This window comes from Lagopus leucura, unplaced genomic scaffold (genome assembly GCF_019238085.1).
Source record: "Lagopus leucura isolate 7727_CA_CO unplaced genomic scaffold, USGS_WTPT01 Super-Scaffold_100030, whole genome shotgun sequence".
NCBI classification, from domain to species: domain Eukaryota; kingdom Metazoa; phylum Chordata; class Aves; order Galliformes; family Phasianidae; genus Lagopus; species Lagopus leucura.
In genome coordinates, this window is record NW_024962281.1 from 4,861,102 (window position 1) to 4,999,261 (window position 138,160).

A 138,160-nucleotide genomic window follows, 5' to 3' on the forward strand; every position below is an offset into this window, starting at 1 on the left:
AATAGTTTAAATATTCCTCAGCTAAAACAGAATTGGCCAGACACACATCTCGGAGCTCCCGGGAACACTCTCCAGGCAGCAAAGGAGCAGTGATCCCTTCTCATGAGCCCTGCACACACCCCATGCACAGTGATGTCAATCTGCGTGCTGCACAGTCAACCTGAGAGTCCAGTGTCCACACGGAGGGTAAGGGCTGCTCTGCTTAGGGCTTGCTCTTTAAAAAAATACAGTCTCTCTGTACATTCTGCCCTTTTAAAATACATTAATTGCCATGGAAACAATGCTCTTATTGGTATGGGAGCAGTCTGCTGGCCTCCACAGATGCAAGATAAAAATCAATGAATACATTGAAATCCAGGCTTCACTTCGGGACCTTTTGTGGTTTTGGGGCTGGTCACTGTGGGCACACACATGAGAAGCTAACAGGATGCCACGTCCTATGGAGACAAAGCAGGATGCAACACACAGTGACATCTGCACTCGGTTGGCGCAGCCCTGCATGGATGGCAGTCCCAATGCTGATGCCTGTGCTCAGCCACAGCTCCTGGTGCTGCTCACACCCCGCTTCTGGCTGCCATTCACACCCCCACTGCCAGCAAGCAGAAAACCTTGCCTTCACACCAAGCAGCGCCCAGGGGAAGGGCTGTGGGTGCCCTCCGTGCCCACGGACATCCCAACCCAGGGCCAGAACTGCCCCGCTCCCCACTGTGCCGCCCAGCTCAGTGCTCCCCGTGCTGTTATCAGGCAGTGACAGTTTCCGCCATCAGATTCCTCCTGTCCGTCAGGAAAGCTAAATAAGGAACATCGTTCAGGCGGCTGCAGGAAGAGGGGAAATGCAGGGACATCCGGCCCAGCTGCCAATTTTTCCTTTCCCATGAACCACCGCTGACCTCCGCCAGGGAGAACCTGGACACCAAGCCTGGCACTGGCACTGCACCGTTTTGCTTAACCCTACCCTGTGCTAGAGTACTGTCACCATCACAGCACCACGTACACCATGCTGCGGGTAGAGAACCGCCGTGCATGGGGTTTTGGATGCACCAAAGGATTTCAAGAGCATCACTGCACTGTGCTGAATCCTTCCTTGCACACACAGGCAGGTCAACTCCCACCTTTCCCCTTCATCTCTGCTCACTACACAGCTCTGTCCATCGGTGATGGGGGATGGAGACAAGGAGGGTTTGCAGCCCTTCTCACACCCTGCGTGGGGATACACCTGGTTTCTTGCTGCCTTTCCCTGCACAGGCGACTTTGGTTGCTCTGTGACCAGATGGAAGAGAATGCACTCTGATGTCTCATGCCATTCCCCACAGCCCTGTCCCATTGCTTGGAGCCTTTCCAAGACCCCCTGCACTGATCCTCCCCATTAGCACATGACGTCCGTCCCACAGCACCTCCACGCTTGGCCCGAACGCTGCTCACGCTGGGAGGCGGGGGCAGAACTGCAGCAAGAAAAACAATTAGCACGTGGGAGAAGCTGTAAGGTGAAACACAAGTCACTGCCTCAGACCTGTTTCTGATCCCCCAGTAGAGAAAAGAATCCAGGACAGATCTCTGCCTTTAAAACCAGGGGGACTTTCACCAGGATCCTCCTCGCCCAGTTGAGCGCAGGCCATCTCTGCGCTCACAGTGAGCACCACAGATGGGCAACAACACTTGGTGCTGAAAGCATCACAACTATTCCAACCAGAGAGAAAAAGCCCCCCTGGGGCCCGGTGAACCCTCTCTTGTAACAACATGAAACGAGAAACAAAGGTCTGGGATAACCAGAGGCAATAAAACCCTGGAATTAATTTAACCAGTTACTAGATGCCAATGCAGCTGCGGCAGCATTTCTTTTGCTGATGAAGGTCTCGGGATAAGCTCAGCTCTGGTGCAGGGCACAGTCCCGGGCTCCTCCACTGGACCCTCCTGAGCCAGTGCGCCCTTGCCTGGGTGGGGACATGCAGGAACAGAGATGCTACCATATGCCTCAGCCCCAGGTGACACTGCACTCTTCATCTCCCCACCACAGTCACCCACAGGGAACCACCGCGCTGTGATTTTGCCTGTCCTGCCCAGCAGAAGAGCTCTGCGGTGTTGGGCTGTTTCTCACAAGGAAACCACAACCACTCCCTGGGCAGTGAGATCTGGTTGGCACGAGTCACCGAGCTTATTGCCATGCCTGCAGCACCCCCTGGGCTTGGTGCAGCCTTGGGTGGGATGAGTGTGGCATAAATACGCAGCCTCCCAAAACTAGGGTCCCCAAACCTTTGCCCCCATTGCTTGGTGCTGTTTAATCCAGCAGCCTGAATGCAAAGGTGCAGGTGATGCTCACTCTGTGGGCACACCCGCAGGGCTCATGCTGCTCCCCAAAGCCACCAAGGGCTGAGAACCCATTAAGGACCCCCACCTTGAGGCACCCTGAGCACCACAGGTGCATCGCACAGTGCTGGAGAAGTGGCAGCCTGGCCCCAGCCCTGCTGCTGCTCCCATGGGATCCCGCTCTCCTTTCCCTCCCCAGGAACTGCCCTGAGAACAGCCTGTTCCCTCCCAGAACACCTGCCCTTCCCACGCCTGCCCTAGAAAATGCTGTTGGGCTGAGAACCCCCCGAGGATGGGGATCTCACGCGGAGCCGACGGGCAGCATGGAGTCTGGGTGGGTCCCTCCTGGATGGGGTCATTTTGGTGCCAGAGCTTTGCCCCCCCTCAGCCAAACATCAAACTGAGCTCAGCCACCATTCTCCCCGCAGCAGTATACACACAGGCAGCAAGCTGCAGGCTGGCATGCCCAAGTCAAATCCCAGGACAGGGAGAGCAGCCCATTCCTCTCAGGTTTTCCTTGAGCAAATGGTGAGGTCACAGGTGCCCCCTCCCCAGCACCGCCGTCCCAGCCCCGGCTCCGCTTCACCACCAAGTGACCGGGCTGAACCAGAGCAGGGCTTGCTGCACAATCCTGGATTTTTGCATGAAAGGGTGTCACTGAAACGGCCCATGTTTATTGCTTGCCATAAAGCAAGTGCTCCAAATCCCATCTGCAAGCATAAACGTTGCTGCTGGCAGGGGTTGGCTGTGCACCCGGCTGGGAGGTCTGTGTGCTCTGAGGAGGGCAGCAGCAGCTGCCAGCGCCATCGGCTCATGTCCTACACAAGCACGGGCCCTTCCTTCGCACCATGGGGTCACGGTGCAGGAGCGGGGCAGGGCATGAGCGATCCCACTGCTGTGCATGGAGGCTGACCCTGGGATGCTCCACCCTGGGGTCACTGTGCAGCTGGGGCACAGAGAGCCCACCTCCTCCCACCGTGCAGAGCAATGGAGTGCAGCACCAGGATGGGCTCTCCGTGTCCCAAACCAAACTATTCCACCATCCACACACGGACCAATCTTGCACTCACATCCCTGTTTCTGAGGGGAGCAAATACTGGCATGCAGTTGGGAGCATCGAAAAATTGGTTTCAGGTACAGCAGGACAGAAGGCAGAGATAATAGATGATTTTTAAGGTCACTTCCAACCCATGCCATTCTATGACTCTGTCAGAGGAGGTACGGTCTCCTGCTTGAGCTCCACATCACCCTTCTGTGCTGCACTCATCAGGCAGCACAGCAGAGCTCCAGAGCAGCGTGCAGCCCTGAGTGAGACCTACACAGAGCCCCACACTGCTCCCTGCACTTCGGGGAGATGGAGGGATCTGGCACAGCCACGCACTGCTTTGCAGACCACTAACGAGAGCTGTGAGCAGCTGTGCCACCCGCAGCAGGTCCCCTCATAGAAATGGAGCATCCATACCAGTGTGGGCACGGCGTGCTGGCTGTGCCAACTGCAGCAGTGCACCCATAGCCCGCTCTGAACCCCCACACCCAGACCCACAGCCTTCCCGGTGAACCAATGCTACCGCTGACAGTGAGTCACTGAGCTGAAGGCTACAAAAATTCTATCTGAGCCCCTGAATTTGTTCCCCTGCGTTCTGCCCGCATTACCGACTTCCCATTGGTCTCGTTTCCATCTGTAGCACTTGACTCACACCAGTTTCCTAAGGCTCTGCTGCCCCATCCCTGGCGGTGCCGCCCGGTCCGCACCCCACGCTCAGAATGGAACAGCAGCCACCTGCCCCACACCACAGCCGCGGGGCTCAGCTCGCCACCCTCAGCCTCTCGCCAACCCCCCGTCCTGGGGGAGTCCAAGGTGGGCCACAGTGATCACCACGAGGAGGATGGGCAGCGGGCAGAGTGGTGCACAGATCCCTTCCTCCTCCTCCTGCCCTCCTCCCAGCACTACACCCGGCGCTCGGAGCGATGCTTCTGCCTACGAACAATAAAGGAGCGGAGCGCGGGTTGCCCTGCAGCCGCAAAAGAATCCCCACCGTAACACTCCGAGGACGTTTCCCCCCTTGCACCGCGCACACCCGCAGCCCCGGCGCGGCGTCACAGCCGTCGGGAACAGCCACGGTGCGCCCCATCGGGGCGGTGAACAGCGGCGGAACAGTGTGGGGAGCGGGACAGCCCTAAGAACGGTGCCTCCTTGTATCTCCGCGGGACACCTCGGAACGGGACACCTCGGAACGGGACACCTCGGAACGGGACACCTCGGAACGGGACACCTCGGAACGGGGCAGCCGCATCCCCCGCATAACCGCAGGTGCCCGGTGCAGCCCCGCAGCGCGCCCCGCAGAGCTCACCTGCCTCCGAGACAATGCCGAGCCACAGCCAGAGGGGCAGCGTGCAAACTCTCTTCATCTCCGGAGCTGCGGGCGGTTCGGTGCGGAGCGGTGCGGAGCGCCCCGCACCCGAGCTCTGCTCCCGGCGCTCCCCAGCTGCGGCGACGCGCGGCGGCGGGCAGGGAGGGAGCACCGGGGCCGCTTCCTTTTCCTCGGGCCGCCCGCCGTCCTCCGCCGAACCCCGCGGGGCGCCGGGCGGGTACGGGGCGGGGCGGGGCGGTACGGGGCGGGCAGCGGGGCGGTGGGGAGGGGAGGGGGTGCTTGGGGGCTGCACCTGCGGCTCCGAGCAGCGGCGGGGGCTCGCGGCTGTGCTCAGCGCATCGCCACGCGTGTGCCTCCCAGCCCCGGGGGTGCACACTTTGCGCGTGGATGCGCGCAGCTCCTATCTCCACGCCTGTCTGTGCGCTCCCTGGAAGCTCACACCTGTGCACGCGCGGTCCTGCACCCCCGAGGGCACACCTGTGTGCACGCAAACGCAGCTGTTCCTTTAGGGACTACGGACCACCCTCCTGCAGGCCGTCCACACGCACCGGCAGCAGCTGTGCTGCTCTCAGCATCCACACATACCTCTAAGCACATACAATAAATCCTACTGCTGGCTGTGCACCCCATGATGCTCCGTGTATCTCTCACACTCCTCTCCTTTTGCTCCTTTTCCCAAACCCATCTTTCACACCACGGGGCACAGCAAGTGGATGGCAGCAGGGTGCTGACACTGGGACGACATGGCTGTGGACATGGAGGTGATGCTGGAGCTCCAGGAGAACATTGCAGCCCCAGCCTCCTGCTCATGTGCCCTCCGAGCATCAAATGGATAAATAAACACAGCCCCACGCTGTGCCCCGCGGGGTTGTTAGTTATGCACGCTTGCAGACACCAAATAGAGAAAAAGAGCTTGAATAAGAACCATGTGCTCGTGGCTTCTAAAAGGCATGAAAACATCTTGTGTGCTCAACTGCTTTCACTGCCAAACCTGGGGAAGAAATCACCCCGTCCCTTCCCTGGAGCTGTCAGAGGGAATCCAACCGCAGCCGTTATTTTATTCCAGCACCCCCGGCCTGCTGAGGGAGTCTTTAACCCCGGGAGAGCTGGATCATAGAACCACAAAATAATTAAGGTTGGAAATACCTTGAAGATCCCCAAGTCCAACCCCAACCCATCCCCACCGACCACATCCCTCAGTGCCACATCTCCATGGTTCCTGCACACCTCCAGGGGCAGCGAACCCCCACCTCCCTGGGCAGGAGGGGAGAAGGAAGAGCAGAGGGTGCGAGCTGTGCTCCATGGAATCCTCCCGTATCCCAAAGATAACAGATTTTGGCTCCCGCACCTCCACCCCTGCAGTCCAGACACAGCACTGCACGGACCGGCCCATCCGCGATGCCGCCTAACGGCAGGACGCGGGGAGGGCTCATCCCACCGCAACGGGGAATTTTCCATCACAAACACACGGTAACTGCACGACTAGTGGGACCTTTCCATTGTTGCCGCCCTCGGAAACAAAAGGATCCCATTTTAACAGCTCGCCTCCCTTCTGTACGCGGAGATGGGCGCCCAAGGGAGCAAAACTTCCCCAAAGCAATGAGATTAAGGCACAGCAGAAGCTGCCAGACTCCGATCAGTCCAGAGCACAGCCACACAAACACCACACCAAGGTGGCTCTGAAACACCAGGACAGAACAAGGTAATCCACAAGGAAAATGCAGCTGGTTGCTGGACCAGAGGTGGGTGCTTCTCCCCATCCCCAAACACAGAGTCAGGCTGTAAAGGTCACTGCTCTCACACAGAGTCTGGAGTTTTTGCTCCACAGTACTATGGTTTATTGGCAAAATGCATTTCTGAGATAATGTTTAGAGGCAGACAGTATTTACATGCAGGGTTGAGGCTACACATACAGCAGCTTGGAGCAACAGTTTCCCTGCACATAGGAGCACACCAGCCATGTCCTGGGGAGAGGACAGGCTCTCCCAGCCTGGCAGGACCAGACAAGGACATTAAATCCCAAAACACAGTTCTGCTAGCAAGCAGCGTGCTGTGGTTCCTGCATGCAGCACAGCATGGGGAGGAGTGTGTGCTACCTCAGGAGCCTGCTAGCACAGGCAGTTGGGACAAGCAGGTTTTGCTGCTCACCAGCTCTGCTTTTGGCAATAGGAAGGTGTAGGAGGTGGTAGCTCTGGCACATACTGCAATGAGCTGCTCACAGCTCGTGCAGCCACAGCTACCCACATGAAGCACGGGCAGCAGCAGAGCTGGCTGCCTCCTCCTCCCCGCTGCACTCATCGCCTGCCAGCTCTGCTGTCACCACACCTCAGGGATAGCTGCCACTTCTCCTGTGGTTTCAGGCAGTTCAGAGAGGTGACTGGCTTCAGCAGCATGTGCTGCAAGCACCTGGGGTTCTGTTCTGCACGGGCAAAGAAAGCTGAGCCTCATTGAGGAGGAATTCACAGGCTCCAGCCATCACCTTAGGCTGCACTTAGCCTCTGCTTTGACCCTTCAGAGGGATACACACAATTCCACACATCCCAGGCCTAAAATCACAGCCAATCTGCTGGGCATCCCTCTCTGGAAGTCCAAGGCTGCCCATGCCCCAGGCTGTGCTGCACTCCAGTCTAGCTGAACCCCAGCCTCCAATCCAGGAGAAGGTACAGACACAGGAGCCTCTTTAACAAGCTTTAACGCTGGCCAAGCATAGAGCTGTGCCGCTACCTCCGGGTTGCTGCGGGCCCTGCGCCGTGCACAGAGCTCCCTCTGCTGCCGGCAGACGGCACCTGGTTAACAGCTCTTAAACAGCACTGCAAACGCTTTTCTTGTCCACCGCTCACTTTAAACATGGGAGTGGAGGCGCAGAAGTGGCCCCAGCCCCACACAGGGGAGTTTCTCACAGGGGCACAGCATCCCACTCCCTCCACTGATCACAGAGCCAGGTGGCAGATGCGCATGGGCTCTACGTTGTCCCTGCCATCACTGAAGCAGGTGCTGAAGAAGGGGCAGTACCTCTCTGCTGAGACGTCGTGGAAGGTGAAGAGATGGGACATGTCCTTAGCATCGAAGAAAGCCACGGTGCCCTCCTGGCAGTCTAGGAAGACCCCCACTTTGCGGGGAGGCTGCTGGGGAAACAGGCGCACCCAGGGGGTGGCAGTGGCCCAGTACTCTGTCTTGTTCCTCAGGCGAAGCGTCCAGTAGCCATTCTCTGGGCACAGCTTCACCTTCTCTGCCCGGTTCACAGCCTCAGCAGCCACCCCCAGGTCCCACTTGGTTTTGCTGCCCACCCACACCTCCCAGTAATGCTGGCCGCAGTCAAAGGTGCGTGAGGCCATGACGTTGACACACTGCTGGAAGCGCCGGGGGCTCCTGGGGACAGGCTGGGCTCTCTCCCGCTCCGTCACTGCTGTCAGGTCTCTGGAGAAGACCAGGTTGGGGTGGGCTGACTCAGGGTCAAAGGTGAGTGAGGCTGGAACTGTTGGAGAAGCGATGGACAGCATTTTCAGGCTACATGTTTCCCCTGCAGAGCATCTCCAGCCCCTCTGCTGCACCCCACAGCCTCAGCACATCCACCCCTCCCACCCATCTGCTCACCAGGGCAGATGGACTGCAGCATCTGCCTCCAGAAGATGTACTGCAAAGGGCCACCATGGTTGTCCCGGTAGTGCTGCAGGTCAAAGGCAGGCGAGGGCTTGACACTCACTGAAGGCCTGGGCAGAGAAAGTGGTGGTCAGTCCTAATGCTGAGCCTCCTGTGCACAGGAACAAACTCAAGAGTGCAGCAGATCATCATGCACAACAGATTTGGTGAAGACTGAACACCAATCTCTGTACCAGTGACTTATTCCTCTTGGCACAGAGCAAGCAAAGCACACAGCTCAGGAGTAGAACTGTGACAGACTGAGTGGACAGAGCTGGAACTAGCACTGCTGCTTGCACAGCACTGACCCACAACAGCTATCACCCAGCACACCCACACCATGCACAGGCCAAGCTGCATCCCCCATGCAGAGAAGGGACACTTCTCCATAGCAGCACTGCTCTAGGAAACGCTACCCTCAGCTATTCTCGCTGCTCAAACCTGCCCTTCAATGTCAGTTTTGCAGACCCTTGAACAGTGAGAAACTGTGAGAAAGAGCAGAGAAGTCAAAGCACCCAAATTAAGTCTGCTCCCATTTGTAGCATGCATGGCTCTTGCACTCATCCCAAGCAGCACATCTCCTGCACACTCCCTCCAGTTGGGCTGTCTCAGCACACATGTTCCCCAGGGAGTGCATCTAGCGCGTGCTGCGGACCAGCCCTCATCTGACACAGCAGCAGTTGTCTGCTGAGCAGCCTGCAGTGCTTTCAGAAGTCAAGATAAGAGCCCTCCCTCGTATGGTCCCAGCCAGAGACAGAGATAAGCAGAGAAATCAGCTTCTTTCATGCCAGACACGTACCTGATATCCAGGCTCTCCACCTGCAGTGAGGACCAGAGAGAATTAGCAGTCATTGTCTGTAATTCATGCAGCTGCACAAATAAACTCCCTGTCCTGACTTCTACTGTCATGTAGCAGAGGAAAGCAAGCCGCAAGGACCCCCTCCACCCTGGGGAAAACTGGCTGGGCACTGAGGCTTGGGAGATTTCACAGGGGTGGCAGAAGGAGGAAGGCCTCTAAGACCCATCACATCCAAGGGATTGTTGTGTCCCCTGGTAGCCAAGGCCTCCAGACTCAAAGGAGTCAGGCAGACAATCCAGAGGGATGGCAGCAAGAGCAACTTCCAGCTACAGCCTGGTGTGTCATTTAAGACTCTCTTCATGCCAGAAGAATGTCCGGAAACAACCCTCTGCCTCCTGCCACAGCCAGCCAAGCACGCTTACCTCCAACAATGACACCTCTTCCATGTTGCTCAGGGTTTGCTCTAGGCGCTCCATATCTCTCCGCAGCACTGCCATTCCTTCCTCCAGCTGGTGGACGTCCCCATGCAGCCGTGCCAGTGCCTGCTCCTCCTCTTTGCCTAGCTCTGCCAGCACAGCTCTCTCCTCTTCCTCCAGGATCTGATGCAGGCGAGTGAACTCTGCCCGGATCTTGAAGTTCAGCTCCCCAGATGCTTTCTGAGCAGAAGACAACAGTAATGAGTCTGGCAGTCAAAACACACAGACGTGTGAGATGGCTGGGCACATTTCTGTGCTTATAGAGTCCTAAAAATCAGTTTCAGACATACCCACAACTTTTTGGAAGAAGAATTAGACATGGACAACTGCTGAGGCTGCATACAGCCATGGGGAACACCAAGCTCTACTGATAGTTTTGTTGCTTTAACTAAAAATCTTTGCATGCAGGTAGGAGCTCACAGCCCTTTCTCACATCATCAGGAATTTGCTTAACATTTTATACTGGAGCCCTTGTGTTTTTCTGGAGCTGCCTACTTCGTGGTTCAGGTTAGGATTCATTTCACATCATGCCAGACACCAAACAGAGGTGCCTGACACTGGCAACTTGCTGCTGTTTTCCCCGAAATACCTCAGCTCTATAGGGCCCTTAGTTTGTACTAGAAAAAGCTGTGCCAAATAATCTCTGTACTTAAGGCTGATAAAATCCTGTTACAGTCTCTTCAGAGAGCATTTCCCCTCTCTAAGGTGTTTGATTGGCCAGTAAACCTTGTGGTGCTCTCACTACCTTCCTTTACAAGACACAGCCAATGACTTTTTCTTGCCTCTTCAAGCTTTTAATCTCTAAGAGCAATCTTAGTTCTCATTATTTTCTAGCTGAGTTTGCCAAACACACATCCTTTCTACCATCATGATACTGATCTCACTCAAAGTATGCCTCCAGCTTTACCAGCCAGCCATGGCACTCCAGCCTCTTTTTTTGCTTTAGCAGATGCTTGTGCTGACACACCAGATCAGACTTGATTCTGAAGACCTTCTACCATCAGTTTAATTGTACCTCTGAACTACTTGTTCTTTCCTTTAACCCTCCTTTCCTGTCTTTTAGTACTTCTATGCCACTCAACAAGGAAGCTTAGTCAGCCTGTGGCTGTTCTTGTCTCAGAGATCAGTGATGAGCAGGCAGACCGGTACTACTCCAGCGTGGAGAGAAACACTAGAGAAACACCTGGGCATATCACATCCTCTCAGAGCTGCACAGTAAGTCTAAGCAGTCCTTGTAGCAAGGCCACTGCTCTCTGCAGCATCACCAGCACTGCTGATCCAGCCCCTCCAGCTTTGCTGCCTGCCCTCCAGACACATAAGAGGTTTCTACAGGTTCCAAGATTCAACCCTTTTCAAAGAATCAGCCTGCTGGATGAAGAGGGGCTGCTCAAGTAGCAACACATGGACACACAGCTCCTTTGTGAATGTTAACCCAGGGATTTATGACAGAGCAAGGGTGCCCATCTAACCTCAAACTTTACTCCAAAACCTGCAGCCAGGCTGGCTCAAGCACAGGACAGCAGAATAGATAAAAAAAGGCAGTGAGGTTCAAGAAGCTTCCCTGGGCTTTGCTCTTGCTTACTCTGTCTTCACCAGTACTGGGATTACAGATGGTCACTTTCCCTTCTAGAAAGGCTTCTCAGTCACTGACCAAGTATCTGTGCAACCGCTGTGGCAACCCTGAAGGCTTCCCTCAGGCAAACACCCACCACCACCCAGGAGGGCACATGAAGAGTGCTGGCTCAGCAGTTACCGTCAGGCTACAGATATCTCCCTGCACTGCACGCTTTTGCTGCAAGAACTTCTCCATCTCTTTCTGATGGGCTTGTAAAGCTTCTTCCAGGCGCTTCTGCAGGAACAAGGAAAAGAAGATAATCCCTTTTCGATTTTTTGCTGCAACTCAAGAGCAAAGCCAACTCAAGGCCAGCACTGGAAGGAAGGCACAATTGGATTTCCCAAAACAGCAACAAGGGAGGGGACAGACTTTTTTAGCAGTGTCTGTTGTGATAGGACAAGAGGAAGTGGTATCAAATGGGTGACTTAGACTGGATATAAGGAAGAAGTTCTCTTATGAGAAGGGTGGTGAGGCACTGGTTGCTCAGAGAGGTGGTGGTGCCCCATCCCTGCAGACAGCCACGGTCAGGCTGGAGGGGCTCTGAGCACCTGACGGAGCTGTGGGTGCCCCTGTTCAGTGCAGGGGAGTTGGACCAGATGGCCTTTAATGGTCCCTTCCACCTCAAGCGATTCTACAAACGACTGGGACTTCCAGACCGGAATATCTGTTTGCTAAAGAAACCATCCTGCAGGGAACTGACTGCTGCAGGGCCCAGCTCCCGGAGCAGCACATCCCCTCCTCCCTTCGGGGCTCACCTGCACCTGGTGGCGGTGCTCCTGGGAGCCGTAGAGCCGCACTTTTTCCACCAGCCCGGCCAGCAGGTGGTGCGTACGGAAGGTGGGCCGGGGGAACTGCCGGCGGCACTGCGGGCACGAGGCGACCCGGGGGCCGCTGGCCCAGTACCGTTGGATGCAGGCCTTGCAGTAGTGGTGCATGCAGTCCAGCATGACGGGCTGGCTGAACAGCTCGCAGCAGATGGCACAGGTCAGCTCCTCCCGCAGGCTGTGCTCCCGACCGCCCGCTGCCATCGCTGCACGCCCGCCGCCGCCCACCGAGGCCCCTTTGTTCCTTCGGCGACGGCCGAACCCGCCGTCGCTGGGACCTCCCGGCCGGGCGAGGAAAGTTGGGATCCCCGGGGAACCTCTGGACCCCGCACAGCCAGCCCGGCCCGCAGCCCACCGCCTCCCAACTTTGAGTCCTCGGCCCCGCGCTGATTGACGTCCTCTTCGACCAATCGCCGTGCGAACGCTCCGCCCGCCCCTCCATTCATTGGTCGGGAGCTGAGCCCGGGAATGGGGTTGGGCTTCTGCACGTGACGTGGTCACGTGTGAGCGGGTCGGGCCTCGTGGGGTGCAGGGGAGCTGCGGTGTGAGCGTGCTGCGGGGCATTGCCTTGCACTGTCACAGTGCTGCGGGGCATTGCCTTGCACTGTCACATGCTGCATGGCATTGCATTGCACTGTCACAGCGCTGCAGGGCACTGCATTGCACTGTCACATGCTGCATGGCATTGCATTGCACTGTCACATTCTGCCTGGCATTGCCTTGCATTGCACTGCCCTGAGCAGTGAGAATGTGGAACGAGCACTGGGGGAATCCATCCCTTTTGCTCAGCGTGCTTCCCTTTCCCTGGTTTCTTTTGGCCCAGGTTTGCAGCTTTCAGAGCTGGCCCAGCTCCCCTGGTCCCAGTGCTGACAGAGGGCAACTGGGACCCCACAAGTGACTGGCTGCCAGCCTGATGGAACCTCACTTACTGTAACCTTTTGGACACAACCTACCAGCTCATGGCTCCCATCTGCCAGTTGAAAACATGCTGCCAAGTGTCCCTGATCTCCAGTTCTTGTTCCAGCACTCCTGGCATCTCCCTTCTGTCAGCGCTTCCCCCAGCTGGCACCTCTGAGCAGCCCGGCCCAAATGCCCCAGGTTGGGCCACAGAGCCTTGGTGGAGTGCATTTTTTATTGGAGCTCAGCCCTGCAGGGACTGGTGTCAGCAGCACCACTAGGCACGGGGTCCAACGGATGGAGGGAGAGGAAGGGCTGAGGTTTCCAGTGTTTGCATTTCCCCATTTGGCTTCGTTTTGGTGTAGATGGTGGCTGTGGGGAGGCCCTAAGAGGTTGGGTTGACCCCCAGCCCATGGGAAAAGATACAGAGAAGAGAGCAGCCAGCAGGAAGGAAAAAGAGAAAGGAGGAGAGAGGAGGTGAAGTGAGGTAACAGCCACATCCCCATAACGAACACGATGCATCCCTCTGTGACCTCAGCCGCGGGAACATGATTTAAAGGGCTTGGTTGGAAAAGCAAGCAGGAAATGAAGCAATGCTCAGAGATAAGATATCTTTGGATAAATAGCTGGAGGAGAAGGGTGCCCAAGGGGTGGGCCGTTATTTGCCAATATTTTTTCTTCCTGGACCCAAATCACAGAATTGTTGAGTTGGAAGGGACCTTTAAAGGCTGTCCATCCAACTCACCTGCAATGGATGGAGTCACCCACAGCTCCATTGGGTGCTCAGAGGTCCAGCCTGAATGTCTCTCAGGGATGGGGCATCCACCACCACATGACTGTCCATCACCTCACCACCCAAATGATGCCAAGAGTGGAGCTGCGTGCAGTGCAGGTGTCCCACTGGCCCCAAGCAGTGGGTGAACCCACACCATGGTCCTGGTGAGCACCACGTGGAGGTGCTGAGAGGCACTGAATAGGCTCAAATCACGACTCAAATCATAGGCTCAAATACCAATCATGGCATGGAAGAAATGTCAGCGCCATTCTGTCCTGCCTGTGTCCAGGATCTTATGGAGAAGGCCTGGGGTCAGCACGGACCAATCTATCTCATGCTACACACTCTGCACTGTGGAACTGGGGTTCCTCTGAGCTGCTGGGCTCAGGGAGAGCCGAGCACACAGCCCACTGGTGATGGCACGTGGGAAGCAGGTCCTGCAGCAGGCACAGGCGGATGATGCTGCCTCATGGTGTTTTCCCCAGGAATGCTCAAAGAACCCAATTCTAGGGGCAGATCCACATGGCTGCTGAACTCTGCAGCCCAGCCTTGTGTAAACCATCCTGCAGGGCTGCCAGGAGCACTGCCACACCACAATGTGACATTCCCCATGCCTGCATTCCACCGCCGCCCTGCAGCTCCCCACACCTCGGCGCCATCCACCAGGAGATTTCTACAAATATTAACATTTCTGGCTGCCGCTTGTTTGCCTGTTTATTCTGAGCTGTGCATGAAAGCCCTCTGATGTTCCACACACAGCACAAAGCAGCTTTCCCTCCCTGCCATGAGTTGTGCCTGAGCCCTTCAGCCAACCCCATGCCTGGCCCTCAGGTGATGCTCTTCAATGCTCCCCTGCTGTTTTTGGTGTTTCTGATCTCACAGATGAGAGGAAGGTCATCCTGAGCTCACCTTGCAAAATTGGCCGGACAGGCTTGGCTGCTCAAGGTGCTCGAGTGCTTTGTGAGTTATCACCCATATTCCATGGCCAGCACACAGCAGCTGTGAGATCAGCCTTGCAGTCGCAGCACAGCCCCACATGGCCTTTCCCTGGCTGGTTCCAGGCTGTTTGCTCCGTCATTGCTTGCATTAAAGAGGACCACAGAGCCCAAGTCTGCACAGCATCCCCAGATGTTACACATGAAAATCTTCAGATCATTCAGTGGAGATGGAGGGAACTCATTTACTGTCATGCAATCCTCTTATCCCAAGGAGTTTTTCAGTAGAAGACCTCTCAGTGCAGCATTGCATGCAAGGCATGAGTGATTGGACACGAGCGTTTCCCTTGGCTTTGCTATCCCAGAAGGATGCAGGTGCCAGAGGCAGCCTGGCTGAAGCCAAGCCCAGATCAGGTTTTCACCTTTGGGGTGTTCCCATCACGATCTTACCACGGGGAGGAATTGATCTATTTCAGAGCCCTTTGCTGCCCACTCAAAGTTCACCAGCTGATGTGTACACAGCGGGAGCAGTGCAGGTTCATCTTCCAGGGGAATAAGCCAGCGCTCCGCCTTGCGTGCCCTGCAAAGCCCTCCCTTCTCTCCCACCACCAGGGCTGGCCCTGCAAATGGTGTCACAAATGATGTCACCCCATGCGTCCCAGGAGGCTGTATGCCTCTCGCCAGAGCAAATGTCACCCTGAAAGAGCAATGTTTTCCCCACGGGAAGCTGAGTGCCACAGGCTGCAGCAATTGGAAGTGCAAAGCCCGATGTCCCCATGCACCTGAAGTACTTCTAAAGCCTAGGGAGAAATACACCTCCTCTCTCCCCACCCCCAGAAGGATTTCCAAACAGATTTGCAAGCTCCAGACCTCTCGTGTCTGCTCCGAACTCCTCGGTGGAGGCAGAGGAAAAGCTGCTCAGTGCATAATGAATTGCAGGCACGCGCTCCCCTGAGCGGCTGTTTGGAAAGTGTCCCACGCTGCTCGTGCCAAGTGTGCTGGCCAGGGAAGCTCAGCGGTATTAGCGTGTCCCAGCTAATTAGGGCTGTGAGCTGTCCTTTTCATCGCCTGGAAGAGCTGAAAGGAGGACAAACGGAAAGCTCTGCCTTTATATGGCTTCGTGCACACTAGCACAGCCTGTGCATGCTCCGTTCGTGCCCTGGGGACACCGATGTCTCCCGGGGGGGCTCAGTGCCAGCCCCATCCTGAGGAACCAGACTTGTGAGTCACGTTTCTGGGGGACACGGAGCCAAGATGAGTCTTGGCCAAACGCCGGGGCTGGATCTGTCCTGCATGCCAGGGTCCCATTCTCACCGCACTGGGGTCCCCAGAGGAGAAGGAGAGATGCACACAAGGTCCAAAGGCTTTCAGACTTGCCACCAGCCCATTCAGCACACTTGGCATTTGGGAGTGACAGGCTGGCTGCAAATCTGTCACTTCATTGTGGTCCCACAGAAGGAGCAGCACCCAGCCTGGGAGGGCAAGCCCCTGGCAGTAGCACATGTGACATGGAGTGACATGGACCGCTAGGAAAGAAATCCCACAGACAGAAGGAGCACTTCAGGGCTGTCCTGGCAGGGCTGCCCCTGCTGCTCCTCCCTGCACACCCTGGTGTGGTGCATGTCACCACTGCTGTCACCTCTGGTCTCAGCAGGGAGCTGAGAGTCAGGCAATGATTGCCCAAAGTCAGCTAGGAGTCCGCTGCAGACCCAGAATCACGCTCCCACCCCAGAACTCAGCCAGATTTCTGATTTATCTGGACGACGGCTTGTGTACAATGTATCATATTTTTGCAATCCCGGCTCTGAAGAGCTTATCTGACTGCAATTATCCTCTTCTGCAGAAGCTGTTTTCTAGCTGGCTCGGTACACAAACAACAAGCAACATCCCTCTAATAAATGAGGCGAGCTCTAAGCGCAGTGACTTGCAGAAACAGCAGCTGAAGGCACAGCAGGGCTGCTCAGTACCATGCTTTTCTGCCTGCACATAGGCTGGGAAGGGGTGGCTGTGCAGACCCTCCTCGGTGTCAGCCCCATGAGCCCTCTCTGTCTGCTCCCAGGAGCTGAAGCACGGTTTCTTCCTTAGGGCACAAACCCCACCAATTACTTTCTATGTGTTCTCCTCTTCCCTGGTTCCCTGACCCTCATCCTGTCCCCGTCCCTTCCTGTCCCAGAGCAGGGCAGAGTGGTTGCATCCCATGCTGCAGGTTGCTCTGGTATTTCAGCAAAACCTTATCCCCACTGCTGCTCCTCCACTAATTCCAGAGATGTTCAGAGGGGGACAAAAAGCAGTTACAAAATGAGAACCTGCTTTTAAATTCAGAGAGAGTGCAGACAGCTTTCTATCCTCCCTCCCACCTCTGAGCAGCTTTGTGGCTAATTTTGTTCCCAAATGCATTGCAGATTCCCAAATCCACTGCATCCGTGAACTCAAGGGCTCAAATGGAAAAGTGGATTTTGTGTAACCACAACATGCTGCTGCTTCTGAGGCTGTTCGGCAAACACAGGCTTGACACCACAGGAAGGAGCAGTGGAAATATTTTGGTTACGTGCAGGTGGGATTAAACAGATGCTTGAAAAATGAAAGGCTGCTTTTTAAGTATGTCAGTGTTGCAGCTCCAGATGAAGCGGGTTGAACTGGAGCATCTGGAAGCCTTGGTAACAGATTTCTCAGCAATTTCTCCCCAGGAGCGATCAGATAATGTGCCTTTCATGACAGCAGCAGAGCTACAGAGTGCAGCTGGCTGCAAGGTGTGCAGAGTGAGGACCTGCCTGCTCACAGAGACACGACGCATCGTGGGCCGATGAAAAGCATCCCTCTGCTCTCCTATTTCTCGGCTTTTTGACATCATTTTCACTCTCCGGAGCACAATGTTCATTGTTGAATTCTCAAATGACCATGTGAGCGGACCTGCCTTTGCCTAATCAAATCCTGTAGCTGCTGGGAAAGGCTTTGGGGCTGCAGCAATGGTTTGAGCAATGTCGCTGTGCTTAAAAGGACATAAGGCTCCTGGGACACCCATATGTACAAACCCCGGGGTACGAGGCTGGAGGAATGCAGGCAGCAGTCCCAGCACCTCTCCTTGGGGTGATGGAGCCTCAGGGTCACATAGGGGAGCATCCTCCATGGGCCACCAACAGCTCTCCTTGCCCACGCTCTGGCCCACCAAGCACTACTGCTGACAAAGCTGTCTGCATGGTTGGAGAGGTGATGCTTGGCTGCATGGTGGGTTTTGGTGTTAACCCCTCTGCTGAGACCGTGGGAGAGGACAAGGCTGGGGACTTACACTAATCCATGGTTTAAGAGCTTGCCTTTGCTGACATCCAGAAACTGCCACGTGCCAAAAATGACTGGAATGCACCCCATGGTCCTGATGAGGGCTCCCAGCTCCAGGCTGAGCAGTTTCTCTGCTGTCCATCAGTGCTTCTCACTTTGCTGCATCCCAGGGAAGGGAAGAGCAGGGAGCTGTAGCAAAGGACTCTGGGGAACAGACCAGAGAAATCTTTCGCTACAAGAGGAGGGAGAAGACAGTCTCTCACTCATGCAGAAATCAGCCTCATGCTGCTGTGAGCCCCGGGGATGAGGAGAATCCGTCCAGCAGGAACACAGGGTCCTCTCTGCCTTCCAGAGCAGCTCAGCAAAAACTCCTTGGGGGAGAAGACACAGTACTCCCAGGCAAGGACTGCTTAGGGCACAGCTGTGTTTGCCTGGGGAAGATGGGTGAGAAAGAGGAAGAAGGGAAATTGCAGGGACCTTTGCCTGAGTCTCGGGTTGAAGAGCCTCCTGCAGAGGGACTTACTGTAGGACTGCTTTCAGCCTCCTTTTTCTGCTGAGCCACTGGAGCTTTTTCCTACCATATCACAACTTTTGTGGCATGAGAAGGCAGTGGAAATCCCTCCTTGTTTGTGTTCTCATAAAGAAAAGGAGAACAAATCCCGATATGTGCATAAGAAGCAAAACTCCCCCAATGTCCTTGTGTTGTTACTGGGAGATGAGGGGGCTGTTCTCCCCCCCATGCTCTGGGAACATCTCCTTGCCCAGGTGAAGTGACTCAAACACATTGTCCAAGTTGGAAATCCTGCACTGGAAACAAACCTGACTTCTCTTCGGAAAAGCAAGGTGGCAAGTTAGGGAGCCTTGTTTCTTCTGCTCCCCTGTGCTGGCTGCAGGGTGCTTTCCTGGGTTCCTGCAAGCTTGGATTCTGGAGATTTGGACATGCTGCTACTTTGGGGCAGCGCTGAGCACCCTAAAACGAAAGCTCACTCTGGTGCCTAGCTCCACACAGAATCTGGCTCTGGAACAGAAACAGACGTTGCCAAGGGGCTAAAACATCTCATCATCACCTTTACTGGTATCACAAAGTACAGAAGGGTTTGCTCGTAATGCTCCTGTAGGTGCTATGTGAGCACAGAGCAGAGGTGGCTGTGGGGTGGATGGCGAAGGCTCCCCTGGGCTGTGGGACCTGCAGACCCTCTGCTTGCCCACCTTGGGCTGTGACCCCAGCCCCGATCCCGCTCCCAGCCCTGCCACTGGGGAGCTGTGTGGTGGGGTTGATGGATGCTCACCCAGCTGGTGGCACAGCCCGATCCCAAAGCTGTCCCTGGAGAGGGAGCTGGATGTGGAGGAAAAGCTCCTGTCTCCTCGATGCAAGAAGCCCCTCAGTGGCTGAGCACTGTATAAACAGCAGCAGCAGGCTCCCTCCCCCTTTCCATTTCTGTTTGTTAAACACACGCTCCCTGCCTTTCTCTCATTCAGGAGCTAACACGGCATCCAGCTTCGTGAGACGGGGGGCTGTCAGTCATCCCTCTGAGGCAGCGGGGCACCGAGGCTTCCCCGGGTGATGGAGCACCCCGCAGCAGCCCCGATCCTTGCCTGACTTCCTCGCCGTTCTGAAGCCAGTTGCAGAAAAGTGTTTTCCACCTTCTGGCCACAGGTTGACTCCAGGAGAGAAGACGGGACGGGTCCCAGCCCGCGATGAGGTCGTAGTGCGAGGAGAGCTGTTCCGAACCAGAAGGACACAGGTGGGTCGGGGAGGGGTGAGTTGGGGCCGGGTCTCAGCCGTGCTGCGTGGTTCAAGCATCCCAGCAATCCAGGGATCGTGAGAGCTGAAAGAGAGAGAAAGTGAATCAGAAATACTGCCAGGCGAGTTTTGAACAGTTCCCAAGCAGAAGCAGGAAGCCTGGGAAGTGGGATGCTGAGTGAGAGCGGAGCAGTGGGCTGCAGAAACCAGGCAGGTACAGCTACCCAGTGCTGCTGAGATGCTGAGAAACCCCCCCCTTTCCTGCACTCAGCTCCTCGTGGCTTTCTGCAAAGCTCTGCCAGCTTCCCAGCTGCTACTGGTGCTGCACATGCTGCTGGTGCTCAGCACTGCCCTCAGGGACAGAGAGGCACAGGGAGACAGAGGGCTGCAGGAAAGAAGTTGGCGCTTGCTTGCTTGATGCTCCGCTCACATGTTGGTTGTGGAATAGAGTTTCTCCTGGTCCTCTTGTAGTACGTGTTTCACCAGAAAACTGAGTTTCTGGTCCGTCCCAAAGCAGGACAGCGGATTTGCTCCCTGGCTGTTCTGTTAGTGGGATTGCTGTCTCCCTCTCCTCCCCTTGTCTCATCTGTCCCAGACTCCCAAACTTTCCTGAAGGCAGCAGACCCCCCAGGGCAGCCGGGTTCGTTCTGCAGGCCTTTCTCTTTCCTCTGTAGCCTTCATGAGGTGCACAGCCCCATCGTGTTGTCACGCTGTGCTATCTCAGGACAGCATTGCCCTGTTCCCACAGCATGTCCTGTAGCACTGTGTCCCCTTCTGCCATAATGTTGTAGTAGGGCAATTACCCCTTCACTGGAGATGGAGGGGCCCAGGATAATTTCTACCTGCACTTCAGCTTCAAGATATAATTCCGGAGCTGCTTCTTGCCCTCAAACCAGCACATCACACACAGAGGGTGAAGCCCCCTCCCCTCCATCACTCGCACATTGTATTTTCGTGCAACTCTTCTCATCTCTTTTTGGCCACTCTAGTTATCCCAAGAGATGCTGCCTCCTCCCTGGTGGTGAGTACAGGAGACTGGAGGGAACCTGAGCTACATTCCCAGCCTGACGTTGACTCTCTGTGTGGCCTCAGGCAGGCTGGTTAACTTCTGCTAACCATCCCATTTTATTGTGTTTTCTTCCCTTATATGCTGTGCTGAAGCACGGGCAGAAGGGGGCTTCACCAGCTGCTAAGATGGGGATGAGATGAATGCTCCAAAGCAGGCTGTTAGAGATGAGGGGGTTTGATGGAGCTGAGCTGCTTTGGAGAAAGGACACAGCATGGAACAAACCCGTGTGCCAAGCCATAAAACATCCATCAGCCTCAGCCCTCATGCTCCAGTGCTGCCATAGAAAGAGATTCGTGGCTGTCATCAGCCAGGTTGGGAGCAGAAAGCAGGGGATGCCTGAGTGCCTCCACTCCCCCCTTTCCAGTCAAGGACAGCCATGACAGGATCATGATTCCTGGCCATGCTCTGAGCCATTTTTGTCCCTGCCTCCCTCTTCTCTGTGCCCTTTATTCCCACGCAGCATGCCTGCTTGTGACCCAGTCTTGCTGCTGGGGAGAGAAAAAGAGATTTCCATCATCCAGCTCTGGCTTCGTTGGTATTTCTGCCTCCTTCTGGCCTTGCTTTGCTGCTTTTCTCTCCCAAAAATAGTTGGCTCTCAGCTCCAAGGATTTTTCCATCTTGCCTGGCAGGCCTGCTGGGCACGGGCAACAGCATACACATATGCCAGCACTTCCATTACTCACTAGAACAGACCATGGTCCATTCCAGCAGCATCCCTGCAACCTCCAGGCTGCCCCTGGAGGAGGAACACTTATTATTACCATTTTGCCTCTTAATTAAAATGCCTTAATTGATTTTTAATAGCTCCCCTTCAGGAAAAAAAAAAAAATATCAAAAAACACAAAGCAAAGCAAATCAAATAATAGCTCCATTAAGGCTGTTTTGTTAGGAACCGAAACAGCTCCAATAACCCTGATATTCCTGGCTCCTTGCTGATGGGAGGTGGCTGCCAGGCTGCAGCAAAAGGAAACAGCCCCAGATGTGGTAATGGAATGCAGCAGTGTGCTGGTGGTGAGATGGGAAGGAGGGAAGGGAGCGTGTGCTGGTGTCATGCCAGGATGTGGGCACTACAGGTAAATGGGACAGGCAAAAAAAAAGAGGTAACAAGTGGCAGTGATAAAGCAAAGCTAGACAGCCTGGGAAGTGTACAAACCTAACAGGGAAAGTGCAGCCCCCAGCAACGTGTCCAGCACTGCTGTTCCCCCGCCGGCCCTGTGGCCCCTCACTGCACTCCTGCCCACTGGGCGGCAGCTTTTTGTTCTCCATTACCGCGGCAGCTGAGCCAGCAGATTCATTTGGAGGAATGGTTGGCATAAAGCAGCCAGCTGTGGAGTTCGATAGGCAAGCCAAAGGGTGTGGAGAGGGCAGAAGAAAGCTGGTGTGCAGGCAGGGCAGCTTCCAGGAGCAGCCTTCCAGCACCTGGCTGGTAGTGTTCCCATCACACAGGGGCAGCTCATTCCTCAGGGGGTTGAGGTGAGCAGGGGGCTGCCCCAATTCCCACCTTCATTTAAACCTCATGTCACCCTTCCTCCATGGCAGAGCATTGTCCTCTTCCGTCGCCAGGTCACAGACACCACAGTGCTCTGCAAACAGCCCAGTTTGGGCAAGGCAATGATTTTTGCTCCCTTGGTGGAAATAAGGGAAGGTAGGGGTGTTGGGAACCATGACACCCCTTCCCTCACATGCCAGCTGCACTTCAGAGACACAGGGGCTGGGAAGGAGCTAATGACAGAGCTGGCTTTCCTCCTGCTGCATTTGGACCACACAAAAGCCCCTCTGTGCCAACACTCGGCCGTTCCGATGGCACCAAACACCAACCGCAGGTTCCTGGCTGAGTCACTTCTGGCTCACTGGCCAAGGCCCTCACTCCTAGAGCCAGAGTCTCACAGACATTTGTGCATGGCATGGGGAGAGGCTCGCTGACGCCGGGGCTTTGGCTCTCAGCAGCAGCTCTGCTGGATGCTTGTTCACAGCTCCGGCTGTTTGCCTGTGCGCGGCTCTGCGGCACGTGCGCTTCCCAGCAGGAGCTCTGCAATGCCAGCCACTGCCTGGGGATGCTCAGGTGATGGCACCTGTAGTGGGAGCAGCATGGGATGCTCCTGAGATCAGAGGAGAACAGATATTGCCATCTGAAGATGACCAAGAGGTCCCACGTTTTTGCTTTGTTTATATCAGCTCCCAGTTTTGCAAAGCCCAGCCTGAAGGAGCAGTGAGGCAGCTTGCAGAAAGGCTTTATGAGCAGGTCTTCTCAGGACCTACAGTCTCATCCTGGTTGACTTTATGCCTTGTACAACTAAAAAACAGAATCCCAGAAACTCATGGAAAGCAGCATGAGCCCTGATTTCCTTGGGGAACTGGCATTCATCTAACTAATGGGGTAAGTGGGAAGGCACGAGGGTGTCACCGCCCGGAACGCTGTGTAGGACACATTCATTAAGTCTCACTCTTGCAGATGCTCTGTTGTCTCCCTTGCTCTCACTTCTGCTGTGTCTGTGTTCCAGACCTCCTTCTCCCATCCAAGGGTGCCAAGCCAGGCATGGGACTGCTGCAGGGAGCCAACAGCACCCTCATCATGGAGAAGCTAGCAGTAGATGAGAAGCTGCCACAGGGCTGGCACACTAAGGACTTCGTCACTCCCAGCCTGGATCTTTCTGGGTCCCGCAGTGTCATGATGGACAGCACCAAGATCCCAGGGGTCCAGGTAGTTCTGATTGCTGCCTACTCCCTCATCATCCTCCTGGGGTTCATTGGCAACTCTTTGGTCATCTACATCATAGTGAAGTACAAAACCATGAGGACTGTGACCAACCTCTTCATAGCTAACCTGGCCCTGGCAGATCTGATGGTGGACACCCTCTGTCTGCCTTTCACCCTAGTGTACACGCTGCTGGATGAGTGGAAGTTCGGAGCTGTTCTTTGCCATCTGGTCCCTTATGCTCAAGCTCTGAGCGTTCACGTGTCCACTCTCACCCTGACTGTGATTGCCCTGGATAGGTACAGATGTATTGTGTTCCACCTGGACAGCAGGATCTCCAGGAGGCTCAGCTTCACCATCATAGCCATCATGTGGCTGGCTGCAGCCATCCTAGCAGGTCCTCTGGCCATCTTCAGAGAGTTCCGCTACGAGGAAATCCCATCTATCAACCTCAAAATGGCTGTCTGCTCCGAAAAATGGCCTTCTGGTAATAACAGAGATGCCACTATCTACAGCCTGTCCATGCTCCTCCTGCAGTACGTTTTTCCTCTTGCAGTTATTTGTTATGCTTATACCAGGATCTGGTTCAAGCTGAAAAACCATGTCAGTCCCACATCTCGGAATGAAAACCAGTGCAGGAGGAGGAAGACCACCAAAATGCTGGTGATGGTAGTTGTGGTCTTTGCAGTCTGTTGGCTACCCTTCCACATATTCCAGCTTGCCATTGATCTTGATCTGGTTCTTATCTTCCATGAATACAAACTGCTGTACACTGTCTTCCACGTGGGAGCCATGTGCTCTACGTTTGTCAACCCCCTGCTCTACGGATGGATGAACAAGAACTATCGCAATGGCTTCCTCATGTTCTTCCGCTGCCAGAACAAGCCAGAAAGCATCCACACCGAAGGCTCAGTGAGAGGGAGGTCGTACATCTTCAGGGCCAGCACCCTAAATGGGAGCATCAGGCATGCTGCTGGCAATGGACCCACAGAGGTTTAGGGATGGGGTGTCCACCTCCAGAACTGAGGCTGACTGAGCGCAGACATTCTTGGTGAATGCCTTTTTTGGGAAACATTATGTAGCTACTGCAGCCGCATAGAAATACCTTTTGTATCTCTCAGTACAATAAATCTGGTGTATTTCTCTCTGACCACACAAGTGAATTTTTCCTTTCTCCACGAATCATCAAAAATCATGGAAGGGGCTTCCACTTAGCCAGCTAAACATGCCCTCTCAGGCTTTTCCATGTGCCAAATTGGATTGTTCAATCTTTTACCTCCCAACACACAACGCATCAACAGAGAACCAATACTGTGTGTGCTTGTTCGTACTGCCCCTACCAAAAGCACGATGGACCTACCTTTAGCTAATGCATGCAAGGGGAAGGAGACTTAGGAGCATGGCTGGTCATTCTATTGCTCCACGGGCCGTGGCAGAGGAGCAGGTCTGTTGAAGCCACTCACTCTGTTATTCTCGCACAGTGCTGGCACGAATCTGAGCATTCACAGCTCAGAGGAGGAGCTCTTGTCCCCAGAAGGCCCAGCAGATGACACTGCTCATCACAGCTTCTTTTACAGATACTGAAGCAGGGCTTCAGGGACACCTCTGGTGTGACAATTCGTGACACACAAGCTACCTTTCATCAGCCAAGGAGCTTGCAAGCCAACGCTTTGGATTTAGCAAAGTGAAACTGAGCTGGGCTACTGGCCAGGCACTTTTCTCCAGCCCCTGAGATGTAGCTCCTGCCGTGCAATATCGATTAGTGCTGGATTGACCAGAGAGGTAAAACTGTCAGTGACACCATCCTCCAAAAGTGCTCAGAGGGTTTTAAAGCCGTCCTCATAGTGGGGTTGGAGGTAGTACAGGTCTGCACACGGGTGCTTCCGTTCGGAAGTGACCCACTTGCATGCTTGTTACACAGGGGATGTCCTCTGTGCATGGACACAAAGGAAGAAGTATTCTTTCAAACCAAACTTTATGTTCTCTCCCCCGAGGCTCTGTCAGCTGGTAACATATTTTTAGCACCACCATCAAAGGAAGCTTGATTGCTGCTGTGATCTCAGCAGCTTGTCATTGGTGCCGTCTCCAAAGTCAGCGTGCATCAGATTGGAAAGTAACTCCCAGATGCAGGAGAGGGACTCAACAGACTTCCTCATTACAGACGAAAAGAAAAGAAAAACTTTGATTTTAGGCCTTTAGAGGAGCAAGGATCAGTAGTGAGAGCACTGAGAGCAACAGCCCGGGTCAGCTGTGGGGCTGTCACACTGGAGTCCTCGAGAGGTAACCCCCAGTGGATTTGCATGCAAACTCCTGCTCTGCCTACCCCCAGGCTGACCTGCCCCCAGCTCTTGCTCTCCGCATTGGCTCCTGGCTGTTATGCTGATGAATTTAATCTCTCTGCTATTTCTGCCCTCTGACCTCCTCCTCCGCTTTCCTAAATAGGTACAAGAAAGCAACCTCTGCTTCCTTCCAGGGAGACGCCATCCTGGCAGGAAGAGGAGGATATTCTCCTCCACAGCACTGGTAAATTCCACCCCTACCTCGTGAACCGGTCGTTTCTCCAACCCAAGGAACTCTCCCTGTGTTTCCATCAAACTCCAAGGCACAAGGAAATGTTTATTTTTCAAAAGCAGCTTAAATGGGTGGAAAGAATTCAACTATTACCAATAAACACTTCAGAAAGTGATTTACCATGCCATGATAGATGTCAGAATAAAGCAGCACAGCAGTACAAGCCTGGAAGCCCATCGTGCTGCCAGATGAGATGGATGAGGAGCTAAGCTGCTCCTCCAGGGCTTTGCCAAAGGTTTTGTCCTGTGACACCACATACAGAACCTGACCGCAGAGCAGGGCAGATAATGACATTATGAATGGCTGTTTAATTTTGAGCCCGGGCTTTTAAACTAAATATGGATAAATAAGTAAATAGATCCCAGCTCTTCTCAAATAAATACTGGCAATGGCATTTATAGAGCAGAGGGAGAAAACTGAGAAGGAGAAACTATTTACTTGAGTGTAACAGCAAAGTTCCGTTTGCTTTATTTAATGCACTCAGGCAGCTTTACTAATGGATTTCTGCCTATGAGCTTGCTGTTCCTTCCCTGCTATTTGGAAAAGTTACATCCTTCCACATCCAGGCAGGGAAATAGCTCTCAGCTGTGTTCGCATCCCTGCGGAAAGCTGCAGTGCCCCTGGTGATGGGAAGCAGCCTTGCGCCGGCTGCCAAACAGAACAGAAGGCAGAGGCCAAGGGAGCAAGACTCTTTTGCAAAGCCTGTTTGGAGTAAATCAATACCCCACAGGCTGTCACAATTGCCTCTGACCACTCCGTGCAGCGATCGCTCGTGTGCCAGAAGAACACAAGAGCTGGGACGTGGCACCATCTTCATTTAAAAGAGCAGTGCAGGCACCTGTTCCTCCTTACAGGCTGCTGAGGAGCTCTCAGAAGTCTCAGAGCCTCGCATCAAATTGCAGGCTTGACAAAGCAGAACAGAAGCTGTGCTTGAGGCTCTCTGAGCACTGGAATTTCCACCTCTGCAACACATAGTTTGCTCTGATAATTCCTTCCCCTTTGATTTCCCAGATAGCTGTGTCTATAACAAGCTCACGCTCACACAGAGAGCAAAGGTTTGGGGCTTTTATTTTCCCTTGTCTGGAGGCAATACGTGCAGCAGGCATTTAGATCAATGCAGGGTGAGCGGGGTTCTTTGCTCAGGGCTCTGCTGGAATCAAAGCCACTCCTGCGTGTCCCCATGCTTCATCCTGCTATTGTAAAGGCCAGCTCCGTCCTCACGGCTCTCTGCCATGCAGGAACGCGTGCCCTCTCCCATTACCCACAGCAGCCCAGTGTCGAATGGCACATGTTTTATTCAACATGCCCCCAGATGTACCTGCAGAAGCATTGCTCCGAGCCTTCCACAAAGGCTCTGCAGGATCTGTGTGAAGAAGCAGCTCCTCTAACGTGTGCTAATAAAAGAGAGGCTGAAGTGCCATTCTGCAGAAGGAGGTCACAGGCAGCTCAGCCGTTTCCCCTGATATCAGGTGTTAATCTTATCATTTCTACAGCAAACTGTGTCTGAAGCCAAATTAGCCCTTTGTTTGGGCAGGAGCCATAGAGTTGGCGCTGCCTTTGCATGCTTTTGTCTCTCAGCTCCGTTATTGTGTGATTTCATCCAGGCTCCGAATGTGCTGGGTTTGAAATAAAGCCTCAGAATCAGCTAATGTGGTGAAAAATCAGAAATCACTGCAGTAATCCAGAAAAGGAAAGGACTGCGTGTTCAAATGTCTGATTGGAATTTGGTCCTTTGCATTTGGAAAACAAAACCAAACATAACAAGAAAAGCTCTGTCTTCCTTTCAGTCTTCCCTTATCTAGCTTGAGACTCTTCAAGTGCCAAAAATAATACTGCACACTATTGCCAGAACATTTATCTTCATGTTGAGCTCATTTCAGCCAAGGGATTTGTTCAGGAGGGGCTGAGAGGGGAAGAAGGGCAGGTTTGTAAAGTCGTCGTTATCTGTGGTCTCATTTTGTAAGTTAGAAGACAAATCCAAAGAAGACAAAGTCACTCACGTGCCAGTGGAGGTACCAATTTATCTTCTGTTTCATTTTCTATCCAGACATCCCAACACCCTCTGCTGAAGTGCTATATGAATACGGGGCTGAAGAAGGCTGTGGGAGAAAAGCATTTTTCCACTGCTAATAGCAATACCTTAGTGTCTCTCATGATCTATTGCCAGCAAAGAACGCCTTTTCTGGTTTACGTTCTTTTTAGCGTAATATAAAAGGAACAGTTACTCATGTTGCTCACAGGAGGAGATCTTCATTAGTTCAGTCCTCTCCAGTGCGGCAGCAAAGACCGGGAACATTAGAGGAGGAAACCCTTTGTTTATAACCAGCTTATTGAAGTGCATGAACATGGAGCCGTTCCCACGTCATTCTGCTGTGTCATTCACTTTGACAATGTGCCACAAACTCTGACACTGTTTGCATCCAGGACATGTCCAAGGTGCTTCTCCTTACTGCTGTGTGGGAAGAAGAGGGCCAAAGGGCCAAAGAATGAGATTTCAAGACATTAAGAAGAGGACGTGCCCCTGGATGGAATTTGAAGGTGGCTCATACTCCTAGCAACCACTATGGTTGTATCAGAGGTCTTAGAGGGAATCCTTTGTCTGGACCATTGGGCATCCATCGCTAGGCTTTTCATTCACTGACTGATCGTAGAGTTCTGTTACAATTGGAAAGATTAACACCGTGGAAGGGCAATACAGGAGAGTAACACCAAAGGGACCAACGTGGATAGGATGGCATTTCAAAGGAAAAGTAAAGGTGCTCACCCATCTCTGAAGATCTTGGCTTGCAGGACAGACTCCACAAGGGAGATCCTTCCCCAGTGGCTGTCAGACCTTAAATGAGGTCTGAGAGAGGTGCAGCCAGGCTCCACCCCTTCCAATTGCACAGCTGAATTGCTTTCACCTGTGCTCCCAGGGCTGACCTGGTCCTTTCCCCAGGTGCTCAATCAGTGGCTCAGGCTGTGACTCAACAGTTCCCATCCTCCATCCCTGACCGTTCTGGCTGTTCCCACAGTCTCCAGTGGCTGCCAGTTCCAGAAGCTCACTCCCCACTTTGTACAGAAGCATTTTTATTTGTCTGCTAGAATGAATCCCCTACAAATTTCAGCAAATGTCCTCTCATTCTGGCACTGCAGCACCTGCTGGCCAGCAGATAACATTCACCCTATCCACTACATTCTTCATATTGTAAATCTTCGTGCTATCATCCTTCTCTTTGTCCAGCTCAGCATGTCTCCTCCTAAGGCAGCTTCTCCATTCCTGATCATCTCATTTGCTCTTCTTGCCCAGTCCCATGGATATCAAAAGGGCTGAATTTTCCTCCTAATTCCTGTGAAGGGGTGGGATCTATCAGCTTTAGATGATGACTCTGCTTGGTGTGTGATGTGGGAAGAGCTCTTGGGGAAGAGCACCTCTTGAAGAAATGCTAGGCAGCCTCTCCATGGCCACAGCATCATTGCCACAATCTCATTACATTGGACACTGAGTCAGTTCAGTGAATCATGAAATGCATCCCTGATGGTGTTCATGAAGTCCAGAGGTAGTCAGATCCCTTCCTCTCTTTGAACTCTGACCCAGTAGATTTACCCAAGGGCAAGGCTGAGATCTGAGCAATCCTGGTCCTAGACTGGTGCCCAACTCACAGCTCATCTGCCCACTGTACAAAACAGAAACGTGAGGGATTGAGCATTTCAGGAAAAGAGTGACGAGTTCTTGTTACTCGGCAACTGTCACTCCCACATATTTTGGAAGAATTTGAGAACATCCTGCACCTCGGAGAAATCAACCAGCTTAGCTGAGGAGGAAGAGAACTGGCAGCAGATCCCCAGAACTTTGAGCTGGGAGGATCTCTTGGGGCTCCTGCAAGCAAAAGGCACCTTATGTCTGCACACTGCTCAGCTTGTCTCCTCGACGTGACTGTCTGCATCAGTTTCAAAGTGCAGATGTCAACTCTCCAACACAACCCTGCAGGACTCAATTTAGCAAAGCTAATGTCACAAAACTGGCATGGCAAGAACTGACTGGAACTGTCTGCTGCTTGAAGGAGTGCAATCAGATGAGATGCCCACAAAGATGTCTTCCTAAAGCACGGGGCTCGTTGGCCTACAGCAAGTCTGCATGGCACTGCAGGCCTTCACTATGTGTGATTCCAATTGGTTTCATGCAAACTCAGTGGTAGCTGGGTCTGTGCACACAGTGGTTTGTTTGGAAGTCCTGCTCTTTTCAATTATGTTATTAAAAGGTTATGAGCTAATCTGTGCAGCCCAAGCAGCTAAAACAGCTGGAAAGAACTCAGAAATGCAGCTATTAAAGTACTTCTTGTGATTTCCCAGGCAGCAGGGAAACGTTCTGTGGTATTTTAATCAGGTACATACTGTATGAGAAAAGATCACGGGAAATAAATCAAAGGGACCTGAACTCCTCTGCCTAACCTGTTCTTGATCGCAGGGTGCCTCACCTCTCCTGGCGCTCCTGGGATGTGACACACTCCTTGCACAGAGCTCTGAGCCCTTCCTAATGTCTAACCAACAGCTCTCCTTCAGTGAGATCTATTACTTCTTGTCTCCTGACCATGGAATCATAGAATACCCAAGTTGGAAAGGACGCACAAGGATCATTGGGTTCAGCTCCTGGCTCCACACAGCACCACGTAAGACTCTATAATATAACACCTCTACATATTTAAAGGGTATTATCATGTATCTCTTTCATTCCCACTAGACAAAACCAGCCAATTATTTTTTCTGTTCTTCCTAACAGCATTTGTTTGCTGTTACCTCTCTTTGTTCTTGCTGCTCTCCCCTGGACTTTCTGTGTTCCACAGCCAGCAGTTCTGGCAAACAAAAGATTGAAGGCAGTAAAAGAGTCCTGCAAATATGTTTGGTTCTCAGAGCAATCATGTGTACTGGAATGCATAATTGGGAACGATTCTTTTCCAAACACAGTGAGGGCAGGAGCCCAGGGTCTTTGTTTGGCTGACAGCAGAACTGTTCCCATGTTCTGACTCATCAATGGCTGTTTCTACATGAGTGAAAGCAGCTGCACTCTGCAGTACTGTTCTAAACCTCTGAGGTGAAAACAACCACAAGGCAAACGTTACCCTACAATCTGCATCCATCCTGTGGAGTTCTGTCCCTTGGGAGGGTTGCCCCATGCCTGCAGCTCTGGGGATGTCCACAGCATCACCACGAACGTGGCCCCAGGACACAGGGACACAAATGGTGGGACCGCAGATGGCCTTTCCCAAGGAATCGGGTGCCTCGTAGATGGGCCAACCTCTGAGCCAACCTCAGGACTATTTCTTGTGCTTCCTTCTGCACCCCCCCCATTGTCCCAGGCATCTCCCATTCAGGGGACCTCTAATTGCTACCTTGCTCCAAAGCTCTTACATTCTACTTCCTTGTGCTGTGTCATGTTGTATTTCTTTATATTGCCGACAGAAAGTTAAAACAACCAAACTGGTTCTTTCTTCCAGCTTTATCAAATCCTATATGAGCTGATCATGAAATGCTGATCCTTACTCTCCTCTTCTGTGGAACAAGACAATGATAGCACCCAGAGGCTCATGAAACATGTCATATCTGCTTGCTGAATAGTGATACTGCAGGAAAAAGCACTGTAATTGTACACTTAATAATTATGTTTCCGTCAGTCGTGTACAGACAGGCAGATCTTCCTTGGAAAGTGCTGTTAAATACTAATAGAAAAGCAGATTTTGAATTCTCGAGGGTAAATACTTATTCCAGATTCTCTAAAAAAGCAATGAGCTGTGCATTCAGGTGTGGGAAGGATATTAATGGCCACAGTGCCTGGAACTTTCCAGCAGCATCTGCTGCTTTCAATACAGAGCATGAATGCTACTGAAAAATGACCACAGTCCTCATTCCACTGCTCACAAGTATTTCTGAATGGTTTGGACAAGAATGATTCTACCAAAATACCATCCTTATTATTTTACATTCCAAGGAGGGCAACTAAAAAAGCACTTCTTTAGCCAATTTGTATCATTATCTTATGCTGTCTTGTATTCCCTTCCCTGAATAACTACTAAGAGATGGAATTGGAAGAAGGAGTTTCCTCTGCTGAAGCCACTTTGGATGATGACAAACCCTGGGCTGCAGCATCAGTGAGAAGCCAGGAGAGAAGCATGGGGCAGCCTGGCCATGGGGCAGATTTACAACATCACGTGCATACCCAACAAAACTTTGGGACAGCGTGGAGGCAACCTGCTGAGACAAAGCATCTGTCACAGCCAGATTAGGAAGCCAGAGTGCAGCCTGCTGTGCTGGCTTTTATGACTGGGTCATGTTTCACTGACCTGTGGTCCATGTTGCATCCATCAATTACCAGTGGAGACATTTATTTTGCTCTATTCTTTATTGTTTTTCTATCCCATGGGCACTTCTTGAATTCGGGCTCTGTGGGGTGTTGGGGTAATTGGCTTTCCATAGAACCATATCTTAAAGTAACCCTCCTCCAGAGGACACCCCAAAAGGTGTTGGCTGTTACATGAGTGCTAGCAGCCCACCCCTTTCTTTTTCCCTAGGTGCTCCTCTCTTCCCTGGAACTTTTTAACCTACTTCTCCACTACTAAAGACAAATCACAAGTCTGAGCTCAGTCTCATTTCTCATTAACAAGCACTAATGGGCATGGCTCCCGCTGCCCAAGAGCCCTGTCAAATGGCAGAGCTGGAGCAGAACCTCCTCCTCCTCTCCAATGCACTCATTAACGCTTTGTCTCTTCGAGCAATGTTCCCCAGAGCCCAAGCCATGCGTTCCCCTGGTTTCTTATCGGGCTGCTGCACAGATGAATGGATCCTGCTCTGGGAAGCTGGGTTTTGTTTCTCGGCTTACATTTTGCCTTTGTTAGTCCTCTTATCTTGTCTGGTCATACCCCCTTACTTCTGATACACTGCACTGTCCTGAGAGAAATAAATGAATTGACTCCTTCCTCATGTGCACACTTCTCACTGGGCCAGCTCAAAAACCAGAATGCCAGTTCTGCAGCAAAAAGTTCCTCCGTTATTCACTCAGATAACTGGTGATTTATATAAGCGAGTAAAAATACGGTTCCTAAACAAAATGTACTATACTTTTGTTGCTCAGTGTTTATAACCCCATGCCTATCTGATGTTTGCAGTCCAGAAGTGCAAGAAGACGCACTTTTAATCGACCTATTTTGATTTGAAATGTTTTCTCTCTACAGAACTGTTGGCAATAGGTTAGCACAATGTGGTATCAATAAGCTCTCTGGGATATTTGTGGCTCTTTTATAATAGCTGGGAGTTGCTGAGTTTTACAGTTAGCACCATGCTAGAGAGAAGTTACTCCTTTTATTGCCACACGCTCGTGCTAATCAGTGTGAGACAGATGCCTTTTGGCATTAACAAACAGGTGCAGCCTCTCCAGTGCGACAAAGCAGCGACTTTGGCTGGCACTTGGTAGTGGTGTATTTTCAGAATGGAAGCATAAGCTTGCCAGAGCTTGTTCAAACAAGCCTGGGGGTGTGACTTCGTTCCTGGATCCCATCCCACTCTGTAGTTCACACAAGTGCTGGAAGGCGCTGGGGCTGAGGGCTGGAGGCAGCCTGGCTGTGTGTCTCTGCGCTCAGGAACCCTTCAGAGTGATGAATGTGCCAAGTCACTGCGAGGAACTCTGTGAAAAGAGGCCCTGACACTGAGTTCCTCTTGCCAGGGGCTTGCAGGCATTTAGAAATGCTCTGCTGTGCACGGCTCAATGTTCTTTTGATTCTTGTAATCAACAGACAACTGCTGCATGTGATAAGGGAGGGCTGGAGCTCAAGAAGGAGCAGAGAACCGCCAAGGAGAGGGGAGAGAGAGCAGGCAGATCCCAGGTAGGAGGTGCAGGTGTGGGAGCTTTGATGTTCTCCTCAGCGGAAAGAGTGAAGATTAATAGTAATGCACAGAGATGTGGCATTATGCTGTTGGAGACACCAGGAGATGCAGCTGTTCTGAAAGTCGCTGTGAACCATCATGGTACTTGATTCCTCTCTCTGTTGCTCTGTTTGAAACTAGATTAACATCACAGAGACCAGAATTGCACCTTTAGTACCTGACAGCTGGAGCTGCTTTTTGTATGCAGGAAAACTGGCCCTCCCCTGGGCTGTGTGGCACATCAGCCGTGTTGCAGATCACCAGTGTGGCAATAAACCACCAGGTGCTGCTGATGGGAACCGGGCAGATTTCTGTCCTGCTTGTGCTGCTCAAGGTCCAGCAGCAGTGCACACTGCACACTGTCAGCATCCAGACTTACTGCAACCATGACATCAGAGAACAAACCAGATCCTTGTTGTTTTCCTACACGCTGCAGAAGGAGAACAAACTTGGCTCTGGAGGGATTCATATTTAGTCTGCACAACCCAGACTCACTGTACTGGTACCTGAGTTCTTCGAAATTAGTTTATCAAGGCTCCCAGGCCCTGAGCTCAGTCTGCAATCTCAGCTCAGCTCTTGAGAAGTATCTGCTGTCTCTTACGCAGACAAGTCCTACCTTTGGTGCAGGCAACAAGCAGTGCCATGCCAGGAGAGATATTGTGGCTGGGCAACCTTTTACTGCACATCCACGCTGCCATACCTCCTGTCAGCCTACCTATGTCAGCTTTAATCCAGCAGGGTGAGGGCCAGCACTGCTGTGATACAGTGAGGCTCCTGAGTTTTGGCAGTTATGCAGGTACCAAACCTCCTCCTGCACCAAATCAATTACAGTGTGTGCCACGTGGACCTTTTATCTGCATTGCAGATAAAGACAGATATCTTCAGTCAGAAAATATGGACTGCGACCTCAACTGGAATTTGAAGATTTTCTTTCCTTGCTGGCTGAGTGTTCCTGAGACAGAATCTGTGCAGGATTCCTGCTGCCCTGGTGACTGCTGTGGCTATGGGTAACAACCCTGTATGCTACAGTTCCACTGGGATAGGAATAGATGTCTGTCTGAATCCAGTTCACTGCTCTCGAGCTGAGAATCACAGAATCATTATAGAATCAGAGAATTATTAAGCTTGGAAAAGATCATTATGACCATCTAGTCCAACCATCAACCCATAGTCCAACCACTGACCCATGATATCAATGCATTTGTTGTGCTGGTAGGGATGAGACTGGAAAGGCCTGGCTGTGCCCTATGTCTCAGATGACATTTTACTATTTATGGGTGCAAACAAGAGCTCAGGGACAGCCAGTCTGGGTCAAACTGAAGGTCTCCTCTGTTGTAATCTCGCTTCCTGTGGGGACAGTGAAAGAGCCCTCCCAACGAAGCTCACTTTTTAGAGCACCTTAAGTACTACACAAGACTGCCCTGAGCTCTCAGGGATGCAAACACACTGAAAGGTGTAGGATGTAGAGAAAGTCATTATAAATCCCATTATTGCACGGTTGTTAACCTTGCAACACTTCTTCACCCCACTCCCTTCCCAAACAGAGATATAGCTAGAATCAATGCTCTGTGTCAAACAACGAGCAATTACAGCAGGATCATGAAGTATTGACCTTCAGGTATTCTTTTTCATCTCTTTGTGTTTCCTTTTTGTATCATCAAAACGGGGAGTGAAAAGCACTGTTTACCTACCTTGTACACTGTATTTAATTACTGTCATAGAGTAAATTTCTCTACCGTTGCTGCTCGAGTGTCATATTAGAGCTGCAGCCCCAAATGCCAAGTCTTCAAGTTGGCTTTTCCTTCGAGGACCATATAGATAAAGTCAAGCTTATCACACTTACCAGGCTGGGCACAAAGGACACCCTAATTTCCCAAGGTGATGATGTTGTAAGTGGCAGCTCCTTCCTAACGAATGTGTTTACCACTCATTGAAACGCATTTCTGTACCTCACAAGCTGTGAAAGGATCTGGGCAAACACATTGCTCAGGGAACAGCAGACAAAAAAAACACAACATGGATCAAACTCATTACCGTGTTCAGCAAAGAATGGAGGCAGTTATCTTGACTTATGTCAGAAGAGCTGTTACATGCTACTTAACTCAATTGTAAAGAAATAAAGCAATGCGTTCCGTCAGAGAGAGCAGCACAGCACGAATACTGGAAAATAATAACCTTCCCAGCTGCTAACTGCCAGAAGGGCAGAATTCATTGCCTTCAGGGGGGTGAGCTGCCAGGCCTTGTGCTGGCTCTGTGTCATCCTCTCATCTACTGCCCTGAAGATAACGACTCTGTTAAAGAAGCAATGGGAAACCAGCCATTTCTGTGCAGTTTGCCATTACACAAGCACATCCCCAGCTCAGTTTTCTCTTCTTCATAAACTCTCTAGACAGTATTAGCCCTTTTAACTGCGCCTCTTATTATTTTTGTCACCTAACATATAATACTGCTATACCTCATTTTGTAGAAAATTGGGTAGGGATTGAATTTCACTTCAAAATGTGAAGGGCACCTCTAAGCCTTGGTAACAATTTTACTGAAATAACGAGAATAGAGAAGTAATGTGAATCATTGTTCTGATTTTGTTGTTTAGGAAAATCTAAGTGAACGTCACAGAAATGCTTTATGTAACCTCTTTTGAAAGAAGTGCACTTACTTTGTGCTAGTTTGACTACTGTTAAATAGATTTGGCTAAATGGCAACACGGAAACCAATGCAATTTCAAAGAAGAGAAGCAGATTCTGCTTTGTAAATACAGAAAACCCCAAGCATGATGTGAGGCTACAGCAGCCTTGCTGAGAAAATGAGATTTTTACGATCCTGGAAGATGCAATGGGAGGCTGGTACAGTAACTCTCCCAGTTTAACAGTTACTTTGATTTGGGTAAAACAAGAAGATACTTCCTGCTACCTAATTTGAATGAAGCCTGTCACTTTTGGTCCCTTCTCTCATTTGATGATTCTGTGCCATGAATTACCTGTTCAAAAAGACAAAGGCGACCACGAGCCAGAAACTGGTGCATATAAATAGCAACTTTGCAGATGTTAACATTTCTAAGATCCCTAATGTTTGTCCTTGCAAACATACCAGAATTAATCTGAAATATAACAAACCACTTTTTGCTTTTCCACTGGTGCCATTTTAAAAATAGTAACGTCTCAATTGCAACATTTCTGATGGAACAGGGGCTCCTTTACCCTTATGCAGGCAGCCAGATGCTCCTTCCTTCTTTGCCTCTGTTCCTCCAACTGCTGCTCTGCCATGTTGTTGCAGTTACTCTCAGCACAGAGGCTGAGCAGTGTGGTGGGTTGAGAGCTGCAGCAGATGCATGCAGGGCCGTGGTGGAACTTGGTGTGTGTGTGTGTGTGTGTGTGTGTGTGTGTGTGTGTGTGTGTGTGTCTGCTCTCAGACGGCAGCACAACCCCATGGTCATCAATTCTAGCATCCTTGTGCACCCCAAGGTTGTTTAAACTGGCTTAGAAGGGTGAATTAAAACTGTCCCTAGTGACCAGAGCACACACACACATGGTTGTGGATAGCGCTGCTCTTGGTGGTGATTGGAGCTCTCCACTGTGGAACTGAACTCTTGGAGTTCTTGGCACAGCAGCGAGGACAAAAACCTTCCAAGTGCCAATAGATTTAGTCAGAGGTGGGTTTCATGAGAGCATCTTGGAAAGCAGTTCTGCTTGAGGTCTGATGTGGAGATGATGTCCAATTGCATGTCTCTCGCTGGGAAAAGGTGCCTCAGCCCCAACTGCATGACGTGATGTTGGTTGAGCAGGAGGTGGGATTGAGCTTTGCAAGGCTTCACAGATGTGAGCGTTCCAGATGGATGGAAGTAATAATAACCTGCTACCATACCTCATTGGTTTAAATAAACTCTGAAGACAACTCAAAATCAAGTGCTGGTACCTGCTGTAGTTCAGCATGCCTGAGTACCTTTTGAACTCCTTCAGAGTAGCTCTTGTACTTTATCAGTGAAACAAACAGTGAGTTTAATCTCCGGCCTTTAGTTTCTCAAGGTAGTGGTGCACAGGGTGCCCTGGTGGCAGAAAGCTATTTCTCCCTGTGGTAGTGGGCATTCCTTTGGAACTCTCCTCAGGATCACAACAGATGTGGTTGCAGAGCAGCTTCCTCTTGCTCACAGTACTATTGCAGCACAGTTAAAACAACGTACATGCTGTTAATATCATTTTTCTGAGATAAAGCTTTGTCTCCATGAAGGAATCAAAATACCCAAGTTAGGAAGAGTTTGAGTTTCTAACACAACTGACAACACACACACTGTGAGAAGCTCCTCTGTGAAAAACAAGGGAAGCATGGCTGCTTTCCTTCACACTTTTCCTCTTGTTTTTTCCTTCAGTTCATTAATCTTGTGAAGCCAAGCAGCCCTTTCTTTCAAATATTTGGCTAGGTAGTAATTCCAACAAAGCTCTAATGGCCGCTTATTGATCTGGATAAAAGTACAGAGCTTTGGAAAAGTACCGGTTTGGATTAAGCTGCCCAACATTTGACACAGAACAGACAATTTGCCACCAATTATCACACATAAACACGAGCAGACCACATAAATGGTTGCAGAACATCAGGAAGATAAATAACCAGTTGCAGATTTAATACTGGCTGTCATATCACTACTCTGTGGGCTTTACTAACGACTTACTAGACAAGAGGAGCCCTTATTCTCCCAGATCTAAGACAGAAGATGGATGCGGTTTACATTTCTCTAAAGTTAGAACGCATGATGTAAAACACAGAAATAGACATGCACAGAAAAAAGGAAAACACAAAAAGCGTAATTTAAAAAACGTGTTAGAACAATAGCTGCGTGATAGCTGTGGAGCCAGGAGCTGGATTGAGATATCCCATAATATTTCACTTTCCCAATGGTTGGAAGAAGAGGGTGAGTGCTTATAGCCCTATAAGGCTATTTGTTCCCTGGGGAGCCAGATGCTTATCTTTCAGTGCTTGTGTAAAGCAAGGAGACAATTAGTTATGCACAGCAACGTCTCCACTTCAAATCCGCAGGAGAAACGCTGGTAAAGAAACGCTGGGGCCCAAAGATCCCACGGGCAGTCGGAGCGGTGGCTGCCCCCAGGGCGACACTGCGTTTTGTGACAGGAAAGCTGCCACGAAACGGGGCTCCCGCAGCTCTCACGTTTACCAGGTGCTGCCGGCAGACTCCGCCCGTTTGTAATTCCTCCCAGCACATCCCTCTTCCCCCAGCTCTTCCCCGTACGGCCCGGCTCAGACCGTCACACCCCCAGCCGGGGCTCCCCGACCCGCAGCTGCCAGGCCTGCTCCCCCCCGGGACAGCAGGCAGGGCCGAGCTACGATGACATTTATGCCAGCTTCAGGCACCCCAGCCCTTTCCCTCCTCAGTGCCACCGCCACCCATCCCAGCCGAGAGCCCGCAACAAGAACCCAACGACAAACTCCTCTCCCGGCACCGCTTTTTGACCCCACGGCCCCGCCCCGACCCGGAAGCAGTTCTGTAAGCACTTCCGGCGGCGCCGGGCGGCCGCGGAGCCACGGGTCCGGAGCGGCGCCGCTTCCCCCGGGGCCGGCACAGCATGCGCGGCCTGCTCCGCCCGCCCCCATCCCGGCCCCCAGCTCCGCCGCTTCCCGCCCCGCTCCGCCGCGCCCCGGCTGGGATGTGACCGCGGCTGCGTCCCGGTGCTGCCCGGTGAGCCGAGGCCTTGCGTCGCCGTGCCGCGGGAGAGGGAGGGCTCCGCGCTGCTGCTGGGTCACACGGCCGGGGATGGGAATCCTCCCGCACCGCCAGAGCTGTTTCGGAGGTTCCCGGGGTGCTGTGGCTCTCAGTGCACGCGTGCTGCTGTTGGGTTGAGCTGCGCGGAACACTGCCAGAGGTGTTCTCTTCTAAAAGTTAATCAGAAGCTGTCATTATCTTAATTGATATCAACCCTTCCAGTGACGCTGTCGTTTCGCAAGGGTGATAAAGAGCAGCGTTTGTGGGGAGGAAAGTGCTGTGTAGGTGAATGCCTGACGCTGTGTGTGTCTTTAGCGATGGAGGCTCCGTACGATGGCACTGAAGTAACTGTGGTCATGGAGGAAATAGAGGACACCTACACTTACACATCACCAGTGCCTTCCAAGAAGAAAAAGAAATACAAAAGTCCTGGTGATCATGGAGAAAAAGCCAAAAAACCCAGGTAAGTTCTTCCTGTCTTCATTTCTTTATGATCACAGAATGGCCAGGGTTGGAAGGGACCTCAAGGATCATTAATCTCCAACCCCCTGCCACATGCAGGGCCACTAACCTCCACATTTAATACCAGACCACGCTGCCCAGGGCCACATCCAACCTGGCCTTGAACACCTCCAGGGACAGGGCATCCACAGCCTCTCTGGGCAGCTGTTCCAGTGCCTCACCACTGTAATAGTAGAGAGCTTCCCCCGACATTCAACCTAATCTTGAGTGTGGGAACAGTTTTCCTTCTACCAGTTGATAAACTTTACAGTGCAGTTGGAATACATTAGTGCCAAACATACATAAAAAGGCAGCCTTTGGGCTCCTGGCATGCCGTTGTGAGTGCTGCCATTGCTTGTTCTTAAGTTTTAATCACATGACTCAGAGTCTTACTCCTTACTGCAAAAGTTCTCTTCAGAATCTTAACTTTCTTCCAGTTTTAAAAATGCATTTACGTGTAGAAATGTATCTCACATGCTTGTAGTTTGACCTTGAACCAGTGTAAAACCTTGTGCTTTTCTTTTTTGTAGTTGCTGTAGAATGACATTAATTTCTCAGTCTGTTGCCTTTCAGATCTGCTTACCTCCTCTACTATTATGATATTTACTTGAAAGTACAGCAAGAGCTTCCTCACCTCCCTCAATCTGAAATCAACAAAAAGATCAGCGAGAGTTGGAGGCTGCTCAGCGTGGCTGAAAAAAGCTATTATTTGGAGAAGGCAAAGCTGGAGAAAGAGGGACTGGATCCAGTAAGTCACCTTTTCTGTCATTCTTTGCCTTGTGAAGAGAGAGGCCAATGGCTGTATTTGTTTTGGCACTTAAATGCTTACACAGCACCGTAAGAGAACTGTTAACTGCAGATCCAGTTTGTATTTTTGTTTCAGACTGCCTGTATGGAAGCAGTGTGTGAGGCAGTGCCTTTCTTTTGCCTTCTCTTCAGTCAGAGGATAGTGTTTTGAAATTTGAGACAGATGTGTCAGTTCATGCTGATGGGAATGGTAGTTATTTTTGTGTTATGTTAGAGCAATCGATGGTGAAGTGGACGATAAAATGAGGGCTGAGAGGGACTCCAAGCTGTCACGTGGAGAACTCTAGTAGAATACTTGAGGGAGCCATTTGAGCTTTCATCACTAAAATACTCATGGAGGACTGAGAACTGAATTCCCCTTTTTCTCTCATTCATTCGTTTCATCCTGTTTCTGCCAACAGAACTCCAAGGTGTCCTCTCGAACTACAGTAGTTCCAGACATTCCAGGTTTCCGCAAGATTCTTCCTCGCTCAGATTACATAATTATTCCCAAAACCACTCTTCAAGAGGACAGGAGCAGGCAGTCACTGGAGCTGCATGTGACACAGGGTCAGGCAGCACCTGAAGGGACAGCTTCCACCAACATCACAAACGCCTCCCATGACGCTGTGCAAAATGTCCTTTCCGTGGACTCGAGCCACGTCGGCGTTTCTGAACAGTGCATTGCCATTGAAGGACTGTCAGAAGAGACCACTTCCTTCAGTCAGTCAGAGGCTGTGGAAGAAGTGGTGGCATCGGAGGTTCTCTCTCACTACGTTGCGCCTGTGACAGATAAAGTGGCTGGAGATGTCCTCTTGGATGAGGCTTCTCTGGAAATGGAAGGGCAGCCATATCAGACAACCCGGGTGGTTATTGAGGAGACTCTGGTCAGCGGCTCTGCAGACATCTCCAGTGGGAGCATCGCTGTGGCCCGTCCTCAGATCCCCGATGGTGTGTCTGTGGTGGCTGTGGTGACTGGGAGGGTGAGTTACTCAAATAATGCTCCAAATCCTGTCAGCTTCTCACCAGAAGTGTCTGACCGCTGTTTATCATGTTGTAATTGAGATTCTTGGTGGCTGCAGGAGATCTTGTATTGCTCAGTAGTGTGACAAGTAGCAGCTTTTCTAACTCAGCGTTTACTGCATCTCTGCCTGCAGGTTCTCTGCTACATGCTGCTGTCACTCATATCTTGAGATGATTGGTCAAAGGTTGATTTTTTTAAAATTATTCATTATTTTAACAGTACCTGAGGTGGCTTCCACAGTTGTATTTCAAGATTTTGGGGTGAAGAAATATTCTCTCTGCTCTTGAGCACTGTTTTCTTGGTTGTAAAGAAAAGGGAGTCCATTTAATTTGAGGTGTTGGGGATCTGTTACAGAAAACATTGTGAAGTTTTGGGTCTGCTGATTTCAACAGTTTCAAGATGTAAAGAGTTAGATAACTTACAGAGCAGACAGGGTAAGGCTGTTGCATTTGAAATGGTCACTCTTCTCTCCTGCTTTCTGGTCCCATAGATCCTCAAGGTGTACATTCAGTTGTAGTGTTTGTGAAAGGGTGGAATGCAGAACACCTCACACCTCATTTTCTGCATGTAATTTCCCTTACACTTCATTTTAGGATACTGAAGAGAGCAGCTCTTCCACACCTGCTACACAGTTCATTATGTTACCTTTGCCAGCTCATTCTGTTGTGGAGAACCCAACATCAATTAAACTGGTAAGAAACCCAGTCTTGTATTTCAAGATATGGATGTATTACTGTAGGGTTGCCTTCTGCCAGAGCAGGAAAGGTTTGATCATAGTCCAACTTGAAATCACCACATCAGTTAATGCATTTCTTATCCCTGGCTTTGTGCCTTGTGCAGGCAAATGGAGGTCTCCAACCTCCCAGAGCATTTTATAATCCTGTTGCCTTTGTCCTCAAGCTCTTGGAAGCAGACAGAGCACAGTGGTGTTGCAACCCATCTGGTCAACAGTGGTTTCTGAGAGCAAAAGTCCGCTCTTGTGACAGGAGCATGAGTTCCTGGTCACTTGGATGGCTGTCACTTCAGCCATGTGATGGTAGATGAACAGTGACCTCAGGTTTTGAAAATTCACATTAAAAAGTTTGTTCAGGTTATTGCACAAGGGAGAGTGGCATCATTTCATAGTCTTGTCACTCCAACCACCCGTATTTCTGTAGCCACTGGGAGGCTTCACTGTGCAGTCAGCACAGCAGCTTCTTGTGTTGTGTAAGGTTGCGAAGTCCTGTTGTCTTGCATCCCCATGCTTCTAGCAGGTGGAACACTGCAGATATTTATAGAAGTTCCTGGTGTGATGTTTGCCTAAGTGTCTCAGCGAAGATGGAGATGCCTCAGGTATTTATTCCTGAGGAGCACCTAGCTTAAGTGGCCTATTTTCCTTAATGGCAGCACTTGCATTTCTAGGAAAAAGAGTTACAGACTGACAGCACAACAGCTCCCTCAGGAGTGGCAATATGGAATCCTGAAAAATGATGTGCTGACAGAAATTCCATGTGTGGATTTAATGTTCTTGGCAAAAATGGAAGACTCTGGTTTGTTTGTCTTTGTAAATAGTGCCTGGTGGTGCTGCTGGTATTACAGTAGCTTACAGTGAGTGACAGTAAAGCACCAGGGAGTATTTTAGCACTGCATACAACAAATTACCTTACTGATGAAAACTGTCTCCATATCACAAGCATTTGTTTCCTTCAAACAGTGTCACTCTGACACAAATGCATCATTTAAATCTTGCCTCACTGCGGACTGCTGTTTGAATCATTTGTGTACCATTGTATGATGACTTTTTGAAATTCATTGTTACAAGTGCAAGGTTAGCTTCACCCATAGGTTATATGCGTTGCTTATCTCTGCAATTTAATCCAAATTCTGGTAACACTGAATGTCTGTGTATAGACAGAACACTTGAATTCAGTGCAACGATGGTGCTGACACTGATACAAATGAGCGTTGGCTGATGAACAATAGTGAAGGCAGGCCATTTGCTAGATAACACTGGTACTTTCTAGGAAAAGGGAGTGATGTGCACAGCTTGGTGTCTTTTCAGCTCTGTAGAGAAATTCTTGACAACTCTTGTTTCAGACAACCACCTACACTCGCAGGGGACACGGGAACTGCACCAATCCTCGCTGCTCATTCACTTATGTCACCAGGCATAAGCCACCAAAGTGCCCCAAGTGTGGGAACTTCCTTGGAGGGAAATGGATCCCAAAGGTAAATTTGCTTTTCATTCTCTTTGATTTCAGAGAAAATTGAGTTGGTGAATGGAAGAAGTGTCTCTCCATGTGACAGCCAAGTTGCTGACATCTCTACTAGCCATGCTCTCAAATATTTGCTCCTTAAACTACAGCAGTGTAAACATAGTTATTCAGCTCTCAACAAATAGGTTTGTTATATTAGTCTGAAACAAGACCCCTTGGGCTCAAGTTAAGGGATATTCTCTGTAAAAACTTCATGGATTTACATGAATTTGTCTTGAACTTTCTTCATTTTGTGTCTTGTAACACAAAGGAAAGTACAGCAATAACAGCACAGTAACAAAGTCCTAGTATGCAGCAAGTGAGAACGTGCTAAAATGGAACAGCCACAGAAAGAGAGGAAAAAAGCTGCTTACCTTTGGAAGTTGGAAGGCCTCAGTACACAGGGATCTCCAGTAAGAGCCCCTCACCTCCACTGCCAGCCCTTAAATGAGGTCTGGGAAGGGTTGGATCCTGGCTCCACCCCTTCCAGTCACTCAGGAACATTGCATGCACCTGACCTCCCTTGGGCTGGCCCTGCCTTCCCACCAGGTGCTCAATCACTGGTTCAAGCCCTGACTTGCATTTCTGCTACAGTGTCTACATCCATTAAGTTTAGTTACAAAAAGTTCTCCAAGAGATGGTAGTGTCTGAGCTGATGGCTGGGCTTTACATGTGCTAGGAAACAAATAGTGATGATGGTTTATTATCTTTGGTGCTGTAAACATGCTGAAGTGGATAGGTGGCTAACAGTAATACATGGTTCTGCCTGAATATGTCATGCCTGCTCTGTTAAATCCTACACTGATTAGAACTAAAATGAGGGAAGTTTTCCTTCTCTTTTTCAACTTTATTCTGCTCTTCTGGGAACATGTTTGTGTAAACAGTTCCACTTACGGTGTCACGTCTTGGAGAAAAATATGCATCAGCAATTTTTTCTTAGACTGGTAATAACATCAGTAAAACAGAAACTGAATATATAAACACCTTCCTGTTCCTGAGATGAAAGATTAGGTTAGGAGACGTCTGTTTGTCAAAAACTAGAATATTCTCCTGAGTATAACCTCTGTAGAAAGCTTGGAATCCATATGTTTATCATGCCAGAAACTCTTGACTCCATTTCTCTGATAGCATTTGTGGATTACCTGTTGGGTGCTCCATCTTCATTGACCCCAATGCATAACTTCTGTAGCTTCAATGTTGAAGATAAAACTTCACTTAAAGTTGAGAAACCTTCACGTGTAATTCTGTGTTTCCTGACTCCCTCAGATGCATGCTTTTCTGAGTGCTACTACAGCCCTTTGCACTGTGCTGCAGTTCTATCCCATAGCTGCACGTTTTGTGTCGAGGGACCTTTAGTTCCCCAGCATTGTGGAAGAACAGGCAGCATCAGAGAGCTGAAGATAGGAAAGGTTCGCATGCCACGTGGGCCCTTGGATGAATTTGTGGTATTGATGCTAATAGTGATATTTGAGAGAGTTTAAGGGTGACTGTTTCTTCAAAGTGTCTAAAAATAAAAGTAGAGAATCATAGAATCATAGAATGGCCTGGGTTGAAAAAGGCCACAATGCTCATCCAGTTCCAACCCCCTGCCATGTGCAGAGTTGCCAGCCTCCAGACCAGGCTGCCCAGAGCCACATCCAGCCTGCCCTTGAATGCCTCCAGGGATGGGGCATCCACAGCCTCCTTGGGCAACCTGTTCCAGTGTGACATCAACCTCTGAGTGAAAAACTTCCTCCTAAATCTCCCCTCTCTTAGTTTAAAACCATTCCCCCTTGTCCTATCGCTATCCATGCTTGTAAACAGTCATTCCCCCTCCTGTTTATAGACTCCTTTCAAATACTGGAAGGCCACAATGAGATCTCCCCGGAGCCTTCTCTTTTCCAAGCTAAACAAATCCCAGTTCCCTGTACCTTTCTTCATGGGAGAGGTGCTGCAGCCCTCTGCTCATCTCAGTGCCTCCTCTGGACCCGCTCCAAGAGCTCCACATCCTTCCTGCACTGGGGTCCCCAGGTCTGGACACAGTACTGCAGATGGGGCCTGACAAGAGCCGAGTAGAGGAGGGCAATCACCTTTTAATGCAGCCCAGAGCACAGTTGGCCTTCCAGGCTGCAAGCACACACTGCTGGCTCATGTCCAGCTTCTTGTCTACCAGGACCCCCAAGTCCTTCTCCACAGGGCTGCTCTCAAGGGGTTCTACTTGCTCTTGGCCTTACTGAACCTCATTAGGTTCTCGTGGGCCCACTTCTCCAGCCTGCCCAGGTTTCTCTGGATGGCTTCCCTTCCATCCAGTATAGCGACTGCACCGCTCTGCAGTGCGCTCTGCACCAATGGTAGATAGAATATTAACAGGGACATTCCCATTGTAGAGGATGTTATCTTTCTGCTCTTGTGTGCAATTCATTGCTTAGGCACTCCTAATATTACTGTTTTGATCCAGCATTGGATAGGGCACGGGCAAACCAGACTGTGAAGGGAACCTGCTTATCTGTAAAAGCTTAAACCTCTGAAACGTGATCATCTCTTTGTTTCCAGGAAAAGCAACCAAGAAGCAAATCTGAGCCAAATTCAAGCACTTCTCTGAAAGCTCCTGCAACTAAAAGAGGTCAGCAGTCAATGTTCTCAGACTTGGCGGCTGTTGGTGAGAGTACCTCCAAGTCTGCCCTGGAAAGCTCTGAAGCGGTCAGCCAGCTGCTGAATGCTGTGCCTGATGGAGGGCAAATGGAGGAGACCGAGTGGGAGGAAGTAATCATCTCTGATGCTCACATTCTTACAAACAATGTGCTTGCTGAAGATGGAGGGAGTGCTGCTGGAGTGACGCTGGGTCAAGAGAGCCAACTGCGAGGAGATTCTTCTGCAGAGCAGGCAGAGAAAGATAGCATAGGGCTGGGAATGCCACCATCTTCCGAGGTGCTGAGTACAAATGCCTCTGCAAAAAAGCCTGTGGTGTGAGTCAGTTTTCCATATGTTATGGGAATGTGTGATGTCTGTTGTGTATCGATGGGACAAATCCAAGAGATGGAAGGCTGCTGGCAGTGCTTTGTGCGAGACCCGTTCTGCGTACCGTCTGCTTTCTGCCAGTTCAGGATTGTTCCTTTGAGACAGTTCTGTCCATCAAAGCTATTTTTTTCTTTTAAGTGGCAATTAAATTATTGTAGTCGTCTCAGTGCAGATGTATCTTTAGCTCAATTTTCCTTTCTACTACAATAGCTGTGATGATCGTGCTAATAAAGCACAGTTCAGGAAAGAGGAGAAAATTGAGGGTGAGAAGGAAGACATGGAATTTTTTTCCGATTGTAGCTCTTGTCTTTTAGAATTGATGCTCCAGCTGCTGCACACAAAGGGCAAGAAGTAAAGAGTAAACCAAGACCGAAGCCCTCCTTGCTGGCTGCAGCAAGGCCCATGCGAGCAATTCTGCCCGCACCAGCCAGCGTGGGGAGAGAAGCCAGCACTGAGCAGGCTAGCAAGAGACAGGCGTTTGCGAATACTGGTAAAATACTGGGTCTCTGCTATGCTTTGGGAGTGATTGTCTTTCCTCACCATATTGAAGGGTCTTTGTCAAATAATGAGATATGTCTGAAGGGAGACAGTGAGCTATCCTAGGTAAAAAATACCCTCCTTTTCTTTCTAACCAGAAGGGCAGGTAAATGGTGCATGAAACACCTGCTTGGATCATTTCAAGTTCAGAGGAAAATATCTCGTGTGGCTGTGGTGTCATTCACCAAAGACCACGTTCCCATGTCTAACCTGCTGTGCTCTTTTCCTTCTTCAAGACAAACATCCTCCTGTGAGAACGTCAGGCTTGAAGCCCAGTACACTGAAGCAGTTGGGCCAGTCAGTTCTGCAGCCTCCCAGTGCTGAGGAGCGCAAGGTAGCTGTGGTTTGTTCTTCAAGTGCACATTTTTTTCTTTGGCATTTTTTTCCCTGGGCAAGGGATCTGAGCTGAGGGATGGAAGATAGAATATGACAGCGTAGCAGCCTGATGATGATGGAAATTGTGGCTGATGGTTTTTATGAGGTGGCTCTGAAGCAGTGTGAATTGTAGATGGCTGAGGCTAGGAACTGAACTGCTGTTGCTGTTGGACAGTCCCTTGGTTGGTTACTTTGAGAACTTCCCAGTAGCTTCCAGAAGATGTTACGAGGTCTGGTAGCATCTTGATGATCTGAAATGTAATACTGACCTTATACTGGGGGAGTCTGTGAAAGATGACTGAGTAAAGAAGCAAAGCTTGCAAACATGCTCAAATACTTCTGTTTGAATTGTAAAGCCTTGGTATGCAAAACAGTGCTTTGTAAACCATGGATATTAATGAACATTTTCAGATTTCTTGAGAGGGGAAAAAAACCCAAACAAATGCTAATATGTATTTGCTTACAAGATGTGAGTATTCCATTGTAGGTATCTCACAGGTGTTCTTTTCTGCTTTCCATGCAGCTCCACAGTGCTTTGACCAACAGGGCATCACAGGTTAAAGTAGTGGAGGTCAAACCAGACGTCTTCCCTTCCTACAAGTACAGCTGCACTGTGACTTTGGTGAGAATTTTTCAGATGATCTGAGTTACACTGTGGGAACTGTTATCTCTGGGTTGAGGCTGCTCTCATGGCTTTTGTTAAACTGACTTACAGAAACGTGTTTTGTATTTAATGTGGGGAAATGCGTGCCGTGTATGTCATCTGTTGACCTATCTAGCCTGACTGTGATATGTTGCAGTCATGTTAAGAGCTGGATTATTTTCATACCTGCATTGTCACCATCCCCTATAAGTGCTAGGGGGGAGATTTGGTGGTTTCTGAGTTGAATGTGTGCAGTATCCATGGTCTCTGGGATTTGACCCAGAACATTTGGGTGCCAGTTAAAATACTTTGTACAAAGTGACAAGGCCATTATGTAACCTTCACACTAAGTGCTGGGGAAAAGCATACCATATTCCAGCAGACTGTTCTACAGCCAAGGTCAGCAAATGTAATTCTCGTGTCCTTCCAGGATTTGGGATTGGCAACATCACGTGGCAGAGGGAAATGCAAGAACCCATCTTGTAGTTACGTGTATACAAACAGGCACAAGCCACGAATCTGCCCCAAGTGCGGCTATAATCTTGCCAAAGACAGAGCTGAGAAAACAGGAAAATCTCTGGTAAGGTTTGATCTTTCAAAGGGATGTTGTGGAGTGGATGAGGAAGTTTGCAAGTTCCCATGAGAACGTGTTAATTTTATTTTTTTTCCCCGTTTGGTAAGTCTGCTTCTAACAGAGTAACGTACTGCAATGCTTGTGATCATGTTTTCTTCTGTTCAGCTTCTGCAGCAGTGGTGCTTCAGGCTCACACTGAGACTGACAGCACCCCGTTCTACCACTGGATGTCTCTGTAGCTTACAGATGCTTACAGCACGTTGGTACGGGCTTGGGAAGCCAGCCCTCAAGTCACAGCTGTGTCAGCTTAGTGGAACTTCAGACTTCATCAAAAAACTCCCAAGCGTGGTCTCCTTTGTGAGCAGTTTGTGGCAAATGTACATCTTGTACATCTCAGTACGTCCTGTGTCAGAGCTTCCTATTTTTAGGGCTTTGTAGTGCAGCTTTGTGTCCAGACTGAATTTATTTCTGGATGTAGTATTTTTTTTTTCTGTTGTGGAAAGATGTTGTTCAAGATATCTCCTGTTGTTGTACATGGGTGTAAATAATGAATCGTGGCCTTCGTTTGGTTTTGGGGTTTTTTTTGCATTTGAAGTTTTCAAAGCGTAGCTTTTCTCTCACAGAATTATTATTTTTAAAGCCAGCATTTCAGTCTGTGTGGTAATTTGACTCTTCCATTTCATGTATTTTGAAGAGCATGACTTTGTGCATTGCTTAAAAACAAACAAAAAGCAAAATAAAACTCCCCAAACCCAACAAACTGAAGTGGCCCGTGTGAAACCCACACATAAGCAGATGTGTAAGGAACAGTAGCACACTTAGGTCAGCTTGCATTTTGAGAGGCATGTGGCTTGTCTCTTCCTCATTTATTTTGTTGTTTTTTTTCCCTTAATTTTCTGCTGCAGTTGTATTCAGCATTTCAGTTGCACGGCTCAGTGTTATCTCCATGCTTTTGGACTGGCTGTTTGTCTCATTGCTAGACTAGACAGGAAAACAGATCGAAATTTGGCAGAAAGGTTGGTGTGATTAAAATAGGTTGGTCTGTGTATGTTCTCTCAGTTCTTCTGAGTCACCTAGAGTTTGATCCTGTGTATTTGACTTGGTAGAGGGGCATGTGTCTGAGAGAAAGGAGGGTAGCAGATCCATTGGAATCCATCAGTGTATTCCACACATGGCAGGGCTTGGTTGCTGTGTAACACTTGTCTGTTCTGGCTGCTGTGGGTGCAGACTGCTGTAGCTGCCTGAGCACGGTACCTAGGAAGATGTGGGTGATGGCATACGGAGACAGGCAGGGATATTTGACAGAAGTATTGAAGGCTTTGTTGCCCTCTTGATCCTGATCCTTCCCGATCCTCAGCCCCTGCAGTAACGCTCCGGTTTAGTGATAAGCCTACGATGAACTAGTGATACAAGAGAAGTTCCCCAAAAGGCCATGCTGTGGAGAAGTGTTTTGGGTGAAGTGACTTAGGCCTGAAACTACAATCTGCGGTCAGTGGCGTGCAGTGAAGTAGAAGTCAAGTCTTCTGGGAACAAAGGTCACTGTGCTGCTGCTACCTTTGGTGACTTCTGTGGGCTTCTTCATATTTCATCCCCACGCTTGCCTAGTTTAAAATGTGTCTTGTTTGCTTTCTAGGAGGTCAGTCCAGGTCAGCCTGATGTGCTGAACACCAGTGAGCCCCTAAGCCCATCCCAGAAAGAGATCCAGCGTCAATCCACCCTCCAGCTGCTGCGCAAAGTCATGCAGATCCCAGAGAACGAATCGGAGCTGGCTGAGGTCTTCACACTCATCCATGAGCTGAACAGCTCGAGGCTCATCCTGTCCAACGTGAGTGAGGAGACAGTCACCATAGAGCAGACCTCCTGGTCAAACTACTATGAGTCTCCATCTGCGCAGTGCCTCCTCTGTAACAGCCCGCTGTTCAAAGGGGGACAGAAGTAAGATTCTGTTTTAGACTTGTGACTCCTTAAACCCTGTGCTGATATTCTCTGTTACAATTATTCAAGGAATGATTTTTGCTTTGACTCCAATTCTGCTGGTGTAAGTGACAGTATGCTACATGTCTGTGGGAAGGGCTGCTCTGGATAACTAAGCAGTTCCTGTTTCTTCTCTGCCATTCACTTTGCCATGGTTGCTGTTACCATACAGCAGGAGAGCTTCATCAAAGTGTAACTGCTAAGTCTAGGTTTGATTTTGTTTTGAATCATTACTCATCCCCTATTTGTTTTCCATTCTGATGTTTTGAGGCTGACAGGCAAAACTGTGGGATTACAGATGCATGTTATTTCCCTTTTTCTTTCTCTTCCCAGTCTGAATGTTTGCCGTGTGGATCGTTTTGCTTATGATGTTTCCATTCTTTTTATAGCCTAGCATGGGCTTGAGTGAAGCTTTTCTTGGACCCAGTGCCCAAAAACCCAAAAGACTCTGCAACTACCAGTGCATAGACTAGATTCCCTTACCTAGTTCTGCATAAAAGCCTGTAGGATATCTCCTTCCTGCCTGCATTGGCTCTAATTAAACTGCTGCCAGTGGAAGGGAGAGCTAACTTTGAATTTTAATACCTGTTTCCTTGGGTGGGCAGCTGCATTTCTGCCACTAGGGTGCAACTGGCATTTTCCTGTCTGAACTTCCCCCTTGGATCCTTGCGGTAAGGGAATGGGCCGTTCTGAAATGGGACTGATTTGGGCAGAGCCTGTTGTTAGTCACCATTTGCTGCTCTGTGGCAGTATGGCTGATACTTCTCTCAGGGCCTGTACATTTTCTACATCTCTCAAATCCTGTGTGTCCAATATGTGGAGCTCTACTGCTGTGTAGAGAATGTGAACGGTGACCTGACTGTGCCAGCAAAATCTATTTAAAAATTCAGAATTTTCTGTCTGTTGTGAATTTATGTGAACTGGCTGAGACTGACATGTGAGTGAACTGATCTGAACTCAAACAACTTAAATTACTGCAGTCCTGGACTGAAAAACCTGTTGGCTTAACTCTGAGCTGTCTTTTGCTTGTCTGTTACAGTTCCCTTGCTGGTCCTCAGGAGTGCTGGCTGCTGACAGCTAATAGATTACAGGTGGTTACAGCTCAGGTCAAAGTGTGCTTGAACCTGCAGTGTTTGGCTCTCCATAGCTTCACTGATATTTACACAGGTAGGAAAAAAATGAGTGCAGAAATTTACACCATCAGAAGCCTTGGGACTGCATCAGCAAATTGTCTGCACAGAAAAGCCTCTTATGTGCCCCATTGTATTAAATATTATTATTTTTTACTTGAGTTTTCCTGTTTCTGTAAGTAAACCTGTATTTGTATGATTGAATACTCGCCTGGCTTCCTTGTCAATCTCTGTCTAAGGGATAAATGCTGGGGACAGTTATGGAAGCACTGTCCAGCCATATCCATCTATTTTTGAGCTGTACCTGTATAAGCTTTTTGTGTATCAGTAAGAAAGGAATGTATTTCATTGTGAGGGATATCTGGAACCATACAGGCAATAACTGTCTGTTACAATTGCAGGCCTTTTCAACGTGGGTAACAAGTTACTAGTGAGCTTGGATCTTCTGTTTGCCATCCGGAACCACATCAAACTCGGAGAGGATCCCAGGGTGGCTGTTGGCAATATTCTCAACTCTGTTCAGGAGCAAACTGGTGGGTTTTCCCCTTTGTTTTTTACCATACCACGCTAAATTCTGTGACCTGTTGAAGCCTGTTAAGTTAAAAAGGAAAAATCCACCTCTTCTGGTATGGTAGGTTTCTGTTAAATCACTTCCTAAACCCAACAGCACCTTTGTGACCAGTTCTTAGCATTTCTCTGCAGGACAGGTTTGTTTTTCTCCTGCGTAGGAGTGTTCTGCTACCTCTCCCCTGACTTTAGGAAGTGAAAGCTGTAACGGTGGCGTGTTCTCCTTTCAGAAAACAGCCTGAGCCCAGATGAGCAGGTTCAGCTCCAGGAACTGCTGTGCAATGGCTACTGGGCCTTTGAATGCCTCACTGTCCGGGATTACAATGATATGATCTGTGGAATCTGTGGCATAACCCCCAAGGTGGAAATAGCCCAGAGGAACGTAGAAAATGTTCTGGCGTTGAAAAACATAGAGGTAAGCTTTTCAGAGACTTTGCATCCTGTTCATGTTCAAAGCAGACCATAAAGACTTCTGCTGAGTCTGGTCTTTGCAATGGACAACAATTACGTGATGCTTTTGTGAGCAGTTTTCTGCTGATGCTTGGCAAGAGGATGTGGCTGGAGTGGTGATGTTTGCACTTCCTCATACAGCTGTTTGGAGAAAACAAAATCCTTAGTGCCTGGACCACAGCTTTAGTCCAGCAGCCTGACAGTAGGGACCTTGGATGAAACTTTCCTCCCTCCCGTGATACAAAATAATTTCTTTTTAACTTCTTTTTCCTGGAGCTGCTGTCTTTCCAACTGGAGAAAAATGCCCTTGTAGCACTACACAGAACATCTGGTTTTATGCCAAATAAATGGTTTTGACTTTCACCCAAAAAGAAGTGATTGTGGGGAGCTCCAGGACAGAAAAGGAGCCTGATGTCATCCTGCTATACTTGGGATGACCACTCTTCTGGGTAGTCTTTGTGCTTTGAGTGAGGCTGATACCAATTACCAAGTGAGCTGTGGTTATTTATGTTTGACCAGTCTGTTCTATTGCTCTTTCTAGTTTACATGGCCAGAATTCTTGTCATCAAGTGAAGTGAATGTGGAAGACTTCTGGTCCACAATGGAGACAGAGGTGATTGAGCAGATGGCTTTTCCTTCTAGCATTCCCATCACAAAGTTTGATGCTTCTATTGTTGCTCCTTTCTTCCCCCCATTGATGAGAGGAGCTGTGGTCATCAATACTGAGAAGGACAAGAACTTGGATGCGCAGCCAGTGCCAGGTAATGGCTGAGGTGCTTATAAGAACTTGATGTGCTGATGGTTTCTCTACCTGAGAACAAATGTTTTCTGCTTTTGCAGGTAATGGCAGTGCCTTGGTGAGGCTCCTTCAGGAAGAAACCTTCAGGCTTGAGCTGATAAGCTCTTACAGTGAGGAAGAACTGCGGAGCTTTCTGACACAGTGCAGCATTCCCTGGGAGCCCTCAGATACAAAGGTAATGGCTAATTTGCCCACATATACCAGTCTGCTGAGTGGAGCTGTTTGTCACTGTCTTTCCCTAAATTGCACTTGCCAGCTTAGATAATGAACTTCTCATTTGACTGTGCCAAGGGCAGGAGTGGTTTAGAAGGGTGCCTGCAGAAATTATAGGATTACTTACACGGTGTAAAAGAAATTTAACTTTGGAGACTGGAAAAAAAGAAGCCTGTAATTACCTTGTCACAGATTCCACATCATGTAATTGCTTGGCATCCTCGTGGTGCTGACTGGAATTAGGAAGTTACTGGACAATGTGTAAATGAGCATTTGGAAAACCTTGTCTGCAGCCTGCTCTGCCTTTGGGAGAGTCCATTAGTTTGTCATATACAGACTGTCTCTGGTGCCTGTTTTTTCTAGGACCAGCTCTGTTACTCCCTCCTGGCTCTCTATGACTTTGTACAGAATGGGACAAGCATCAGGCAAACTTCTGCTTACCACACAGGAGGAAAGATCTACAAAGTGTGTCCACATCAGGTAAGGAAGGCTGGAGTTAGCAGTAGCCTTCTCTTACCTGAGTGACCAGTGTGGAGTTCCCTTGTTAGATAAAATCAGTCCAGTGGGTCTGTCTGAGCCTCGGGCATGAAACGTGCTGCCTCGGGGGCTGGTGTGTGAGCAGTCCTGCAGGAGATCTTGAGACTGACCAGTGATGGGAAACCTGTCAGATGCCTCTGCTGAGGTGAAACTCTGCACACCATGAAGTGATGAGGTGTGATGAGGAAACAGTATCTTCAGAGAAAGTAGCTGTCTGGTTACTGTATTGTTTGGAATACCTGAAAAGAAGCTTAATTTATTCTTCTTCATTTTCTATTGTTGTAAGTTTTCAGTTTTATTGTGCTGCTTGGTACTGATCCTTTTCTTTCCAGGTTGTGTGTGGCTCAAAGTACATAGTAAGAGGAGAAAATGCTCGGGATCACGTGGACCTGCTGGTTTCCTCACGTCACTGGCCTCCAGTGTATGTTGTCGATACGGCCTCTTCAGTGGCACTGTGTGCAGACATATACTGTCCTGACTTGACTTCCCAGCTGTGGGGGAAAAATCAAGGCTGCTTCTCTGACCCTATGGATCCTCCAGCGGTTAGTGATGTCCACCTACAAAAACCTACAATAAAACTGCTTTATATAGTGTATATAGGCAGGGGGAAGTGCCCCGTAGCAGTTCAACTCGTGAACTTTGGAGCATGTAGCTTATTTTGTCTCACTGCTCTCAAACTACTGCTGTTACTTGAGAAATGGGATAGGAAGAGGGCCGCTAGTGCCTTGGGATTATCTGTAGGGGCATTAGAGTGGGAAAGGGAGCGTACAGAACCAACTACGTTTGTGCCATTCAGAAGCGTGACTCAGGTCGCAGTTCTGCTTGGAGTTCAGCTGAATGGTAGTTTTATCTTGTTCTTAATTATGGGGAGCTTTGTTCTGGTTCTACCTGGTGTGTGTCTCTCTCCCAGTACGTCTCCTGCCCCGAACTGCTGGACCAGCACTACAGTGTAGACATGACTGTGGCTGAGCACTCCGTTCAGCACCCAATCACCAAGTCGACAGCACGCCGAATTGTTCACACCGGTTCGGAGCACAACAGTCACCACGATCCAACGGCTCGGCACCACTGCATCTCCCTGTGCCGAGAGCTGGAGCCTTACAGCACCATCATCACTGCTATCAGTGACAGCAAAACCAGCAACATCCGCCAAAGGCCCATCACCTTTGAGAATGCCACACATTATTACCTCTACAATCGCCTTATGGACTTCCTCACCAGCAGGGAAATTGTGAATCGGCAGATCCAGGAGATTGTACAGAGCTGTCAGCCTGGGGAGGTGGTAATTCGTGATGCTCTCTATCGGCTCGGAGTGGCACAGATTAAAACAGAAACAGAAGAGGATGAAGAAGAGAAGCAGGAAGATGATAAAGACGTTGCTTAGTAGCAAACCAACTTGCTGGTTTCTCTTTTTGGCGGTGGGCTGGGCCAGCTTCTGCAGGGCTTGGGCAGCTGTCTGGCTCAAGAACTTATTTTTGCAGATTGGAGGTGTGGTAGCGGTGGCTCTGACTGCTGTTAATGACCAAAGAGCTGTGTGCTTCCAGAGTGTCACCAATGCTGCTGTGAGTGGGTCTGCCTCGCTCCTTGCTGAAGGCTGCAGCTCCCTCCGTGTGAGGTGTGCGACGGATCCACTCTTCAGCTGTGTGCAGTGTTGCCCTCCCTGCAGTTGGCAAAGTGGAGAAGCAAATGACGTTTCTGGTAGCAGGGGGGATGCATGGCCAAGTGCACAGGTTTCTTAATTCTGAATCTTGCTTGCTGACTTCTGTGTGCATACTGGTGGCAGGGCTTGAGGATGTGGGAATAGGTTCAAAAGGCAGACAGCTAATTCGTTCCAAAATATTCCAGACTGATTAGGTTAGGACAGTGGCTCCTGCTTGGAAATCCTGCAGAGCTCTCTCACAAGGGTTTCAGGGAGTCCTTAGCTGAAGAGGAGGAGCCATGAAGCTTTAAGGTATCCTGTCTGAGAGCCTCCCTGGAGGCTGCCATTCTAAAGCCAGGATTGAGGGTACTGTGGCTGCTGAAGCTGTCTGGAATTATTTGTCCCCTCACATGAGCACTAATAATTTAAAAGCTGAAACACATAGCGAGTGAATGATGTTCTGTACATTAAGAGTTTACCAGTCAGGCCCCAGGGAATCAAGTTCATTAGGGGGCTGTATGAGGTGTTAGCTGGACACTCCCATTTCTATGCTGTCCTCTTGAATGCTTTCTGTTGTTTTGTTTAAGGACTTGAATTTCTGTTACTGTGCCCTTAGAACTGAGTCACAAAGACCGTGAGATCAAGGAGAAACAACGCAGGATTGCCAGTGAGCAGAGGTGTGAGGCCCTCCCTCAGAACAGGCACTGGAGACCTGCATCGACATGGTGCCTTAGGTGTCTTATCCACCTTGCCTGTGTCCCACAGCACTTGTGAGTTAGAGGAGCCTCTTGCTGTCCTGGCTGCTTTCTCAGCTCCTGCAGCATGTCTAAAGAACACCTCGGGCTCTGGCTGTAAAGCTGTGTGTGTCTTGCTGTCTCTTTGGTTGTCGCTGGCACCAAAGCTGAAGGTTTTTGTTTGCTGTGCTGCAGAGGAGAGGGTGGTGTTGAACTGTGAAGGGAGTTTATTTTGTCTGAGTGAGCAGGGGGGAAGATTCAGAGGCTTGTGGTGTGGTTGAAAATTCCCTTCTGTGAAGGGGAACCTACTGAGTACCGTACTGTAAAAGTAAATGTATCAAGTCTGAGCACATGCAGTAATTATGGCTTGGGGGTTTTCTGTTAAGAACATTAACTTATTATAAGAGATGCTAGTGACTTTTTTCAGTCAGTGATAAAATTTAATAAATGATCTCCAATTTTGGGGGTGAAACTGCGGCCGATTGAGTTGTTTTTTGCCTACAAGACCTGAAGACTGCAGTGGGAAAGGGTACAAGCACTGTGTGTGTGTAAACTGTGCTTCCAGTCTGCACAGACAGGAAGCCTGGTATTCTCAGAAGCAATGTGGTATGAGAAGAACAGCTCAAGAAATTGTTCAGGCCCTTGTATAACTCCTAGGGTTTTCAGGGTGTGTGTGTGTGTATATATGTATAAAAAGAGGCTTCTCAGTACTATCAGTGTTTCTCTGACCCAGATAGCTTGGAACGTCTCTCAGGATACATTTGCAGTTTGTAAAAATGATCTAAACCCATTCTTTCACCTCCAGGCTCAGCAGAGGTCAGATGGAATTAACAAGGCTTGTGGAGCAACGGCAGGTCTATGAGAATAGGATGGCCAGCTCCCCTGGTCAGCCTGCTCTCATTCTGCAGTTCCCAATGACTTTCTGCAGCAGGTGACAGTGACTTCTCTTCATTTTTATTATGAGCTACAGACAGGCCATGCAGAGTAAAGGCCTTGCTTTTAATGTGCTTTTCTTATTTCCTCTCTTATTACACAAGATAGTGGTTTTAAGAACTGATGATGGTGAAAACTGTGTGTGATGAACTGGAGCAGAGCTGCAGGGTATGAGAGGGCAGGGCTCTGATCCATTCACCCTAAGAACAGCCTTTTAAAGGCCTAGGGAAGACTTACTTTGTTTAACACTTTATTCTTCATACTGTTGACAGATGGAAATAACATTAGCTTTTTATTAGTAAGGAGAAATGAATCACTTGGTGTTAGCATAAAAACGGGTTTAATACAATCAAAAGTGGCCCCCAACATAATGGTCTGATGAAGGCTAGGTGTCACACAGCAGGTCTGTCTTGCTGCAGTTTTCCTAAGCCATGTCAGTGCCTGTAATGCTGATCCTTTACCACCCAAGCCAGGTGAAGCTAAGAAGATTTATTAGCTACTTCTGCTAGCTACACAGGACCATGTGGATGGGGCATTAATAACCCTGAACAAAAATGAGATGAGGATAAAACTGTAAGGGCATTATGCCCTAGCTTATAGGAAAAAATAATTATTTCAGCTGTATTATCAAAATACATTCAAGAAAATATGTACAAGAGCATGTCTGTAATCAAGTAGGCGGCAGTGAATTGCTACATGTTTAATAATGCAAAAGTTTTTGTAAGATGTGTTATGTCGAAAACTTCCAGGTCAGTTTAAGCTGCCATTCTTGCCTAGATTGGGGTTGTGGTCAGTGCTCGTGTGAAGAGCACTTCTCACCTCTTCTGTTTTGCCTGAGAAATAACTGCCCCTCTCCTGTTGTTGAGGCATGTGCAGGTTCACAGAGCCCTGGGATTGGCTCCTTGTTACACTTCACCCACTGATCCCTGCAGAAGCACTAGCTGCAGAGAGGTAGATTGCATGAGGAAGACTAGAGGTTAATGCATCTGTAATGCTTAGTGGAGATTTATCTACATCTAACCACTCATTCTGCAACATGCAGAGGCAGTCTGGGAAAGGGAAGAGAGCAGGACCCCCAAGGCAGAGGTCTGCTTTGGGAAGGGAGGCAGTTCCCACTTCAAGGGCTCATTTTAAGAGGTACTGCGAAAAAAAGGTTCAGGCATGTGAGTGACTTCTGGAAATATCCTACATGGCTGCAACTAGTATTTAAAAAACAACCCAAGTCCCCTTCAGGGGTGCTGGGGGCAGGGGCAGGTGATGGGACCTCTGCACCCTGTAGAGATGGAGATAAGGCTTTTAGGGCCCCCATGGTGAGTGTTGGTTTTGAGTCACTCTAGCACTGTCCTTTCAGCAAGGGAGTCAGTGATGTTCATACTCTCATACTTCAGAAAGCACAGAGAGGAGAGCCAAAGCTGAAGGCATCCATGCAGAATCATGCACTCTGCAGAGAGAGAAGGATAAAGATCCTAAAGATCCACCCCAGGGCAATGGCACCAGCTAACAGAACTGATAGTTGTTGCCTTTGAGAAGGGGTTGCCCACTCTCCTCTTGTTCACAGGACTCCTCACAGCAGCCAGAGGTATCACAGCCACTGTCTTCCTCAGCAGTTGAAGGGAGGTTTGTGTAGTCCTTGAAAACAGGAAGGAAAAAAGAGGCATGTTTCAGACTGCTCTCATTTGCACTTGTGTTGCTGCCCATGGAGGTTGCTGCTAAGTAACTGTATTTCTTCGTCCAGCCTGCTTTTGTTACCTTTCACCATCTGGATACCTCTCTCCACTTTTACAGATAACTGATGGAAGCAGCTCAGTTAAGTTAGGGAATGGCACCAGGAAAGCTGCCCAGAAGCTATGCTGATGTAGGAAGAAAGGAGGGGAGAAGATGTGCTTTCTCCTCCCCAAAGGTTCTTACCTGTTCCTTTTGCAAATCCAGTTCTTTCTGAATAAAGCAGCAGATCTGGTCAAACGTAGGTCTCTGTGTGGGCTCCAGGCTCCAGCACGCCTGCATGATGCTATACCTGCAAAGCCAAAGAGGGACTGAGCTGTGCTGTACTTCTGCAAAGCTGCTGGGGAGTCTGCACCCTTAGTTCTTTGCGGCAGCATAGCAGAGCGATTCACTTTGTATCGGTGCACGCAGTCCTGAGCAGCCCCCTCCTCTTTTCCTGTCTATAATACTCCTGGTTCAGGTAAGCACGGTGTCCCCAGGGAAATGAGAGCACAGGAACAGGTAGAGCAAACATCTTGTGTCCCCACATCTATCTGCAAGAGGCTTTATGCTTGGCACTCCAGCTTAAACTCATTCCTTCCCTGTAAGTTCCTCAGGCTTGTCTTCTCACACTCCTAGAGTTACTTTAGCTGAAAGGAGAAAACCAAAACTGCCATGTTTAGGAACATACAGATAGCATGAGCTCTCCCACCTTCCTGACTGGAAGCAGTGGATACTGGGCAGAGCATCATAGCCGACTGCTCTGGTTCCTGCTTTCCTGTGTGGGCATGGAAAAACCCTAAACCTCAAGTGCCTAACACAGAGCTTCCCTGGGAGCAGCCCACAGACCTATGCCTGACATATACCTACACCATCTTCACCACCCACTCTATACAAAGCAGCTCCAGTCCCCCTTCCACCTGTTGCACACCTCAGTGCACCACTCACATTTCCAAGGGAGCAAAGTCAGGCCTGGCCATCTGATAGCCCCTCTTCACCATGCTGTAGAACTTGCTGTTCACCGCCATGCCAGGATAGGGACTTTTACCTGTGACAGGAACACTCAGATCAGAGGCAGTTTGGAGCCAATGCCACTCAGAACTCTGAGTTAAAGTAAATCTTCTAGGACCAAATACTTCTAATGGTCCCTCAGGAAACACTGTGTTTCATAGCCCTGATATAGACTAGATTTTTCCAACCTCCCTCCTTTCTTACAAACTTTTCTGCAGGCATTAAAGTTGATAAGCCATGGAAAACAAGAGAGGATTGCAAGCTTTCTTCTTCCTTACCAAGGGAGAAGATCTCCCAGAGAAGAATGCCATAAGACCACACATCACTCTGCACTGTATAAATACAGTCAAAGATGCTCTCTGGGGCCATCCACTTCACGGGCAGGCGGGCCTGGAAGAGGAGAGAGCTCTGCAGCCTGGGACAAGCAGGCAGCTTATGCTGCACCCTGCCCATGCTCTGGCTGCACCTCACCCTTGTACCTTCTCCAGTCCCCTCTTCAATTACTTACATTGCCTTTTACAACGTAGTTTGAGTCATTCATGATGTCACGGGCCAGGCCAAAGTCACAGATCTTGGCTACCCGTCCATCTGACACGAGCACATTCCTGGCTGCTAAGTCACGGTGGATACACTGGGGAGAAGAGAGCGTAACTGAGACCCCACTGATGTCCCTACAGCCTCAGAATGTCACCATAGCAAATCCAACAGGAGCAAGGAGAACAGGTGCTGCTTGAAAAGCTCTTGGAAAAGGCACTGTCATGCATAGGGAGTATAGGCTCTCTCCTTTCAACTGCTCTAATTGCAGTGCTAAAACATTGTGGCATTATCAGCTGTATTAGTGATGAGCCTTCAACTTCCCCGCGGGAGCAAAGTTTAGGAGCAGGGTCTGCTCACAGTGTCCCATGGGAAGCCATTATACAATTGCCCTCTGCCACTGAGGCAGCTCAACAGCCACTTTCAGTTCCTTATCCCTGGGGCAGCAGGAAGCTGCCAGCGCGAGAAAGCTCTGCATCAAGGTTCCTGACCTCATGAAAAAGCTGGGCAGAAAATACTGAGGCAGACTAGCATGATGCACAGCCCTGGGTGCCCCTGTAACTCTGTCCTGCTGCAATGGCCTGTCTGAACCTCAAGCTCCATAGCAAACACTGGGCACTGAAGCCCAGCACGTGTGAACCCAGAAGGTGGAGAGAGGCCCATTTCTAGAAGCACAGTTCAGTTTGATCATCTCATCTGAAAACCTCCCAAGCCTTGAACAGACAGGACAGCTGGCTGCTGCTGGTGGACTGGTGCTACCTACTAGGGTGCAGTGGTCCTCTTAGGCACTCACATTCTTTGATGCGAGGAATGCCATGCCCTGTGCCACCTGGCTGGAGAACTGAAGCAGGTCAGAGAGGTTAAGGGGCCGGAGGTCCTCTCTGCTTTCATCTTCCTCTGAGCTTTTCCCTGAAATTCAAACAGAAGCTTTAGGGTTGCTGCAAAGATGGTAAGTAGTGCAAGCCGTGTTGTATCCCCTAGTTCCCTAGAACTAAGCCAGACGAGGTGGTCACTGAAGAAATGATGCAAATACAAAGAGGAATCTTTAACTCACCCCTGGATTGCGCAGAATCTGATGATGCTGAAGATGATGATGATGATGATATGGGCCTCATTTCAACATAAGTTTCCAAACCCTGGCTCGCAAAGCCACTGTCACTGAGTCAGAGAGCAACAAAGAGAAGCAGGCTGTCAGCAGCCTTCTTGGGAAGCCTTCTTGAGTGCCTTCTGCCCTCCTCCATGTCCACTGAGTGCAGAAACCACATCCATGTCTCCTTCTGCACCCATCTGCAAGTCCCTGATCTTTGGCAATAATCTTTCCCAGCACACCCTTCATTGCTCAGCCCTGTGGTCACCATAGTCCTGCTCTCACCTGCGGATGTATTTCTTCTCCAGGTCAATGTTTTTGTAATCAGCAGTGCTGTCCAAAGAGGTGTCCAGAGCTGAGTCCTGGATAATTATGTATTCAGCCTTCTTCCGCAGGAAATTCAGCAGATCTCCATAGCGACAGTACTCAGTGATGACAAGAATTGGACCTGGGAGAAAGGCACAAGGAGGTTGTTAAGAAGTGACTTCAGTGTGACCTATCAAAGGAAACCAGTCCCTGGAAGTTGCTGGGGTAGGGGAGAAGAAGGAGCAGCAGAACCCACTCAGCACATAGCCAGCCCACAGATCCTTGCAAACTCACAGGAGGAAAAAAAAAAAGAAAACCACCTGAATCATCAAATCTCTCCAAAAACAGCCTTAGAGAAGCAGGCCATGAGAGGATTCTGCTGGGAGAAGCAGGTTTATCGGATCCTACCTCCATAGGTACACGCTCCCAGCAGGTTAACAATGTTCTCATGGTGTCCCAAATGGCTCATGATCTTCAGCTCAGACATGAGAGCCTCCTGCTCATCCGTGTCTGCTGTTGCTGCGAGATGAGGATAATATGAAGGAGTCAGGAAAGGACAACGAAGAGATGATGGGGATGACAAGGGGATAGACAGATGGAACAAGAGGAGACAAGCAGAGAGGAATCTACTGCCTCTGGCCACGTGTCCACAAATAATTGCACCAGCACAAGTCCAGCACCTAGCACTTATGACAGGAACATCTTAACACCCAGTCTGATGGACACACACTACTTTCAGCCCAAAGGAACTTGGGGGATTTCAATCTTTGCAGGTCAGCCCAGGCTTACATTTCAGCATCTTCACGGCCACTTTGAGGACTGAATCTTCTTTTCCCAGTCCAAAAGCAGTGGCTTCTACCACTTTTCCGAAAGCTCCAGCTCCAAGAGTCTTTCCTGCAGGGTGAAAAAAGAAATGTACCAAAAGATGCTTTCTAAAAAGACATTGAGCAATTGTCCTGCACACAGGGTGGGGATTCCTGCTGAGCTCAGACAAGATGGCAGATGAGTAACTCTTAGCCAGAAGGTTGTGAGCATCTATGGGGAGCTCTGCTGTGGGCAAAGATGTTATGAAAGAGGCCAAGACCAAACGTGCTCACAAGGCATACATGTTAAGGGATGACCCCAGATGCTTGAGGAGGAACACGATCCTCTCAATCTTCTTTACAACAAAAGAGGGTTGGAGGGAGGTTGCACTCCAGTGTTTAGCACCCTGTGTAGAAGAGGGCAGCAAAGCCTGGTTGAGGATGTTGCTGCCATGTCTGGATTCAGCTTTGGATGCTGCCTATTTGCTCTGATTTTGTTCTTTGGAGTATTTTAGCTCTGTGGCAAGCTTCATACCACCAGGAAAAGCAGCAGGGAAGGTTTCTTACCAAACTGGAGGTTATTCCTGGGAAACTCCCATTTCTCATTGTATGGCAGCTGAGTGGGATCGATAAAGATGTAGTTATTCCCTTCACAGGCCTCAATGATCTTCCACCGCACCTGGTACTTAGGTTTCTGTAGGGAAGAGACTACAGTTAGTCATTGCTGCTTGAGCCCTGTGTTACCCTACTCAGCAAGTGCTCTGATTCTCACCCTGCAGTCACTCTGAGAAGACTTGGGTTTAACTCCACCAAGTATATCTTGCTTCGAGCGAGATGTTCAGTTTGGACAGTCTGGTCCAAACAAAGCCCCTCCCAGTCCTCACCCATGACAGAGGGAAGCCTTCTTGCCCCTGTCACTGTAGCTATGACTTGGCACAGCAAAGCTGGCACCATGTCCCACTGGAGTGTGGCTAAGCAGTGCCCAGATGGTGCCAGAGGGAGTTGTCCACACTGTGCCTCCTTCCTCAGTACTCTGGGCAGCTGAGCGCAGCAGAACAGTGGAGCTGGCCCAGCCTTGCTTCCCTTCCAGGAAAAAATTAAAAAAGGAGAAACCAAACTAAGAATTTCTTCTTTTTTCTACAAATCTCATGGCAGAAATAACCAGATGAGGATAGAGTGAAACAGTGGCAGCCCCTGCTGGAAACAGCTTGTGCTGGATGTTGTCATGGATGTTGTGAGGTCTGGGGACCCAACTGGAGGCAAAAACACAGCGAGGAGCTCAGCACTGAAAAAAAAACTGTGAGCAGCCTTTGCTCACACAAGGAGATGCGTGCCTGAATGGCAACAGTGGTCTCAAAGCCCATCAATGCAGGCAAAGCCAAGTGTGGGTGGAGTGACCACAGCCACAGTGAATCACGATGTGCCCCAGCTACTGGGAGGTGGGCGCTGAAGCACATCTTTCTCCTCACCACTTCCACCAGATAACTGCAGAGAGGGGCGCACCCTAAGCGTGAGCATTGTTGCTTTCTGCTCCATAATTCATCTAGCACTGCAACAAGCAGCCATGGCTCAAGAAGCCTGTATTATTTACACACATGTTCTGTTTCTCTCGGGCTTGCAAGGCCTTCCTAAGAGCTGTTCTTCAGGGCTGCACACCCCAAAGACAGCTCTGCCTGAGAAACTGGGGGTGCCTGTTTGTGAGAGGTTCTGCTGGATCTTGTGACAATCAGCACTAGAACTCTGCAAAATCTGCAGCCTTGGTGGGCTGTCAAAGGCAAAGTGCCAAATGGAGAACTGAAAACCAGGAGATTTTCACCCACCCATGAAGCAGAAGTGGCAATTGATTGGTGCAGTTTATGAGAAGAAATTCAACACTGAAGATAAATCTCACAGAGAAAACGGGCAAGTTCTTGTATAAAAACAGTGAGCTAGCCTTCCTGGAGACAAACATCTTCTGATACCAACCTGCTTCCACATTAAGGCAGCTTTTTTGTAAAGCAGGATGGAGAAACATTTAGATGCAGATTGCAAACCACTTTTTTTTTTTCTCTAGTTAATTAAGTCTCTATACTCAGAGTGAGCAGAGCAAAACCAGCTGCAACTGAAGCACAGAATAAGCACCACTGTCTGGCACAAGGCACTGTCTGTACTGATCTCTGGGCTATGGGTCTGAGGAACCAGGTGGGAGAGGTGCTAACACACATTTTGGTTTTGGTATATGGGCTTTGCCTTTGGCTGCTACTGAGGCAGTGTGGCCTCTGAGGCTGGACAGGCCTTGCAGCCCTTGCTGTGCAACAGGGAGGCTGACCTGGTTGTACTTGTAGAGGAGGAAGAGGAGCAGCAGGAGCAGCAAGACCGATGTGCACATGCAGGTGGTGAGAATGGGACTGAAGATCTGGTTTGGGGGAGCCATGACACTCTCTGGAGGAGAAATAAATGGGGGTAAGTAAATACTCCTGTTTCAACCCCTGGGTATTTTACCTAGCTGTCCATTCAGGCTTCCCCTGTATGCAGTGCAACCCAGCAGTGGCCTTAAAGCAGCTTAAAAGAGCTGCTGCACTCCAATTTTCACAGCACCAGGTGCAGAGCAGGAGCTGGTCAGGCTGTATGTAGACAGACCAAGAACAGCAAGAACAAACCCAGCAAAAGATGCTGCTTCTGAGGCTGAGCATCAACCAGCTGGCTGTGCTGAGCACTGTACCTAGGTCCTGCAGTTACAAGGGGCTTATTGCACAGCTCAGCCTTTGACATCAGGCTCTCCCCAGCCAGCAGTTCCCACATGGCTTGTAGAAGTAGCAAGCACCAAAGCCTCCCAGATTCTGTGGTGATAGAGGACCTATGGAATCTATTTCACCTTTTTTGAAGGACCATGGGAAATCCATATAGGCAGACAGGCACCAAACGCCAAATTCCCCCCATTCCACCAAGCTGCAAGTTGGTATCTTACTGAAGACTGAGTGAAGAATGTCAGAGGTGCTCCCCTTGCTGTTAACAGCCACACAGCAGAAGGTGAAATTGGTCCCTAGATCCTGGAACGGGAAGGTGCTCTCCACCTCCACCTCTTGGAAGGGCAGTGTATTCACCACACGGGGACTGGAGTCATTCAGAAGCAGCTCATAATCCTCATATCTGTAGGGTTGCAAAGCAGTACAGAATGAATGTTTCTCTGCAGTGCAGTTGCTCACAGTGAGTTGGCGCTTGTCTTGGGCAAGAGAGGAGACACTGGGAATTATGCTAAATGGCCTGTAGGAAAGCCCACACTGTGCTGCTCAGCAAGCACTAACATCACAAGTGCACTCTTCAGAGTTAGAGGTGCCCAGTCCTAGGTAGTTCTCACCTGTCAGAGTGAGTGGGGCACTGGTGCCACTCAATGCGTGGGGCAGGGTAGCCGGTGGCTGTGCAGAGCAGCTCACTGGAGTCACTAGCTGATACCCTGACACTGCAAATCCTTGGAGGAGCTGTTGGGGAAAGCAGAGAAGGATCAAGCGCTATGACCAGAGGAAGAGTGCATTCCTGGTGACCTGATTTATTCTCCATCTATGGAACAACAGAACTTCAGGAACCCCTGTGTTATACAGAGAATAGAGCTGGGTCCCAGGAGCGGCACGTCTGCGTCCTGTGGGCACTGGGCTGGAAGTGCCCTTGTCCACAAGCCCTGCACCCTGCCTGTTGGGCAGCAGCCCCTGGGCAAGCAGCCTTTAGGAAGGAGCAGTGCTAAGCACTTACCTTTCACGGATACACTGAAAGTAACTGATGAGTTGGCCTCACTGTTGAGAGCATAAAACGTATAGAGACCTCTCTCTTCTTCCTCCAGATGATCCAGGAAGAGCGTGTTGTTATACCTGCTCCCACAGAGAGAATAAACACCATGAAGAAAGCTGTGCGGAGGAAACTCAGGCATTCATACAGCCTTTGCTCAGCGAGATGAAGCTGTTTCCTGTGCCCTGGACTGGATGAACACTTTCCAGCTTAGTGCTGCTAACCCTTGCTTCTCTGGGGAAGCAGGAAGCGGCTGATCCTACTGGGCAGCTGGAAGGGTCTTTGCTGAAGGAGAGACACTGTGCCACCAAGTGCTGTATTACTGAAAGGCTGTGGCTGGGTGGATTCTCAGAAAAGAGTTTAGCATCTAAATCATTGTGCTGGAAGAGGCAGGAGACACTGATCTTCCTGCATCTGAGGGAATGAGTTATCCCAAGAAAACGAAAAGGGAATTGCCCAAACTCCACAGTTTGGCTGCAGGCTTAGAAAGAGCATGACTATGTCCTCCTGCTCATGGGGTCGTATCCTCATAACGATGTCTGTCTTCTCCTGACATGGGACATATAGCACCTCTTGGTATATTTATTCTACAGTCCGTGGAGCATGGAACAGGACTGAGGAGCACTAAGGGAATCCATCTGTTTGTGTTGTGTCCCCATCCCTCCTAATTCTTCTTGTGGAAGAGTGCCAACTTGAAAAAGACTGCAAAACTTACTAGTGACTTCTATGAAGTATTTAAAGAGAAAACTGCCAAGTTAGTCAGGGGTGGTGTCCTCCTTGATCTATCAGCCCTTCTCACTGTGGTTTGCTAGTAACGTTGGAAATAGAAATCAGAAAGGCAAAATAGTTTCCCTCTTTAAAATCAGACTTCTTTATCAGCCAGCAGCATGGGATCTACAAGTCTTAGACTGAAAACATTTTTTGAAACAGGCCACTGCCAGCATAGAAGAGAGAGAACACAAACCAGTTGTTTTTAGGGACCATTTCGCTTTTGAGTTTGTTGCTCCCAGGGTTCTTCAGTGAATTCATGTGCTCCCAGTGCCAGTGGAGAAGTTTTGGATATGCCTCAATATGGACCTGGAGTTGCAAACTGTCTCCTTCAGCAACTTCTTGGTTCATGGCTTGCACTGAGGTCAGGATCACATACCCTCTTTCTGCAGGATGAAGGAGAGCATGACCATCAGCAGGCATGTCCACAGAGACCTGAAACAAGCTTACACCAGCTTTGTAAACAGACCGTTAGTGGAAAGAACAGCCTCAGCTGTGAGACTGCAGCAGGGAACGAAGCATTACACAGACTGCATGCCTCATGTTGACAGAGAAATACTTTTAAGAAGTTGTTTCCTTGTCATGATGGCTTGAGCTCTACCTGTGTAAGAGGTTTTATACGCTATCCTAACAAATAATGAGGCTAAAACTATATCTTGTGATCTATATAAAGACAAGCCCCCTTAGCTGAACTCTTGGCTTCTCACCCAGAAATCTTTCAGAACAAGTCCCTTTTCTGAGCTATGCACTGAGTGTGCAGTGGGTTTGGGTCATCAGCAAACCTAAGCCTACAAGGTGCAGAGAAATTTCCCTGCTTTGGGGCAGAAGCAAGAAATACTCAAGGATAGGCATGCTTCAGTCCATGCTTTTCTGGTCTGCTGGGAAAGTACCTACCCACCACCCGCAGCATTGTGGAGGCATTCTTGAATCCTGCTGAATTGTTAGCTATGCAAGTGTATTTCCCACTGTCTTCCATGGTCACTGCTGGAATTGACAGGGTGTCATTGATGATGTAGTTCCCATCACTTATGTCAGGCTTTCCATTACTCTTAACCTGTCAGGGAGGAAACACCAGTCATTTGTTTGGAAGCTCAGAGAATGGAACTGAATTATATTTATAATAAAGATACTTGCTACCCTCTGTTCTGTGCAACTGTACCCCACCACTGAAAGTCTTCTAGATGGAAGCCAAGCGGCATATTAAACCCAAGTATTCCAGGCAGTTAGGGTCACACCTATTGTTAGCCTTCTGGCTGCCAGCTGTCCTTACATGTTGAGTTTTAAATACATATCATTATACATGTATATATATTTTTTTTCCCCCCAACTCCTTCCTGAATGCAGAGGACATAAGGACTGCTAGCAAATCTTCTCTAAGCCTTCAGCAGTTAAGAGTCAGTACAACAGATTTTGAAATGTTGAGGTGCATTCCCTTTCTTCACCCATATTTTTTCTCTGGGAAGCTTTTTGTTCTGAACTTTCACTTTTTGCTTCGTAAGCCTTGGCAGAGAAGGGTGGAGAGATGTCACCTTAACTGGTACCTTGGCTCCTGCTCAGTGTGCTTTGGTGAAGCAATGTATTTTTCAGCTCCACAGCAACATCCCCAAAATGGGCAGCTCTGTATCACCCAAAGAAAGGATTTTTGGATTTGTATGGCTTGTTTGAATAGTTACTTTGGGCAAGCAGATCAAGACTTTTCTTCAGAAAAGTCTCAAGTCTAGGCATTCTTGTCACCCTATGCCTCCTTGTTTCTAGAAAAGTCCCATAACCCCTTGAAGCTGCAAAAAACTTTAACTTACGCTGTTTGTTGCTGTTACCCATTTGATGTCATACTTATGGGAAGGAGCAGTTACTACACAAGTGACTTCAAAAGGTTCACCCACAATTCGCACGTGGTCTGCAGGGTCCACCATTACCTGCACGGGCTTCTCTTGTCCTACACAAAGACAAACAGAAAAAGATGCACCACCAGCTGGCTCACTGGCACCATGCACTTTGGAACTTCTCTAAGGCCTGGACACCTCCTCCTTTCCATCCTCTCCAGTCCCTTTACCCATGCCCTTCTCCTGTCCTTGAGATTCTCCCACTTTTTGTACACGTCTACAGGAAGCAATACAAGTCAGGAAGAGCACAGCAGCCATCACTGTGGTTTACAGGTAAGGAATCCTTCTGCCAGTTTCATCCTGACCATCAGGGCCCAAAGTCTTTTAGAACATCAGAGACAAACTCTGATTGTACCTATGATAATGCTGAACATATGTACACAGTACCTATGATAAGCTGAATACTGCAGATCCCACAGAGACACATCTAAAGGAAACAAGTTTCCAAAAGCCAGTGGAATTTTACCTCCTCTAAATACCTCCTAACAACTGCAGGTTCAGAAAGTCTTTCCAGCTGCTGGCTAAGAACTTGTCCTTAATGATCTGTGACCAACTTAGCTACTGCTGTCCCCCTATGGACAGCAACAATCCCAATCCTTTACCTTCAACCACAATCAGTCTTATTCTTGATGACTTCTCTATTTTTCCATTTACCACTGTTTGGCACTGGTATTGGCCCTTCTGCTCGTGTTCCACATGATAAAGTGTTATTCCCTTCTCAGCACTGAAAGAGTAGTTGGCTCCAGGTGAGAGCTTAGAGCCATCATTCCTTATCAGAGTCACGCTGGATCCATACTCGGGAGCAGTGATGAAGCAGGGGAACTCAGCATTTCCACCTTTGGTCACAGAGATCCGGAAATATGGGACGTACCACACATTACTGGGATCTGTGGAGGAGATGAAGTAAACCAGAGAACAGGATCAGAAAAGCAGGCACTGAGCTGAGAGAGATGTTCCAGCAAAGGCGAGTATCCAGCTCTGCTGCCCAGTGGGAGTTCAGTGTTGGGGCAACCTGGCTTAGCGCCCGCCTGACTCAGCCTCTAAAAACTCACATGACAAGCCCAGCTCCACTAAGGCATTTGAGGAGAGCAGAGCAAGCAACCCACAGCTGTATATGCAGGCAAGAGAAACTGAGAAGTATGCTTAGCCCTAATTCAACTTTTCATAACAGTGTTATTTTTATTTGTTAGACCTCCAGCTTCCCTATCCAGGACAGAATCTCTGTACAAAGGAAGGGGTGAACACAAATGGCAGAGATACCATGGCATACTGGAGCTTTGGCTCACATTGTGAGGACGATTCCTGTGATCTCTCCTCATTGAGGGTAGTAGCCATAAAACAGTTCCCCGAGTTCCAAATCTCACTGTGCATTACAACACCAAACAGGCTTTCATCACTGCTTTTTAAGGGAAGCCAAGGTAAAAGGAGGAAGAGGTCCAGGTCATCCACAGGTGTACATGAGATACAGATGCTACTGCTTCAGCCACAGGCCCCATAATATGTGGGTTTATATAGTTGTGGGTGAGCAACTGCTCCCACTAGGAGCCTGTACTGCTCTCCAAACTCTAACACAACCATGGATTACAGAGAGGAACTGTCTAAAGGCTGTGCTCCCTGAAAAGAGGCTGTTCTGCCAGCATGCACGGGAGGAATGAAGAATGGTTACCTCGCACGTACAGATGCACAGATGCAACACCCTTGTCGCTGCTGTTGACATAAGCACACCTATAGGTGCCTGTGTCTCTGTGAGTGGTCCTAGGAATACTGAGTACGCTGCTTGTATGGTTGGCGAACTTTTCAGGGTACCATTTAACTTCTGACTCTCCTGAGCAGCGCAGGAGGACTGGATCACCCACGTTGACAACCAGAGCAGAGATATCAGGGCTGATCACAGGGGATGCTGAGCCTGCAAAGGAAAGAGATGAAAAACAAAAATGATCCTTTTTAGGATGCTCTGCTGGAGTTCACAGTGTTGAGGCTAGGCTTGGGATGCAGACTGGCATTTTGACAGACTGGATCATTCTGCATCCTACCAGAGCATGGGCCGGTACTCTAAGGAATGGACTTCAGGGAAAGGAAGAAAACCTCACAACTGAACATTCAGAGTATTGAAAGGGGAATAGCAACCATCTGGAGCAGATTAGGCCAAATGCTGGCCTAGAAATTGTTCCTGTTAGGTTCTGTCTGTTTTTGTAGCTGCTTTCCTTTTGTGGCAGAGCTAGAGCTATGATATAAACATGATTAGCCCATAACATCAGTTGGTAAAGTTCAGCTCCATGGCTGCAGCTGTCTGTTGCATTGGTGCTACAATGAGCCGGAACAGGCTTGGAAAGCTGCAGAGCAGGAGTCAGCACACACATTGTTTTGGTTGCTTGGCAGTAGATTTTGAAGTACACCTACTTATGACTTATCATGAAGTCAAACAATGCATTTTCCTTCCAGCTACCATCAAAACACCATCTACTGAGTCAGCATTATAATTCATATTTGGTGGTGGGAAACTGAGGGACAGGAAAGCCAACTCCTCACGCAGGCCTGTGGCTGCACTCAAGCACAGTGCATGCCAGGCTGTGCTGACACTGGCATTGCAACCAATGCCATCACTGATGCTATCACTGCCTTGAAGATGGCTTCTCCACTGGCCAAACAAAGGGGAACCAGGGTCCCACTGCAGCCACTTGTGGCACAGGGAAATATCCCCCCCCTCCCCCCCCCCCCCATTTTGCCACATCAGCGAGTTCTTTGAATCACCTCCTATATTTAGGGTGGGGGAAGTGAGAAATGAATCAGTGCCACTGAGCTGGGGAAGAAGCAGTACAGCCACCCCCACAGCAGCCCTTCGGGGAGGACAGGAAACACATTGCAAATGGCTATCTGTGCTCAGGGGGCTGCTCACCCCCCTCCGGCCCCTTTCCAGGGCTATTCTCCCACTTCTGCTTTCCTCTGCAGTTGCTAACCCATCCTCACATCTTAAAGGGATACACACCAGGGTTCAAATAATAGCAAGTGCAAAGAGAGCTGCCCAGTTTATTAGTCTGCTGCTCTTGTTAGAGGAGGGCACTGCATGCCCTTCACTGTCCAAACTTGTAGGAAGAGAGCAAGGGATGGCTGCTTACAGACACAACCATTCTCTGATGCTGTCTTGTAACACAGCTAGAAATGTACACACCTATCATCACACACCCATGCTTACAGCTTTTCCTTGGTGATGAAGATGATGTCCAAGGCATGAATGCATGTCTTATCAGCTGAGCTCAGGACTCCAGTGCCAGAGCCCATCCACCAGAACTCAAAGAGCATCACTTAAGCTGTCTTGAGCTGATGCTCTCCTCCACACAAGGAAGGGTCGGTCGCATGGGGCTCAGCCCTGGAGAGTTTTGCTGCTGTGTGATGATGGAGCAGTGGCCCAGAGGAAACCCAAACAAATCCTGTATCAAATTTGCTGGCCCAGCAGGAATAAACAGAAGACATGGAATATGGAATATTTGACTACTTTTTTCCCTCTCTTTTTTTTTTTTTTTGTGCAATGCTTTTATCTTTCTATGGAAACAGGAAAAGTCTCATTTATCTCCAAAGTGGAAAAATAAAACATCCCAGAATCCTTCACAAAGCCACATTTTCCACTTACCTAAAGTACAGCATTCCTCCCTCTTTGCTAAGCTTTGTTTTCCACCAGGCTTGATACATTCCTGCTGCTTTAACTGTCACTGGACAATTGCGTCTCTCCTATTTGCATCCCAGGCTTCAGCACAGTGTGGTGGTGGGGCCAATCTCTGCAGCTCAGAGTTGCCTTCAGACTGGCTCAGGGAAAGACCACACTGTAACTGGTCCCTGGAGAGACCACAGCAGGAGGGCAGCATGGAGAGTTGGTCATGCAGCGTCCTTGCTGTCATTACACTGTGCAGTGAAGAAGCCAGCAATGGCACAAACAACCACGCAAGTGGAGTGAGAATGGATGGGACAACGATGTTCAGTGCAGGACACTGCCAGGTGAAGGCCACCAGAGCATCTGCTCCTTTGTGTGCGATGGAGAACAAGTCACATCAGTGCGTCCTTTCCCAGAATGGGGAAGCAAGGCTACTGGGGGAAGGCTTGCTCCCTGCTGACCACTGTGCAATCTTGCACGAAGCCCGAGGATGTCTCTACCGCTCCTCAGCAGCTTCCGCTGCACTGTCAGTAACTGCTGGCCAAAGCTTTTACCACAGGTTGTGTAACCATGACCTCCAGTTACAGCTGTGGGCTCCATCCTCACCTCTCTTACCCTAGCCAAAACATCGCATTGCTCTGCTGAGGCTTTGGAAAGGATGAGGAAGGTGGAGTGAAGGACCTAGAGGCTGAGGAATCCCACCACAGAGACCAGTTATCAGGACCTGCTTTTGAGGGTCTGAGGACCCAGGAAGGGCCCTATGCTAGGCCAGAGCTCCCCTTGCTCTCCCCTCTGTGATAGGAACGAGGAGGATAGAGCTTCACCTCTGAGGACACCTCCCCTGGGGTTAATTAGAGTATCTGGACAGGGGGATGCTCAACACACCTCTCTGCCCAGGGCTTCTTCAGGTTTAGATTTATCCACAGCAAGAAAGCAAAAGAAACCACAGGAAGATCTCTACATGGCCAAGAAGACAGATATAAGCTGCTCAGCTTTCACATTCTCCCTCTACTTGACCTAAAACTGGAATTTAAGCCCATGACCTATCCCCAGCAAGAGCCCAGATCACAGTTGTTGCACCACATCAGCCTTGGACATACTCAGAAGATATACTTGTGATTCAAAAGGCAGGAGAAGGAAGTCAGGCTCCAGCTTGAAAGCTATTGTTTTGAACAGTCGTTGCATGCTGTAGATGGTCAACAGCCATTGCATTCCGACAGATGTGTCTAACAGCCTACCACGGCAGGCAGTGCCTGATGAGAGTGTCACAGCTGGTGACCTGCTATGCCCAGTGCCTCAAGGAACCTTTGGAGACATGCTGACGGATATTATGATCTTTCACCAACGTACATCAGAAGTACTCAGTCCCTATTACCTAAAAACAAAATAAAACATCAAACCAGCAAAAAACCCACACGTAATAAATTAACTGCCTCTACGTCTGGGACTGAAAGAGAAAGAGTCTGAAGGAAGAAACACTCAAGTAATGTGGGCCAGACTCCCTGAACCAGATTCGTGACATAACTCTGCAGCCTTCAAAAACCATCTTCCAGAGCAGCAGACCAAGAAAAAACGTGCACAGCACAACCTGATGCGAAACACCATGCAGTTAACAGCTAGAGGGATACAAGGGCTTTCCAGGGCTGAAAACATGAACTCACAGAGGGATACGCTGCTTGTCTGTTCTAATCTGTAATACTTTTTCCCCAGGCCACTGCCCACTTTCCCACCCAAATCTCACAGCGAGGGGAGCAAACTCAAGAGAAAAACAAAGGAAGAGCCACAGTTTTGTGTGTTTGGCTGCAAACCTCAGAACAGGTTTAGTGAGTCTTTCTTGAGGTTGATGGGTTATCGCCTCTTGGCCATCTCTGTAGCCTCAAAAACCAGTCACATCCACCTTCCCTTTCTGCTTGTCTGTTTCCATAACACCCAGCTCTACAGCCCTTTTATGTGGGCCAGCGCACCAGAGAACAGCAACTCCAGACATCTTTAATTCAGCACAGCGTTCAACAGAAGGTGCCGATGTAGCTGACATTCCTGACTCTCCCACCTGCACACCAAGCACAGGCTCTCGTCCAGTTTGGGCAGAGGGTTATTTCCCTCAGAGCACACTTTCTGCTCAGCCTCGTCTTCCTCCTAATCCTCTCCAAGACTCAAAACAGGGCAAGTTTTCCTTTCTCCATCTCTCCACTGCCAGTGCTCTTCTTCCTGCACTTACACCTCTCCATACCACTTGGCTATACCTTGGCAGTGCCGCAGGGAGCCAAGAGCAAGCTGTCAACACTGCTGGACTCCACAATCACAGACTAGCAGCACGCTCGTTCTCTCTCACTGTCTTCTCTCTGGCACAGCAAACAGCTTTAAAAGGCCTTGCTGTGAAGCAGATGCATTTCCTTGCCTGCTCTCTGTCACACTGATGCACCTTGAGCCTGCATGCAGAGCTACAGCTTCCAGAGGCTGGGACCTCCCCACCCTAACATAGGCTTTTGGTAGAAGCAACCAGGAGCTAAGCAGCTATTAGCCCAAACCCTCTCCTCAGCCCACCTGCAGCCATCACCCCACCTCAGCCATGGAGCACTCACAAGATGCCCTCACTGCATCTCCAAGCTGCCCCAGAGAGACATGGCGGCCCCAAAGGGCTATGGGATGCTGTTGGACCTACCTTGCCAGACTGCAGGTGTGGTCAGCAGCAGCAGCAGCAGGCCAGGACCCACATCCCCAGGACCCATGGTGTCCCCACGCAGAGCAAGGATGCGTCTGAAGGATCCGTGTGAGCAGCGGCGCCTCTCCTCACAGCACCATCCCCAGCACTCCCTCAGCAGGAGCTTCTCCTTTCTGAGTTGACCACAAGTGAAGAAATTCCTTTTTTTGTGTGTGTGTGCGTCTGTGTGTTTGTTTTTGAAATGGGAGGGGAAGAAAAAAAAGAAAAAAAAAAAAAAAAAGGAGAAAATCATTTGCAACATCACCAGTGACGAACCTGCTCGGCCGAAGTGGGGCTGGGCACCGCACAGCTCAGCGCCCACCACCACGGCGCCATCACCTGCTCCAGGCCCTGCCTTGCAGAGGAAGCCTAGCCCCAAACCAGTGCACAGAAGTTAGGGACAACCCTTGCTATGGCCATCCAGACCCCCAGGGACTGTTGTGGTTTGACCTCTCGGCTGGCATGCAAAAGACTCCATTTTACCTCAGCAGGACAAGCATTACCTCAGGCCTGGCAGCTCTTGGAGGCTTTGTGCCCGTACAGGAAAATGGCAGACACCCCACAGAGAGGATTTTAGGGTGGGGGCAGCTCCCAGATGGGAGAAGACCTGCAAAGATGACAAATTAATTTGTTTCAAGGAAAATTGCAACCCTCACTGCAGAGATTCCTGTAGCAAGCCCTACATCAGGGATGTGCTGGGGCAGGGCCACATGCACTGCCCTCCCCAACAGGGAGAAGCATTGAGGTCCCAGCCCGTAGCCCCTTCCCCTCACTTCAGGTTGACCAGCCCCCTGCTTACCTCTCTCCTGGCACCTCCACACCCAGCCCCAAATCAGGGATGCAGCTCTTCTATCACCAAAAGGCAAACAGGGATCCTTCCTCACCTAGCACCTTCCACAGTTGCTCCTGGGGAGGCTTTTTGAAGTTGTTGTCTAATTAAAGGTCTGACAGACAGCTGGGTCCAGTAATTAGGCACTTTGTTAACTCTTTCCTGGGCTGCCCACACGAATAACAAGTGAGGGTAGGATTGAAACAAAAAAAACTCTTCTAGGGGCAGTTAGGGCAGCAGAACATGTGCAGGTCAAGGGAGATGGCCCGCAGCGCTCCTTGCTCTGCTCTAGCGCTGAATCATCTCTTGCTGCACTGCAAGTTTGCAGCTGTTTGTGGCAGCGTTAGGCTGGGAAGTGATGGCTGCCACCTGACAGCATGAGGTAGCACAGCACAGGAAGGTCCTCGTGTCTGCAAAATCAGAGAACAGGCTCAGGGGTCTCTGTGGTCAGAGAGGTGCCAGGAGGACAAACTGTTAGGGCCAAGAGATGAGAGCATGGCTGTGCTGAAAGTGACTAAGAGTCATGGGAGCATGGAGAAAGCTTTGGGTTTTGGCTAGAGAGATGGCTGGAGAGCATGAGGGAGCCCAGAGAGAAGAAATAGCAATGCTTGGCCAGGGAAGGTTTCCTCTCAGCGGTTTTTCCTGGCAGATCGTGGAGAAAGAGAACATGAAGTGTCCAGAAAGAGCGCTGTGCTGTGCTGGGGGGCTCCTGCCCAGACCTGGGGGCCTGCTGAGCTGCAGGAGACATCTGCCTGAATATTCTTTCCTCCTTTTGAACCAAAAGGGGCTTTTAAAAGGATGTTTGTTTCCCTCCTTCTTCTTCTTCTTCTTTTTTTTTTTTTTTTTTTTTTTTCCAGGAACAAATGCCAGCTCATAGAGAACTGACTCACTAGTGTGAATAAGTAGTAAACCAGACAGGTTTAATATAGAGAAGAGAAACAACCTCTTATCCTCCCTTCTTCTCTTTGAGGAGGCTTCTTGAGGAGCCCTGCCAGGCAGAGAACTGGGCAGTGGGAGCTGGCTGGGTTCTGCCCCCTCCCTGCTCCCCCGCAAGCCCGTGCTGCAGCCTCTCTGCAGACAAGGTGATTTTTTTCCCCTGCTGATTCAGCCTCTAGAGGAAAATGCCCAGTCTGAGTGTCAGGGCTGAGCTGTGCCAGGTGACTCAGATCAAATCTGGAGATCATTGACCTGAGCTGGTTGGGAGTCTGCAGTCCTCTGGCAAACTGAGCAGGGTTGGGAGCCTGGGACAAGCTATGCTGGAAAGGGGAACTTGGCTGGGACTTGGTCTATTAAAGTACATGCAAAAATCACCTGCACCGTGGTGCCCCCCACCAAGCACTGTTCAGTCTGGCACCTCCTGCATCCCTCCCTGATCTGAGCGCAATCCCAGCAATGGGAAATGGTGAGCCGGTGCTGGTGGCTGCAGTGTGAACCTCAGGGAATGCATGTGGGAGCTGCTCCTGGTGGTCTTCCCTCTGCTTGCCTCCCACCATTACAACACGACCCACTGGCTGGAACACTGGTAGATCCTGCCCTGTTTGCAGCCCCTTTTCCTTACCACGTCTTTGGGCTTGGCTGTTGCCTTGCTTCTCTCTGCCTGGCTTCCAGCTTGGCTTTTGCTAAGCACTAGGGTCATGCACAACGTATTAACGTGCTTAGCCTTCACCCACAACATGCTTAAGCTGTATTCCCAACCCTACCTTAGTGGGAGCAAGGGGCAGAGACCAAAACTGGGGGAGGAAAAAAAAAGAAAAAGATGGCACTCTGCAAAAAGAAAAACACCTTTATTTTTAAACTCTTTCTTTAAAAATGATTTGTAAAAGTTTACAGCATAAAAATAATATCTCATGGCTATAGATGTGACATAGTACAAGTCCTACAAATACATCTGTAAACCTAGGAAAATGTTAACTCTTTGGTACCTTAGTCTGAACTCTGTTTTTTTTCCCTTGCCCTCAGGTTGGTTTCTGGCAGAAGCGTGGAGGCAGGTGCTGTGCAGTTCAGAGATGCTGCGGAGCGACGGCGTGAATCCCCTTCTTCAGATCTGCCCAGCTTTACACAGACAGATCTCAAGCTTTCCTGCAGCCCAAACCCAGAGCCCCACGCCTGTGGTGCTGCCCACCCCAGCCCCAAGCCCTGGCTGGGAAGAAGGGGAAGAGCCATTTCTCCCTTCTGGCCCACTTCCCCTGGCTGCACGTCTGCACTGCACTTCTGCCTCCCACGCTGTGGGGCTCCACCACAGTCCCACTGACAGGTGAACAGAGACAACCGAGTTCCATTAAAGTCCGCTGTGCTCTAGGATTCTTAACACAACACAAACAAACACTAAACGTGACACTCTCACTTAAAAAAAAATAGTAACACGCTCAAACCGAGAAGGACGAAAGACTTAAAACCTGTGCACATGTCAGTCTGAGAAGCATCTTAAACACAAAAAGAGACTCCGGAGTGTTGCATTAGTTTCTGGGATACACTTAGGTATGTATGAAATAGTGACTGGCAGTAGGATTATGCATATACTGGTGCTGATAACAATTGACAGCTGCAGAGTAAAATATAATCTACAAATAAAAGATATTGCACTAGAGATGGGCCCAAGCTGTGGCATGTCTCCCTTTGGGAGGGCAATCAAATTTGGGTCCATCTCTAAACACGAAAACACATCCAAACAAAATTAACGATGGTCAAAAGAAAAACCCAGAGGGACCGGATCCCTTCAGAATCTCACCGGAGAAATCATGGCTGCAAAACGGCTGGGCTCAGAATGGCCAACATTTCTGCTGGCTGTGATCCCCTGGGTCATGCCAGGACTGGAGTGTTGGCAGTAGAGAGGGAATGGGGGCTGGAGGCAGGTCCCCACTTGGGGTGAGCTCACCCTTCCTAAGCCATCTTTGAGGAGAGATTTCCCAGCTCAGGCTGGAGCTTGCTTTGCAAACTGCATGGGTAGGGTGGTGGGAATAGTGGAGTAAGGATGGGAAAGTACCACAAAGTGCAAGAGCTGGCCCTCGGCATCACAGGGCCAATGGCAACTATTTGGTCATACCTCTCTAGAGAGGGAAACGGTACCATTGTGGCGTACCTGATTTAAGAAAGAAGAGGGAGGTGGGTTTTGCTGACAAATCTGATCCCTTAAACAGCCAGAGCAGGTTTTGATGTTAAGGATACTTAAAATGAATGTACATGGGATAAAATGCAATAGGCATCCAAGTGTAGCTAATGCCCAGCTAATAGGACAGGATGCCTGAGATTCCCCATCAGGGACAAGAGTCAGATGTTCTCTTTCAGGACTGTGGAATAGCATTTCACAGTGGGAAATAAGTAATTCATCTGTACAAGATGGAGCTTAGCACAGGTTTTGTGAAATAAAGCAAATGGCCAAAGGTGAGAAGGGTTTTATTGACAGGAAAATCTTTGGGCTGGATGGAGGTAGTAAAAGTAGCTCTCTAGGGTTGCTCTTGATGCCTGAAGTATTTAATATTTTTATTAGTTGATCCAGCCCAAAAATAACAGTTTGTTAATGAAACGTGCTGATGACCCAACGTCTGGGACAGCAGGGAGTATTTTGGTTAGAAATGCTGGAAGAGTAGAAAGATGTAGGTGTTAAGGTTGGTTAGGGAATGACTCCAAACTACTGCTATGTCGTGGCTTGGAAAAGGGCAGCATTATCCAAAGCTACACCAGGCAAGACAAATCCAGGACAGACCAGAAGGTATTAATGCCCTGTGTGAGGTCTAGACTTGACCCAACCTGGAGTACTGGATACTTGTGGTCACACTTGGCAGAGAAAGACAAACTAAAAAGGGAGGCGGTGTGGACAGAGGTGATCAGATGTGCCGTCCTATGGGCTCAAGCTGCAGTGACATGCATCCTACCAGCACCTTGCATGTTAGAAAAATACAGCGGTCTGACCCCAAGGACCTCGGAAATCATCACTTCTCCGCAGCTAGGATCATTTCTGGAACCACCAAAGATGGTTCCTTCATTACAATCAGGAGAATCTGGTATGGAATAACAGTTGTCAGTCACAGTGTTTCCCACAGATGATGGGGAATCTGACCACAAGGACTGAAATGCTCCACCGGCTGCCAATAAAAATGCTTTTCCTTAGGTTCACATTTTAACCAAGTGCATCAACCTACAAAATATCTACTCCTCTTTTAATTGCACAAATGGCAGCGTTTCAAGGATAAGATGACATAAGACAGTGTGAGCGTGTGCTGGTTTTTAGGTTTTTTTTTTGGAGCAGAAATATCAGATTAAATGAAAAAATTCAGTGGCTTTGAGGTTGGCTGAAACCCAAACAAAAAGATGTGGACTGAATTTTCAAATCTGCCTGTGCAGAATTTGTGGGATGCACAGAGAAATGTGCATGAGTAGGGCAGCACAAGGGTTAATGGGAGTGAGGGATGTGCTGCAGAGCTCTGCAAGGTGAAACTTCTCCTTGTGGAAAAAAATCCCGCCAATTTCTGTGGTGTCTGAGCTGGAGCTTTGGGGTCTAGCTTCTCTAGCCCTGCGAGGCTGAGTGGCTGTGCCCAGTCCCCAGAAGGTTGCGAGGTGTCATGGCAAACAGCTTCCCTTTCTCTCCTTTTCTGTCTTTTGAGTTGTCCCTGGGCTGGTGTTCTGGCATCCTTACTGCTCCCCATAGTCTTGCTATGACTCAGGAAGGACCCACCATCCTGAGAAAGAGGGTGTTTGGGTGAACAGTCTTTCACAAGGGAGCCCTTATTTCCCAAATATAAGACATAAAAGTTTTGCAGCCATAGGGGTTATATGATTCCCCAGCAAATGATCTGGGCTTAGTGGCAGTAGAAGATTAATGAGTAGCTATATTGCTTCCTTATACTGGCCCTGGCTAGTGGATTAATATATTTGTTCCCTTTAAATCATCACTGGAGAATAATTAGCTTAGTGCCCACACAGACAACAACAACACTGAACTGCCCCCTCTTTGCTACTACAGCAGAGTCACTGTGAGAGCATTTTGTGTTCCTGGCCCTTGGGACTCCTGGCTGGGCACAGGATGGCTCTGGGTGGGAGGGCAGAGCTGTGCCCCAGAGCCACAGGTACCTGTAGAGCTTGTGATGCTCTGTCCTCTGGAGAGTCAGGATAGGAAAACAGTGATTCAGTATCTGTGAGACACTGGCTGGACTTTCCAGGCCTTGGCTGCGCTTGGAGGAGAATCCACCCAACAGCTGGAGTTGGGTATCGCAGCTTCTCTACCCCCCAGCAATGGATTCCAAGGAAACTGTCTGTCCTGGTGGCATTTCGCAGAACCACAGTGTGGCTGGTGCTGAGACCATCAGGGAAGTGCTGGTGCGGAGGAGCTGGAACTCTTTGCCATCTAAAGAGTCTGGAGCATCTTAGCACATGAAAAGTGGTGCCTCTTGTAGAGATTTAACCCACACCTTCCACTTCAGAAGAAGATGTTGGTCTGTGAGATGTCTCCTTCCCACAGCGGTTTGATCGCTGAAGAGGATGTGGCAGTGATCTGGCAGATGCTGGGCACTGAGCCACCTCTTTGTGAGGAGGGAAGGGGATGGCAATGGGGGGAAATGTCTCTGATTCCCCACCTGACAGATGGGAGGGAGGGAAGAGTACCGGAACAAGCATGGATGTCCCAATGAACAAGCACAAGGCGTGGTTCTCTGCCATGCCCGGCTCAGCCCCACACCTGGCCTCGCCGTGGGGAGATGCCATCAGCCCAGCTCTGCCTACAGGAAGCTCTCCTCCACCTCCTGGTGCCCCGGGGCCAGCTCCTGGCAGCCCAGCTGCAGGTCACATTCTGGCTGCTCGTCCTGCTGGGGGCCCAGGGGGCTGTCGCAGGATATTGTAGATGATGTGTTGGCTTCATTCAGAATAGAGCTGAAGGGAGACAAAGGGAAAAGATATGAGTGCCTATCCTGAGTTTCCTGATGAGATAGGATTCCCAATGAATGAGAAGCACATTGAGCTCCTTGTCAATCTTAGCAGCTTTCAGGAGCTCTGTACCCCAGGTTGTGCCCTCTCTTGTCCCCAGCTGTGCTGGCTGACACATGGGAATGAGACAAGACACCATTTAGCTCACAGCCCTTCGGTTCACTTCCATCCCTGGGTGCTCATGGAGGTGACACTACCCTCCTTCTCACCTAGTAAACCCATCCCTGAGCAGAGCATCCCTATTTGCAGTTGAAGCCCCCTTCTTCAGTTTTGGGCAATCCCGGGAAGAGACAGCATTTAGAAATGACTTTTCTACCTGGCCCGGCTGATGGAGGCCTCCTGAGGGAGGTCACAGATTGCCTCAGGCTTGGGGTCAGGAAGAGGGATGATGTAGTCGTTCTCTCCCCCGTTCTGGTGCACAGCCGTGTAGAGGGTTGGGGAGCTGGGAGGGAGCCTGGCGTTGTTCAGCCCAGGGATGGTGGGTCTTGTGCGAACAACAGCGGGGTGGTCGCTCTTCATGAACTCTTCATCCACCTGCTGGTACCTCTGCTCTCACAGGTTACCAGAGAAACAGGAAGGTCTTGTGAGCAGAGGAAACACACAGATGTGTTTGCTTTCCCTGACTGCCAGGCTTCTTTCCCCAGGGCTGACATCTAGCTGCATTCAGCTACCCTGACTCCATCACAGACACATCACAAATGTTTCCTATGTGAGAGATCAGCACCACAATTCCACGGTTCCAAAATATCAGTCAGCAGCAGGCTTCTGATCTTCAGCCAGTTCTGATTTCTGCCACTGCTGAGAAACCAGCTGCCTGGTGATGACAGCTGTCTCACAACGTCCCCAGGATTCCCAAATCACCTCCTCTGGCTGTTCAAATTAATGTAGCCCAAATCACAGCAGCTAATAATTATTAATTAGGGTCTCCAAACCTTCATCAAATGCTGTGAAACCAAGGTGGCATCCCTTCAAAGAGCACTGACATCTCTCTAGCCCTCACCACACGTTTCTTTGCACGTACCTTTCTGTAGCAATCCACCAAGAGGTTTCCCATAAGCACCACCAGCTGTGAGAAGGACGGTCTGATCTCAAACTTCTCCTCCCAGCACTTCTGCATAATATCGTAGCTAACAAAATGTAAGGAAGGGCATGTTGGTGACTTAGCAGGAAAACAGAGGAAGAACTGCTCCTGTCAGTTCTGCAGGAGTTAACATGTGCAGGGTTATGACAACACGTGGAGGCCCAGGGTAACACGTGCAGGCAGCACTTACATTTCATCAGAAGCATGGGTGGGCTTGGACATCCGATAGCCACGTTTGATGGCATTGTAGAACTGTTCATTCATAGGCAGTTCAGGGTAGGGAGTCCCTCCTGGTGTAAAGGGAGAGCAGGGGATCAGGTTGGTGCAGAGCCTGCCATCCCCATGCCATCATGCTTTTCACACCAAGGTTTCCTGTTTGCTTTTCGTTTTTTAATTTACCTTTTTTGTTTCATTTTGCTTCCAAATGCCCACGTCAGCATGGAAAAGAAGGAGACACTGAGTGAAGTGCTACTCTGATGCTGGTAGAGTTGGGACTTGGGGATTAGGATGGATTTCTACCTTCTGGGATTGGGTCTTGCTAAAGTGCTACCATTTCTGTGGACACAACCATAATCTCAGGGACACTTACCTAGAGTGAATATCTCCCAGAGAAGAATCCCAAAGGACCACACATCACTTAGGGTGGTGTAGAGGTTGTTGAAGATGCTCTCAGGAGCCATCCACTTAAGGGGCAAGAAGGTCTATGAGGAAAAATGAGAATAAGAAGATAAGTCAGCTGCATCTACAGCATTTGTTTCAACAAGAAAGAGTCTGACACAGTTTACAAGCAGATAGAACCCCTTGGAGCTGCCTGACAGCCCCACATATCTGGTGATCAGCATTTCTTGGAGGGATCAGTTTTGTCTTTTGTAGTGCAGGATGAACCCAGCAAATAGGAGAGAAGAACAGGTGTGCTACATCCACTTCCATCATGGACAACAGCCTGTCTGTCATAATAAGCTGTCGCAGTGTGCATCTCTGTTCCCTGTGCCTTGGGACGAGTTCACTGAATGCACAGCGTGATCACAGAACTCCCAGAGGGAGTCCAGAACTATTTGTGCTTTGGAATCTTAAGGCTAAGCTGGAGAGGGCTACAGGATGACAGGAAAGAGCTGAAGCTCCTGCTTTTCCTGTTCCTACACACATGGTGATACAATAAAGGCAGCCTCACTCAATCAGTGTGTGCAGCACTGGCTGTGCTGTTCTGGAGATTCGCTTGCACAACAAATACCAAAATAATCTCCAGGAAGAACTGCAAAGAGGCCCAGTTTCATTTCTAGTTTCATAAGGAAAAGCAGCTATATCAAGGCTGGACAGGAAAATCACAGTCTCTCTGCAGAGGGATCCCCTGGCCAATATGCTCAACACCTGGCTGCCGTGCCATGCAAATGGGACAAAGCAGGAGGGAAGCTGAGTAGATCATGGAGTAGATAACGATTGGGGTTTGAGGGGCCTGGCACCGCTCTCAGCTCCCTCAGACTCAGTTTCCCTGTCTGCCAAACAGAGCCAGTTACGTGTCCTGCTTTGCTTAGGGTTGCACACTCCCAGATGCTCAGTGCTGGAGCAGACACACTATTGTTGAAAGCACAGGGAAGGTTTCAGAGAAACTCAGTAACAGCCCCATCCTCTCTTGCCTCGAAAGACTGGAGATGTCTTTCTGGAAAGTAGCTGCTTGCAGGAAAGCACTTCCTCTTACCCTGTGGTCTGGTGGTTAGAGCAGAAGACTGCGGACCTCTTCCCAGAGTGGCCAGTGACTCACTGCACCACTGTCAAGCTGCCTAACTTTGCTCCTGCCTGCAGCTGAGAACCAGGCTCAGCACCACGCAGAGAGGGGACACAGCACTGCTGCCACTAAAGGGCTGTGCAGGGCACAGTCCAACAGTTTTGCTGTTGCAGCCCGGGTTCTTTTGCAAGAGCTTGGAGATACAGCCATACAATTCTGCTACTCCACAGTGTGCAGAGCACATCAGGTGCACGACGGTTGGCTGCTGATGGTTGACACCATCAGTTGGGATGGCTGCCATGTCACCACCCCTGGGCACAGCAACAGACAGGGGGTTTTCTGGTGCCAGGCCCAGAGCCCTACAAAGAAGGGGATGGCACGGCTCCTGGTACTCACACTTCCTTTGGAGATGTAGTTGGAATCCCTCATGATGTCTCTTGCCAGACCAAAGTCACAGATCTTCACCAGCTTTCCCTCGCAGATGAGGACATTCCTGGCAGCCAGGTCACGATGCACACACTGCAGGGAGGCAGGGCACTGTCATTGGGAGCAACCTCAAATGGCACAGAGAAGAAGCCCAGCTCCAGCACTAGTCCATTTCTTTTGCTGCAGGGACAGGAGTCATTTCCTTCACCTTTATGGACCTATGTAGCTCAAAGCCACTGAAGGGCTACCTTCTTTTTACTGCTTACTGGAACAGACACACTGGCAAGGGCCCTATGTTTGCCAGACACTACCAGTTAGAACAGTGATGTTACATCACTGCAAAGTAAGACTGGGAATTTAGAGCTCCTCTTCTATGCTTCATAGGATAGCATGGACTATACGCTTGTGGAGATCACACTGTCTAGCTGGAGGCAAAGAGACAAATTTCTTTCTGCATGTCATTCATATCACCCCACCCTGTCTCTTACCCTTGCCCTGCATGATGTTTCACAGAGAGTATGTTACTGCCCGTCCTAGGCCAAAGCCAGATCTTAGGAAGCCCCCATAATCTGATCCACTCCGTTGCCTCTTATTTCTTAAGAGGCTTGGGAAGCTTATAGCATGTGGGGCAATGTGCATATCCATGGAGAGTTGCAACTTTGCTCTGGAACGCCCTGTGTTTAACACAGCAAGGCTATCTGTTTGCAGCTGGTCACCCCAGTAAAGGAGGATTATGTAACATCACAGCTGTGCTGCACAGGGCTCAGAGCCATGGAATTTGAGGTGTGAAACTTGGTCTGCATCAGGGGTAGTTGGCGTGCAAATACAATCACACAGATCTTCGGGGATATATTTCCAAAGGAAAGTGGTTGGCAGCCCTTCCATTGCACGGCCACTTGTCTCTCAAGGAGGTCAGCATGGACAGAGGGACAGCGAGATGAAGGTGACCACAGGCGCAGCACAGCATTCTTTGTCTCCACAGGCCAGTCTGCATACATACATTTTTGGAAGCCAGGAACTCCATCCCATTGGCCACTTGGAAGCTGAAGCCCACCAAGTCCATGTAGCTGAGAAGTGGAGATTCATTTATCAGTGTCACCCGGTCTGTTCTTTCAGGAGCTGCAAGACAGGCAAACACAGAGGTTGGTGTGACTGGCACACTCACAGACTGCAGCTGGCAGAAGGAACCAGCTCAGTGGGGATGGCTCTGCCCCCATCAACACCAGGACAGAGTATGGGGCTCCCAGCATGAAGCTGTATTAGTCTCAAAGGTGACCTTTGCAATATGACCCATCCAGTTCTGCAAGCAAAGGCATCCTGCAACCCAAATGCAAGTTCTTTCCCTTCCACTACAGCTGAGCTGTTACCTGATGGGGAATAGCTGTCCAGCTCGTATGGGGTGCCGTAGTTAGAGGACTCGATGTCAGCGTACTTGATTTCACCCTTCATGTCAGACATGGGCACATAATCCAGAGACTCATCCTTGCTCATGTCCATGTAGCCCCCATCGCTCTCAACAGACAAGGAAAGGTGACTGGAGGAGGAAAAAGAGAGTATTCAGAGTGGAGGACAGTGAGATGCAGGGTACAGGGGAAATTATCTGAAGAACTGCAGCTCCTGAACCCTCAGCCCCAGCACTGAAATGTCTCGTAGCAGGGAAAGAAGCTCTGTTGCATACAAGTGGCACTGGGGATCTCCTTCCAGAAAGAATACTCTGGGGCTTGTGAGGCTGTGCTTTGTGCTTAGGAGGATCTCAGCTGCCTTCAAGAACAGGGGGCAGCTGTGATAATGTCCTAATGCTGCTCTATTTTACTGTTGCTTTTGTGTGCTGGAAGTAAGTGCTGCTTTCTAGTTTCCCATGGGAGTGTTTCTCTGCACTGATGTGTCTGCACCTCTTACAGCTGGCAGCTGGATGAAGGATTGTTTCCCTTTCCTCTTAGCACCTCTTGTGCAATTGCACTCCTTCTAGCACTTCTCCCTTAGGCACAGTAGCAACACAAACTGCACTGAAAATGCACAGCTGAGGTCCCCGAAAGCTAAGAAACTCCTCTCTATACTCAGTGAAGGGCTACTGTTATGCTAGCCAAGTTAATGCTGCCAGGGAATATCCCCAGTTGGCACGGAGCAGCCAGGGTATGTGTTAGCATCAGCCTCCAGGACACAAATTGCCTCTGCTAAATCCCTGCCTGCCAGGAGCTAAAGGTAACACTGGGCAGCCATGCTCCCTTGCTAGGCCAGCATTTATTTTACTGGCCTAGAGGACATGAGAGTATCCTTCCTGACACCACCAGCTTCCCTCAGTGGTGTGGGCTAAGATGGTGCAGGCAGCAGGGAGGAGGAGAAGGCTGCTTTCCAGGCACCTCTGCACATGGTCCTCCTTGATGGTGTTCCCATACAGCTCTGCCTCCCGGCGGGCCTTCTCGCCATAGGACTGCAGGAAGGTGTGCTTGTTGCGGTGCAGGTAGTCCACCAGGTCCCCGTAACGGCAGTACTCGGTGATGATATAGATGGGCCCTGGGGGAAAAGAGCACTTGTGTCATCTTTACTTGGCCCTGTCTGCTCCCCAGGGCAGAGATTTTTGTCCTTTGGGGACATTACCGGATTGCAAGACCATGGGGAAAGCTGTCTTTCAGGGACTGAGCGTTTTTGGAATTTGAAATTTATGTTTGGGAAGGCAGGTGGGGCTTAACAGAAACATGCTTTCTCAGTTTCAAGTGGGTTGGAAAGAGAGGCTTTCAGAGCCCCCCTGAGGCTTTCCCAGGGGAAGGGTGAGTCGTTCTGAACTAGAGAACAACAATTATTCTCTCTGAGGACAATTCTCACTCTGCAGCACAATGCAAGGTAGCAGGGAGAAGACAGGGCACCTGGCATTCAGTTACCTCCTTTGGTGCAGGCCCCCAGCAAGTTAACAATGTTGAGGTGAGGTCCCAGGTGGCTCATGATCTTCAGCTCAGACATGAGGGCTTGCTTCTCACTGCTCCGGGCAGTGGCTGTTGGGGACAGTTGATATGAGTGGCAAAGTGAGGAGTGAGCACCTGGGCATCATCCAGCCTTGTGGTGTTGGGGTGAGAGAAAGGGACAGTGTGAGGAACTTACACTTGAGCATCTTGACTGCAACTTTCATGGTGGACTGTGAATGGCTCAGGCCATGCGCCGTTGCCTCCACCACACGTCCAAAGGCACCGGAGCCAAGAGTGCGTCCTGCAGAGAAAGGTGAGGTTGGTATGATCACTGAGGATAGGCAAGAACAGGAGAGGACCTTGGAAAAGGCATGTCTCTTGTCTGAAATGGCACCGGCCATCCTGACAGGAATGGCAGTAGTGGAGAGTGAATGTGTTTGGTATTGAAAGTAGTTTGTGGCAAGTTGAGAAGGGAAAGAGCTGCCAGGCAGAGAGAAGGAGAATCAGAAATAACCGCGTGCCTCGTGCCACAGGGAGCAGATAGCTTCCCACAGTGGCCCCAGATGATCCCTCTGTTGCAAGATCACATCATATCCCAGGGATCTCTGTGCTCTGCCCGGGTTGCTCTCTTTTTGAGATCCCAAATCAAAAACCATCTCCCCCAGACAGACAGGGTTCATCAGAGGGACCTGCAGAGCCTTTACCTAACACCAGCTTGTCCCTGGGCACCTCCCAGCTGGAGTCATAAGGGAGCTGCATGGGATCCACATAGATGTACTCGTGCCCATCAGAGCTCACTGACTCGATCACCTTCCAGCGGATTTCATAGCGAGGTTTCTGGAGAGGGGAGCAAAGAGACAAGGGAGATCTGAGAAGCTGAGGGTCAGGCAGGGCATGGGGACCGTGAATGGGTTTTGTTAGGGAGTCTTTGGTCTCTGCAGTCATTGCCACCTTCCATGTCTAGTCTACAGATGGCAGGAGGCCAACAGAGGCCAATGATCTCTGACATGGATAGAACATCATCATGCAGAAGCCTGCAACTTTGCTCTCCCATCCACCCTGACACGTGCAGCAGCCTGCAAATGCAGTCCTTTTTTACCTTCTGCCACAGGACGATCAGGATGATCAGGGAGATGACAGTGAGGACCAGCAGAGCCAGGATGACGGAGATGATGACCACTTTGAACGGCAAGGCTACAACGATAAGTACAGGGTCAGCAGTCAGACTCCCACCCCTGCAAAGTCAGGGCGACCCAGGGAAAGGGGTTATTAGCACAGGGGGCTCCCTCCTCCTCTAGTTACTGTCCCTTCCCTGCTACATGCCTCCCCATCAGACATCAGCCCCAGGGGTTGATGATGAACTGACGATCCATCGTGGACCTTAAATCAGATCCACACATCCATCCCAGGCTGTCCTGTGGGCTGGAGTCTGACTGGGGACAGCCCTGTTCTCTCCTCCTGGTTAGACCTTCCCAGCTGAGACTGTCCTTTCTGCTATTTGGGGAGCATGTGGTTGTTTGGGCCTGTGGCACCATCTAGTGACCCTTGGGCTAATAACAAGACACTAGGGACCTGATCAGTTCTTGCCCCTGGAAGGATAACCCTGCTCAGGGGTGGGAGGGCTACAGATTGCCCTCAGAGCAGCCTTTCCTGCTCAACTTCATTTTCCTGCAGGCTTCATTTTGGGCAGAAATATCCAGGCTTTTCCACCTGAGGACTGCAGCTATCAGAGGTTGCTGCTGGCTCCCAGCACTTCCAGGCTGGAGACACAGAGAGGAAAGCCCATCTCCCCACCTCCAACGTGAACACCTCCCACAGCACTCACCATTTGGGACCAGAGTGATGTCTTGGGAGTTGGAGCCCAGGAAGTTTTGCACAGTGCATCTCAGGAGCAGGGGTTCATCCACCCTGTGCAGCTGCAGGGTGCTGTTCACGCGGTACACCTGCAGCTCTGCATGGTACGTGGCATTGGTGTGCAGGCCAATCTCTGCAGAGTTGTTCCCCAGCAGCTGGGTGGGCTGCCCCTGGTTGCCACACCTGGACCGGAGGAGGATAAAGGCACCTAAGAGGCAGCCAAACCCACGCAACACCATGGGATGTCCAGCTGCGTGGGTCAGCAGAACGCAGTAAAATAGTCTATTATTTCTAAAAATGCATGAGCCCTGTCATTCCCATGGGCTTCATCTCGCTGCTTACCGTTTGATGTTGCTGCAAGTGGACCAACTGATCTCTGGCTGGGGCATCCCTTCAGCAGAGCATGTTACAGTCTGCTCCCCGCTGCTGGCACTGCTGTTTTCCTTGAGATCCACCACTTTGGCTGGCACTGAAACCAAGAGACACTGGTGGGAATTAATCCTCGGCTGTGAATGCGGATGAGGAAGGGAAATAATGGATCCCCTTTGTGGCACAGGGTTGATGTGACAGTCAGGTAAGACTTACAGCAATTGTGCCTTATTTTTGAAACTAAAAGCAAAACTAGAAAGGTTTGAGGTGGTCATGGAAGAAACCTGCCCCTATCCATTCTGCTTGTATAGCAGAGGAACTACAGAAGGACACCTCTGCATCTGTAGATGCACCTGCATCTGCATCCTTGGGACAACATTGAAGGCCATGCTGCTGGTGTCTGCACTGCCTCCTTGTCCCTCTTGCTATAAGACCAAGCGTGAGATATTTCAGGTGATTTTTTCTTCATTTTATTGCTCTTCTTTTGACATGGATCTGCAGTCATAGCTGTAAAGGCTTCAGGCTAAGAATCCTGGAGCAAAGGATGGAACCATCCCCTGGGACTGCCCCTACACTCCTTGGCCCCACGTCTGCTTGCACATCCTCACCATTTATTTGCAGATGGAAGGACAGCTCTTGTGCATCATCCTCATTGGAAGCTCGGATGGTGTAATATCCTCCTTCCTCCTGCTTCACCCGCACCAGGACCAGGGACGTCTGGTACCTGGAGAAGACACAGCCGTGGATTGCATGCAGGAAGGTACCTGGTGACTGACACTGCTTGGGAGGGATTGGCTCCCACCCAACTGGGGAATGCACAAAATTCACTCACAGAAAGGTCAGCATTCAGCCACCATCCCGTGCCCAACCACCGTACCACACACTACCAGTCTGTGTTGTGAATTATCCCCTCCCTGTTCCCTGGTGAGGGGTGATGTGCCCTCACCTGGTTTCTGACAGGTTCCTGTTGGTGATGGTGAACTCGCTGCTGCTCTCCATGGTCAACGTCTTGTTGTTCTTCAGCCATACAATGTTTGGCTGTGGGTAGGCTTCCACATCCACCTGGATGATGTGGCTCTTGTGGACCTCAGCATACACTGTGCTGGCCAGGTGGGTGTGGAAGCGCACAAAGCCACGCTCTGAGGAAAGACAAGGATACATGCTGCAGGGAGAGACACAGTCACCTCCACATCCCTATGAGCTATCTGGGATAAAACACACTGAAGTGATGGAGCAGCTCCAGGTTCGTCCCTCAAGGTCTCAGGTCTGTGCCCAAGGAGAGCATGGGTGTGAGCTCACAGGACAGGCAACATGCAAGGAAAGGGCTGTCACCTTTCAGAGATGGGCAGCCTCCCTCAAATGACATGAAAGGAGCACAGGTGTCGGTGGGAGATTGACTTAAGAACACTGCACAGTACAAAAAGAGCTGTCACACAAACCCTCAAATACATTAAAGACTCCCAAAAGCGATGATGGGGGAGTTTGGATGTGTTGAAGCCAAGAAGTGGGCAGGGATGCCATGGGGTGAGGGCTGACTTTTTGCCATGGTTAATGAGGGCAGGGGTGAGAAGGGAAGGGAGCTGGAGGCTGTGCAGAGTGAGGAGTTTGCCATTCTGGAGCAACACCCATGTGGGCTGCTGCCTCAGAGCACAGTCAGTGACGCACCAATCACTTGGACCGTGATGTCTTTGCGGTCTGTTTTCTCATGGTAGCCCTCAGAGACATTGCAGACATAGGTCCCACTGTCCTCTAGCTCTGCATTCTGGATGATGAGGATGGAACGGATGTCATGGGTGGATCCAGGCAGGAAGTCGGTCACTGGCTCCACAGCTTTCCCAGCCTGCACAGTGAGGACAAGATACTGCGCGTGAAAAACATTTCATGCCAACGGAGCTACAGAGCCAGGCTCACAGGGAGGGAGGAGAAATGGGCAGAAGACCTTAGTCTACAATGGAGACAGGGAACAAGCACCATCAAAAGCCCCTGAGATAGACAGCCTTCATCCAAGGAGCTCCCCATCAAGCCTCCTGGAATGGCAGCAGCATCTTACTCCTGCCATGGCATGAAGCCTCCTGACCTTTTCTATGATACTGATGAGTGATTGCCACGGGACACGTGGGGTCGGTGCCCTCACCTGCTTGCGTGGATAATCCCAGTTGAAGTTGACCAGCTCATTGCCGCTGACAGTGCACATCAGGGTAACATTTTCTCCCTGACGCACTACGGTCTGCACCGCGCTGATGGAGACGTTCACAGATGAGACTGTGGGAAGTGCCAAAGCAAGGGATGATCAATAAAGGAAGAGATGAGCGCACACCCAGTCCATTTATCTTAGGTGGATTTATTCACTTGAAATCTCTTCTATGAGGTATAGATCTGACACTTTGCAGAACCTATTATTTAATGGAGACAGGGCTAAATCCAGCCCCTAAATTGATCAGGGATATCACTAAGGAGAGGGGGAAATCTTTCTGGTCCCACTCCTGTTGTTTTGAAGGAACGGCCACAACAGCTACAGAGATATGCCAAGATGAGGGCAGCTCACCCTGGATCCTGTAGACATAGAAGGTGTCTGAATCCACCTCTTGGTCATCCACGATTGCCTGGCAGTAGTAGGTCTTGTCCTCAAAGAAACCTTTGAAGCCCTGCTGTGGGTCATAAGCAGCTGGAATGGGATTCTCCACTTTCTTTTCATAAAGGGTCACCTGCAGCTCTGGGTTGGTCACACGGCATGGGATGATGGCCTCTGTGTAGCCCGTGATGAAGATGAAGAACTCTTCAGAAGTGATTGCGGGGAGAAAAACTAAGGAGGGATCTACAGGAGAGAGAGGCACATTGGTGACACCATGACCTCCCCCACTGCTTGCTCCAGCGTGCCACACGTGGGAGTTCCCACGCAGAGGTAAGGATGTGCTGCCCCTTACCTGGAACATAGATGTAAAGGGCTTTCCTCTCTGCTCGCTCTGAAGCCTGGTCAGGGCTGTAGAAGCATGCATACTCCCCTGTGTGACGGCCTGTCACGTTCTTGAGGGTGAGGTTGCTGACAAAGACCCCATCCCTGTGCTCCAGCAAGGCAGCGAGAGGCTGACCATCCCGCTCCCAGACTAGCGCGCTGTCCCCATAGCACACGAGGGAGAAGGTGCTGTGGAGCCTAAGGACGAGCTCAGCATCTTCAGGTTCGATGTGCAGCCTGCTGCCCCCAGACGTTACCTCCAGCAGACCTGGGACAGGGGAGAGGTGAGACACACTGTACATCTCTGAAATCCAAGGGCCAGTAATGTCCAGTGTCCGCAGGGGATGAGGAGTAGGAGGCTGGTTTGGGAGGGATTCAGGCACCCGCTGAAACAGAGGGTGCAAACAGGGCTGCTGTGATGCTGCTACACCATCCTTGGTGAGGACAGGGCTGGAAGCAGGAGTGACCTAGACATCTCCCAGATGTTTGCTTGTATGCATCCCATGCACTGGGCCTGAGGAGCTGACAGCATATAGGACTGCTGACCTAAAAATGAGCTGGTCTCATAAAGCAGAGGTAGGTCTCAGCTGCACCATCAAAAGCTCAGAAAGGCCATGCCTTGGTGGGCAGGGGGAGAGGAGGAGATGAAGGAATTAATTCCCTGCTCTGCTGGCTGCCTCTTCACAGAGACAGTGCTAACATGACACAGGCTGGGCTGAAACAATGTCAGTTTAAAAGAAGGTAAAAAAGGAATGAAAGCAAAGCCTTGCAGGAAATCCTATGGAAGCAATAAAGCAAGCAAGGTCTTCCTGAACGGCTTCCATGTCTCCTGGCCTCTATGTTTTATCCAGATGTCCCAGCAGGGCTGGGAAGTACACGTGTTCCCCCATGGTGTCCCTGTGGGTGGGGTTAGGGTTAGAGTAAGGGCTAGAGTTAGGACTGGGTCAGCAGAGCCAGCAGATCCAGGAAAGATGGATGCAAGCAGTGCAGCCCTGTGCCTTCCCATCCCATTACCCATCTCCTCATCACCCCAGTGATGGGAGCATCCCCAGACAGCTTCTTCATGAGGAGCCCAGTCCTGCTCCCATCTCCCTGGGCCACCACTCACCAGTGAGGATGAGGAGCTGCAGTGATGCCTTCAGAGAGGGACAGAGCATGGTGGGCTCCACGACCCAGTGGCCCAATCCTGTTAGGAACAAAGCAGGATTAATACAGCACTGCTGGGCTGAGGGTCCCCTCTCCACCTCCCCTCTCTCCAGTTTTCAGTCTTTCCCTTCTGCTGCTGACCTGGTTCTCCCTCGTGCTGGATCTGCTGAAGGAGCAGATCTAAGGCATCTCCAGCTGGGAAACAGGGACTGGGCTGGAAGCTCCAGGAGCTGTGTCAGCTCTTGCTCATCCCAGCTCAAAATGCCTCTCCCCAGCAGCAGAGCACTGCCTTTCTCCCTCCCCCTGCCTTTTTTTCCCCTATTAGTTTTCACTTCCCTCAGTCCCAACGAGATAAAACTTGCTAAAAAACAGATACCCACTCCCCCCCTCCACAGTCCTCCCACATTTTCTGCTTCTTTCAACAAAAGAAAACATGCCCAAAAACACTCCCTCCAAAAAACAGAATTTCTTGTATTTCACTTTCAAAAATATGCATCTTCAGGGAATAATTTTGTTTTAAGATCCCTTTTATCAACATTTCCCATGAAGTCCTTTTAACAGAGCATGCCCAGCCCTCCCCAAAGCAAACTGATGGCCCAAAAGAGACGGGGCCAGAGCTCCCTAACAGCACTGGAGCCATCCCCTGCACAACATGGTGACAGGCACAGAAAGGGCTGAGCTTCGGGAACCCCAGAGCCAAAGCTGAGATTCAGAGCTCTCACACCTCCACCTTGAAGCTGCTCCCAAGGCAGACCTCGAGGTGAAGCCCCCAGGAGCCTCCCAAGGGTTCCACCACCACCTGAGGCTGGTGGCAATCTGAGCTTGCTGGCACTGCCTCTTACCGAGTGGGTCTGCTGCCTCTTGGCTCTGAAGCACTGTCTGTCTTCGCTTGATGTTGGGAGGAAATGGTTTTTAAATGACGTGCACTTGTCAGATGTTTTTATTGTTCTCTTGCTTTGGCTCCAAAAATAAAAAAATAAAAATAAAAAATAAAAGAAAAAAAAGTCTGATCTACCAGCAAAACTCTCCAGGCCTCCAGCTTACTCAGCAGCTTGCCTCTCCTCCTCCATAAAGCCCCTGGGTGACTCTGCTCTTCTGCATTTGCTGGAGAGGAAGAGAGCACTTAAAGGGAAGACCGGAGGGAGGAGGGAATGAAAGGATGGAGGGGAAATTCAGGCTGTAAATGGACACAAGCTGCCTGTCAGAGAGGTCTGGTGCCACCAGCAGCACCCTGGTCTTTCCAGGATCCCTGCCAAGCAAACCAGTGCTCTGCTGGATTCAGGCTGCAGCGAGAACCAAGAACCCTGCAGCCTCCGCCTGCTGCCTCTGGCTGCCTCCCCAGCATTCAAGGCTGGTTTTAATAAAAACGCTGGTTTTGCAGAAAGCCTTTTCTCTTGGAGATGCTTCCTGAGCAGAGTGGGAGGGTAGCAACATCTCGCAAATAACTGTGACCTCTCCCTTGTTTGTCTGCTCTGGCTGGAGAGAGAGGCATGGTTGGAAATGCCAAGCTTTGCTTGTTCTGCAGAGCCTGCCCAGCAGACAGACAGACCTTCCTCTCCTTGTCACAGCAATGTGTGCTTGCACACGTGCACAAAGAGGCATTTCACAAGGGATGTAAACGCACCCAGATCTCTGCTTTGAGGACACTTTGAGCCTTGAGGACACCTGTTTCAATCCTCAGTCTCCGATTTTGTTCTCAGCAAGAGCACCAAGATGCACCCTCTGAGTGCCAGACAACGACCTGAGGGTGACCCTACCCAGCAGTCCAGAATCCAGCACACAGATGCAATCCCATCCTTGGACCCCACCATTGTCATCTGCACAGTTCTCAAATGCCACGGATTGTCTCCTTCCAGCCACATGGGTGAAAACGGGGTCACAGACCTCTCAGATTCTTACACCCTTCCCACAGACCAGCAGATGAGCAACCTTAACCATGGGACGTTCCCTGCCCTGCAGCAATGCCACCTCAGCACAGCCCCGGCAGGCACTGAGGTGACATCCCAGCTCCCATGGCTGTGCTGAGACCCTCCACAGCCCCCCCTCCCCGCTACGGTCCCAGAGTGCCAGCACAGAACCTCCCTCTGCCCCTCTCTGGTGCTGTGACATGAGGGCAAGCCAGCCGTTTTCTCTTGAGCTGTGTTGTTTATTATTCTAAGAGAGGAATTTGGCCGGGAGAGGAGAGGGCGGCCAGCAGGCTGCATTTATAGACCAAGAGGTGCGAGGGGCAGCTGAGAGCCCTCAGCTTGTTCGGCGCAGAGCAGAGGAGGCTGTGGGGAGGCCTTATTGTGGCCCGCAGCTCCTCATGGCAGCCTCAATGATGCTGGATGCGGAGAAGGGCCACATCCAACCTCTTCTGGGGATGGTGCCTTCCCTACATAAGGAGGGCTATTCCTTCTCCATCTCCTCCTCATTGCAGTGCCTTACTGAGGACCTCAAATGCCACCAAACCTCGTTCATCTTTCACTGTTGCTCCATCCCAGACCTGTGTCTTGTTTGAAATGAGAATGCCCAAAGCACAACTGTGTGGGCTCAGTCTTGAAACCTTCTTGGTATTTGATAGGACAAAAGGGAATGGTTTCAAACTAAAAGAGGGGGGGATTTAGACTGGACATATGGAAGTTTTTCACAATAAGAATGGAGAGGCACTGGCACAGGTTACCCAGAGCGGTGGTGGATTCCCTGACCCTGGAGACGCTCAAGCAGCAGGCTCTGAGCCACTGATGTGGGTGTCCCTGTTCACTGTGGAGGAATCAGACCAGATGACCATTAAGAGTCTCTTCCAACACAAACGATTCTCTGATGAAGGCAGAAACATGGTCTGACAGTGCTCAGCACACCCCGAGCCCCTTTGTTTCTGTGCTGTGTCCATTTCTAGTCCTTCAACAGACTTAAACCATGGGACATCAACAGAAATGGGCATCAGCACCAAGCAACACCCTTGCCATTTGCTGCCCACTGCCTAAGCACACCTTGACCACATTTCTTGCCTCTCACCCACAACCAAGCAGAGAAACAGTGTGGGGGTCCTACAAGCATCCCCAGCGCTGTGGGAGCTGAGAAGCAGCCTACCAAGCTGCACACAGGGAGGGATAGGATCTGCACACCCTGCAGCCCCACCACTCCTCGAACAGAGCCCCACTCCTTGTAACCCACAGCCCTCCAGCAAGACGTGCTGTTTGCTGGAAATCGGGGTGCAAAACCCCTCTCAGCACAGCCAGCTGCCCTCACTTTTCCTCTGCCTTTCCATTTCCAGCCAGGCTGCGATTCCCGGCGCTCCCGCTGTACTTGCTGGCCCCGCGGTCCCGCCAAGCAAGCAAAGGACATCTGGTGTGAATTAGTGGGAAGTAAAATACACTTTATTTTTTCTTTGTCTAAACTCATCTGAGTCATTAAGTGAGATCATGAGTGCCCGCGCGCAATGAGAAAGCCCTGCATGGATCCCAGGATTGATGCCCAGCACAGCCGTGGTGCGGGGGCTCCTCCTGGCCTGGGGGGAGATGTCCCACCCCATTTACAAGGGGAACTGCTCCCCAAGCAAAGGCTGCTGAGACCCCAGCCTTGCTTGTCTGCCAGTGAAACTCCTTGGCCTGCCCCATTTCCCTCTGCCACCCTCCCCCCTGCCTCTGCGACTGCTTCTTTCCCACCCTTTAATCTAAATAAAACTGAGCTTTTTTTTTTTTTTCCCTTGGCTGGAACTGGCTGGAGTTGCAACATCTCTCCTCTGGGGTCCCTCGGCTCCCATGACACCACATTTACTCACAGGCCAGATTATCATCACAGAGCCCTTTTTCTATTTTCCCAGCACATGGCTAGAATTAGGCAGCGCACACACAGGGAGCCCATCATCCCCAGCCTGTAAACAGCCAATGATAAAACACAGAGGTTGGAAATCTGAAACTGGAGGCACTGGGAAGTCCTTGGGGGTCCCACAGGCCAACCCTGGAGCACAAACCTCCTTTTGCACATCAGCATGCAGACGCAAACACAATCCTGATGCCTTACCCCTGTGCTGGTGACACCGAGGGATGCTCAGCCCTAATCCCCCCTTTGGTTTAAGCCCATGGGAGACAGAGGAAATGAGTGACCCATCCAGCACAAGTTCAAAATAAAACGAAACATCTGTTTGGAGCGGGGCCAGCATTATAAATAATCCCCCAGCCTTGAGTGTTGGTATTCGTGGCCCTTTGGGTTGCGCATGCTCCCCCGCTTCCGCTCGTGGAAAGCAGGCCGGGCACAGGGCTGCTCCCTGGAGCCAACAAACCTGGCGCAGGCTGTGGGAAAACCCTGGGAGGGGGACAGGGGGCTCTCCTACAGTCAGGAAGGAGGGATGGGGTGCCTTGCTCTTTGCCCCTTGGTCACCTGGACCAAGCTGTGGCACTGCACACAACACGAGATGCTCGTGTGGGCAGTAGGATCTGCTGAGCCCCAGAGCTCATTCCCTGCAGGCAGTGACCCCCCCCCCCCAGGGGGACAAATGTGCCTCTCAGGAGCATTTCACACTTCTCCAGTGCCCCTCTCCACCAATCTGCCCATAGTCATCCTCCAACTCCTCCATCATCTCAGACAGTAAAGACCTCTAAGGGAGCAAACACCATGAGCACATGAACAACGTGAGTAATGAGTGTGGGTGCAGTGCCTCCAGCCCACAGGGCAGCACCCACACAGCTCCTAGCATCGCTTCATTGCTGTCCCCAGGAAAAGATGGCTCCAACCATGCAGCAAAACATGGGGGCTGCCGGGTAGTGGCAGCTCCGAGAGCGATCTGTTCCCTTCATCCTGAGGCTGTAACATTTGGGACACCTCAGGGTGTCCCCATCCGCTTGCCTGATGCTTTTCCAGCTGTATAAGGGTGGAGAGGATCAGGGAAGGATGCAGGGATGAGGGCACCCCAGGGCTTTCCTCCCTCTCTTTCTTCAGCTAAGAGCTTTGCTAAGGTATGTGTCCCCTGCACGTCTGAGTCCCCCACTTAGCTGGGGCCAAAGGTCCTGGATGGCTCTAATTACCTGCTAATCAAGGGGAGAGCAATGGAGATAGAGACATCCCCTTGTGTTCTGCATCCCCAGCCCCACGTCCCTGTGAAGGGAGAGCAACCTGATCCTTGCCTGAAAATGTCCGTGAGATGCGGGTGCTGCCAGGGAGAAGGAAATAATTCCCATGGCTGCATCGGCCCTTCTCTTCTCAGCTGCCTGCGAGGAACCCGAGTTTAATCATTTTGTTCTGGGGTTTTAGGCTCTCGTGGCTGGGATTAGCCACACGACAGCTCTATGGTTGGGGATGAGGAGCAGGACCTGGTGTGCCAAAGGCAGCAGCACACATGAGGGATGGGGCCTGATGCAGAGCCCTGCTGCTGGGGCTGAACACACGCCTCCATCTCATGCCCAACACCACATCCCTCTCCTTGCTGCAAAGCAGGGACAAGCTGCCAGCTCCCTGTGCTGCAAGCTGGGGCCAGGCCCCACCTTAACAGAACAACAGAGAAAACCCCAGCTTCTCTCCGCACTGGTGCTCTACAAACACCTCCAAAACCCCACAGACCCACCACCTGCTCTCCCCAAACCCAGCTTTAAAATCACCGAGTCCTACGCCTGCCAGAGTTTGCCTTCCTGAATCAAACCATATTCTGCCCATCCACTCCCACACTGGAGAGAGAAACTTGGCAGGAGAGGACAGGACCCTCTCGAGGAGCGCCCTGAGCAGAGTGGGGTTCTGTTCTGCAGCCATTTGCTCAGCAAACCCTGAAACGGAGGTGATTTTCAGTTTGCAAGTGGAGAATGCGCTTTCAGAGAGCAGAGCTTGAAATGGTTTATTTTCTGCTGGCCCCGATTCAGACAAACCCACAAGCAAACATATTTTTTTGTATAAATAAGACAGTGTGTCTCGCCAGTTAAAGCAATTCAAACATGAATGTAGCAATTTAATTGGTGCCAATTACTGTGTCTCGGTAGCATTAAGATTTCAGTCACAACCTCCTTTGCATGGCAGACGGGCCAGGAGGGGGAAGGCAGAGCGAGAGCAGGATGGGGCCCTGCTCCTTGCTGTACCCTGCATGGGACACATGGAGAAGCCCCCTTCCTTAGCAGGGAAGGCACCTCCTGCCCACGTAACCCTGCTTTGCAGCAGCACCACACACCTCCTGCTTGCTTGACAGCATCGTTTCTGTGGGAGATCTCATGAGGAATGCTGAAACATCGGCAAGGTTGTTCCACAGCCGTGTCCCAGGGATGAGGGGAAAGCAGGGTGTAAGGGCCAGGACATCACAGCCAGCATCCCCTGTTACAAGGCCAGGAAAGGGACAGACCCATGGGACCCCCCTGACCTGTCCCAGTGCCCCTCTGTTCATCCCTGGCATGGGTCCCCATCCCTGTCCCAGCCGGCTCCGCTCCAGGAAAGTGCTGCACTTCCAGGAAGGGCCGTCCTTGCAGAGCGGAGCGGGACAGGGAAGCCTAATTAAGCAACCCCTAAAACAAGCCTCGTTATGTCCAATCTGCTTGGCAGAGCAAAGGAGACTTCTGGAGCCAATCCAGCACCCAGGGAACAATCCTGACCTATACCCTCCTCTCCAGGGGATTTCTTCCCCTCAGTTCAAGCACAAACAAACAGACTGCACCAAGTGCCCCAGCAGTGATGGGATGCATCCAGCCCACCGGTCCCCAATGAGTCCCCAGTTCTGGGCTAAAGGCAGCACCAATGCCACCACTGGTGGCTGTGGGCCAGCTGTGCTCAGCCACCACCACACCTCTGCTCCCTGCCCTTTGCTGTTGCATCCAGAGAGATGCTTGGCCATCCAGCACCTGCCCTGTTTCAATTTGGCATCTGCTGCTGGAGAGCATCTCCTAAGCTCTGGTGCTCACTGACACTTCTTGCCCTAGTCCCAGGGATGCTGTTCTCTCCATAACACTGTTGTTTTGCATACCTTGGGAACCCACCAAACTGGAGTCTGAAGGAGATCAAAAATTCATTGCCCTGCCGCACTGCCCACATCCCCCAAAACACATAGTGCCAAAGGCACCCTGCCCACCCAAAGTTAGTCTTCCACCCCACTACACACTGACCTTTTCCTTTGCACTTCCCATGCATGGATGCTTCACGCTACCAGCCCAGCACCCAGTGAGCACCCAACCCTACCTATCAGCCCCCTCTATCAGCCCTCTGCAGCCTTTCCTGCATGCTCTGAGCCCCCTCTGTGCTTTCCCCAAGCCTTGCCCTGTGTCCATCCCTCAGCACTGCTCTGCGCTGGCTCTGCCCCCAGCCCTGCTCCTTTCAGTCCCACAGGAAGCACTGCTGGTTTCCCCGTGCCGCGCTGCAATCTGGTTTGCGTCCAGCATAGCCTGCAGATCCTTTCCCACAGCATGAACTGCCTGGGCTCTTCTCTCCAAAGATCATGTACACACATTTAATAGTTCCTCCTGAAGTATGGTGGGCTGCTGCTCCCAGCCTACTCCTCCCTGAGGATGCAACCTCCCCTATCCCCATGTGCTGGGGGAGGCAGTCCTCCTGGGGAGGACTGAGACTTGCAGGACCCCACTGGAAGCAGCCAGGACATTCGGTAGCCTCCTCCCAGCTACAGCCCTTAGTGCCAAACCCTCTGCTTTCAGCTCTTTGCCGGCTACTTTAGCAGAAGCCCCAAGAGCTCTAGGGCAGGGATGGAGCAGCACAGCATCCCCTTGCACCCACAGCTCCAGTCCCTGCTGGCCGATGAGCACAGGAGCAGGATGCCCCATTCCCACAACGTCCCCAAAAGTCCTGGTGCAACTGTCACAGCACTGCAGGATATGCAGACTCCTGTCCCCAGGCTTTGCTTCAGACCTGCCACCACTTGATGGGGTTGGAAACCCCAGGGACAGCTGAGAAATTATCCACACCTGTGCCCCTTGGAGAGGCCCACCCTGAATGGGTGCAGGCACTGAGTGGGTCTTGCAGATGTTCCCTGCATGCTGGCCTGGCCCACAAGGGACAGGAAAGCCACTAAGAGCAAGGACTGGAGAGGGGTGGCCCCAGCTGTGTTTGGATGCATTATTGCTGCTCTGCTTGGTGCAAGCACAGGGTGAAGCTGAGCATCGCTGCACACAGCAAGGACCTGCATCCCTGTGCCAACCTCCTGCAAACCCATCCTGGAGTTGCATGGAGGTCAGCAGGAAGCCCCTCCTGCTCCCTGCAATGCTCTGCACCAGGCTCTCCATGGTTCCTGGATAGGGCAGTCAGACCCTACAGCTGGCATCCTCTGCACCCAGCTCTGCTTGCAGCCCCTGCCTGTGACAGCTGGTCCACAGTGGTGGATCACTGGGGACAGACAGCAGCCCTCCAACAGCCCAGCACAGCACAAGGAGAGACCAGGGGCTCCAAAGGAAAAGCAGAGGTCCCCCAAGTCCTTCCATAGCCACAGCATCCCTTGGGAGGGAGTCACCCCACATGGCTTTACCCATGGGATGCCACCAAACTCTCCAAGCCCCCACCCTCCAAGGGCCGGTGGGGCATTTCAGGGTTCCAACCCCCACATAAACCCCATCAGCAAGCCCCCTCTGGAGTCCCACATCCCACCCCAGCTGCCAGCCTTACCTCACGTGGGGTCCCAGCAAGTGAGTGCTACTCCACGCGTCCGCAGCCGCCCCGAATTCCTTTCTCTCCTCCTCCGCTTTCTTTATCTGCAGCCTGCGGAGGCTCTCTGCCCTCCCAGCCTTCCCCAGCTGGCAAGGATTTCCCGCATAGAGGAGAAAAATGAAGTGGGGGGGGGGGCGAGGAGGAGGAGAAGAGTAGAACAGAACGGGGTGGGGAGGCTGTGCCAGCACCGGGGCAGAACCGAGCCGCCGTGCTGCGCCCTCGGCGCGCTGCGACGCGCAGCAGGACGGCGTGCGGGGCGGTGTGCGGGGATAAATACCGCAGCCCGGGAGGAGGGGGAGGAGCGGCGGGGCTGCCCCGCAGCGGAGTGCCGCCACTTCCTCCCCTCCGCCCTCTGCGGGACACCGCTTCGAGCCAAACTTTCGCTTAAAGCCCAACGGAGCGGCGCGATGCGGAGGGATTAAAAAAAAAAAAAAAAGAAAGAAAGAAAGAAGGAAAAAAATAGGAAAAAAAAAAGAAAGAAAGAAAGAAAGAAAGAAAAAAAGAGAAGAAGGTCGAGTGGTGCAGATAGAGGGGAGCTGGGCTGCGGGAAGGGAGCGCCAAGGCCCCGAGAATGAGAAACAAAAGGAGCCCGGAGCAGCCAGGCTTTTCCCTTCAAGCAGAGGGAAGGGTGCTGCTCTCCGTCTCCCTGTGCCTGCTTTCAGTTCTGGCCTTTCTGCCTGTTTTCTTTCTATTCTTTTTTCCCCTCAATCCTCCCCCCCCCCCCCAACTCCAATCCCCTCCCGTTTTCTTTTATTCTTTTCTTTTTTTTTTTATTCCTTTCTCAGGATATGAGGGGATGTTTAGAAAATCTGCTGCCCACGCCAGCAGCTGACTCATGTTTTTATTAAAGAAGGCCTGTGCCGAACTGACTCTGTGTATTCCCTTTGGACTCCTGCCCTGGCCGGGCCAGCACTGCCCCCCCTCGGCCCCACGGCCCCCAGCCAGGCACTGGGACCACCAACACATGCCAACAATGCTCCTCTGGGGGACCTTGGAGCGGTGGGTTGGTTGTTTTTGGAACGGGGAATAAAAGATAACATGCAACTGGGATGGCCTGGTGTGGGATGCTGGGGATGTGGGGATGGTGGTGGCCGGATGGGGTTCATTTGGGTGCTTAGGGGTATGGATGTGTCCTGTGCTGCTCTGTGCCCCAGGAAGGAGCCCAGCCTTCCTGACATCTCCCTGTCGTACCTAACAGCTCTCACCTCTGCCATCCCATCCCCTCAGCACCCTTGTGCTGAATGCCCATGATGTGCATGGTAATGTATCTGCACAGATCCCTCCACACACTTTGGTGAGCTCAAATCAATTTTCTGGCAATCTCTTGATGGACACAAATATAGTTTGTCTGCACTGGGATTTTTAGCAATTTGTTTTGCCTTTATGACAAAGTATAGAGACCTTCTGGATGGAAACTGTCTTCTGAACCACCCATTCTTGTCTTGTTTCTGCCTTGGAGATGTGCTTTATTCCGATCCAAGTATAAAAATACTATGAAAATGCAGCATCTCTCATGAATGAGTTTTCCTGAGAAGATGCCCTTCTTTCTCCTTTTTTCTCTTCCAAGAATGAAAAGCCCTTCCTGTAAAGACAGCACTGCTGAGATCTGAGGTTGGATTGTTTGCAAGGCACCATCCCCTTCCATCCTGCTGGTCCAACACGGCACAATGGGCACAGCTAATGATTGCCCAGCCCTGGAGATTGCTGCTTATCTCCACTTATCTCAGCACTCACTCTTCACTAATGAGCAGCCAAATGGAAGGGTTTTCTTTGGAGATCTCTTTCATTTGGCAGAGGGCAAAAAGATCCTGGCTGGTGGCATCCTCGGTTGTTGGCATTCAGTGGGGATCTGTCTTCAATTATTGGCATTCAATGGGGATCTGCGTTCTGATGGGGCTCAGAGCCGACGCTGGCGCTTTGCCATGCAGAAGAGTGCCCAAGAGATGGCTCATATGGGCATGTGGCTCTTTGTGAGGCTCTTCTCAAGGGATAAGGACATGCAGGGTGGGTCCCTCCGGGGGGGCACGTGTTCTGCTGGGAATATCTCAGCAAAAAGCCATTTCCCAACAACAACCCCATTCTCGGAACAGAAGAGGGAAAAACCTGATGGTGCAATCCTGTGCTGGGTCCTCTGTGCTGGGGATGGGCTCCAGGCACAAACAGGTCACGCAGATCCCCCTTCTCCTGCCTGCAAATAGACGACCCCGTGAACAACGCGGGCACTCAATCTTGCTAGGAATCAGCCAGGGTCGAGCAGTGATGCTTTGGGATGCGGCGAGCGCACGGCGCTGCACGTCCCCAGCCAGCAGCCGGGGCTGGTGCTGAGTTTGGGGTCACAGCAGCTCCTGGGAAAGGCCAACCCAAAGGAAGCCCCAACGCCGGAGGGACTCGCGCCTTGCGAGCGTGTGGGTGGAGGGGAGCGGCTCGCTGACCCCTGCTTTGCTCACCTCTATTTTGGGCTCCTGCACCTCCGTTCGTGGCACTTGTGGGACTTAGTGGTTCCCCCGGGACTGGGACAGCTGCAGGGGAGGCTGCCAGAGTTGCTCTCTGTGGGGGTTTGCAGACTGCAGCAAGGCCAGATAAGCGGAGTTAGTGCTAACGAGGGAGAGGAATGCTCCGTGGGGTTTGCACTGCTCGGGCATCACCAGGATCACAGCATCTTTGTGACCTCCATCGCAGGTTGAGATGGAAACCCAAGAAAGAAGGGCCACTTGAGCCAGGTGATTTGGCGGAGTCAGCAATGATTCTCCTGTGCCCACAAGTGGGAAGCAGGTAGGGAAGAAGCAGCAGATGATAGACTCATAGAATTATTTGAGTTGGAAGGAACCTCCATCTGGTGCGACTGCCCTGCAATGAGCAGGGTCTCACAGCTCCATCAGTGCTCAGAGCCCCGTCCCTGCAGACACTCAGTGTCAGGCTGCACAGGCTGTAGGTGTCCCTGCTCATTGCATGGGAGTCAGACCAAATAGACTTTAAAAGCCCCTTCCAACTCAAACGATTCTATGATTCTATGACTTGCTCTGATGTAGCGGAGGTGCAGTGTTGCGTTCCTACAGCCACTATCTGTCACCTCCCTAGGGTTCAGGCACTGTGATTAGGCAGTGGCAGAGGATGCTGCCCCACTGCTTCCCCTCCTCGCAGCCTTTCCGCCCCTATCCCACGCACTTTCCTCACCCCCACGATGAGCCCCGGTATTAAATGTGCAGCACAGAGCTCTGGAGGCAGCAGCAGGCCGGGGGGTGAATACTAATAGCAGTGAGTCCACTCGTCCCAGACTTTCCCACACATCTGCAGCCACTTAATGTGGGAATCGTTAACCCTCTGCTGACAGCCTGAACCAGGAGGAAGGAGTGAGTTTCCCCCACCTCCAACCACTTCTGGGACACCACGTTGCCTCCTCAGGCATCTCCCCATCCTGCTGAAACCACAGCAGAGATTCCGAACAAGCCAGGTGCAATGCAGGGCTTGGCTTCCTGTGGGGAATGCCTCCTCCCCAGAGCAGGGGCAGTACTCTGCCCTGCAGAGCTCCATTCCTGACAGCCTGGCCCTGGGAACCTCCCTTTCTGGCCCTCCTGCTTCCAGGAGATGGCATCACTCGATCATGGATAGCAGTGCTGAGCCCTGGGGAAATCCTGGCTGCTCCTCTTCTCACTGCATCAGTTTGGTTTCCACTGGGAATCTCAGGTGGGGAGGGCTGGAAGGAGCTGGGTTGGCACTGAGGGTCTCTGGGTGGGTGCAGAGGGTCCATATGGGGTTTTGCTGCCCCTGACCTGCTCTCCTGTGGAACCCCAGTGTGGGTGATGTCCCACCAAGCTGAATACCAAAGGGTCCCCCTGTTGTAGACAGTGGTCCCAGGGTCTCTGCAGGGCCACCCTCCACTCACAGCCATGAAAGGCTTTTCCCTGGCATCAGTTCTTCCAGCCACAATCCCCTCCGACAATACATAGGCCAAAGAGGAGGAAAAGAGGGAAGTTATCATTGGTTGATCTTTATGGCCCAGTTGTCATCCCCAGTCCACCCTGGAGCTGGTGGCATGCTGCTAGCAGGCACCTGGCCGTGCTGCTCTGTGCTGAGCCCTTCACCTGCTGCAGGAGGGTGCAGGTAGGGTGCTCATGGACCCATGGAGCCCTGCACCCACAGCCTAGCTATGGCTGGGACATGCCCAGTAGCAGCAGGAAAGCGCTTGTGTGCTGTATGCACTGAGCTCCTCAAACACAGCAGCTTTGCTGGCTTTGTTATCATTTTCCTTTTAACCCCATGAATCTGGTAAGCAATCCCACCGTCAAACCTCTTCACAGATTCATAGCTACAATTGCAAAAAACTGTGAAAGTTTGCTGTTTTATCCTCTTCTCTCAATTGCATCTTAAATCCTTTTTCCCTTCCCTTCCCTTCCGCATACACTGGGACCATGCAGACGTGACCAGCAATGTGCTGTGATGGCACAGAGGTGACCTCAGTCCCTCACCCCCTCTGGAGCAGAGGTGTGCCTGGCCTGCCTGGTGACAAGTGGATGGCCTCTGCTTGGGGACAGACGTGCTTTTGGGGCATGCATCCATAGAATCATAGAATATCCCAATGGAATGAACCCATAAGGATCATTGCTTCTGGCTCTGTCTGTCCATCCTGCTTTCTGTGGCTGGGCTGAACCTGGCTACAGGGCTCGAGGGATGGGTTTGCCCCCAGATGCTATAAATGGAGGGGGACCCAGAGCCACCTGTTCCCACCAACCCCATTTCCAAAACAGACAGATGCAGTGGAAAGCAGTGCTGGGGTTTGGTGTCCCCATCAAGGGTGATGGGGCAATTCCATTCGGCGGTTTATGGGTGATTCAATCCTTCAGCCAGGATTTGATGTGAGGGCTCAGCCCAAGCTGCCCTTCTCCTGGAGCACAAATGGCTTTAAGGACAGGGTGACCTCCTTTGGGGCATCTTCAAACACAATCCCAGCTGTGCCACACTGTCCCCAAAACCAGCTGGCATAAAGAGACCACAGCTGGTGGCATGGGGACAGCCCGATGCTGGTGACCACAGAGGGAACGCGGGGCGGTGGGAGGTTCGGATCGCCCCGCACCGCCGGGGTTCCTGCACTTTGAAATGCAACCCTGCCTTTCAATGCAAATGCTGCGAGAGGTTGGGCCCAATAAAAGCCTGTGGGCAGGGAGGTGCCTGGCCCCGGGACACAGCTCCCCAAGGCGCCCAGGTGAGCGCGGCGAAGGAGGGGCGGCCGCTGCGTGACACCCGGCCGCTTCGGCACAGAGCGGCGCAGCGCATCGGCACAGCATGAGCGCAGAGCCAGGTAGAGAAGATGTATGTAGGCTATCTTTTGGATAAGGACACCAACATGTATCCCAGTCCCGTCCGGCATCCCAGCCTCAACCTCAACCCCCAGAACTACGTGCCGGGGCCACCCCAGTACTCGGACTTCGCCAGCTACCACCATGTGCCAGGGATTAACAACGACCCGCACCATGGGCAGCCGGCGGCCGCCTGGGGCTCACCCTACACCCCTGCCAAGGAGGACTGGCACTCGTACGGCACCGCTGCCGCCTCTGCCGCCACCAACCCGGGGCAGTTTGGATTTAGCCCCCCGGATTTTAACCCCATGCAGCCCCATGCAGGCTCTGGACTCCTGCCTCCAGCCATCAGCAGCTCGGTGCCACAGCTGTCCCCTAATGCACAGAGGCGCACCCCGTACGAATGGATGAGGCGCAGCATTCCCAGCACCAGCAGCAGCGGTAAGGAAACCCCCAGCCCTACACCTGGACTCCTTCCTTCACATGGGAGCTCTCAGCTTGGAGTCCTGCAGGGCTCGATCCTGCTCTGGGAATGACCCCAGTGGGGAGAGATGTGGGGCTGGCAAGGTGGCATGGACTGAGGATGAGTGTGGAGAGCATTGGTGTACGGGTGACCCTGTTCTGGAGAATGAGAACTCTGCTCTGCACATGGGAAGTCCTTCTCATGGCCAGTCCAGGGTAGTCCAGGCTCATCGTCGTGGTGGTGGGGTGCTCCTTTTGGAGGAGTGCTGTGCTGTGTGTGTAGGGTGCTGCAAAGCAGTTCATGTGCACAGCTCACTGCACAGTCAGCGAGCACATAGGGGTGATGCTGCATGCTCAGGGTGCATGCAAGCTGCGGTGCATTGGGGACGGTGCCACATGCAGGGTGCGTGTGGGTGCTCTGGGTGTTGCATGGCACACAGCATTTGCACAGCTCCTGAGCCTGGCACTGGGCAGCCATACTGTCCCTGTGCCCTATCTCCTGTCCCCATGTCCCATCCCCTGTCCCTCTGTCTTATCCCCTGTTCCCTGTCCCTGTACTCTGTCCCCTGACCCCGGGGTCTTGTCCCTGATGAACTCCTGACCCCGGCGGGGTGGGGGGAGGTGGAAGTGTCTGTGCCCCGCAGCCCTCCGCCCGTGGCCGCCCCAATGCCCACTTCAAAGGCGGTGGGCAGTCCCCCCTCGGGGCCAGTCCAAATTGACACGGGCTTCGCTTTGTCATGGAGATGCTGCCGGCTCCTTTGGCATTGAGGAGAGGTGCGGGGAGAGCCTTTGTCCTGCCCTGCTCGTGCCCTTTCATGTTCCCCTCCGAGGTTCCCAGCCCGACGGCCGTCCTCTCCCTCTTCCCCTTGTCCGGGGCTCCCTGTTTGAAAATGGTGTAAAATGCCTCATTTGTTAGCTTGCTTCTGATTTCCTGGCATCACTGCGTTGGGTTGTCCCCATGCACGGTGCTGGGGATGTGATGGCCAAGAGCCACACAGTGACCTCATGATGCTGAAGGGTCTGGGCACGGCTATGCACAGCAGTGCCCACGTCCTCACTGTCCTATCCTCTGCTCCTCTGCCCCATCCCCAGGCCTCATTCTCTGGAAATTGCGTGGAAATTGCTGTGAGACTGTGCTGGGAGCTGGGGTTGTGATCATCCTGGTGGGAGCAGGGATTGTGGTGGGGCTGAGCATCCCAGGAGGTGGAAAGCAGCGAGTTCTGCTCTGCAAGAAGGAGGGAGAGGCAGGGTGGCATTTCCTGATTCATTTTAAGCACTGAATATAACTCTTCAGGAAAATTGCCCTCCTTCCTCATACGCATTGAATGGGAGCCCACAGCTTCTATGGGATCTGTAGGTCCAAACGTCTCAGTTTCTTCTGGGAAAGGTGAGAGGGAAAATGAAAGAGGGGAGGAAGGTATAAGAACACCTCTGGATGAAGGGAGTGAGAGGTAATGAGGGCAGAAAAGTTCCCCTGATTGAGTCACACAGCAACAGAGTGATTGAATTCTGGAAAGATCAGTTGTTGAGCAGTTTGTATCTCTTAGATTAAATGCATACAAAGGGACAAATGAGCCAGCTGTTCTTCCCTGCACGTGGAGGCAGAGAGGACTGGCAGGAGCAAAACCCCCTTGGTTACAGGGGACACCTCTGCAAACCCCCCCAGTCCTGGGGTTTCTGCTCATGGGACTGTGCAGCTGAATTCAAACCCACGGCGCCTGCCCAGGCTGCCTTTACATAAACCAAGAGGTGGGTTTGACATAGATAAGGGTGAAATGTTTTATTGGAATCAATAAACTGTACATTAATCAGTCTGGATGGGTTATACCCCTCTCCACGCTGTGGGAATAGGAAATGAATGCGCGGGCTATAAATACAGAGAGCTTCATTGCCAGCGCTGTAAATCATCAGAGGGCTGTAAATTACGGTTCCCTCTGTCTTCCCTTGTATAAACAGCCATCAGCCACGGCGTGAAGGTGCTCAGAAGGAGCTGTGCCATGCTTGGAGGCAATGTTATGCAGGGATGGAGCGTGCCAGGGGGTTCTGCTGGCGTGATGCAGAGCTGGGAGAAATTGATGAGAAGTCTCCCGGTGACTCAGTGCAGAGTCAGACCTCATGGGGCGATGAGCTGATATACCTGCTGCTGAGAATGTGTGTGCCTCACCCAGCAGGGCCAGCCACGGCGCAGGGCAAAGCTCAGCCCAGGTAACGGATGCTAAGTGCCCCAAATTGGGAAACAGAAGGAACAAGGTGTCCCCATGCCTCCTTTCTTCCCAAGCATCAGCCTTTTTTTGCTCATAAAATCTTCACGAGCACAGTGTCAAACCCTCACGCTTCCTCCTTATTCATAATCATTTGCAAACTTCCTTGTGAATGACACCCCTGCTCTATAAAAAGCTCAGGAAGGCGCTGGAAGCGGCAGTGTGCTGAACTTTGAAGTTCACCCCCCCCCACCTCGTTAGCTATGTAAATGCTGTGTGTAGCCTCCAGGTCACTAATGAGCCTGATTGCAGCACTGTGTTGCAAGGGAAAGTGTGCCCGAACATCCCTGGGGAGGTGAATGTGCATAGGGAAGTGCAGGATGAGCAGCCATGGTGGGAACATCCCGGGGTATGGATGCCACAAGCATGGGCAGAAGGCAATGCACCGAGTGTGCAGCTCTCCGCTCTGTTCCAGCACTGTTTTCACTGTTTCTGGCTCGGTTTTCCAGCTCTGCTTGTTCAGCCCTAGGAATGCTGGAGGAAACATAAAATCCCCATAAATGAGACACCAGTCCAGGAGAGGTTTGAGATGGGTGTCGGGGGTGGCTGGAAGACATGGTCCTGTTTTAGGGACACAGCTGTTCCCCAAGAAACCCTCTGCTCCCTTGGGTCACCTGGAGTGCTGCATGCCACCAGGGTCCCTATTGGTCCTCTCCCCTTAAATTATTAACCCACAGCCTGCTCCTGGCCTCTGCTGGGGTTTGCTGAGTGCTTAGCCTGCTGGCCAAGGTACAGGTGGTTTGAACTTTCTTAGAATTGACTTTCCTTGAATAAAAAGGTCTTCCCTGGGGGTACCTACGTGATGGGCTTGGCTGGCTAATACCCCGGGATTAGCTGAGGGACACTTAATGCTCTGGCCAATGGCCAGTGCTTCCTGCAGGAGACCCTTCAAGGACGCCCACCCCAGTGCTATTAGCTTTGTGATTCTCCTGGATAAGGGGATGAATCCTTCCCCTGAGGGCTGTGAAGGGGCAGAGAATCCCAGTGCCCACCTGGGCCCCCCACAGTGCCACCGGCTTAATCTGGAGTGGGGTGGCAGCTTTGTGCCCTGGGTCTGGCTGTGGATCCACACCATGCAGGCGATGCTCCGTGCCTGCAGCCCACATGTCCCTGCATTGTGGTCTTTGACCCAGCGCTGCAGCCCGGCTGGCGGCACTTGGTGAGGTGCTCATAAAACCAAGGAGCAGCCCCTGGAATGCGCTGGTTGCCAAAATAAAGGCTTGAATCACTGCTCTTCTGGGAAACGCTTGTCCCAACACCCAGCCTGGGGCTGCTGTTCCTTGGCTGGGGAGTGGGTCTGGGCTGGGGATGCTGGGCAGGGCCAGACTGCTCTCCCTGGCCCTGGGAGTCTGAGGTCTGTGGACTCAGCTCTTCCCTGCCTGCTCTGTTTCTTCCCAATCTCTTTAGCCCTGGGTGCCGGTGTCCTGGTCTGTGCTTCTTGGATTTGCCCTCCAGCATATGGGCCCTGCTCTTACCAATAGCAAAGCCATGGGGCTATTTCGAAGTGCAGAGTTTGATCCTCTGTGCGGAAGACTATAAAACCACTGGGAAGTGTGGTGCGGTTTTGTAACTGAAACATTCCCAGTGTGTGACATATCAAAGCCAAATGAGTTTTTATTGCCAGTGGGGTGGCACTGCTGCTTCCTCCGAGATCTTTGGCACCAGGAAGATCTCCCTGGCTTGGTTTGGTGTTGGCTGACAGCCCTGTGAGGAGCTGCTCTGGGGGCTGCAGGGCTGCCTGGCAGTGGTGGCCACAGCGAGCCCTTCCTGCAGCCCAGCATCTCACAGTGCCCATTTGTGCCACCTGGAGCAGGAGCCAGGGCAGCCTGGGCAGGGCCATCGGGTGGGGGCTCAGCCAGCATCCCCTCCCTCTGCAGTGCAAATAGAAAGGAGCTGGGGTAGATCCTCTCACACGGTTTTGGAAACCCAGCAGTTGTCTAAATCCAAGGGAAAAGATCTTGGCAGGATCTCATGGAGGTGGGATGTCCTCTGGTTGACAACAATAAGGGGGCCCATGTGGCTGCAGTCCTTCATTCCACGCTGATCGCCCCATCCATCACACCACGCTTCCTGAGGTGGCTGGGAAATACTTGAAAATACTGCATGGAAAGGGGAAGTGAAAGCCCTGCCCACTGGTTCCCAGCAGGCAGGGGTAGCGGTGGGGCTTAGACTCCAACAGTGTGGTGAGCATACTGGAGATGGATCTTAGGGGGTTCAGAGTGTGCATGGGGTGCTCAGGCTTTGGGGCCGCTATTTCCAGAAGGTTTGGGAGCAGTAACATGTTCTGGGCTGTCTGAGCTGAGAATCAGCACAGTGTGGCTGTGGTCCCCTCTGCTCAGCAGAGGGAGCATCGACCTCTCTGTGCAGGCACAGCTGGAGCACATCTGGCTGCCAGATGATGGTGACCCAGCTAGGAGGGTCCTGAGTGCTGGGAACAGACCCCAACCCTTGTTCCAGGGCTGCATCATGCAGCATCGTTCTGCTGGCTGCCCTCCCTTTTGCAGTGGGAGATGTGAGAGGGTGGAGGGGCAGTTGAGTTGCCCGTGGCTCTGACCCCACTCTGACTCCGCTCTGATTTGGTATTGCTTCTGTGACTCAGTTTCCCTACCCATATCATTGCCCAGGCTACACTGGGATAGGGGGAAAGTTTTCATAGAGAATTTTCCTGGGAAGAAATGGGAAATAGGGCTCTCATCCATGATGTGTTCCATGCACTGCTCTCAGACCGCTTGGGACAGCCCAATCTTTCCGTGCCAGCCATGCAAAGAGCTGCTGGGCAGCAGGGCGTGCAGAGCCTCAGCTCCATCCCCAGCAGCACCTCCCATGCTAAGTGCCCTGCACAGTGCCTGGCGCCCGGATTGCCATGTGCCTGTGTCCCCAGGCCTGGGGACCTCTGCAGCTGGCAGCGGCACGGCTCTCATCTCTCCAGCTCCACAGCCCTGCTTGCTGTGCTCTGACCTGATCGGAGCCCTGATGGCTGCGGTGGTGCTCAGAATGGAGCCAGGACTTGCAGCCACTGTAATTTTGAGCTGCTTTGACCTGTGAAATGGAGACCTTTGGGGAATAGCATAGGATTATACTCTTGCCTGTTTTGATCTAGCATTTGCTACAGCTGCCCTGCATCAGCCTCAAAACATCCCACCACTCCACTGCCCACCTCTTTTAGGGGGTCTGTGTCTTGTTGAAAGCCATCCTTTACACAGTCTAGGGCTGGAGAGGGTGAATTATAGCTCCCTAACAGCCTCCATCATCCTGTGGTGCCTTCCTATGCCTGTTTGTGACAGTAGCCCTGTAGGTGCAGAGCTGGAGACAGAGAGCACAGAGCTGGGGTTGGGTTTTCCTCTCCTCTGCCTCTGTTCTGGAGGGAGGGAAGCAATAATGCTGTGTCACTCAGGCTGCATGACCTCAATTTGGACACCCCAGAGATGCTATTAGTACTGTGGTCAAGGGCAGGGAACTCCTGTCTCCCTATCCTCGTCCCCATCCCCAGGGCTGCCATGTGGAGCAGATCAGGGCAGGGGGTCTCCCTTAATGTGTCTGTGAGTGCGTGTGCACACACACTCAGGAGTGTGTCCTCTGGGGCCTGTGCAGCACATTGAAGCTATTCCCTTATCTAATCGTGGCTCAGGTGAGGGCTATTAGGGTTATACATTAACAGCAGTAACGATGCCCTCTCCCCAAGCTTTGGGCCCTGCCTTGATCCCAACGCTGGAATCCTTCCTTCTGGCCCCACGGATGGCTCAGTTTGGCTGCTTGAGCTATTCCTTTTTCCTTCTGGGGACAAGAAGGAGGAAGTTTGAATGTGTGTTGGGGCTGGATGGTGCTGGCAGCAGGAGGACCCTTGTCCCATCCATGCTACCACCCATGGCCCCCTCCAACAGCCGTGGGCCATGTCCTGGCACAGCCCCAACCCCAGATTGCCCCATCCCACTGCTCCTCAAGATCCCTGCAGGCATTGGGGTCTTACCCACAGGTATGAGGGGTCACCATGAGGAGCCATGATGGCTCATCCCAAATTTCCTCTTTCCTTTCCCAGAGCCATAAAAGGGCCACCGAGGGCGAGTTAAGCGTAACCCAGCATTGATATTCAAGGTAGCCGCATTATTCATTGTCAATAGCATTTCTTGCAAGTTCCTTTCTTCTCCTTGTGAATCGCTCACAATACATTCCTGAATTCAGCAAACATCGCTGAAAACTGCAATTAGTCAAGGCGAGGAAATCTCCATCTCTGGGTTGGTGGCGAGCAGAATCTTTGCTCTCTGGTATTTGCAACGAGCACCCAGGGCTGCGCCGGGGTTCGCCAAGGACGAGCAACGACAAGAGAACAACAGAGCGCAGGCAGTGATGGATCTATTTACGGCTGCAGCAGGAAATAATAATCCCTGCTAGAATTCCTGGCAGATGCAGTATCCACAAACCGCCTTGTTTCGTTACTCTTTAATTTTTTTTAACGTTAGCTGTCAGTTCCATTGCGTTCCAGCTGTTTTTTTTCCACCACGCAGTGGCATTTAAATTGCAATATCGCAAATAAGATCACTTTTCAGTCATTATCTCGTCAGAAAGGGTATTGCTTCCAAATGAAAAAGGAAAAAAAAAAAAGAATTCATATGCGAAAGAAGATATCTTGAGCCCTGGTTCCAGGGGATGCAGTTTTCATCCCTATCCATGGCACAGCCTTGCTGTACCTCCACCTCCTCAGATCATGGGAATATGCACTGTGCTGGGGGCATGGGCAGGGCTGGACCACAGCTACCCAGTGCTATTGCCCACTGTGTTCTTCTAATAGGAAGCAGTATTGTTGGCACCATGTGCCAGCTATCTTCTTGCTCAGGTGAAATGTGGGGTTCAGTGGAGCTCTGATCACACTTGGGGAGACCCTAAGCCAGGTGCAGGCTGGTTATGGCCGAGCAATGCTGGCTATTGAGTCTACCACAGGGAATGTTTGTGCTTACTGTGGGCTCTCCCCACCATATCTTTAATAACTACACCATTCTTTTGTGAACACAGCGTGAGATGATGAAAACCTCTCTTGGTGGCAGAAAAATGCTGTCACTCCTGGGTTTTCCCTCTTTTCCTGTCCTGATCTGTGTGCCTTCAACTGATGGCACTGTGGGTTTGGGCTCTGTGGCACAGAGCTGGGCTTCCTGCAGCCCTCTGGGCTGGACTTGTCCAGGCAGCGTGTCCTCCGCCTGGGCTGCAGCTCTGCTCCTCTTGAGGTGATGATCATGGCGCATAGAATGTGGAGACCATTATCTTGGGATGTTACTGAACACCTCCTTCCCTCCCTACCGTGAACAGCCCCTATCCCCCGGTGCTTTCCAGCATGGAGAAACACCCTGGTGCTACCCAGGATAGGTATCAAACTCCATATGAGCCAAGGACTCCTATCCTCTGGTCCCACGTTCCTCCAGAGCTCTCTGTGTGCTCATGCAGTTCCTCCATGCCATCAGCGATGCTCCTGTCCCCCAGCCCTATCATCTCACTCTCACTCTGCTCTCTCTGCCAGGCAAGACGAGGACAAAGGACAAGTACCGGGTGGTGTACACGGACCACCAGCGCCTGGAGCTGGAGAAGGAATTTCATTACAGCCGCTACATCACCATCCGCCGTAAGGCCGAGCTGGCCGCTGCCCTGGGGCTCACTGAACGGCAGGTGAGTGCTGGAGATGGATTTGAGAGAGGGCAATGCCATTCCCATTCTGCTTCCAGCTCCCGTGGTGCCCCTGGGGTGCTCTTCCTTGTCCACGTGCCCTTTTTTTCTGCATGGCTATCTGTGTCTTTCCACAGGTGAAAATTTGGTTTCAGAACCGAAGGGCGAAGGAGAGGAAGGTGAATAAAAAGAAGCTGCAGCAGCAGAGCCAGCCCACCAGCACAACCACGCCAACCCCCCCAGCTGTGGGCACGCCGGGGCCCATGGGGACCCTCTGCAGTGGCAGTGCCCCAAGCCTTGTCTCCTCATCTCCGCTCACCATCAAGGAGGAGTTCATGCCTTAGCCCCCTCCGCCAGCCACAGACACTGAGAGATAAGCACTACATGGCAGAGCTTGTTGCTGAGCACCCAAAGACACCACGTCCCCTGGGGCACGGTGGCTCTGTCGCCTTCCCAAGAGGCTGATGAGCTCTGTCCTACACAAAGCCCCTATGTTAGGTAGTGCTGTTCTCCTGTAGGAAACATGCGCTGGTCTCTGGCATTGGTAGCCCAAAACCAGTGGGATGAGTCTTTAGGTGATGGTGGAGGACCCTTTCTGTGGAACATCAGAATGAGCCGGTGGGTTGCTTCCTGCACGGTCTTCCTGGTGGTCCAGCTGCCTGCTGCTTTGGGGCAGTTCTAGGGAGGCTGAACTAAAGAAAAGGCTTGGCTGGACTCAAAGCAGACAAATCTCATCTGAGATTGTGGAATCTGCCATGCCTGGAGCGAGTTGGACAGCAGGAGCTGGGTAGGACCCTCAGCACTGGGACTGGAGGGAGAATGGGGGCTCCTTAAACTGAGACAATGGCAATGAGCGTCCCCCGTGTCCCCCAGCTACCATCCCCAGCTCCATCCCTGTGGCAACAAAGGACCATCGTGAGACCTGCACACATCTGTCCTACAGATGGACCTCCCTATGGAGGCTTTGAGACCACCTTCCAGCGTGGAGGAACAAGAACAAGGTTGGCAGTTAGAACAGTGGACAACTCCAGGTTGCCCAGAAGGGCCACTCACCTACCCATGGCATTGCAGAACCTGCACAGCTCCGTGCTGCATCAAGGCACTACCAGCTGCCAGGACCATCATGGTGATGGGACATGTCCTTGTGCAAGATGATGGATTGCTGGCTTCTGAAGAGAGACATGGGTGGGTCTGTGCTGTTTACTCCAAAACAAAAAAGGCTCTGAGTTTTGCCTGCTTTGTACTCCTCCATCTGCTGCACCATTGGTAACCAATGGCTTTTTTTTCCTCCTGGAAATCAGAGTTAAAATTCCCCTTAATCCTTCTGAATCCTTGGATCTCTACTGCCTCAGCTACCTTACAGCACAGTTTTGGGTGCCCCAGAGGGTGTGCTGGGACACAGGAGGGTTTGAGGCTCCTACTTGGGGCTGTGGCTTCCCAAGACCAAGGTGAGGGTTCAGTGGCTCTCATGATCCTTTTCTAGCATCATCACTCTGAGCCCCGGCAGGAACAAGAAGTGGAGATGTCCCTGTTACCTGCAGAGTCCCTTGTCCGCTCCCAGCCCATTCTGGCCTAGAACTCACAGTGCTTGGGGTTTCGTACTGCACAGCTCCTTGACACCCACTGCACCTACAGCCCTTTAATAGGGTCTACGTCCCCCACCATGGGGACCAGTGACATCTCCCTGGGGCCATCACTGCTACTTTACACCAAAGGCAGACGCTGGTGTTGGCCTGGGACTTCAGCTCACAGCTTGTGTACAGAAGGCAGAACATTTTATTTTCTAGGCTTTGGTAAAAATAAAAGTGAGCAGGAGCCCTGTGAGCTGTGGGTGTGTTGCTGCCTCTCCCCATGTGCCCACATCGATGTCCCCAAGTGTGATCAGACCAGTGCCATCAGGGAGGGCATGGGCAGAAATATCTGGAGACAGCAGCCTGGCCCCATAGCCTGATTGCAGTGTGCTGTGTGTCCATCTCACGAGGGCAGCATGGCTGCAATGTGGCATGAGGCAGCTACGTCCTGTCCCTTGGGTACAGTGGGGATGGCTAAGGGACGGATGGTTTCCCGGGGACAGCCGGGAAAAGGGTGAGGCTGGGCCTTGCTGGTGCTGGAGGCCAAAGAACAAGGCCAGCTGCCCACCGACGTGGCTGCTGCTGATTGGTGCCTGCCCGCCTCTAATCTCATTTTATGGCTGTTGATGGGCTGAATATCCTCCTTGTCCAAGAAGAGCAAACAGAGAATGAGGATATGAGATAGAGCTTGGGACAGCTGGCATCAGTGCCTGGTCGTGACAGAGCTGGCACAGGTGGTCCCCACTGCCTGTGCTGTCCTCTTCCCCATCTAATTACTGCCTATCTCCATCTCAGCCACATCAGATTTGGGGCTGCCATTAAATTCCTGCCCAAAACAGCTTCTCCAGCCTCAAAACACACAAAGATGTGCTGGTGGGGCAGGTGGATGTGATGAAGGGTGAAGTCCTTCTGGGTAGAGGAGATAGAGGAGCAAAGGAGGGATGAGGCAGAGAGAAGGGCAGAGCAATGGTTTTTTTCTGTGACCTTACAGGAGTGGCTGTGCCCAGTGTTGAGCCCTGCTGAGCCTGGCACATGGCACAGCAGGGCATTGGTGGCTAAAACAGGCTGGAGAGGCAATGGAAACGGAGCTGGTGCCATAAAGGGAAAGGTACCGGGGTGGGTGGGTCTCCCGCCCAAGGAGCGGTGTGCCATTGGACACTTTGGTGCCTGCGAGAAGATGAGAGCCACACAGAGGGAAGATGCTCTGTCACACCCTGGAGAAGCTCCTGGTGCCGTTGACAGCATGAAATTCCAACTGATACCCTAATCAGGCGCCTGCCTGTTTGCACAGCGGGGTAAAAGTCCAGCGAGCTGTGGGCTGTGCCCTTGGGTTGCTGCAGCCTGTGTGTGCACAGGGAGCAGGCGCTGGCAAGAAGAGGCCATAAATACGCCCACACAGCCAGCACCCCTTCCCCCAACACACACACAGCCCTCAGCCCCGCTGACGAAATGCATCTGCTGTGTCCCCGCTCCCATGTCCTCCCCTGACTCTCTGCCATCATGCTGGCAGCGCCGTGTCCCCGCTGGCTTTGGCATGCACACTTGTTGGCTGTGCCGTACCCATATTTGCACCGCTGGCAGGTGACAGTCACTCAATTTCAGCAGCTATGGCACCTACCCCTTGAGTTGCACAGCCCAAAATTGCACCATGGCCATATGGGGACACTGGGTGGCACGGAAGAGGGACCCTGAGGGCTGTCCTCATCAAGCCCCTGTGCTTTCTGCCCATTACTTCCCCTGTGCTCACACCGCCTGCTTTTGCACCCTCCTTGGAGAAATCTTGAAATAATCATCAAAATAAGGCCACGCACAACAGGTGGCCGACAGCATGGCAGCCTCCGGCATGGCACAATTCCCAGCAGTGACGAACCGGAGCGCTGCTGCGGCTGCTGCCTTCCCTGTGTCCCATGGAGCAGAGCTGGGCACGGCCCCATCCTGCTGTTGGGTAACTCCCTGCCCGCCCCAGTGGAGGGCTGGGCTGTTTGTGTAGGGCTCGGCCTCTGCTGGTGATACAGGGCTGGGGCTGAACCACACTGCCAGCAGCTTCCCACCATGAGACTCTTCTCTCTAGGTAGATCCCAAGGGGAAAAAAAAAAACAATGGGCTGGTTCAGATCACACAAGCACGAAAGGCAAACAAAGCATCCCTGCCCCAGCAGGAAGGGTGAGGATGGGACAATGCGCCATGCAGCTCGGCGCAGCATTCCCCATAGCATCCCAGGAGAGGGAGAAGCAATGGATCACCCAGAGGGAAGTAAAAGCTTGGAGGCTTCCCAAAAGCTATGTAAAAAAAGAGATGTTTGTTGGATGATGTATTTTGCTCCTTCCTCCTTTCCCGCTGGGAAACCCAGGTAAATGTTAGCTCTGAAAGACCCACTGTGCAAACTCAGAGGCACTTCATCTGTGCTGGGTTTTGCAGAAATGTGTTTTCATGCTCACAGTCTGATTCCTTTGGGGGAATTTTTACAAAAGTGTTTGGGGGGCTGTAGGAACATGACTCCTGTTAGATAGCAGGGAGTTTCAGGGCTTCAGTCCTAGCTCTGTCTCTCTGCTTACCTCCAGCAGCTTCTGCTCAGCCTTAAAGTGGCTGGGGACACGTTTGGGTCAGGCTGAAGTACCACAAAGTGTTTGCAAAGAAATGGGGCATACACACTCCTATGGGCACAGCGCAGGGAAAGTGAAACACAAGAAGGAAAGAGGCATTGCCCTGAGGCAGCCAGCAGCTCTCCTTGTGGCCCCAGAGCATGTGAGATCATCCCCTCCTGCAGTCCTGCTGGGGACATTTGATACCACAGAAGGAGAAAAAGAGTCAGGGACCAGCTCCTTGCCTCCTCACCTGGGGTTTGACTGAGCACAAAGGGGAAAAATCCCAATCTCCTGAGCTCTGGGTCTGTGGGATCCCACTCAGCACGAACACTCACATTCTAGGGAGATGAGCCGTGCTGTAGGACCTGTCCCAGGATGGCTCCAGCCCCCAACACTGAGAGGCACTGGTCCTGCCCAAAGGGACTGAGGGCTGTCCTGGGCTGGGGGCTCCAGCTGTGTGCTGCCCGAAGGAAAATCAGCGCAGGGCTGGCCAGAAAGCTGCTGAGAGCTGCTGGACTTGCCTTGCTACCACCACCCCCTGGGACATGTGGGAGCCCCGTGTTCCCAGCAGCAGGCTGTCTGAGATCTTACACATTCACAGCACATGTAAAGCAGCATCCTCTCCTCCTCGCTGCTCTGCTTGGGGCCGAAGCCCCAGACCCCCCCCTCCAGCAGGGGTACGTTTGACAGACAGCCCTCCTGCAGCCTGCCCAGAGCCGTCTCCTCCCTCCCTCCCCGCTCAGCGTGCAGCCAGCCCCAACTCCAGGCAGAGCCTTCTGCCGGGCTGTGCCCCCCTCCACCCTTCATCCATCCACCCCGGCACCCCCCTCTGCCCGCCTGCTCTGCTCCCCCTTCTCCCTCCCTACCTCCGTCTGCGGAGTGAGAGAACAAGTGTCGGATCGGGGAGCGCATAGCAACAGGATTCTGGGATGAAGAAGATTCGGCAGCAGCAGCTCCGCAAGGTGAGAACCAATGTGGGAGCGCGGGGACATCGCGTGCCATTGCCCCATGGGATGCATGGCTGGGGGCACGGATTGCAAATTGGGTGAGGGGCATTTGGAGATGGGTGGGGGTCATTTTGTAGGGACTTGGTGAAGGGATGCATCCCCAGCCCCTGCCCCCAGGGGCAATGATTTGTGCCAGGGATGCCCGGGAGGGTGGGCACCAGGTGCTCGGTCCCACAGTGCTGCTCATGAGGATGCTGCCCCTTGATGTAGGGAGCTCGGGGGCTCCAGGTTCCCCCATGGGATCAGGACACAGCTGGGCTGCTTCTTCCCTACCCAAGGCTGGGTTTGAGGGTCTCAGGGGACCCAGGTGGTGCTGGATCCTGAGCTCCCCTTTTACCCTTTGGAGGCCAGTGGAGCTAGGAATCCTGATGGGAGCTCTTTGAGACCCAGCTCTCAGACTTCCCCATGCCAGTCTTGCCCTTCCAGTCTTCTGTCTGCCCCTGCACCAGGGACAGAGCCCCTTGCATTGCCCTTCCCACATGGGGCTGGGTGCTGTGGCGTGGCTGAGTGGCAATCTCAGCTCTCATGCTGCTGTTCCTGCATGTGGGTGCTGCCCAGAGCACACCCAGGCACTGCCCTTCACCTTTTTGCTCTGCCTGCTAACCGCAGGGTAAGGATGGCTCCAGCCCGTGCCCTGCCTCCAGCTGCAGGAATGAAAACCCTAAGAGTTTTGTCCATGACAGGAAATTCCTGGGATGCTGGGACATGATGTAAAAACCCAGTGCTGGCCTGGCACAAGGCAGCAGCTCTCTGGCAGCCTTCTGCTTTGCTCTGTGCTGCTGGGAGGCAGCTCTGTCCTCTCCCATTTCCTACAAATCGCTTTTTCAGATCACTCAGCAACTGCAAGAACCATTCAAAGTTCTCCTTGTCCCTCCAAAGGCCTTTCTGAGACGTGCAAAGAAATTTCTCTGCTGCTCACGGTCCTGTTTAGCATTTACTCAGGAATCCATTTAGTCCCACAGCAATCAGCCTGAATGGAAAGCAGATGACTCTGGAGTTACTTCCCCATCTCCGGTGCTGCTCGGGGCCCTTCACCATCCCAACCACTCAGAGCCCCGGGTGGAGGCAGGAGGAGGTGTCCCCTTCAGGTGGCAGGATGCCATGCCTGACCCTGGGCTGAGGTTTCTCTGGAGCTGCTGGAACCACTCACACAGCCCCACAACCCCAGCAGCCCCTCCTCACCTGCATCCGCTTCCTATTTGCAAGCCGGGAGTTTCAAGCCTTTCTAACAGACATATGGAAATTCCTCCTTAATAGAGATCTTTCTCGGGCTCTAAGGATTTTTGCTTTTGCATAATAGTATTTCCGTAAGGGCTGAGTGGATTTTATTTTATTTTTTTCCTACACGGGATTTCTTACACGCTTCAGGGATTATTTGGTGCAAGGGTGGGAGCCTGGCACTGGGATGTCCCCATTCCAACAGGTGCTGGGTGCAGAGCCTCCTTGTGCCATGCCACAGCCTGGCCCATTGCAGCCAGTGGATTTTTTTTCTGCGAGAGATTAACAAGCAATTCGAACTGATCCTGAGTGACTCACATGGCACAGACGCACTGTGCTCACGGCACAGAAATCTGCCTTTGGGTGGCATTTCCTCAGCCAGACGCTGTGGTTCACACACAAAATTGTCAACGAATCACGGACAAAACAACAAAATGATGCCAAAAGTATGAATCGAGGCAAAATACGATGAAAAAATCAACCTGGAGCTGGCTGGCTTCTCACAGCTCCAGCTTTGTGACTGTTGAGTTTTGTAGAGGTTTCATTTAAGCAAAGCAGTTTGCAGATAGTAATTAGCACAGGATGATTTCACTGTGGAAGCCAGCTCGTGTCTTACCAGAATCTCAAACACCTTTTCTTCTTGGTGCCCTTTACTTTGCTGACCTCTTGGGGGCATCCCCTGGATGCAAAGTGGTGCAGTGCTTGAGGACAGCGATGCCAGGGGAGCGGATGGTCCCTGTCTGTCTGTAACCGGTCTGAAAGATGGCAGCACTGCATGCAAAGCACTGGCACAGAGCTGTGTGTCAGCCTCTGCTGGGAGAGAAAAGCCCTGTTATGAGAGAGGCTGAAATAGGTTATTAGTCTTAAAAAAAAAAAGGGCTGAAAGAGAGCCTCAGCGTGAGATATCCACCTGAATCAGTGAGGTGTGCAGCTCTCTGTTGTCTGGGACAAAGGTGGTCTGGAATCCTTAAATACTGCATTTTGCAATTTGTTTTCATTCAGATATCAGCCCAGGCTTTGTGTGGTGGGTGAGGATCCGGGCAATCTGGGTGATGCAGTCTCTTCTGTGCCTCCCCTACCACTGTGCTCCCACTGCCCCACCTGCCACAGACCTCAGGGAGCACAGCTGATGTCTCAGCAGGGATGCTGCGGCACAGTCTGTCCACCGTCTGCAAGCATGGTTTGCTGTGGGTTGTGGCTGTGCACTGGGTTAATTAGAGGGTATGGCCAAAATGAGGAATTGCTTAATCAGAGAGCTCAGTTAAGGAGCTGCAGGAGGGCTGCCAGGTGGCAGCGGTGTTTTGTAGTGATGGTATTATATTTAGGTCATGGTTTCACTTTGCAGCCTGAAGCTTTTCCTCCAGCCCGTACCCTGTGGTTATGGCATGCAACAGGGATGGGCTTTTAGGGGTGGCTTCTGCAGCCAGGTTTGGGTTTTGATGCCAGCCTTTTGCTCAGGTGAGCACCTCAGGTTGGCTCTGGGAAGAGCTGCCGGATCATCCCACACCAGGTGGATTCACTTGGTGCTGGTGGGCAGGAGCAGGGTGAGAGCGTGCAGCCATTGCAGAATGGCTCCTGGTCTCCATGGGAACTGGCAGCAGGATCAGCCCAGGCTGGACGGAGAGGAGAAGAAGGATGAGGAGGAAAGGGCTGTGCCACCTTGTACAGACACTGCATCCCAATGGGAAGGAGGACCCACAGTTCTGAGCTTATCCTCCCACATCTGCATCTCAAAGTCTGGCTCTCTATGGTCTATGAATTCAGGCAGAGATGGTTGTTTTTCCCTTTTAAGACTCCAGAAGAAGGGGAATCCCCCTGCCCTGGTCCTGGTGTCCTGTTTGCAGGGACACCTCTGTCCTCTTGCCTCACTGGAGCTGAACCCAATGCACCCCACAAGGAGAGGGCTCTTCCCATGCCATACTCACGTTCGTGTTTTGAAGATGAGAATACATTGTCGTGGCCCCTTGAGATGATTTCTTGACAAAACTGCCTTTCTCAGAGAGCTCTGGCCATGTGGGATGGATTTGATCCCCTTACAAAGGATGTCAGCTTGCTTTAAAGCCATAGGCTTGATGGTGTACAGAGAACCACCAGAAAGGAGACAAACATCATCACTGTGACTTAGTGGTCATGAATTTACACCTCTCAGAGATCCTTCCTTCCCTTCTTCCCCTGCTTTACCCCTGCCTTCCATCCCTGGCCATCCTCTCCTATTCCTGCACCCTCTCTCACTCAGCCAGTGACACCAGAGCTCCTGGTGAGCCCCAGCAGCCCGGATGGAGAGCTGGGCTCCCAGTGCCCAGAAGACAGAGGGAACTGGACGGGACGTCTGGATTTCCTCCTCTCCTGCATCGGGTACTGCGTGGGCCTGGGAAACGTCTGGAGGTTCCCCTACAGGGCTTACACCAATGGAGGAGGTACTCATGCATCCTTCCAGCCACGTCCCCTTATCACTGAGTTGGGCAGGTCCCTGAATAGACAGCCCTCCCCCATCTCGGGGCTGAGGAGCAGCAATAACTGGAGAAGATCATGGTGGTGTTTGTGAAAGATTTGAGGAGAAAACATTTTGTGTATGTGGGCAAAGCAAAGCAAGGTGCGAATCACACACCAGGGGCACGGTGCCCTCTGGGATCTGGGGTGGGTGGTATTGTGGGGAGCTGCTGCTGCCCCTGTCTGCAGAGTTAATATTCTGGCCCCTTCCTGGGAAGGCAGTGGGAGGTTGTGGTAAGGATATTTTCCTTTTACTAGGTGGGCTTTAGCTGTTCACTCCGCATTAATTTCAGGGTTGTTTTCCTTTCTGCTTCCCGTAGGAGCTTTCTTGGTTCCTTACTTCATCATGCTGGCCATCTGTGGGATCCCCATCTTCTTCATGGAGCTGTCACTCGGGCAGTTCTCCAGCCTGGGGCCGCTTGCCGTCTGGAAGATCAGCCCTCTGTTTAAAGGTGCGTGAGTGAAATCCAGAGCCCCCGCGGTGCTTCCATGAGAGCTACTGGATGGGGCCATGGACCAGAATCCTCATCCCACTGTCCTCAAAGGTTAAACGCTGGGGGAAAATGGAGCTGGTCAGGCTGCTGGGTCAGCCATTTGGGTAGCTGCAAGATACGTATGAGCTACCTGTCGTCAGAGTCTCTGCATGTCCTCATCAGCTCTAGAAATTATATGAAATTGTATGAAAAACTGAGTCAGACAGTGTACAAAATACAGCACTGAAGCTAAGCAAAGGCTGTTAAAAAGGTAAGAACAAAGTGTTCAAAAAAAGTTCAGATCAAACACTGAGCTGGAGCAAAAGTCTCTGTATAATGCCTGAAAGAAGGTTGTAGTGTTGCAGGGGTTGATCTCTTCTCTCAGGTTGCCAGTGATAGGACAAGAGGGAATGGCCTTGAATTGCACCGGGGGAGGTTCAGATTGGATATTAGGAAACATTTCTTCTCAGAAAGAGTGGTGATGCAGTGGCACAGCTGCCCAGGGAGGCGTTTGAGAACTGTGGAGATGTGGCACTGAGGGACGCCATCAGTGGGCATGGTGGGATGGGCTGGGGTTGGACTTGGGGATCTTAGGTCTTTTCAAACCTTAATGATTCTATGGAATAGATTATCAATTCACATGCAGAGAGGTCAATAAAGGAGATTCCCCAGCAGGTGAACCTCTGCCTTGGAGCTGGTTAACCATGTGACTGCTGAACCCCAGTGTCTGACCCTGGATATGGATGCACTCTGCTCCGGAGAGATGGCTCACTTCTTCTTTACCCTCTCCTTCCTCCAGGCATTGGCATGGGCACCATCCTCATCGTCTCCCTGGTGGCCATTTACTACAATATGATCATTGCTTACGTTCTCTTCTACCTCTTTGCATCCCTCACAAGCGACTTGCCCTGGCAGCACTGCGGCAACTGGTGGAACACTGACCTGTGCCTGGATCATCGCATCCTCAAGGCGGGGAACACCACCCTCCCCGTCAACATCTCCAACACCGTCAGCCCCAGCGAGGAGTACTGGAGGTGAGGAGGTGTGGAGAACAGGGAGAGAACAAGGATAGAAGGTGGGCACTCATATTGTGGGTGCAGTGACGAGCTCACTGTCAGCATTGGATGTTCAGCCATTGGGACTGTGGGATGTGCCCATTACCTGGAGTTGCTTTGATGGCCTGGAAATACTTTAGAAGGAAATGTATCCCACAGCTGGACCAGCCAGGACTCACTCATAGCCAGGCTTCCCTCGCAGCTCTGCAGCGCACTGTGGACAAGTCCCACCGACTGCTCAGCAGCCATTCTCTTTTCGCCCTAGCCGCTACGTTCTGCACATCCAAGGGAGCTCCGGGATCGGGGATCCTGGCAGGATCCGCTGGAACCTGTGTCTGTGCCTGCTCCTTTCTTGGACTATTGTGTACCTGTGCATCTTAAAGGGAGTCAAATCCTCTGGCAAGGTAAGGGCTGGATGGTCTCTTCAGGGATGTCTTCCTGTGTCTGCATTTCTCCTTGCATCTGGGAAGTGAGAGCCATAAATATTTGCTAGACATGGGCTATTTGGGGGTGGCTTGAACACCCTGACACCAACGCTGCTGGCCATGCTGCATCCCAAGGACCTCAGCACTGCAGGTGATTCTGGGTGACCCAGTGTCCCATCCCAGGATGTGCTATAGGGGATCAGGTGCACTGCTCCAGCTCTGCAGCCAGCTCTGCTCTCCCACAGGTCGTGTACTTTACTGCCACCTTCCCATACCTCATCCTGCTGATGCTGCTTATCCGTGGTGTGACACTGGAGGGGGCCTGGAAGGGAATCCGCTTTTACCTCACGCCCCAGTTTGACCACTTGCTGTCTTCCAAGGTGAGCAGGGCTTTCAGTAATTTGCCCGAGACACAAAAATGAATATTCTCCTGTCATCTCCAGCACACAACAGAGGCAGTTCCCCTGCCTGTGGGTCTTTTCTGGCCAGCTTCTGGCCCAAAGTTCTCCCCCTCCTCCACCAGACCTAAAACATTTCCAGTCAGCAGCTTGTCTCTGCTCCACACGTTGCCTGTGCTGTGCTTCCCACCCCTATGTCTCCAGGGGGTTTCCAAATCCAGGCTCTCCTTCACTTTGTTTCCCCTCAGGTGTGGATCGAAGCAGCCCTGCAGATTTTCTACTCCCTTGGGGTAGGCTTTGGGGGCCTCCTCACTTTTGCCTCATACAACACCTTTCATCAGAACATCTACAGGTAGGAGCCAGATACCATCTCCTCAAAATCATAGCTGGGGAGCCACAAAAGCTTCAGCTGTTCCCTACTGCAGGCACAGGCAGAGAGGAGACTCTTGGTGCTGGGCTGATTCCCTCCTCAAGGGAAAGCAAGTTTGGGAGAAACCCCACAGCATGACCTGTGTCATTAGATACAGGTTCCTGGTACCTCTGGAAAGTACCCACTGAAGGAGGCCCTTGGGAGAATCGCATTGCAGCGAAACCTGGGCTGGCAAGGCCACCCCAGCATGGGGCTGCTATGTTCAGAGCGTTTGCTTTCTTCTCTGTAGGGACACCTTCATAGTCACCCTGGGCAATGCCATCACCAGCATTCTGGCGGGGTTTGCCATCTTCTCTGTTTTGGGATACATGTCCCAGGAGCTCGGGGTCCCCGTCAACCAAGTGGCCAAAGCAGGTGAGGTCAAACAAGGACCTGTTTTCCCGGAATCTCTGCCAGGGCACAGCAAGGAGCTGGGAAGGGGAGGTGTGGGGCAGATCTTTCATTCCCTGTAGCACCTTCAGCTGGGATGGGGGAGATGGGAAACTTCCACCCCACTCAGGCACGGGGATGAAAGGCAGCTGAGGATGTCAGTGTGAGGGATCGAACTGCAGGCTTGGTTGTCCAGGAAAGGGAAGGGGGAAGATTGCTCCTTGCCATGCAAATCTTAAACAGCACTAAGTGATGCCTAACAATGGCATGAACAAGAAACAGGCTTATTCTGCACCTCGACATCTTCTCCTGCCCATCTTGCAGGGCTGTGGACAAGTCCCCACTGCAGTGTCATGCTGCTGGAGCCTTCTTTCCTCCATGCCCTTCTCTGTCACCCCCTTTTCACCCTGCTGTCCTTTACCTCCCCTAGGTCCTGGCCTGGCTTTTGTGGTGTACCCCCAGGCCATGACAATGCTCCCCCTTTCTCCATTCTGGTCTTTCCTCTTCTTCTTCATGCTGTTAACCTTGGGCCTGGATAGCCAGGTAAGGACAGAGCCCAGCAGGCCAGCTGCAGTGACAGGCATCCCAGGAGGATCAGGGAATCCTCTTTTCCTTCCCATTCAGTTTGCCTTTATGGAGACCATCGTGACGGCAGTGACAGACGAATTTCCCTACTACCTGCGACCAAAGAAAGCTGTTTTCTCAGCTGCCATCTGTGTTGGCCTCTTCCTAATGGGACTGATCCTCACAACAGAGGTAAGGTGAGGGGATGGATGCACTGGGGACTGACCAGGGGTTCATCCTAAAGACAGAGACAAATATATTCATGTCAGCTAAAAAGGTGGGAGAGAGATGACTGATGGGGCTGGGTTCCTTGCGGATGTGAAGTCCCACAGGGAGTAATGCAGCATTACTGTCCTTGTACCAACCCCAGAAGAGAAGTGATGTCTCCTGAGGCTGCCAACATGGGGCAAGGGGTGTATGATCCCACAAGTGGGAGGATGTAGGTAGGATTTTATTGGGATGCTGGTCCCAGAGATGCTGGTCACTGTGCTTGGACTCTGCAGGGCGGGATGTACTGGCTGGTCCTGCTGGATGACTACAGCGCTGGCTTTGGTCTCATGGTGGTGGTGATCACTACCTGCCTGGTAGTGACACGTGTCTATGGTAAGAGGGTCTGTCCCATGGGGACATGGGGAAGAGCGGGTATGACAAAGAGGGGGGGTAGAGTGACAAAGAGGTATTTGGAGGGAACAGGACGGGAGCCAGCAGCCTCACAGTGTAACATGAGGCACCTCTTCTTGTTTCTCTTTCACTGGATTCGCTTCCCAGAGATATCTGTGGGACTGAGCCTGGTCCCTCAGACCAGCTGGGTCCTCCTTCCTGCATTTCCAGCTGGGAGGAGAAATGCTTCTTTGCTTCTAGAGGAAAATGCTCTTGCCGTTCTGGTCCTGGGAGATGGCAGCTGCTGAATCCTTGTCCCTGTCCCTTCTCTAGGCATGAAGAGGTTCTGCAGAGACATTCACATGATGCTGGGCTTCCAACCAGGGCCCTACTTCAGAGCCTGTTGGATGGTCCTGTCCCCAGCTACGATGATGGTAACTACTGGGCTAGATGGTGCTAGAATCCCTGGTGACCTCCCCTTGTCACAATTTGCTCTACTGACCTCTCAAAGGACCGCTCTGGTTCTGCTGAGACCTTTGGGGAGCTCTGAGCTGACTTGCTTTCCCCCCACCCCACAGGCACTGCTGGTGTACAACATCATCAAGTACCAGCCCTCTGAGTATGGCAGCTACCGCTTCCCTGCCTGGGCTGAGGCCCTGGGCATCCTTATGGGACTCTGCTCCTGCCTGATGATTCCTGCAGGCATGCTCATGGCTGTGCTGCAAGAGGAAGGGACGCTTTGGGAGGTAGGAGGCCCTGAAGCACCCCAAAAATGTGAACAGCTGATCCTGAGCCCCTGCCATCCTGTGCTGTCTGGTGATTTGCTGCCTGTGAAATGCATGGAGTGTTGTTCCTTTCATGCGGGGAATAGAGACATGTGGGACTTCACAGCCATTTTGCAGTAGAAAAGGCAAAACAAGGAAGCAGTGGTGCAGAAAGGCTTTGCCCAGGGGCAGGCTGTGTAGCTGCTTGCAGCATCCCAGCCTGGGTTTTACCTTGCTGCTCTCCCCCGGCTGCTATGAGCAGAGCTGCAGCGCTTGCTGCCCTCCCCAGGCTGCAGCCTTTGGAAGGAGGAGCCTGGTCCTGGGCACGATGACGTGACCAGGAACCACCTTGATGGATGCTAACCCATTACCTAGAAGGATCTAATTCTACACCATAGCCCTGCACTAACTCCCCGCTCCCACAAGCCTTCCCCACCATCCCATGCAGACCAACAGACCGCTGCAAAGCACAGAAGGGCAGTGAGACACTGTTGCTTTCCCCAGATGCTGCAGGACAGTCTTTTGGCCCCTTCCCACCACTCTAGGGCTCATCCCACAAAGGATATGAATGATAGCGGGGAGCACAGCAGGTGCCACGCCACAGTGAGCACCCACACCCCTCTACCCATCCCTTCACAGCGCTTCCAGCAAGCCAGCCGTCCCACCATGGACTGGGGCCCATCGCTGGAGGAGAACCGGACCGGTACATATGTGGCCAGCCTGGCTGGCAGCCAGTCCCCCAAACCACTGATGGTCCACATGAGGAAATACGGGGGCATCACCAGCTATGAGAACACGGCCATCGAGGTGGACAAGGAGATCGAGGAGGAAGAGGAGGAGTCCATGATGTGAGGGGATAAACTCTCCTCTTTACACTTTAGCACTTCGAGCTGGCTCAGGGCTGGGGAGGCTTTTAGGATCTGCTGGCCCTGCTGGACCCCTCACCACCACCCCAGCCCTGCCAGGACAGAGATGCTGCCTGTCCTGTCACCCCTAAGGTATTTGTGTTCAGTGTGGCAAGGTGTACAACGAGTCCATATGTTCATGTGACAATGTCTGTGCAAGCATCTGGGTTGCCCCAAGCCCTTGGCCCCAGCCCAGGGATGCCCTCAGAGACACCCCAGCAAAACCAGGGTGCATCAGCATCCTGCTGAAATCTGACCTAATAAATGAGCAGTAAAAATAGTAAGAAGGAAATAAAGCGCTTTATAAATAAACTGGCCTGGGACATCCTGAGATTGTAGGTCCGTACAGGGGCAGGGCTCAGGCAAGATGAAGAATGGAAAGAGGCTGGATCTCTGGTTCCCCATAAATGCAGGAGCTCGTGCACAGGAGTCAACCGGATCCAGCAGCAAAGCATGCAAGTGCAGCTGCCCCAGGGTACCTCCTGCCTGGGTAGAGGAAGAGGAGCTCACACAGCATCCATAAGGGCACATCCAGAGGGGATTCCAGGCACGTGGGGCACAGACACCTGCTGCGTTGTCCAACGCATCTCTGTTCCACTAAGGTAAAAACCACAATGAAGGATAAACAGAAAAATGAGGGCTTATGTCTGGGTTATGCCTGTAGCCCTGATGTACTGGGCTCTCTCCAGGGCGAACCTGGCACGAGGCTTTTCTGGCATGGCCATGTCATCACGTCTCCCACGTGTGCCAGGCTCCACTGTGCTGCACAGCACATAGCCACCTCGGGGAGAAACCAGCCAGCCCTCCAGCAGCACCCAGCAGCAGTCTGTGCTGCTCCTCAGTGTCCCTTCCCTCTCACTGTGGGGGATTTAATTACTGCCTTTGCACCTCTGGGTCTGTAGGGATGTTCTCCAACGTGCCTTTCTCCTGCTGCTTTTCTCTCCACGCTGGAGGCACTGAGCACAACTCAGCTCGCTTCCCAGCTGGCTCTGACCTTTATTCTTCCTCATCAGACCCCTTCCCTGGGCCCGCTGGGCTGTGGCAGTGCGACCGTGCCGCAAAGCACCTCCGTCCGCTATTCCCTGGGTTAATCATTAGAGGCCGGCCATAAAAGTGTCGCTGATGGAAAGTTCAGGCTGTGGCGGCTGGGGAGCGGGGAGGGCCTGCCATAAACATTTATGGCCCCAATGAATCCTCGCTCTAACCTTGACACTATTTGCTGAGCGGGAGGCCTCGGGAGGTCACGGTGCTGCCCAGCCACCGTGGTGTGCGGGCCGGGGGACCCCAGCCAGCTTGGCCCTGTTGAGAGATGGATGTGATGGAGCAGGAGGTGGGCTTGGGCACTTCATGGCACCACTGCTGGCCACGGAGCGCTGGAGGCACTTGGAACACCCTCACAGGATGTGGAGATGGAGAATTTTTGAGCTGGGCACTCTGCTCTGGGCTCTGCATGGCTCCATGGGGTCCTGGCCCCACATTCCCCCATGGAATCCTACAGGCTGCATGCCTGCCATCGCTTGGAGGTGCAGTGTGAAGGACGGGGCAGGGACACATCCCCTGGGCACAGCACACTGGGACACAGCACTGCATCCATCCCTACGCCTCCACGCGTTCCGCCCTCTGGGGAACACCCTGCTCTGCCACCGCATTGACCTTGCAGCAGCACTTTTTGGCACGGAGTGACGGAAATACTGCCAAGGGGCAGAGGTTGGCCTCGGGACAGGCGCTGCCTGCTTCCCGCAGCACAGCCTTCTGCTGACACCTCGTGGGACCGCAGCACCACTGCAGGCGCGGAGCCGAGCCATGCCACGCGGCCCCACGGCTCCACATCACCCCTGAGTTCCTCCTGCTGCCCTCAGAGCAGCCCAGCGCTGTGTTCCCATCACCCTGCAACGGGGACAGCCAGGGCTGGGGGTGACGTGAAGCTGCCACGGTGAGCCCAGGAACCCAGGCTTTGCTCTAAGCCTCACTGCTTTCAAGGGCAGCAACGGAGGGATGCAAATGGTCTGAGTCACTGCAGTGACGGAGAATCACCCGTTTCCATGCTCAGAAGTTGTTAGCTATTTATTGCACTTGAACACCAAGAATAAAACGGACAATCGCCCTCCCGCCCCGCGCCCGGCCCCCCCGCTGCCCTCCCACGTATCGCATCCGAGTCGAACAGTGATCGTTCCGTTTGCAGCCACAGGTTCTGAAAACAAAGGACAAGGAAACGATACCGATCCCTCCCCCCCCGCATCGAGAGCCCACAGAATCCAACGTGGTCGCACTGCTCGAAGGATTGAGTAAGCATACAAAAGGATAAAGGCTTCAGCTGCAACCGTATGGACTTACAGACACAGGGGATGAGCAGCCACCCCTCCCCAGGGCCTGGTTTATGTTGCTTGACAAGGCTTAGTATACTCTTAATTAATATATATATATTTTTGCAGTCATCTTAAATAAATATTTCCATAGAGAATTCCTGTATGCATATATATATATTTTTATATATATATAATATGAGAGAGATCTTGTTTTTTTTTTCTTAAACCACTGTGAACGTATTTTCCCTGCTTGTCCAAAAAAAAATGTTACAAAAACCCTAAAATTGTGCAACAGTTAGAAAAAGGGGACAACAACTCAAGGAAGGAAGGAGCCACTCGATACGGCCCCCTCCACACCCCCTCGTCTGTACCTAAGGGCAGAAAGGACTGTCTGCTGAGGAGGGTGGCCTCTGGGGGACAGATGGCACAGAGGCCACTATCCCCTACTGTGACGTGTCCACAGCCCGTTCAAAATCTGAGTTTCCCTGTCTGGAATGAAAGGGCTGGGGTCTGCATTTTTGGAAATGGGCAATGGCAAAGTCTTCGTCCAGCTAGCAGGAGTGCGTCGTTTGCATCAAGACGGTTCTGTAGACCATGAGAAGTGTCCCGTGATGGAAGGTGAAGGGTTAGCCCAGCTCCTGGGATGATCAGAGGATTTGGTTATGGGATTTTCTGCTGGCAGACAGCTCTTGGTCCATGGGGCTACACAGACAGTGTAGCTGCCCTTTGAAACACACCTCTGCTGTTTGCTGGTGTTTCTCAGGAGTCCATGAGCTCCAAATGCTGCCAGCTCCATCCTGCATGCCTCCACAGGGTCATAAATTCAGTTGGGCAGAGGGAGACAAGGCAAATTTGTGGGGTTTGGTGCCTGGAAAGTGGAGCATTTATTTGGGAAGGGGAAAGAGCTGTCCTGGCTGTGCCTGCCTAGAGGGAGGAGCGGAGCATTTGCTCTCTCCAGCAAAGAGCAGAGGCCCAGGGGTGGCTTTTTCTCCTTCCAGAGTGGATATACCAGCAAGACCTGAGAAATGAAGGTGTTGCAGCTGAAACCGGACCTTGGCAGTCCAGAAAGGAAAAGGAGCAGCTCCCAACTCCACCTGTGGGTCTGGGAGCCTGAGAACACCATAGCAAGTCCTCAGATTCAGTTATCTGCAGTGGTCTCAGAGATGAAAGAGATGACAAATTGGAGGACTTCTGAGTTTACACTGACCTGGATGGACAGACAAGTCAGGCTGTACCTGCACTAGGATATTAGGTGATCTCTGGCCTTGAGGATACTGGGGACAGGAAGACCATGGCAGTGAACTCCATCCCAAGAAGGTGGCATCATCCATATTGCATATTGTAAACATCTCCTGGACCTTGTCATCACTTGATGACAGAACTGTGGTTGTATTGCTGGGGCAATACCAGATAGCATGCAATACAGTTGGTGCCAACAGCACAGTCTCTAGCAAGAACATCTGGTACAGATGTAACTGCAGCATCCCTTGTTCTGCAAGCCAAAAAAAGGCTGTGGCATATGATTATGTTGATTTTTTATAAGGTTTTCCTGTAAGTTCAGGCAAAAATCAAGAAATGCAAAGGAAGACAGGCAAAGTTTTTCGCAATGGCTACTAAAAGAAAAGGTGTTGGCTTATCAGTGCTTGTTCAGAGATGTTCTGGGGATACAGAAACCTGTTCTGGAGAACCAGGGTGAAATGGGGAGAGAAACCAGGCAGAACAGACCTCTAAAGTGCAGGTGCTTAATGCTGCCAACTTAGGCAGGTTGGGAAGTTGGGTCTTCCTCGGTCAGGCTTTGGCTTGACTGGAAGACTAGAAACAATTGGAAAAAAGACTATACTTCCCTTAGAAGAACTGGGAGCATTTTGGGTGTTGCAAAGACATCCAGGTGCCTCGCAAAGAACCTGTCCTTGGAGAGATGACGGTAGGGAAGCCTCAAGGAAGAGAAATCACCTCCAAAAAACAGCTCAAAGCCTCTCTGGAAACCAAGATATTCTCCTCAGCCAGCAACTGCTTGAAGTGGGCTTCTAGTAAAAGGACACTGCATCTACCCCACCATCCCATCCGTCAGACTCAACAAACCCTACACAAGACCTGTCCCAGCCCTTTCTCCAGCACTTGTCTGCTGGAGCAACTTCCCAGAGCTGTTGGCAGCTCCAAAACTAGGCTGAGCCTCACAGCATCCTGCTTTCCTATCAATTTCACACCCATCTGCAGTACAGCTCTGACATCAGGAGGTGGATGAGACCTTTGCCATGGCTGGCTTCAGAGCCAATGCTGGGGAGGAGGGAGAACCATGAAAGAGCTGAGTCCTTCCTTTAAAAATGAAAAAGGAAAGAAAAAAAAATCAGCACTACGCAACTACAGGAAGAAAAATGGGTCTGTGAAAGCACCCCAACTCTGTCTTAAAAGCTCATTCTCTCCCTGAATAGATATCCCTGCTTTGGGGGCAATTCTTGCAAGCCAACATAGCTCCACAGTCAACCAGCAAAGGTCCACCAAAGGCATGGGGACATACACTTGCATCCAAAGAGGACCATTGAGATTTCTTTCCAAAAAAGTCTCTCCTATACAACATTGCCAGCAACAGTCACGGTCCCTGCACAGTGAGACACAACAAAAACTTCTCACAGCCTCTCAATACCCCAACAGTTTGGATTCCTGCCCCTCCATCCAGTAGGAAAATATTTTTGCAGTCTGCAAGGACGTGGCTGCATTTCGCGAGGCAGCCATCCCTGCCTAGACAAAGAGCAAAGCATTCAAAACCACAGAAAAGGCAAAATACACACCCAGAATTTACATGGAGAAAACATTTCCTTTTTTTTTTTTTTCCTTTTTTTCCTTTTTTTTTTTTTTCCAATGTCCAAAAACAAGTGCTTCTTTTGATAATTTCTTTGTTTTTCAACACACGCACCATCTAGAAAGTTAAACGCCATGCAGATGAAGAGAGTGCAGCTAGAAAGTCCTTGGGGCAGCAGCACTGCAGGAGCCCCATGTCAACGAGAAAAGGGCTTCCATTGGAAAAAGACAACAAGAAGCTGAAGCATTGCTGGAAAATCCACCGCCCTCATGTCTGTCAAACCTCTACCTGATGGC

At 51.3% G+C, this 138,160-nt stretch overlaps 9 protein-coding genes across 14 annotated transcripts in view; 4 read left to right on the forward strand and 5 right to left on the reverse strand.

Annotated features, from left to right (window-relative positions):
- FLT4 (fms related receptor tyrosine kinase 4) overlaps positions 1-4,791 on the reverse strand; it is a 46,883-nt gene extending 42,092 nt beyond the window's left edge. For all 3 annotated transcript variants that reach the window (XM_042881579.1, XM_042881580.1, XM_042881578.1), the window contains exon 1: positions 4,656-4,791. In XM_042881579.1, coding sequence (XP_042737513.1) covers positions 4,656-4,713 — 58 coding nt within the window. In that variant the 5' untranslated portion in view covers positions 4,714-4,791. The remainder of the gene's footprint in view (positions 1-4,655) is intronic.
- A 1,699-nt stretch (positions 4,792-6,490) lies between these two features.
- On the reverse strand, positions 6,491-12,475 carry BTNL8 (butyrophilin like 8). Its single transcript, XM_042881770.1, is given in 8 exon segments — positions 6,491-8,151; positions 8,271-8,386; positions 9,115-9,134; positions 9,537-9,770; positions 11,344-11,439; positions 11,961-12,266; positions 12,268-12,363; positions 12,365-12,475. Coding segments are annotated over 8 exon segments (1,524 nt in total). The 3' UTR covers positions 6,491-7,606.
- A 10,786-nt stretch (positions 12,476-23,261) lies between these two features.
- On the forward strand, positions 23,262-24,707 carry LOC122185629 (neuropeptide Y receptor type 2-like). Its single transcript, XM_042881600.1, has one exon. It carries the CDS (start codon positions 23,262-23,264, stop codon positions 24,417-24,419), a length of 1,158 nt encoding a protein of 385 aa, XP_042737534.1. The 3' UTR covers positions 24,420-24,707.
- Positions 24,708-39,498: 14,791 nt separating this feature from the next.
- HMGXB3 (HMG-box containing 3) lies at positions 39,499-57,785 on the forward strand. 2 transcript variants are annotated; one of them, XM_042881440.1, is made up of 20 exons: positions 39,499-39,570; positions 39,910-40,057; positions 40,669-40,843; positions 41,304-41,864; positions 42,499-42,597; positions 43,982-44,113; positions 46,672-47,084; positions 47,451-47,626; positions 47,910-48,007; positions 48,572-48,670; positions 49,122-49,271; positions 50,899-51,200; positions 52,279-52,406; positions 52,771-52,902; positions 53,167-53,351; positions 53,928-54,147; positions 54,227-54,360; positions 54,762-54,878; positions 55,268-55,477; positions 55,846-57,785. In XM_042881440.1, the coding sequence occupies exons 2-20, from the start codon at positions 39,912-39,914 to the stop codon at positions 56,317-56,319; spliced, it is 3,951 nt and encodes a 1,316-aa protein (XP_042737374.1). In that variant the 5' UTR covers positions 39,499-39,570; positions 39,910-39,911; the 3' UTR covers positions 56,320-57,785. The 2 variants fall into 2 exon arrangements, with proteins under 2 accessions (XP_042737374.1, XP_042737375.1); XM_042881441.1 differs by lacking the exon at positions 47,451-47,626 and having other exon boundaries at positions 46,672-46,741.
- Positions 57,786-58,478: 693 nt separating this feature from the next.
- CSF1R (colony stimulating factor 1 receptor) lies at positions 58,479-77,325 on the reverse strand. Of its 2 annotated transcripts, none has more exons than XM_042881443.1 (23): positions 77,240-77,325; positions 76,944-77,047; positions 76,402-76,574; positions 71,760-71,999; positions 70,696-70,980; positions 70,010-70,146; positions 69,105-69,264; positions 68,407-68,596; positions 67,410-67,525; positions 67,021-67,141; positions 66,631-66,812; positions 65,992-66,104; positions 64,251-64,377; positions 63,670-63,774; positions 63,289-63,399; positions 62,860-63,022; positions 62,542-62,645; positions 62,281-62,396; positions 61,462-61,584; positions 61,232-61,343; positions 60,891-60,990; positions 60,150-60,255; positions 58,479-59,870 (listed from the first exon to the last, which is right to left on the reverse strand). In XM_042881443.1, the coding sequence occupies exons 3-23, from the start codon at positions 76,466-76,468 to the stop codon at positions 59,739-59,741; spliced, it is 2,910 nt and encodes a 969-aa protein (XP_042737377.1). In that variant the 5' UTR covers positions 76,469-76,574; positions 76,944-77,047; positions 77,240-77,325; the 3' UTR covers positions 58,479-59,738. The 2 variants fall into 2 exon arrangements, with proteins under 2 accessions (XP_042737377.1, XP_042737376.1); XM_042881442.1 differs by having other exon boundaries at positions 76,402-76,623.
- A 1,712-nt stretch (positions 77,326-79,037) lies between these two features.
- Positions 79,038-104,467, reverse strand: PDGFRB (platelet derived growth factor receptor beta). Of its 2 annotated transcripts, XM_042881472.1 has the most exons (24): positions 104,197-104,467; positions 96,480-96,597; positions 95,600-95,677; positions 94,463-94,759; positions 94,084-94,353; positions 93,673-93,800; positions 93,204-93,378; positions 92,485-92,677; positions 92,147-92,262; positions 91,512-91,638; positions 91,141-91,352; positions 90,415-90,509; positions 90,020-90,152; positions 89,512-89,616; positions 89,295-89,405; positions 88,776-88,929; positions 87,783-87,949; positions 87,416-87,534; positions 86,386-86,508; positions 84,856-84,967; positions 84,457-84,556; positions 84,207-84,312; positions 83,502-83,731; positions 79,038-83,131 (listed from the first exon to the last, which is right to left on the reverse strand). In XM_042881472.1, exons 3-24 carry the CDS (start codon positions 95,646-95,648, stop codon positions 82,981-82,983), a joined length of 3,273 nt encoding a protein of 1,090 aa, XP_042737406.1. In that variant the 5' UTR covers positions 95,649-95,677; positions 96,480-96,597; positions 104,197-104,467; the 3' UTR covers positions 79,038-82,980. The 2 variants fall into 2 exon arrangements, with proteins under 2 accessions (XP_042737406.1, XP_042737405.1); XM_042881471.1 differs by lacking the exon at positions 96,480-96,597.
- Positions 104,468-109,543: 5,076 nt separating this feature from the next.
- On the forward strand, positions 109,544-118,363 carry CDX1 (caudal type homeobox 1). The gene is made up of 3 exons (XM_042881708.1): positions 109,544-109,973; positions 117,762-117,907; positions 118,042-118,363. The coding sequence occupies exons 1-3, from the start codon at positions 109,544-109,546 to the stop codon at positions 118,246-118,248; spliced, it is 783 nt and encodes a 260-aa protein (XP_042737642.1). The 3' UTR covers positions 118,249-118,363.
- Positions 118,364-122,826: 4,463 nt separating this feature from the next.
- On the forward strand, positions 122,827-132,920 carry SLC6A7 (solute carrier family 6 member 7). Its single transcript, XM_042881602.1, has 14 exons — positions 122,827-123,022; positions 126,522-126,702; positions 127,096-127,227; positions 128,048-128,282; positions 128,569-128,707; positions 128,974-129,108; positions 129,375-129,478; positions 129,786-129,910; positions 130,356-130,468; positions 130,550-130,681; positions 130,993-131,092; positions 131,423-131,523; positions 131,668-131,835; positions 132,493-132,920. The coding sequence occupies exons 1-14, from the start codon at positions 122,990-122,992 to the stop codon at positions 132,703-132,705; spliced, it is 1,911 nt and encodes a 636-aa protein (XP_042737536.1). The 5' UTR covers positions 122,827-122,989; the 3' UTR covers positions 132,706-132,920.
- A 3,667-nt stretch (positions 132,921-136,587) lies between these two features.
- The window catches only part of CAMK2A (calcium/calmodulin dependent protein kinase II alpha), a 22,437-nt gene continuing 20,864 nt past the window's right edge, over positions 136,588-138,160 (reverse strand). Inside the window, exon 19 of the mRNA XM_042881486.1 lies at positions 136,588-138,160. This exon is cut by the window's right edge and continues 1,423 nt beyond it. The gene's annotated coding sequence lies outside the window, so the exon portion shown is untranslated.

Bases quoted from the DNA above. Each gene is read 5' to 3' on its own strand.
- LOC122185629 (XM_042881600.1), top strand. From the start codon at position 23,262: ATGGGACTGCTGCAGGGAGCCAACAGCACCCTCATCATGGAGAAGCTA.
- HMGXB3 (XM_042881440.1), top strand. From the start codon at position 39,912: ATGGAGGCTCCGTACGATGGCACTGAAGTAACTGTGGTCATGGAGGAA. The intron at 51,201-52,278 runs GTAAGATTCTGT...TGTCTGTTACAG, and splicing joins CTGTTCAAAGGGGGACAGAA to TTCCCTTGCTGGTCCTCAGG. The intron at 53,352-53,927 runs GTAAGCTTTTCA...TGCTCTTTCTAG, and splicing joins TGGCGTTGAAAAACATAGAG to TTTACATGGCCAGAATTCTT.
- CSF1R (XM_042881443.1), bottom strand. From the start codon at position 76,468: ATGGGTCCTGGGGATGTGGGTCCTGGCCTGCTGCTGCTGCTGCTGACC. The intron at 66,813-67,020 runs GTGAGAACTACC...GCAACCCTACAG, and splicing joins TGCCCCACTCACTCTGACAG to ATATGAGGATTATGAGCTGC. The intron at 62,397-62,541 runs GTGAGTTAAAGA...TTTGAATTTCAG, and splicing joins AGATTCTGCGCAATCCAGGG to GGAAAAGCTCAGAGGAAGAT.
- PDGFRB (XM_042881471.1), bottom strand. From the start codon at position 95,648: ATGCTCTGTCCCTCTCTGAAGGCATCACTGCAGCTCCTCATCCTCACT. The intron at 94,354-94,462 runs GTAAGGGGCAGC...TCTCTCCTGTAG, and splicing joins CCTTTACATCTATGTTCCAG to ATCCCTCCTTAGTTTTTCTC. The intron at 84,557-84,855 runs GTAAGTGTCCCT...CCTTTACACCAG, and splicing joins CTGGGAGATATTCACTCTAG to GAGGGACTCCCTACCCTGAA.
- CDX1 (XM_042881708.1), top strand. From the start codon at position 109,544: ATGTATGTAGGCTATCTTTTGGATAAGGACACCAACATGTATCCCAGT. The intron at 109,974-117,761 runs GTAAGGAAACCC...TCTCTCTGCCAG, and splicing joins TCCCAGCACCAGCAGCAGCG to GCAAGACGAGGACAAAGGAC. The intron at 117,908-118,041 runs GTGAGTGCTGGA...GTCTTTCCACAG, and splicing joins TGGGGCTCACTGAACGGCAG to GTGAAAATTTGGTTTCAGAA.
- SLC6A7 (XM_042881602.1), top strand. From the start codon at position 122,990: ATGAAGAAGATTCGGCAGCAGCAGCTCCGCAAG. The intron at 128,708-128,973 runs GTAAGGGCTGGA...GCTCTCCCACAG, and splicing joins GAGTCAAATCCTCTGGCAAG to GTCGTGTACTTTACTGCCAC. The intron at 129,479-129,785 runs GTAGGAGCCAGA...TCTTCTCTGTAG, and splicing joins TTTCATCAGAACATCTACAG to GGACACCTTCATAGTCACCC.